At 38.6% G+C, this 137,693-nt stretch overlaps 2 protein-coding genes and 2 long non-coding RNA genes across 9 annotated transcripts in view; 1 reads left to right on the forward strand and 3 right to left on the reverse strand.

Moving 5' to 3' along the window:
* Window positions 1–46,338, forward strand: part of PTPRZ1 (protein tyrosine phosphatase receptor type Z1) — a 184,599-nt gene extending 138,261 nt beyond the window's left edge. Inside the window, exons 12-30 of one of the 4 annotated variants that reach the window (XM_034671185.1) lie at window positions 1–1,075; window positions 6,250–6,394; window positions 16,126–16,217; window positions 19,125–19,210; window positions 21,914–21,934; window positions 22,101–22,197; window positions 25,414–25,496; window positions 26,835–26,969; window positions 27,772–27,906; window positions 29,314–29,477; window positions 31,121–31,256; window positions 32,945–33,091; window positions 38,371–38,464; window positions 38,789–38,862; window positions 40,196–40,324; window positions 41,103–41,249; window positions 42,942–43,084; window positions 43,793–43,928; window positions 45,370–46,338. The exon at window positions 1–1,075 is cut by the window's left edge and continues 2,517 nt beyond it. In XM_034671185.1, coding sequence (XP_034527076.1) covers window positions 1–1,075; window positions 6,250–6,394; window positions 16,126–16,217; window positions 19,125–19,210; window positions 21,914–21,934; window positions 22,101–22,197; window positions 25,414–25,496; window positions 26,835–26,969; window positions 27,772–27,906; window positions 29,314–29,477; window positions 31,121–31,256; window positions 32,945–33,091; window positions 38,371–38,464; window positions 38,789–38,862; window positions 40,196–40,324; window positions 41,103–41,249; window positions 42,942–43,084; window positions 43,793–43,928; window positions 45,370–45,510 — 3,180 coding nt within the window. In that variant the 3' untranslated portion in view covers window positions 45,511–46,338. The remainder of the gene's footprint in view (window positions 1,076–6,249; window positions 6,395–16,125; window positions 16,218–19,124; window positions 19,211–21,913; window positions 21,935–22,100; window positions 22,198–25,413; window positions 25,497–26,834; window positions 26,970–27,771; window positions 27,907–29,313; window positions 29,478–31,120; window positions 31,257–32,944; window positions 33,092–38,370; window positions 38,465–38,788; window positions 38,863–40,195; window positions 40,325–41,102; window positions 41,250–42,941; window positions 43,085–43,792; window positions 43,929–45,369) is intronic. The other 3 variants (XM_034671187.1, XM_034671189.1, XM_034671193.1) reach the window with 3 other exon arrangements.
* Window positions 23,929–38,360, reverse strand: LOC117804358. Its single transcript, XR_004628708.1, has 3 exons — window positions 38,091–38,360; window positions 33,875–34,013; window positions 23,929–24,157 (listed from the first exon to the last, which is right to left on the reverse strand). It is a non-coding gene; the product is annotated as an uncharacterized LOC117804358 (long non-coding RNA).
* Window positions 43,944–48,682, reverse strand: LOC117804357. Its single transcript, XR_004628707.1, has 3 exons — window positions 47,012–48,682; window positions 45,036–45,105; window positions 43,944–44,284 (listed from the first exon to the last, which is right to left on the reverse strand). It is a non-coding gene; the product is annotated as an uncharacterized LOC117804357 (long non-coding RNA).
* A 6,604-nt stretch (window positions 48,683–55,286) lies between these two features.
* AASS (aminoadipate-semialdehyde synthase) lies at window positions 55,287–119,670 on the reverse strand. Of its 3 annotated transcripts, none has more exons than XM_002919017.4 (24): window positions 119,533–119,670; window positions 112,434–112,658; window positions 108,559–108,735; window positions 105,560–105,644; window positions 102,706–102,773; window positions 102,464–102,610; window positions 101,460–101,538; window positions 101,206–101,333; window positions 99,674–99,822; window positions 98,134–98,256; window positions 97,637–97,748; window positions 83,089–83,148; window positions 82,861–82,928; window positions 80,320–80,441; window positions 80,008–80,134; window positions 70,736–70,846; window positions 70,539–70,647; window positions 69,009–69,149; window positions 64,698–64,865; window positions 61,190–61,285; window positions 59,326–59,441; window positions 58,558–58,646; window positions 57,902–58,078; window positions 55,287–56,768 (listed from the first exon to the last, which is right to left on the reverse strand). In XM_002919017.4, exons 2-24 carry the CDS (start codon window positions 112,641–112,643, stop codon window positions 56,650–56,652), a joined length of 2,781 nt encoding a protein of 926 aa, XP_002919063.1. In that variant the 5' UTR covers window positions 112,644–112,658; window positions 119,533–119,670; the 3' UTR covers window positions 55,287–56,649. The 3 variants fall into 3 exon arrangements, with proteins under 3 accessions (XP_002919063.1, XP_019654994.1, XP_034527100.1); XM_019799435.2 differs by lacking the exon at window positions 119,533–119,670 and adding an exon at window positions 111,764–111,848 and having other exon boundaries at window positions 112,434–112,528; XM_034671209.1 differs by lacking the exons at window positions 105,560–105,644; window positions 108,559–108,735; window positions 112,434–112,658; window positions 119,533–119,670 and adding an exon at window positions 103,665–103,771.
* Window positions 119,671–137,693: the final 18,023 nt, after the last annotated feature.

Below are 137,693 nucleotides of genomic sequence, written 5' to 3' on the forward strand. Positions count from 1 at the left end.
CTTCAAGGTTTAACCATTTCTTACGCAAGTGAGAAATACTTTGAACCCATTTTGCTTAAAAGCGGAAGTTCCCAGCAAGTGGTACCTTCACTGCACAGTAATGATGAGTTGCTCCCAACTGCCAGTTTGGAGATAAACCAGGCCTTTCCCCCGAAGGGGAGGCATGCATTTGCTACTCCTGTTTTATCGATAGATGTGCCACCAAATACACTTATAAATAAGCTCGTATATTCCGATGAAGCTTCCGCCTCCACCAAAGGGTCTCTCACTGATGAGGGGTTTGCTGGTATCCCAGCAGGTGCTTCTGATACCCCTGTAACTGCCGATCATTCTGTTCCTCTAGGAAGTGTGTATGTTTCTGTTTCAGCGGCTTCTCCCGACAAAGATGGCTCTGTCCCCACAACTAAGTTGCTGTTTCCTTCTCAGACAACTCCTGAGCTGATTCAGAGTGCCAGATCTGATGCTGATTTAGTGGGTGGTGGTGACGATGGTGATGTTGGTGATTATGATGATGATTATGATGACAGAGATAGGGATGGCTTATCCATAAATAAGTGTATGTCACGCTCCTCCTATAGAGAATCACAGGAAAAGGTAACGAATGATTCGGACGCCCAAGAGAACAATCTTGTGCATCAGAATAACCCAACCTCATATTCACCATCTGAAAATCCTGAAGAAGAAAATCAAGGCACAGGTGTCCTATCAGCCAGTCAGACCGACACGGACGGAAGTCCCGATAAAGCAACACAGGCACGTGTGCCACCCCAAAAGCCCAGTGATGGGAAACAGCATGATGACGTTCAGACTGGTAATGCCCTGCTTCCTTTCACTCCCGATTCCGAAGCATGGGCAGTGGTTGCAAGTGATGAAGAGAGTGGATCAGGGCAAGCTCTATTAGATAACCTGAACGATAACGAGACTTCCACAGATTTCAGTTTTCCAGACATTAACGAAAGAGATGTTGATGGCGTCCTGGAAGCCGCTGACTCAGAGATCACCCCAGGGGCCCCACAGTCCTCAACATCGACTGTTACTAGCAGGCACTCAGACGCAGTCAACATTGCAGAGGCAGGTTAGTGATGGATCCGAGAGCTAGACCGAGGTGTGGTGGTTTTCTTCCTCAAAAAATTGAAAAATCATGGAAGGAGAAATTTGGTAAAGTGGCACATCCTTTTGTTTTTTAATCGAGACGCTCAACAAGTCAATTTACAGTTTTTAAAGTGTGATTTTACTCATTATTTCAAATGAATATTCAACACGTTTCGGTTAGTGGATAGATAAAACGTTTTTTATTTGTTGTCAATTTTTCACATTCTACAAGATGCCAGTTACATGTGGGAGCAATTATGTGTGTGTAACGCATTTTTAGTATACTGCTTTTTAAATGGTAGGTTGGATTAATTTTTTATATTCACTTATGTTCTAAAATAAGTTGTAATCTAATTTCATTGAATTATAAAATGGATTATTAAACTCTGATAAGTAATATGTTATAAACACCTCTCTGACCCACCCCACGGGAAAAGATATGATAATTTGCACAACCACATCAGCCTGGGGAGCTTTACAAAAAGTTCTATTGCTGAGTTTTGAGAGTTAATGGTAAGATTTTTTTTTTTTTTAAAAGAAGGTTTTAATTTTTTTAAGTTGTCTCTGTTTGATTACCTTCATGTTGCCTAAAGAGGGCAGTGTGAACTAACAAGATACATTCTACTTTGTATTTGCGGTTATACACCTTCCTAGGAAGTTAGATAATGGTCATTAATATGCAGAGTATGTATAGGTATTGTATGACAAGATGTAAAACACTAGAACATTTTCTGTAGACATGCCTTTCATTTGTTAATATATTTTATGCAAATTAGTTTATTGGCCAGATGTTTCTTCGAGTAGATTACTTGCAACATATATAATACAGATGTTTGCTTTAAATGCCACTGGGGAGAAAAGGGAAATTCAATACCATTAGGCATATGAAATACTAGATAATTTCATTGACTTGAGCATAAGAATTTTATAATTCGCTTTTATTAAATTTTAAGGCATTTTTTTGAATTAACAATGAAAATATTTAAATCTTACCATCGTAAGTCAAAAGATAGGTTAAGGTAACATCTTGCAATCTTATTGCATAAAAGTAGATATTTATAAACCAGACCAGAGATACCAGTCCCATTAGGATATTTTTTTCTCTTTGTTATTTCCATCCTTTGAATTAGTTGTATATTTTTCCTTCAGTCAGTGCAGCAGCAATTAAAAGTTTGTACATTTTGATAGAGAAGTTTTTCTACATTCTGACTTGATACCTATTTAACGTTGCATTCCAGTTTAAACACACTCTGATGTGTGAGAGTGAATAATCAAGCCACAGGTTACTATGTTCATTAGCGTTGCCATATATATGAATTGTTATCTGGCTTCAATTATAGTACTTGTTTTTTTTTTTAATTTTTATTAGATTTCTTGTAAAGGCGTATCAGGAATTCATCCTTTTTTTTCTATCTTACTAGGTAGTGACATCATCCGTATGTCCTTGCTAGATTATGCTCTTACGGAGAAACCATATATAATGCAAAATGCCAAACCTAGAATTATGAATTAAAACTTAGTAATTTCTTATCATTGCACTAATTTAATTATTAAGAGTATGTTTTCCCACTGATGAGGAGAAAACAGTAGGAATATAATTTCCAATATCATCAGGTAACACAATTAATGGAGTAACTAAGATCAAACAAGATTAGGGAAGAATTCTTGCTTGCTTTTAAAACTCTATCTGCAAAAAATCATATGTACTTCAATGTGGCTCTTTATCAAATGCATACAGACTAAGTCTGAAACTTATTGTTTTATTATGTACTTCTAGAATGTAGAATAATTTATAAGACATGTTCCCTGAAACAAAATAGATAAGGCAAATATTAGTATCTGCAATTTATGAATGCATAAACTGACACCCAGAGATACTAAATTACTTGATTCAGGTCATGTAGGGAGTTAACACAAAACTGAGACTGGAATCATGTGTTATTGGTGTCTGTCTCTTGGAGACTATGCTTTCACTTTTGAGGACAATAAAATATATATAATGCTTAATTTGTAATACCAAAATTATACTGTTTTATTCTAAAAATGTATTTTAAAGTATCAATCTTACCATTGTTTACAGATCATCTATTGTTAGGTTCTCATCTTATTTAAGTAGCTCAGATACACTTCTGGACCATATTGAAATAGATATTTTAGTCTCAACTAATGAATATAAAGATCAATGCAACCAGTTGTTCCTCATTACAGTATGTAAAGCAATCAGTTGATTGTACTTCTTTTTTTTTATAAATATATTTTTTTGAATTTGAGGGGGGTATATTTTCTTTTTTTCTTTCTTTATTTTTTAAGGTAAACTCTGCCCCCAACCTGGGGCTTGAACTCATGACCCTGACGTCAAGAGTTGCATACTCTACGACTGAGCCAGCCAGGCGCCCCTGGTTATCTTTCATGTGGTATCTCACCCTGAATAACATGCCTGGGTTTCATAATATGTAATTACCGTGGATTTATCATTCTAACTCCTCAATGAAAAGGTTTAGTTTAAAATCAGACCTCAATTCCTGGGTTTCATAATATGTAATTACCATGGATTTATCATTCTAACTCCTCAACGAAAAGGTTTAGTTTAAAATCAGACCTCCCAGAGAACGTACGAGTAAAGTCTGTATTACAAGATTGTGTATGTGTGCATGTGTGTATATACTGCATGTGTATAGTGTGTGATATATACGGTGACTTGTTACATAGTCGTGTGTTATATACCTTACGTGTATATCCTGTATAGGTCAGACATATCTCTATGTATGTGAGCACATACATATATACAAATAAGATATGTATGTATCTTTACTGAGTGGATTATGTCATTGTTCAGCCACAAAACTTCCATTTAGGTACCAATCGTTTTAATAGAAAAAATGTGAAGACAATTATGTGTTAAAAGAAGATGCTTTCCTAAACTTTATAAAGAAATGTTTAATGCGTTCACCGTCAGATTATTTAGGCTTCTAGATGGGCCTCATTGCACTGCGTAATGACCAGAGCTNAATTCCTGGGTTTCATAATATGTAATTACCATGGATTTATCATTCTAACTCCTCAACGAAAAGGTTTAGTTTAAAATCAGACCTCCCAGAGAACGTACGAGTAAAGTCTGTATTACAAGATTGTGTATGTGTGCATGTGTGTATATACTGCATGTGTATAGTGTGTGATATATACGGTGACTTGTTACATAGTCGTGTGTTATATACCTTACGTGTATATCCTGTATAGGTCAGACATATCTCTATGTATGTGAGCACATACATATATACAAATAAGATATGTATGTATCTTTACTGAGTGGATTATGTCATTGTTCAGCCACAAAACTTCCATTTAGGTAACAATCGTTTTAATAGAAAAAATGTGAAGACAATTACGTGTTAAAAGAAGATGCTTTCCTAAACTTTATAAAGAAACGTTTAATGCGTTCACCGTCAGATTATTTAGGCTTCTAGATGGGCCTCATTGCACTGCGTAATGACCAGAGCTTATGATTGACGGAACAGAAACTAAAGCTTGGGCTTCTCTTACAAGAATATGAGCTACAGCTCGGGGATCAGTTGATTTACGGTATTCCCACTTTTTGTTCCGTTTTATGATTTTTAGTCACACCTTTGGATTCTACTCTTTTCTAGCAAATGTATCCATAATTATAAGAACAACTGTCAAGGGACATTTGGGCGTCATTTGTCCACTGATACATTTCTTATATAGTGGATTAAATTCTTGACCCCTTTGTTTCCTCTTTCAGAAGGAAGCTACCATTTTATTTTTTTTATTTTTTTTTAAAGATTTTATTTATTTATTTGACAGAGATAGAGACAGCCAGTGAGAGAGGGAACACAAGCAGGGGGAGTGGGAGAGGAAGAAGCAGGCTCCCAGAGGAGGAGCCTGATGTGGGGCTCGATCCCATAACACCGGAATCATGCCCTGAGCCGAAGGCAGACGCCCAACCGCTGTGCCACCCAGGCGCCCCAGGAATCTACCATTTTAAATCCTAAGTTCTCTGCCGTTAGATATACTTCAGGGCTCTATTTAGGAATTTGGTACTCTCAAATGTATTCTTAAATCTTAAACCGATTCCCTTTGTCTCCTATCACTAAAGTAAGATGGTTGGTCTAAAAGCACCTAATGTGTCAGGTGTCTAGAAGGCAGTGCAGACTCTCATGGGGGGACTTCGATGTGGTTCTTCCAGAATTTCTGCAGGCAGACACTAAGAGCTTTTACTTTGTAGCAGTGTGAGCATATCGTGGTAGAGCAGCTCTAATGTCCAGTTGGCTTGGTTCCCCACCGCACACACTTCAAAGGAGAAGGGAAGCATTGTGACTGGCCACAGATACTCTGAAGTTCCTGAAACTCTTTTGAGCAACTTGGAAGAAGGGTGCCAATTGCAATGATTTTGAAAGTGCTAGGATGATAATGCACTCAGTCGATCACAAAAGTAGTCATTTGCCATCTTTTAAAATTCACCCAAAGACAGAATTTAAGCTTTTCCATAATCTACCCTTGCACAGTTGAAAAGAATTTCTTCGTTCTATGTATTCCTTCAGTTCACATGCAATAGTATTTTTATTTTTGATAGAGAGAAATAGTTCATAAAAGGGCATCCAGAGTAACACTTTAAAGGCAACCTACATTTAAATTTTTAATAGTTCTCTGGGTTGAATGGTTATCCTAATGTAAGAAGGGTTATCCTAAGATTCCCTCTTTATGGAAATATTAATTGCTCCTGGCTACCTATTTAATCACAGGATCAGAAACATCTTATTATAATTAAGTTTGGAAAATCGAGATTATATGCGGTACAGTAAGTAGCATTGTTTTTCCTGATCATTTTACTTAAAAACTGGATAGTTGTCTTATTTTAATACTTCTGCTTTCCTTTTAGCAAGATTTTCAAGGCAGTGTCGTGCTCCTTGCTTGCCACAGCACCCGTACCTAGGTGCCAGTCTCCGCTCTGATAGCCCGCCTTACTTTTTACACTTTGTTGTACTTAAATTGGCTTGTAACCGTAGACATTCTTTGTATCGTAGATTTGAAATTGTAAAGGTAAGCAACAGCAATGAAGGTTGCAATTACTCGGTTGAAAAATGTTGTGACTTTTTCTTAAGCTTAAATATCAACTCTCTCAATTTTCTCCGACTACAGAGGCCAGTAATAGTAGCCATGAGTCTCGTATTGGTCTAGCTGAGGGGCTGGAATCCGAGAAGAAGGCAGTTATACCCCTTGCGATCGTGTCAGCCCTGACTTTTATCTGTCTAGTGGTTCTTGTGGGTATTCTCATCTACTGGAGGTAAGTTGAGTGCTTGTTTTACACATGCGTTTCCTAAAGCTTCGATTTTGCCTGTTTTTTACCTGACAGCTCTTCAAAGCATATTCAAAATTTGTTTGCTTGAGCTACCATTAATTTAACTATGAATAAGGTGATTTTGTAAATCCAAAGACATAATAATACAAGATTGGATTGTTCTTCATACTTCGATGAAATAATTAAAGTTAAAATGGAGGAACTCCAGCTTCAGCTGACATTTATTTTNTGCGTTTCCTAAAGCTTCGATTTTGCCTGTTTTTTACCTGACAGCTCTTCAAAGCATATTCAAAATTTGTTTTACTTGAGCTACCATTAATTTAACTATGAATAAGGTGATTTTGTAAATCCAAAGACATAATAATACAAGATTGGATTGTTCTTCATACTTCGATGAAATAATTAAAGTTAAAATGGAGGAACTCCAGCTTCAGCTGACATTTAATACAGTATTTTGACAGCATACTATCTTAGTAATCTCATTAACATTCAATTATTATCATAGCATTTATCGTAAATCTAAACTTCTCAGCTTAAATGCTCCAGCTGTTACAATTTCAAAAGTTATTGTTTAGGAAAACATAATTTTTGGTATAGTAAAAACATAGTTTATTTATGATAGTGGATTTTATACAAACCGCACATCAACGGCATACCGATAACAAAAAAAGATAACCCATACATAAAAGGGAAAATCATGCAATTAAAATATGAATATAATGAGGAAATAAAGTTGATAACTATATTAAGAAGCATGAGATTTTAAAATTAATTATAATTTGCCTTGAGGATGAAATATAGCTTTGCTGTCGTCAATATCCTAATAATATTTTTAAAAGACAAAGGAAACTGCATCCATCATAAGCTTCCTGCCCATAGCGAGCAGAACACACTGCAAATTAGGGAGTTTATTGGGGGAAAATGTAAGTCAGTATAACTATTATAACTATATCTAGGAAAACAAAAACTTTATGACAATGTAAGGAATCATATCTTAGTACTGTCTTCCTTTGTTTGAAAAGAGAATTTTGTTCAGAAGCTTTATAGTTAATTCCTTTTTTTTTTAGCAACATCTTCCTATAAGTTCATATGACCACTCTTTATGTGTTATCCTAAAATATATTCTCTCAGTTTATTCAAAAATATTCACCTTGTTTATGGACTATTTCCCATGTGTGTAGTACGATGTTGACTACTATGGAAAATATAAAAAATGAATGAATGTCACTATGGCTGAGAAGTTTGTGCTTTTTGAGAATTTTCCATGAAAAATCTAGAACATACTATATAAAAATGTACACATGACAACTGAAATCACTAATGGTAACAGTGGTCAGAGAACAAGGGATCTTGATAGGCCAGGATGACAGAGTAAGTGTAAAATGTAGGGTTTGAGCTGGATAGGGTTCAGAAAGTGGAGGTAAAGGAGACCAGCCTTCCAGGCAGGGACACAGCAGGTGGGAAAAATGGGAAGCAGGCGGCAGCTGGGAGTGTCTGAGACAGTGAGTTCTGGATCGTGCAGTTGCATGTAGTTGGACATCGGTTGACTAAGGTAGAATGTTTTCATGACAAGCTGTGCTTTGTATCTGAAAAGAGTAAACTGCAGAGTACAGAGAACAGGTCATACTTTTGTTATCATATATGAGTTGGGAGTCTATTTTGTCCATAACGTGATGCAAACAAAGCTGCTTTCTTCACTGATTCCTATCATTGCCAATGACTCTTTTTACAGAAGATTCCATGCTCAGCAGAGGAGCATGAACCCGGTACACATTCCATAAATGTTTGCTCAGCAAGAGTTCATATTGCTTTTCTCCCTACTCCCCATTGGGTTTGTTGGCCAAATTTTTAACCAACATTGATTTTGTGTTTGTTATTCCTGGTTTCTATCTAATCTGATTTTCCCTGCCAAACCAGTTTTTGAAGTTAATTGGAATTAGAGTTAATTTTTTTAAATTAAGATGGAAAATAAACCCAAATTATACTTCAAAAATGGTTTTAGAATAAATTTCCAATGACAATGTCAGATGGTTTACAGTTATAATGTTGAAATAATTAGGAGGAGAATTTTAATCTTTATTACTTAGTATTTCAAGTTTATTTTTTGCAAATTTGAAAGTGTCTTATTTAATATGATTTGATATTTCATGGAAAATTAAAATCTGTAATGGTTTTTATATTCTATTAATAATGAGTCATCTCATCTATATTATGTGCAGAACAAAGAAATTACCAGTTGAAAAAGATTAAGCCGAACTTCACCCATAAGATGTTTCTCTTTTCCTCACAAACAACACTTTATGTGCCTTGAATTCAGAGTGCGTTAGCTTAAAATACAAGCACTCTGATGATTTTATGTCTATATTTTATATCTATCTATCAAATGGTCTGGTACAATCGGTCACTCTTTCACTTACCCATTCAAAATTTAACATATCTGTCCTTCTCACATCCATTTGAAATTAATTCACTAATCAGTAATACACCAGGGGTATTAGTTGGTGACAGAAAATGACAATGTTAGTGCATTCTTCAAGGTTTTTGTGAGATACCCGAATTCTGGTGTAGACGCGTATGATTTCGCTAGCCAGTATGAAAACATGGTAGACCTCTGTGCAAAGAACAGTCTGTGGAAAGGTTCAAAAACAGAATAGCATACCAACAAAAGTCCTAATAGTAACATAGTCCTTTTGAGTTTTTCCGAGCCAATATATTTAAGTGTTTTTCTAACCTAATTTCTTAGGAGAAAAAAATAATTGTAAAGTGATATAACGAGTCTTTTTTTTGGTCTCTTTACCTCACTCAAGGTGGTCCCCTAGGTGTTGTGTAAACCTTGAGAGAAAGCATGTTGTAGCAGGAAGACAGAATAAATTCGAGGCGATGAAATCTGGGTCCCTTTCCCAGTTCTGCCTGGCATTTGTTCCATGGTCTTGGGCATGTCACTTAGCCATCTATGAACTGGTTTTCCTCTCTCTATCATTTCAGGGGAGCACTCACTAGATCATCTTTAAGATTGCAGTCAGACCTTCTTTAGGGTTTCTGTGATGGATGCAGCATAATGAATGAATATGGTTATATTTGTATAAGGATCCAAAAAAAAGGAATAATAATTACACATTTCTAGCTTTTAATTCTAANAAGGAATCATATCTTAGTACTGTCTTCCTTTGTTTGAAAAGAGAATTTTGTTCAGAAGCTTTATAGTTAATTCCTTTTTTTTTTAGCAACATCTTCCTATAAGTTCATATGACCACTCTTTATGTGTTATCCTAAAATATATTCTCTCAGTTTATTCAAAAATATTCACCTTGTTTATGGACTATTTCCCATGTGTGTAGTACGATGTTGACTACTATGGAAAATATAAAAAATGAATGAATGTCACTATGGCTGAGAAGTTTGTGCTTTTTGAGAATTTTCCATGAAAAATCTAGAACATACTATATAAAAATGTACACATGACAACTGAAATCACTAATGGTAACAGTGGTCAGAGAACAAGGGATCTTGATAGGCCAGGATGACAGAGTAAGTGTAAGATGTAGGGTTTGAGCTGGATAGGGTTCAGAAAGTGGAGGTAAAGGAGACCAGCCTTCCAGGCAGGGACACAGCAGGTGGGAAAAATGGGAAGCAGGCGGCAGCTGGGAGTGTCTGAGACAGTGAGTTCTGGATCGTGCAGTTGCATGTAGTTGGACATCGGTTGACTAAGGTAGAATGTTTTCATGACAAGCTGTGCTTTGTATCTGAAAAGAGTAAACTGCAGAGTACAGAGAACAGGTCATACTTTTGTTATCATATATGAGTTGGGAGTCTATTTTGTCCATAACGTGATGCAAACAAAGCTGCTTTCTTCACTGATTCCTATCATTGCCAATGACTCTTTTTACAGAAGATTCCATGCTCAGCAGAGGAGCATGAACCCGGTACACATTCCATAAATGTTTGCTCAGCAAGAGTTCATATTGCTTTTCTCCCTACTCCCCATTGGGTTTGTTGGCCAAATTTTTAACCAACATTGATTTTGTGTTTGTTATTCCTGGTTTCTATCTAATCTGATTTTCCCTGCCAAACCAGTTTTTGAAGTTAATTGGAATTAGAGTTAATTTTTTTTAATTAAGATGGAAAATAAACCCAAATTATACTTCATAAAAATGGTTTTAGAATAAATTTCCAATGACAATGTCAGATGGTTTACAGTTATAATGTTGAAATAATTAGGNAAATTAAGATGGAAAATAAACCCAAATTATACTTCATAAAAAATGGTTTTAGAATAAATTTCCAATGACAATGTCAGATGGTTTACAGTTATAATGTTGAAATAATTAGGAGGAGAATTTTAATCTTTATTACTTAGTATTTCAAGTTTATTTTTTGCAAATTTGAAAGTGTCTTATTTAATATGATTTGATATTTCATGGAAAATTAAAATCTGTAATGGTTTTTATATTCTATTAATAATGAGTCATCTCATCTATATTATGTGCAGAACAAAGAAATTACCAGTTGAAAAAGATTAAGCCGAACTTCACCCATAAGATGTTTCTCTTTTCCTCACAAACAACACTTTATGTGCCTTGAATTCAGAGTGCGTTAGCTTAAAATACAAGCACTCTGATGATTTTATGTCTATATTTTATATCTATCTATCAAATGGTCTGGTACAATCGGTCACTCTTTCACTTACCCATTCAAAATTTAACATATCTGTCCTTCTCACATCCATTTGAAATTAATTCACTAATCAGTAATACACCAGGGGTATTAGTTGGTGACAGAAAATGACAATGTTAGTGCATTCTTCAAGGTTTTTGTGAGATACCCGAATTCTGGTGTAGACGCGTATGATTTCGCTAGCCAGTATGAAAACATGGTAGACCTCTGTGCAAAGAACAGTCTGTGGAAAGGTTCAAAAACAGAATAGCATACCAACAAAAGTCCTAATAGTAACATAGTCCTTTTGAGTTTTTCCGAGCCAATATATTTAAGTGTTTTTCTAACCTAATTTCTTAGGAGAGAAATATAATTGTAAAGTGATATAACGAGTCTTTTTTTTGTCTCTTTACCTCACTCAAGGTGGTCCCCTAGGTGTTGTGTAAACCTTGAGAGAAAGCATGTTGTAGCAGGAAGACAGAATAAATTCGAGGCGATGAAATCTGGGTCCCTTTCCCAGTTCTGCCTGGCATTTGTTCCATGGTCTTGGGCATGTCACTTAGCCATCTATGAACTGGTTTTCCTCTCTCTATCATTTCAGGGGAGCATTCACTAGATCATCTTTAAGATTGCAGTCAGACCTTCTTTAGGGTTTCTGTGATGGATGCAGCATAATGAATGAATATGGTTATATTTGTATAAGGATCCAAAAAAAAGGAATAATAATTACACATTTCTAGCTTTTAATTCTAAGTACTTACTGTGATGAAAAGGTGTAAATCAAATAATCAGATTAACATTGATTGATAGGACCTATGTCTACAAGTTTAAAACAGTCATCACTTTTTTCATCATGGCTGAGTGATAATTAGCAAGAGACATAGTTATCAACACTTAGCACATAGACGTGAAGACATTCACTGCTTATACAGAACAGATGGACTATAGATATTGAATCTTGTCATACATTAAATAATATGCCTTGAAATTATTTTCCAGATGTTTTAAGGTAGAATTTACATGAGCCAAATTGTAAGTTTCTAAGTTGCAAAATGACTTCAATATGGAAGATTTTCAAAAAAGTTCTTTTTAAAGAAGACAAAGGGCAAACTTTTGAGAGCTTTTTTAAGAGTTGGAACCTAAAAAATACCAAAGGTATAATCAACAAAATAGCACTCCATCAAAATCAGTATAGAAAAGAACTTTACATAGACAGTTGTTTTGGCTTTGGGGAGTGGGAAGAAAGGCAATAGGAGTTCTCTCTTGATCTTAACTTCAAATTTATAAGTCACTAAGGACAGCTACCAACACGGAATGGAAGCCTCCCAGTACCATGCCGCCTCTAGTAGAATGTCATTTCCTAGGTAAAACTGCGCTATAAAATATACTGAAGCAATATATTATTACCTTCATCAGGAATTTATCCTACACTGTTTTTTTTTTTTAAAGATTTTATTTATTTATTTGACAGAGATAGAGACAGTCAGTGAGAGAGGGGACACAACCAGGGGGAGTGGGAGAGGAAGAAGCAGGCTCCCAGCAGAGGAGCCTGACGTGGGGCTCGATCCCGTAACGCCGGGATCACGCCCTGAGCCGAAGGCAGACGCTTAACCGCTGTGCCACCCAGGCGCCCCTATCCTACACTGTTTTAACTTTTCCCGCTCACAAGTTTTTTGGTATGATTTTATAACATTCTTTTATTGCTTGTTAATACAAGTAACACTATTGGAACACTTATTTGCTAGACCAACAAATATTTGCTTACAAACTAAGAAGAGTAGAGTTGGTATTTACCCAGATCCTACAATGAATATTAAACAGATTAAACTAATACCAATAAGTTTTAATTTACCTTTTTCTGTTCTGTGAGGTGCTGTCTTCTTCCCATTTTCTCAGGCCCATCCTCTCTCCATCCATCCATCTATCTTCCTCTACTTACATATTTCACCTCTCCCTCCTGAATGTTTTGAGATTTTAAGTTACCCCATTTGAGACTCAGGTAGGCAGGAAGTCTAGGATGCAGCCGAATAACCTATGTTTAGTGGGATTTAGTTAGAAATCCATCTAATCTTTCAACATTTAACACCTATTGTACTCTTGGCACTGCATTCAGAGTTGGGTTTATATAAATCAAAAGACATGGCCCCATCTTTTAAAAAACGTAATGAGGATCCAGGCACAAAACAGATATATTGCAAAATAATAACACTAACAATTAATAAAAAAATATTTAAAATTATGTAGAATAGAGTTCAGGAAGTGAAGGTCATCCTTGGATTAATTAACCATATTTTTCCAAACAGTCTTTGTAAAGGAATGGAAGTTTGTGTTCGACGCACTGAAAACAGAGAAACTGGAGTGCTAGCGGCTACTTAGGAATGAGAGGCTTTTTCACAGAGAAGATAGCACCAAGCTGTCTTTAAGGAGGATGGCTTTTGCCTGGCATATTCCTGAGTGAGGCATTTTGGTCAGGAGAACCATGTTTAAAGCAGGGGGGAGAAATACTGAGTGAGGACAGGACAAGGCATGTTCAGTGATCTGCAACTCGTTTGTATTATTGGAGTATAAACTTCAAGGAGAACGTCAAAACAGGTGGGGGCCATAGCTAGGTAGCATTTAAGTACTGAAAGATCTTGGGTACCAGCATCTAAAAATCTGTCAAGTATAGAAATTGAGCCAATATATCAATGTAACGGGGAGATAGATTTTTGGCTTGATACCAAAAAAATATCAACAGTAAGAGGCATAACGGTGGAATGAAAAGGCCTCCTCTTTGGGTACCACTTAGTGGTACTTAAGAGTTTTCGGTTAGTATGAGAAAGAAATGTCTAGCGACTAAAGATGACTCATGAAGGAGTGAGGCCCTTGTCACCGGACATAATCTTTAGATGTCAGGGAGATTCTTATATCTGCTGTGATCTTGCACTAGGTCCCTTAAGACATTTTACAGCTTTAAGATTCATTGAAAAATAAACAGAAACTCTTTTACCAGCTTGTGTAACCACATTTTAGAGGGACCAAACCCAGTGTTTTCCTGTCCGTGTGGCAGGACGCACTACATCTCTGGTTGCCCAGATAGACCAAACTCCCCCTGTAGTTTCTGCTCCCGTCTGGTCTCAGCTTTGCTCAAATGCACACTTTCAGGTGGGTAGTCTTTTTTATCACGACACCTGTGGCCTCAGCCCTCCCGTTCTTCGTAGTCTGGTGTACTCTTTCCACTTTCCAGAATGTGGACCTAGTGCAGGTCCCTCTGACACCTGATTCCACATCCACTCATCTTCCTTCTACACCACCTGTTCTCTCGTGAAGACATTCTTGTGTTCTCTTATCTGTGTCCTCTTATCAAAGGCATATATGGTCACAGCAGAGGGCTGGTCTTTACTATGCACATCATTGCTTTTGGATTTTTTTTTTTTTGCTTGTGACATTAAGGTTACAAATAAACTATATAATTTTATACTACTCATACTTCTAGCAGTGAATTCCTTGAACAAATATTTGGGGGCATCTACCACTTTAAGATGGGGGGCACCCACCACTGCTCTTTGCACTGAGGACTAACACTGCATTTAGACAAAGCCCCTTGCCTTCATGGGGCTTACATTCTGATGAGGGAGGACCAACTAAAACCATGTAAGACAAATATATAAGTCAGGAATTTTGGAAAGTGATAAGTGACACAAAGCTGACAAAAGGGAGAATAATAATGATTCAGTGGGATGAGCTGGTACTTTCAGCTAACGTGGTCAGGGAAGGACTGTCAGAGGAAGTGGCATTTGAGCTGTGCAAAAATGATGGGAAGGAGGCAGGTGACCAGAAGGAATGTCAAAAGCCAAGGCCCCAAGGTGAACTGATGGGGCCTCTTGGAAGGAGGAACAGAGGACCAGTGTGGGCCTGAGCCTAGTAGTAGGGGACGCTAGGAGAGGACATCCCTGATGTAGGTGGGGGACCAGGTCATGGAGGGTCTTAGAACCCTTGCTGAAATAATTGAATATCATTCTAATTCCACGGGGAGGCCACTGAAGAATTTTACGCAGGGAACTGATTACTGAAAGAATTTCACAATGGAGGTGTGTCCTCTAAGAACAAATGTTATGTTAAAGCTCATTAGAATAAATATCTTGTAGCTTGAATCTCAAATGGAAAATGAGATTGGCATTTTTACCCAAACAGATATTTCCATTTAAGCCTAACCACTCATGAATAATATTTCAAATAAATTAAATGACCCACGTCAAAGAGTGTCATTAGCAGTTTTAATTATCTAAATTTTTTTTAATTAAGTATGGTTTGCATTAGTTTAAAGCAGCAGTTGGTTCTTTGCTCTTCTCAATTTTTTGTGGTGTGCTCTTACCAGATGTTACTCTTATTATCTGAATGAAAATAGATTCAGGTGACATTGTAGGTCATAGTTGTCGTTGATTCCAAATATATTCATTCTCAAAACCCTCATCAACAGGGCTAGCATCTGTTGGAAAGAAAATCACGCCTGTTTTTGGTTATATGCTCATTATTTCCTCACTTCGTTGTGTCCTTACTGTATTATCATACTCACCGTATAAAGCAGTCTTCCTTTTTTATCAAAATATTACCACTGTGGAATTACATTCCTACATAGTCCTAGCTACCTTTTGCTAGCAGCTGAATATGCTCAAAAAAGTATAGTCACTTAAATATTGAGTGAAAAGAGCTTTGGACGTAAGTTTTTCCACTCCAGTCCCGGCCAAGGTGGCAGGACACACTGGTATATCGCAATGATGGGAGAGTAATTAAGGTGTTAAGTGTCCTTATCCTGGCAAAATCCTGTGGGTACCAACCAACCACAACTTCAGATGCCATCTCTGCTTTCAGTGTGTCTGATATCTCCTCACTCGGATGCATCTGGCACATGTAAAATTGAGATACATTTGGAAGCCATGAAATTCTTTAATACTTTGTGTTTTATAAAATAGATATGGCTTTCCATTTATGTTTTAATTCTGGAGATTTCTGTCATAATTTTCAAGCAGCTCAGAAGTCATCTTATGGCAGCTAGTAAATAAATTGCTTTCTTTTCTTTCCAGGAAATGCTTCCAGACTGCACACTTTTATTTAGAGGACAGCACATCCCCTCGAGTCATATCCACACCTCCAACACCTGTCTTTCCAATTTCAGGTAATAGCTTCAGGTGTGACCATGAGTAGCCGGTAGATGTTGAGTGAAAAGCATAATGCGGGAAGGTTTGTCCTTACTGGAGTACTTTGCAAATGGCTCTAATGGAGATGAGTAAATACTTCAGAAGTTGCCCAAAGTATGTATTACTGCCATGTAGCAGGCACCAAGGTTTCTATCTTATTTTCATTAATTTTGAACATTCTTAACCATATAGATGATATGGCAAAATAACTCATAACATTCAGGTATAGTCTGTTAACATAAACATAGCAGTGAGATATTATTTAAGAATAAGGCTGACCTTCAGTCATTTCCAGTACTTTAATGGAAACCTGAACCACAGAAGTCAGCCTAAACCAATGCAGTAAGGCTGGATAGGACAAAATAACAAAGATAAGGATAAAGCTTAGTTTCCTTCTGATCATCTGAATTTATGTGAGAAAAGCTTCCTTAACTACAGTAAAGAAAAAAAAAACAAAACTATAAAACGGTGGGAGTAGAAGAAAAACATGAGCTCACAAAGAATGTGTAATTGCCTGAAATACAGTCACAATGTCAAACAGTTCGAATACCATCTATTTTTAGCAGAACTTACCTGGTTAGCAATATTCAGGAATTAGCCGAGGTCATTTTGACTGAGACATCCGTTGACCCTCGAGTTCACACTGTAAGATCACAGACACTTATTTGATTAATATTTTATGACATTTCAGAATGAGAAGTGGTAACAAAAAAGGAATTGCCTAGAAATATGTGAACCATGGAAGAAGCTCTGGAGGATAGAGGATAAAACAAAGACACAGAGAACCGATGAACCAGGGAAAACAGAAGGAAAAATTCGTCAATGTGGTTCTTTTACAGAGGCCTCTTTTTAAATTGACTGATACTTTATATGTTATTCCTAGAGGCCCAAGTTCCACAAGACGTTATCTTCTGAAACCTCATGATTTAAAAAACATTTTAAAAAAAGAGAGAGAGGGGCGCCTGGGTAGTGCAGTCATTAAGCGTCTGCCTTCGGCTCAGGGCGTGATCCCGGCGTTGAGTCCCACATTGGGATCCTCCGCTGGAAGCCTGCTTCTTCCTTTCCCCACTCCCCTGCTGTGTTCCCTCTCTCGGGGGCTGTCTCTCTGTCACATAAATAAATAAAATCTTTAAAAAAATAATAAAAAATAAAAAGAGAGAGAGAAGCATTTTCTGTGTAATTTTCAGGGGGCATAGGAACTAGAAGTTTGGTTTTTTCCTCTTTTATCCATGCTGAGTCTTCAGCCACCACTTATTTCTGTGTTTCAAGATTGTTTTAAAATTCTGTACCTTTTAGTACAGCACACTTTCTCATTGACATATTAAGAATTCTGAGATTGTCAGCTCTCAGGTTTCTGTTGCATTTTGATTCCCTTCCCTTTTGTACCTCGTCTACAGACGCCCTCAGCATGGGTAAGCAAATTAACACGATATCATCCCAAGTCCCATATCACTTATTATTAACAATAAATAATCCCAAATCAGGACGTTGTCCTGGAACTCCAGAATCCCGTTCTACTTCCCAGAAGAGTTGTGATCAAGGGCATTTCCTCACTTCACCAGCGCTCCAGATCACCCAGATACCTGCCTTTTCATGTAAATCAGAAATTTAAATTATATGTTAGTCTCACTTACTTGCAGACCAGTTCGTGAAAGAAAGGACCAAAACACCAAATAAAAAGTAGTCAGTTTGGTCGTGAGAAACGGTTAGCTGTGCGGGATAACATCTGTGGGTCTGAAGGACCCTTATGAGAAGAGCTAATGATTTAGACGTGACAAGTTATTTCTGTTTTCTTGTCTAATTATAAAAGCTACTTCCAGGCAAGGTCCTTCTGTAGATGTGAAGGCAGAATTACACCTTTGTCTAGTGTTTCTCAAGCTTAACTGGCTAATTCAGTTTTAGTATTCAAGTACACTCATCTAGGAGAGAGAACAGATGGATTCGACTTTTTAAAAAAATCAACAAATTCTTGGTAACTGAAGCTTAAAAATATTAAATGGCCTAAATGCTGAACATCTGTTGATGTAAATAAGTGTTTCCAGTGAAATGTGTTTGATGTTTCCTTGTCAGAGAAATTACTTGTGAAATTGCATACTGTGAACCAGTAATATGTTTCATCTAAGAAAGTCTTTCCAGAGGGGGGAAAGAAAAAACAGAGCCAGTTAAAATAATTTGGCCCCTTCACAATTAATTAACAGATCCAATGACTTTGTTTACATAGCATATTTTCAAGTTAGAGTTCTTGAAATTTTACATATGAAAAGTCCCAAAGGTTTTTGACATTATCCTTAATGAATAGTCTGCGTATCAATGTTATCTGTTATTTATAGAGAGAAGGAAAAAATGTTTTCAAATGTAAACATCTGACTAACCATAAAACATGAAATTATGTAATTTTATAAAACTGAAATTACACTATATATTATGTTTAGTTCATGGTAAAATTGAAAATATATTATTTCTGCATCTTTTTTTGCCCAGAAATCACATTCCTGTTAAATGTGTTAATGTAAATGCAATTCCTACTCGTGTTAAAGAAAATTACCCATAAAAAGATGCAGTCCGTTGATAAGACGTGAGGCTTTGGTGGTATTCATTACTTAACATTAAACATTAATTCTTGTTTCTTTAGAGTATGAATGGAAAAGAGATTCATGGTCAAATCAGAATTATAAAATGCAGGTTATGATTGATAGTAAATTTGGAGATAATTGATCATTGTTGCTTAATGTTTCATTGGAAGCTGCAATTCCCTTGGGATTGTAGGAATAATTGAACTTTGAAGTTGTTTGAGAAGAAGGCACTTTATAAATCTTTATAAATGAGAGGCATATTTCTTTCTGTTGAACTATCCTTTCCAAACTAATTTTTTTTTATTTACTTAGATGATGTTGGAGCAATTCCAATAAAACACTTTTCAAAACATGTTGCAGACTTACATGCAAGTAGTGGGTTTACTGAAGAATTTGAGGTATGATTTTAATATGCCTATTTTAAATAATATGGAAAATAGTAAATTTAAAAGATTCAGCAGTAGGCTATTTCTTGACCTAAAGACATTGAAACCATTTTCACTTCCAGGAACGATATTAGTTCTGTAATCACTTATGTGTTTAGGAGATGTGTTATGGTTATCATATAATTTAGAAAATTGGTTTTCCATTTTAAAAGCCAAGTTGTACTCGTTGAAAAAAAATTGTTAATTTTCTCCCATAAAGTACAGAATTCCAGTATTCTTCTTTTAATCTGAATTAGTAACACTGATTCCTTTTAATTTTCTAAATTATATAAATTATACTAAACTACTAAATTTCATGATTTTCAACCAAAGTACATATAAACTCTTAGTTGTATGTATTACATCAATGTAAATGCAGAAGCATTTATTATACAAGGTCTAATAAATATTATACAAGGTAAAGTCCCATCTTCTCCTCAAGAAAATATGCATTTCTAAAAAACATTTAAACTGCACAATCAGTAAAAATTTTTCTGGTAATATTCCATAAAATACTCATAGTTAAAAGAGGCAGGGAAATTTGCTGCAAATTTACCATGACCCACTAAACTATCAGTTAAGCAGATTTTTCAAAATGAGGAACCATAAGCCCAGAGTTAACAGTGACAACCACAAAAAAATAACGTTACCATTATTGAGCACTCCCTAATATGCCGGTCATTGCACTAAATGCTTCTACATTCAGTCTTCACCCAACTCTGGAAGTTATTTGGTTTTTATTTCTGTTCATATAGAACTTCCATAGAAGTCAGCTAACAACTCATAAATAGCAGAACTGGGACACTTATCGTGATGAGCATTGAGTGATGTATAGAATTATTGAATCATTATACTGTACACCTGAAACTAATATAACACTGCATGTTAATTGTACTTCCACTTAAATAAATAACTAATTAATTTTAAAAAATAGTGGGGCTGGGATTCAAACCTAGGTCTGTGATTTTCAAACATAATACTTTCCATTCCAGCAAACAAGGGATCTTTAGGCTCCCCTCTAGCCCCTCCCCTCTAGGAAACATCACATTGCTTTTCTGTCTCCACCACCCCCAACCCAGAAGTGCTGTAGGGACCTCCCTCTTTGAAGCGCTTTGAACTCTGATCCTGATCAGAGGTGTCCCACTCTCCCCCTTGCACCCAGCAACTGCTTCCCGGGAGTCACATCAGCCAAGATATATTTAGGGAAGGAAAATGCCATAAATTAGAAAGCTTTAAGAAATCAAAAGAAATAGAAGTGAAATCTGATACATTTTCACTAAATTAAAAATAATAGAAGCCAATTTATTTAATCTTAAAAGAAATCTACATCATTGAAATAGAAAGCAGTATGAGGCAATAACTACATAAAGGGGAATAATATAAAGAATTACATATTTAAGACATCAAATTGTTTTTTCTTACCATAATAGAGATTAGAGGGTAGGCGGTATCATGTTAATTCACAGAAACTATTAGGCTCACATCAAACAAAATTGTAATTGAAAGAGGGAGGATGTGTCAAGGATGGGTCTCATTTTCCAAATGTTAAAAACCACAAGGAAAAATAGACAATTTATAATAAAAGTTGCTGATAACGTATGCACAAAGGCAGATTCATAGTTTTAACAACTATAAAATCATTTTCAATATTATTAAGCAGCTCATAATAATTAAATTAATAAAATAACCTCACATTTTTACTCCAAAGTGTATTCTTAATTCCATTGCTTTTAACTCACAGTCTGATTCAAGAAAATGTTTCATTAACTTAACAATTAGCTTAATAACTAATAATGCTATACCTTTTAAGTGGTTCATAATATTAAATTGTGTTTAAATCTAGAGTCAGAATGGCTTACTGCAAAAGAGGCCTTAAAAGCTTATTTATAGGGAGGCCGGGCCATTTGCTGATGAGTCAGATTCATATTTGGGTTATATGCTTTCTCAAAAATTATAAAGCTTTCATGTTATTATCTTAATACTAAATAATAGTAAGTTCCTACCTAATGTATTTAGATAGAAAACATCGCTGAAAAGGATTTTAATTCATTTTAAAAGATAATTGGCAGAAGTAATTTTTCTGTACCCATCAAAGTTTAAATTAAAAAAAAGGTCTACTAATTAAATATGTTGAAAGTAATGCTATCTAATTTTATTTCAAAATGACATAGTATATGTGATAAAAAATTTTAGAAGAATTTTTAATGTTCTGATGGTCTTAAATCTGTTACAAACCACCTAATAGGAAGCTGTTGAATCTTTAAAATTATTCTAAATAAATAAAAAATGTGTCACTAATTCAGAGTTTCAAATAGTGCTATAGTGGTCAAATAAAATTATACTTGGATATTAGCAAATCTGACTAATAAAACAAAATGTGGCATCAAATATATGGTTTTTCTCATCTGCATTTTTATATTCATATTATTATACCACTGTCCCGTTTTAAAAGTGTTATTTTTTTCCTTTTACATAATTTTAAGGTTCCAAATTGTTAGAAGTTTTGATTTGCATGCAACTGTTTGAAACATTCTGTTTTGTTACTATTTGACAAATGTATTTATTGCATGATCATAGTTTTCCATTGTAAACCTAATATGAACGCTTTTTTTTCTCATTTGTCGTGTGCTGTGGAATTTGATTTCTTTACTTTTTTGGCATTCATTCCCTCATTAGACACTGAAAGAGTTTTACCAGGTAAGGCATTATTTCACTGCATTTTCTTTTAGCCAAGAAATAGTTATAACACGTAAAAAAAATGTTTTGGGGATAGACTAATCTGTGTTGTCTTCTATGTTATATTTTTAAGGCACTTTGTTTGCAAGGAGAGGTGTTCAAATGTTGTACCTACCTTTCTTTACAGGAAGTGCAGAGCTGTACTGTTGACTTAGGTATTACAGCAGACAGCTCCAATCACCCCGAGAATAAGCCCAAGAACCGGTACATAAATATCGTTGCCTGTGAGTATACCCTTGACTCAGCCCTGGCTCTGTTAGCACTGCCATTCCTGGGCTTGTACGTGCTGCCCTGACGTCTGACAGCAGACCTCGGTATTGCTGTTTCAGGACCTTGGTATCAGGAATAAGGCTTGTGTTAGATAGTACATGGCATCACAGTCCTCTAACTGAAATACAACCTGCAATTAACGATAGGTCCCCTTTAAACAAAACGAACTCACATTTGAATCAAGGCCTTTCTACAAGGCTCATGGGCTATAAATCTGTTCTTAAGGTTTCCCTCATTATTTATATTCCCTGGTTCTGTTTTCAGTTGAGATCTATGTATTTCTATGTGAATTTACTAACCAAATAGATTTTTCTTGAGACTTTATTTTTCCTTCTAGCCTTTTCTTCTCTTTCTTGCCATTCTTCCTGGGGTCTTATAGAGGGCTACTTGGATTCTTTTTTATTCCTCCTTTCCCTTTGTTTTCTTAGCTGTTGTCTCTTTTTTTTTCCTCACTGAGCAGTGATCCGTCTCTTTTGTTTAATGCAAATTTACCTGTTTTTTCCCTATGAAATTACCGTCTTTCTTCCATCTTCTTACAGCATCTCATGTTTACATCTGTTCCCTCTTATTGGCCTTTATATTCCCCTCCATCTCTAGAAATCCATCTACATCCCCTCCCCCAAAACGTATACTCCTCCCCTTCCTTACATATTCGGTGGGCCTCTCTGTGTCCTGTGAACATGGTATTACCACCTTGGTTATTTAAGTTCTGGTTCTGTCCTAGTTACCGGAAGCCAATCAAAATGAAACTGCACTCCTTTTTTTTTTTAAGTTTTTATTTAAATTGCAGTTAGTTAACATACAGTGTGATATTGGTTTCAGGTATACAGTATAGTGATTCAACACATCCATACAACACCTGGTGCTCATCACAAGTGCCCTCCTTAGTCCCCATCACCCATTTAGCCCACCCCCCCCAACCTTCCCTCTGGTACCATCAATCTCTTTCCTATAGTTAAGAGTCTGTTTCTTGGTTTTCCTCTCTCTCTCCTTTTTCCCCCTTTGCTTATTTGTTTTCTTTCTTATATTCCATATACAAGTGAAATCGTATGTATTTGTCTTTCTCTGACTGACTTATTTCACTTAACATAATATTTTCGTTTCATCCATGTTGTTGCAAACAGCAAGATTTCATTCTTTTTCATGGCTGAGTAATATTCCATTGTATATACCATTTTTTTTCTTTATCCATTCATCAGTCGATGGACACTTGGGCTGTTTCCATAATTTGGCTATTGTAAATAATGCTGCTATAAACATCAGTGTGCATGTATCCCTTTGAATTAGTATTTTTGTATTCCTTCGGTAAATATCTAGTAGTACAATTGCTGGGTTGTTGGGTATTTCAATTTTTAACTTTTTGAGGAATCTCCATACTGTTTTCCAGAGTGGCTACACCAGTTTGCATTCCCACCAACAGTGCAAGAGGGTTCCCCTTTCTCCACATCCTCACCAGCACATGTTGTTTCTTGTGTTATTGATTTTAGTTATTCTGACAGGTGTGAGGTGAAATCTCATTGTAGTTTTGATTTGTATTTCCCTGATGATCAGTGAAGTTGAGCACCTTTTCATGTGTCTGTTGGCTGTGTCTATGTCTTCTTTGGAAAAATGTCTGTTCATGTCTTCTGCCCATTTTTAATCGGATTATTTGGTTTTTTGGTGTTGAATTGTAGTTCTTTATTATTCTGGATACTAACCCTTTTATTATCACATTTTCTTAAATAGTTTGGATAGATGCTGCTTCCTTTCCACAGGGCTGACACCAATTTTTATTACAAGGTCTTAGTAGGACATTCTGCTTCGTGTCTGTCTTCCTCCACTGAAGCAGCTATCGGGCTGACATAAAAATCCAGCTGCTTCTTGGACGGGGCGAAGTTGTTAAACTCTTCCCTCTGCAAACCAAATAGAAAACACCTGCCAAGTAATTAAGAAGGGGACGGAGATTAACATTCATTGTACACCTTCTATGTGCCTGGCTCTGTAAATACACAATTTCATTTAATCCCCGAAATGACCTGGTACATAGATAATAACAGCTCTATTGTAGAAATGAAGAAAAACAACCCAGAAAATTTACCTAGTAATACCCCTCTAAAAGTATGAGAACCAAAATACACAAAACAGTAGGTCAGCCTGGCATCAACCCCATCTTTCCGGTGCCATATATCTATTTCTGCATCCATCCCCTGCTCTTTGAGCAGCTGTTGCCCCAGAAGCAGGAATAGCTCAGGATGTCTCTCTGATTGTCCTGGTTGGGACTGTTGTCACTACTTCTTCTTCATTGTCGTCGTCGTCTTCTTTTTCTATCTTCTTTGGTATTCACTTCTTGAAAAGAATAAATAAATTCTGCCCCATGAAACTACCAATTTTCCTTCTAGTAACACTTCCCTTTCTTATTGTGTTGTTCCTCCAAAATATAGTTTCTCCTGTAGAACTGAAGTCAATCTCAAAGTCCTCATTTCAGTGTGTTTTCATTGCCACGTACACCATGTCTGAGTTACCATCGTCTTCACCCCCTTTACGTAGACAGTGCGGGACCCCCACCCCCTGTTCTTGGGCAGCCGTTCTCCTGCCTCACTGTGCAGTAGCAACTCTGTGAGGTTGTCCCCTTGAACGAGCTGTTGGCTGGAACCATTCACAGAAACTTCCCAGGTTCCTTCTATTTCCCTCTACTTCCTCCTTCCACCAGCCTCCTGTTCAAGAGTGCATATGCTGCCATCCTTCCGTAGCTTTCTGAGACACCCCCCTCCAACACCCTTCTCTCCCTTTCAGTGGCTCTCCACTGTTCACAGCCCCAAGATCCATCCTTAGAAACCCGTCTAAGATGCCAGTGTCACCTTCCAACCTTTATGAAAATGTTTATTATCATCCCAAACCAACACAATCTCTGCCTTCAAGTTCCCCCTCATATTTCTCACTGCTCTTGACATCCGAACATTCCTTTCTGTATGTAAGTCTGTGCTCATCGTCTGCATTAGACAACTTGCTGAGGGCAGGAGCTCTTGCTATGTTTATCTTTGTCAGCTCTGTATCCCCATAAAGGCTACTAAAAGTGAATTATATTTGCCCTTATTTTAATTATACTTGATGTATCATTATGTAAATATAAATGACCTTTATGCTGAAAAGTAGTCCATGCTATAGTGAAATGTTTTCTTTTTTTATTACAGATGATCATAGTAGGGTTAAGCTTGCACAACTTGCTGAGAAAGATGGCAAACTGACAGATTACATCAATGCCAATTATGTTGATGTAAGCATGCTTCAATTGAAACACTTATGAAATTATATTAGACTATGAATTTATTATACCACTGTGCTGTACTTATAGAGTGTTTAATACATGTTATATGATAGATAATAAAAAGTACAAATCAGCAGTAGGACATCCCACGGCTAATGGCTAAAGGATTTCAGATTGAAAAACACTCTAGTCCTTGTACTTGGTTTCTCTCATGGGTGAGAGAGGTAATTCAGATTGGAAATGAATGTTCAAGGTAGAATGTATACATACGTTTGGATAGGTTTATAACTCCTTAAATATGAGGGACAGGACTCCTGCTTATTTTGAATGTCCCACATTTCCCAGCCCAATATTGTATAGATGGCACGTGATCAATAAATCCTGACAGAGAGAGTCCCAAGGCGGTCCTGGCTAAAAGGCAAACACGTGATTACTAAACCAGTTATCGGCCTTACGATCTCTGGCACTTCTCAGGATACCCAGCTATGTGGGACTTATTAGAGATCTCCAGGGAGCACAGACCACTGACTAAATTGACTGGTTTTTCACTGTGGTCAATTGAATGTCAGTGGAGCTCAGTTATTTTCCTGACACTGACCTCGAAGTCTAGGTGCCTTTAGTCTGTGTAGAACAGTTAATTCGGAGAAGTGAGCACCAGGTATAGTTATACACTGGATTTGGTATAAGCAGCCACTTCATGCTTCTGGAAGAGGCAGTGTGCATGTCATATCCAACGTGGGCTTTGGAGTTAGAACTGGTTTTGAATCCCAGCCCTGTCCCTGGGTGGCCAGGAAAGCTTGGAAAGCCACTTAACTCCTCTGAGCTTCTCCTGATCTCCAGATCAAGGATGATGCTTCCATTTTGCAAGGATTCAGGTAAATGTTCATAAAGCATCTTGGGTAACATGGGGTGCTCAGTGAAGGATAGCTAATAGTGATTAGCACTGCTTAGTACCACCAAGGGGAGGGGAGGGAGACAACACCAGAGATTTCCCAACTGTTGTGGACAGCTAGAGCCCCAATTCCTCAAACACATTTCAGAGCAGCACAATTCAAGACCAGCATAGTAAACAGACTTAGATTAAATGTACTTGGACTAAAGGTACAGAGAATAGTGTCTGTATCAAAGCAAAGAGAACTATTTTTCTTTTTTTTTTTAATAAAGATCATAGTTAAAGAATTGCTGCCTTTGCTAGTACTATCAAGTTTCTCCACCATTGCAGGATTATTTTTTATGGTTTTTCTTTTATAGAAATAAATGCACTGACCTTAGAAACTTACATATTGTACAGTAAAAATGGCACAGAATCAGTAATTTAGTAAAAATATTTGTCATTTGTTTCTTTAGGGCTACAATAGACCAAAAGCTTACATTGCTGCCCAAGGCCCACTGAAATCCACAGCCGAAGATTTCTGGAGAATGATATGGGAGCATAACGTGGAAGTTATCGTCATGATAACAAACCTCGTGGAGAAAGGAAGGGTATGTAGGTAATCTACTATCTCATCCCCCAAATAGTGAACAGAAGTGCTTTAAGGTGCTTTTAATAGAGTCACCATCAGGGAGCAGCAGAAGTTATGAAGCCTAATCAGGATTCCTTTCTAGTAAGTATGACAGATAAAAGGAAACTTCACATTGTAGGCCAGAGTTTCACTATAAATCAAGCTATCTGCTTTTTCTTTTTTAAAATATTTATTTATTTTTAGAGAGAAAAAGAGAGTGAGTGAGCAGGGGGAGGGGCAGAGAGAGGTGGGGAGAGAGAGAGAATCCTCAAGCAGACTCCCTGCTTACCATGGAGCCAGATGCAGGGCCCGATTCCAGGGCACTACGATCATGACCTGAGCTGAAATCTAGTCGAACACTGAACTGACTGAGCCACCCAGGCGCCCCCAAGCTGTCTGCTATTTACATGCATTCTTCATACAGCGAAAACAAGTAATGAGCCCCTTTGCACTGGGGCTCATTGCAAGGCAGTGCAGAGTGAAATAGATTTTAATTCGCTGCAGCTGGATTCTAGTCCTGTTTTGCAGTGACTCAGTACATCTGGCCTCCCTTTCCTCTTCTGAACAGGGATGTGTGGACCAGATCCTTTCAAGTCTCTCCACTCTGTAATTCTATCCCAGTCTCTGAAACTACTCCCAATCACATAGAAAGAAAAGAAAATGTTTGGAAGCGTGAGGGAGTCCATTCCTGTCCCGGTGTTAGACCTCTGCTGATTTCAGGGACAACTCTTATATCAAGCATTTGAAATATGGAAATAGCATCTTTTCTTTGTCTTTTGCAGAGAAAATGTGACCAGTACTGGCCTGCTGATGGTAGTGAAGAGTACGGGAACTTTCTGGTCACTCAGAAGAGTGTTCAAATGCTTGCCTATTATACTGTGAGGAGTTTTACTTTAAGAAACACAAAGATAAAAAAGGTGAGTCCACAAATGAAGGACATCATCAATTGAGTGATACATCTGGTCTTTTCTTAAGTGAGTGGGTTGTATAACCAAAGCAGGATGAAAAGATATAGAATTAAAGGCATTAAGAGTTCTTATCACAACCACGCCTCATTCCCAAAGGTTAACTGCCAGCCATGGCTTTGGAGCCAGACTGGTCGTGGTGCCAGAGGTTGCAGTGGGTGTGATGCACAAATGAAAGTTCCTGCCCTGTGTGGTAACTGCACATCCAACTAAAAATGGTGGAGATTGAAATAGGGAAGGAAAAAAAACAATGATGCATGAATCAGGGTTCTGCAGAGAAACATATATGTGTATGATTGAGATAGAGAGAGAGATTTTCTTTTAAGATTTTATTTATTTATTTTATTTGAGAGAGAGAGTGTGTGTGTGTGAGTGGGAGGAGGGGAAGAGGGAGAAAATCCCAAGCAGACTCTTTACTGAGTGTGGAGCCCGACACTGGGTTCAACTTGGGGCTCAATCCCATGACCCTGACATCATGACCTGAGCCGAAACCAAGAGTCAGACTCACTCAACTGACTGAGCCACCCAAGAGAGAGAGATTTTTAAAGAATGGACTTATGCCAGAAATTCAGGCAAGATTTTTATGTTTTAATCATGAGGAGAATTCCTTCTTCTTCAAGAAACCTCAGTCTTTATTCTTTTTTTTTTTTTTTTAAGATTATTTATTTATTTGACAGAGATAGAGACAGCCAGCAAGAGAGGGAACACAAGCAGGGGGAGTGGGAGAGGAAGAAGCAGGCTCATAGCAGAGGAGCCTGATGTGGGGCTCGATCCCATAACGCTGGGATCATGCCCTGAGCCGAAGGCAGACGCTTAACCGCTGTGCCACCCAGGCGCCCCCTCAGTCTTTATTCTTAAGGCCTTCAGTTAACTGGATAATGTCTACCCACATCATGGGTATGATCTGCTTTACTCAAAATCTACTAATTTAAATGTTAATCAAACCTAAAAAATACCTTGACAAGGAGGGGCACGTGGCCGGCTCAGTCAGTAGAGCATGCGATTCTTGATCTCAGGGTTGTGAGTTTGAAACCCCACGTTGGTGTAGACATGTTAGTGTAAAGGTTTTCACATTAATTGGAAAAAATAAATAAAAATCAAATCTTAAAAACACACACACACACAAAAACCTTGACAGGAACATCTGGTATGACTGGTATCTGACCAAACTACTAACCACCATAGCCTGGTCAAATTAACACATAAAACTAACCATCACAAGGGACAGTGTATTTTTTTGCTTCATTATGTACAACCAAAATCAAGTTGATGTTTAAGGACCTGTGTGTGTGTGTGTGTGTTGGCTTACAAGCACATCTGTGTGTGTTCCTGTTACACAAGCTCTCTGAACTCTTCCAGGGCTCGCAGAAAGGAAGGCCGAGCGGGCGTGTGGTTACACAGTACCACTACACGCAGTGGCCCGACATGGGCGTGCCTGAGTTCTCACTGCCGGTGCTGACCTTTGTGCGAAAGGCGGCCCACGCCAAGCGCCACGCTGTGGGGCCTGTTGTTGTCCACTGCAGGTGAGTCTCAGAGATGGTTTCGAAACCCACAGAATGGCTTCTACCAACAAAAAGGGAATCCGAGGAGCAAGGGTTTTCCCAAAATCAGGATGATTTCGTGAAGTGAGGGGGCTGAGATTACATGCCCATTTTCAAAACCACTAAGAGATGAGTATACCAGACTCAGAATTTGACTGCTATTTCAAAGCACCATATATTGTTATGATGGTTATTTTTCTATTTAACTGTTGAATTGGATTTTAACTTATTAAATGTGTGAGGCAAGAGGAACAATGTCTTGTCATTAAACGTTTATTACGAAAATAGTGTCATGGGATGAACATGCGTGGGACACAACCCCTGTCCCTAGGAGTTAGTGGTCCCTTGTAGAGTTACTGTGTCAGATTTGTATTAGAGAAACCAAAGCACACAGAAGGTGAAGAATTTGGCGAAATACTTTTTAAGTTGTCTTTAAACAGTTTGGGATTGAAATTCTTTTCTCATTTTCTGAGTTCTATCTAATATATTAAGGTGTTATCAACTCATTGTTACCCAATTACTTTATTTCCAAGACTAATTTGATGAAGAGAAATAAGGATATTTGAAAGAAAGAGAAAAAATGTGTCGGAGGTTTTAATCTAATATCTTTCAGTTAAAATAGAAATAACAGTTAACATTTACTGAGTGCTGATTGCATGCCAAGCTTTATGACCACACAAATCAAGTTGATTTCTATGTACAGTATTTTTGTCAAAGCAAGGTCTGTGTTTTTACAGAAGTAAGTGTTTTCCTTTGATATACAGCTTATCTGACACATTCTAATTATCTATCTCAGGAGTTATTCTCAGACAAAGTTTGAGAGACCTATCTTGAGTTTTTTCATCTGTTAGCCTGATGATAAGCTGAGAGAAGCAGGAAAATGCAAGAAAAAGAGCTCTGAAGGTCAGGGATTGTTTCTTAGCAAATGGAGGAGGACCAGCGTATTGTGAGAAGCAGGTGCTAATTTTCCACTCTAGCACTTCCTACTTGTCGGAGCATTTGAAAAGACTCCCTGTCTATGAATTCTGTCCCTCCGGTAGAGGCTTTGAAGGAGTCAATAGATAATGGCCCTTTAGAAATGACTGAAGTTATGCTTTATTCCTCACGATCTCACTGAAACGCTATTTTCAGCTGAAAGCCTTATCAAATTCATTTTCCAATTAATGTGAAAACCTTTACACAAACATGTCTACCTGGCAGTACAGACCCAGGACCTTTTCTTTTCAGAGTTGGATGGAGCTGATGCTTTCCTTTTTTTCAGATTAAATGTCTAGTTGCTATGCTCTGATACAGAATATTTTCATTCTATATCATATATGATGACTAATAAATACAATTATTGAAAGTTTAAAAATCTCAAATGAATGAATGAAAAATGTCCAACAGAAATAGGTTGTTTTACAGTTTGACCTATAGCCAAAATTTAAAAAGTAAACAATTTGTTATTTGAAGCATTATGCTTAACAACTAAACTGTTTGGTTTGGGATTGCTGAATTATTTGTTATGTGGCTCAATCGCTTGGGGAAGAAAATTATTTTAATTTCCAAGATAGCCAGGAGTGACCTAGCTTCAAATTTACCTTATGCTTGACATTGAAATGGTTCTTTCTTTGTGTTCTCTTCAGCGCCGGGGTTGGAAGAACAGGCACATACATTGTGCTTGACAGTATGTTGCAGCAAATTCAACAGGAAGGAACTGTCAACGTATTTGGCTTCTTAAAACACATTCGTTCACAAAGAAATTATTTGGTGCAAACCGAGGTATGAGAAAAAGGATACTTTTTGTTGGTGGTGTTTTTCTCCCCCTCCCCCTCCCCCACCGAGAAGGACACTTGTATTCATCTAAGGGTTGGAGAGGTCACGAATGTGCTAACACTGGATGGACCAGACTTTGTTTTAGCAGGTTGATCAGTCTCACAGGGCTTCCGTGTTCAAGTACTACCAACGGGGTGCTTACAACAACAGGAACTTCCTGCCTGCCAGTTCGGGAGGATAAAAGTCCCAAACCGAGGTGTTGGTAGGGACATGCTGCCTCTGGAGCCTCTCCAGGAGGAACCTCCCTTGTCTGAATGTCTGGTGGGCCCGCATGTTCTTGGCCGGAGCAGCCTTACTTCGTTCAGTCTCTCTCCATCTTCATAGGGCTTCTCTGTCTGTGTGTCCAAATTCCATTTACTCAGAAGAACAACAGTGACTACCTCATCTTAACTAATTACATCTGCAGTGACTTTGTTTACAGATACGGTCACATTCTGAGGTTCTGGGGGGGATGGTTAGGGCTTCAACAGATCTCTTTGGGGGTGCAATTGAACTTGTAACAGCAGGTGATTGCATTATAAGTCCTAGATGGACCAGCTACATTTTGTCTGTTTTATGACCAAATAGGGAATATCTTTGAAATGACACTGATGACAGAGACGTTTCCAAAAAAGGCTCGATGGACCAGGGGCACCTGGGTGGCTCAGATGGATAAGCAGCTGCCTTTGGCTCGGGTCATGATCCCAGGGTCCTAGGATCAAGTTCTTTTTGTGCCTTGCTCGGAGCAAGGAGCTTGATGGTGCTCCTTGCTCAGTGGGGAGCCTGCCTCTCCTTCTGCCCCTTCCCATGCTTATCTCTCTCTCTCTGTGTGTCAAATAAATGAATAAAATCTTAAAAAAAAAAAAAAAGGAGTCAGTGGATCAGGCGGCACCTATCCATGCTAGCAAAAACCTCAGGTTTTTCCTGCATGTAATGAGTAAATGCATTCATTTTCATACTTTAAAAGTATGAATTATGCTCAAATTATAACCCTTTTTAAGCACATGTAGTTTACATGATACAGCACGAAGTCTGCATATCTGTAGTTTTTCTCCTATTTCCAAATAAAAATGAATTAAGTTGGAAACTATGGATGGCAGCTTGAGAGCAGTCAGAGACATATGGCCATGTGGGTGAAAATCAAACCAAACAAACTTCATTCCACGGAGGAAATGACACACTAGTCAGGTTAGACAGGGAAGAGTCCCACACAGGAACTAGAAGATAACGATGAAAAACTGTACATAGAAGTGTGCTGAGTTATATAGGGCTGGCTAAAAGGAGAATTGGAAGGGACAGAAGAAGATCCATGAGAAATACAGAGTCTGGAAAGTCCTCATGCAAACCATGGGAGCGGGTGGCAGGTTTGAAGGCTGGGCAGAGAGCACAGCTTTGCCTCTTTCCCACCAATGTCAATACATAAGAGGTGAGAGATGAGAAGAGTTGTGTTGTCTCCTGACTGCCTCCTTTCCCATGTCTGATTTCCTGCCAAGTCTAGTAAGCAATCTTTTGTGGGTCCCTACCCCCACCCCGCCATTATGTAAGATTCTTTTTGTCAGTCAGTGAAAAATATTACTTTTGTACTTAGAGATATGTATGTGTATATATATAAAGAAAACCTGAAATAATGTTCCCTATTGTCATTGTTTTTCCAGGAACAGTATGTTTTCATTCATGATGCTCTGGTTGAAGCCATACTTAGTAAAGAGACTGAGGTGCCAGACAGCCACATTCATGCCTATGTCAACGCGCTCCTCATTCCTGGACAAACAGGCAAAACGAAGCTAGAGAAACAATTCAAGGTGAGTTCTCTTGGAAGCCTCTTGGATGTTACCGCACAACTCGGTGTTCCTGCGTCTTCTCATTTGAGTCGACAAGGCCATGTGGATGGGTTCAGAGCACAGTGGGTACATGGCTTTGTATTGTTCTTGACCGTGGGCAACAGAGCCACGTGGTCACTCCCAAGGAGAATCTTAATTTTGAGTAGCAAGAAGAAGAGTTCTCAAGAACTCTAGATTAATGTTTACAAATGCAAACTTGGTCCAAGAAAGGAGGGCACAGAGCATAACAGAAGGGACAGGCAGACCTCATAATACAGACTGCCTTAAGTGCTCTTTTTCCTTTGAAAAAACCAGACCACTTCATGCTGAGTGATCCGGCTCAGGCTGTTCATGCCACTCGTTGGAAGAATCTGTCTCACTTGAAGCCCCTGGACTAGAGAAGAGGCCACCCCAGAACAATAGCTCTTCAACCCCAATTTCTCCCATCCGCCTTGTCACGAGGCAGTGAACTAGAGAAGGGAGTATGTTTTGTTCAGTATCATACCTTCTGCAATCATAAGTTCTCTGGCTTCCAGAAATCAGTCAGCAAAGAATTCAGAAAGTAGATCTTACGGGACCCTGTAGCTGTGGTAGGGGGATTTGTGGCTTTCTCGAGGAATGGAGGCTGTGTGATTGGCTCCACCTTATTCCTATACTAACCTCTTACTTCCCAGGATTCCTAGAGAAACAGGGCCAATTTCAGAAGAAGGAATATCTAGGAAAAAATCTGAAAGACCCTGGAAAAACCCAGCAGAATTAACAAACCTTGAGATTTTTTTCATCTTCTCCCCAGGGTACAACATAAATGATGTTCCTTCTGATTGTTTGCCTTCTCAGTCAGCACCTTCTGTGTCTTTGGAGGAGTTAGAGAAAGATTAGAGGTGAATGCTGCGCTTTGAACCTGCTGTCAGGAAGACATAAATGTTTTTATTCAGCAAAGCTTTTCTGAGCGATAACAACACTAAAAAAAGAGAAAGTATGAAGTTTGGCTTCCAGAAATAGATAATAAAGGAGTATGAAACATCAACATTAGGTTGTGAGGATAACTTTTTTCTAAATTAAAAATCTGTGTTACCCAGTTTCAACAGAATTCTCATTTTAGCATGACTTACCCCTACACAACTGCATAAATGAATTGATATGGCTTACACTAGATAAGCCAGAATCAAAATGGAAATATCACTTATGAGGCCAGAATCTTAACCATTGTCCTATAAAACATTAGTCATTCAAGTTTATCTATATATACAATTCCTTGAAATAAATTACATGTCTGTTTATTTCTGGGTATTTATCTGCAGAAAACAAAAACACTAACTCAAAAAGATATCTGCACTCTTATGTTCATTGCAGCATTATTTACAGTAGCTAAGATATGGGAACAACCTAAGTGCCCATTGATGGGTGAATTAAGAAAATGTAGTATATTATTCAAGCGTAAGACAGAATGAAATCTTGCCATTTGCAACAACCTGGATAGACCTTGAGGGCATTATGGCAAGTGAAGTAAGTCAGAAATAACTCAGTGAAATAAGTCAGACAGAGAAAGACAAACACCATATGATTCCACTTATATGTAGAATTAAAAAAAAAAAAACCCCAACAAGTTCATAGATGCAGAGAACAGATTAATGCTTGCTGGAGGCAGAGGGTAGGGGGTGGGCCAAATGGGTGAAAAGGGTCAAAATGTACAAACTTCTAGTTATAAAATGAATGAGGCACAGGGCTATAATGTACAGCCTGATGACTATAGTTAATAATACTGTATTGCATATTTGAAAGTTGCTAAGAGAGTTGATCTTAAAAGTTCTCATCATTTTGTAACTATGTATGGTGAGGGATGGTAACTAGAATTATTGTGGTGATTATTTTGCAATGTATACAGATATCCAATCATTATGATATATACCTGAAATTAATGTAAGTCATATGTCAGTTATACCTCATTTTATTTATTTTTTTAATGTTTTAAATTTTTTAAATTTAAATTCAATTAATTAACATATAGTGTATTATTAGTCTCAGAGGTGGAGTTCAGTGATTCATCAGTTGTGTAACACCCAGTGCTCATTACATCACATGCCCTCCTTAATGTCCATCTTCCAGTTACTCCATTCCACCACCCCCTTCCCCTCCAGCAACCCTCAGTTTGTTTCCCATGGTTAAGTCTCTTATGGCTTGTCTCCCTTTCTGTTTACGTCTTGTTTTATTTTTCCCTCCCTTCCTCTATGATCCTGTTTTGTTTCTTATATTCCCCATATGAGTGAGATCATATGATGATTGTCTTTCTCTGACTGACTTATTTTGCTTAGCATAATACCCTCTAGTTCCATCCATGTCACTGAAAATGGCAAGATTTCATTTTTTGACAGCTGAGTAATATTCCATTGTGTATATATACCACATCTTTATCCATTCATCTGTTGATAGACATTTGAGGTCTTTCCATAGTTTGGCTATTGTGGACATTGCTGCTATAAATATTGGGGTGCAGGTCCCCCTTCAGATCACTACATCTGTATCTTTGGGGTATATACCTAGTGGTGCAATTCCTGGGTCATAGGGTAGTTCTATTTTTAATTTCTTGAAGAACCTCCATACTGTTTTCCAGAGTAGCTGCACCGGTTTGCATTCCCACCAACAGTGTAAGAGGGTTCCCCTCTCTCCACATCCTCACCAACATCTGTTGTTTCCTGACTTGTTAATTTTAGCCATTCTGACTGGTGTGAGGTGGTGTCTCATTGTAGTTTTGACTTGTGTTTCCCTGATGCTGAGTGGTGTTGAGCATTTTCTCATGTGTCTTTTGTCCATTTGCATATAGTTAAACCTCATTTTAAAAAGAAAACAAATATTTATCAGACACCTACTATGCACCAGGCTTTTGTGTTTGATACTAGGATATAAACATGATTTAAAAAAAAAAAAAAGTACACCCAGCTCCTACTCCTGCGACGCTTGCTCTTGCTCTTCGTCTAGTGAGACATACAAGCAAGAAAACAGTTACCAAATAGGGGGAAGCGCCATTATGCAGGTGAAATGGATGCTGTAGGACACAACTCTTCAGGGAGGAATTGCATAGGATATTCTTAAGAGTTAAACACAGGACTTGGTGACTTATTGGACATTGCAGTGAGGCAAGAAAAAGGACAAGCATAACTACCCACATTCTAACGTGGGCACCTGGGAGGATGAGATGTGTTCGCTGAGACTGAAATGTGCTTACCTATTGGGTGTGGCAGGGGGAGGAGATGGTGAGATTTGTTCTGAAGCAATCTCATTTTAGGAACTTGGGAGCTGTTGCATACACAGGCATAGCGGACAGTTGAAAATTCAGTGGAAAGCACCAAGGAGTCCACCTTAGAGAAAGGATTTGGGAACAGTCGGCATAGAGATGGTCACTTGAAGCCTTAGAATTGGACAAGACGGCTGAAGTGAGGTGTTTAAGGAGCCTTGGGCAGGAGTTTTTAAGAAAAATTATAATTAAGCAATGAATGGACAGCCCACAAAAGGGAAGAAGGAAGCATCACAGTGTAGGAGAAAATTTGTGATAGTGGGATATAATAGATTCTGAAGGAAATAATGTTTCAAGGAGGAAATGGACAAAAGTGGCAAATGCTAATGACAAATCAAGTGTGAGGACGACAGTGAAGGCCATTGGATTGAGCCACAGTGGTGACTTCAGGGAAGCATAGCACTGAAGCCAGATTGCAGGAAGTTACGGAGAGAATGTGTTTGAGGAATTGAAGACCACAGTTAGATGACTCTAAAATTTTTTTTACTGTGAAGAGAATGATAATGATAGCTAGCAGGAAACTTCAAGCTGGAAGGTAAGAGATAGTATTTGGCTTGTTTATTTATTTATTTTTATGTTTTAATGAGAGGCATCTGAATTAGTTTAAAAACTCTTAGAAAGTGAGGCAGCTGGCTGGCTTAGTCAGTAGAGCATGCAATTCTTGATCTCAGGATCATGAATTTGAGCCCACGTTGGGAATAGAATTGATTTTAAAAAATGAAATAGAGATTACTTTAAAAAAAAGCTAATGGAAAAAGATCCAAAGCAATACTAAAAATAAAAAACAAAATAGAAATGTGTTGTACAGTATATGGAAGACTTATTATGCAGATATGATCATTAGCATTGAAAAACAGACAAATCAGCCAGAGGAACCATGTGTATGTGGAAAGGGTTATTGGGTAGATAGGCCACCACAAATCAATGAGGAAAGGACAGACTAGCCAATAAGGGAAGTTGGGACAATTTCCATGTGGAAACAAGTAAAAATGGGTTCTTACCACACCTCAAACACTAAAATTATTCAAGATGGATTAGGTACCTAAAGGTGACTGCAAGATTTTATAACTATTACAAGAATATTAGCAGTATATATTTTGAAGACATCACGGTAGAAAAGAACTTCTTAAATAAAAATGTAATTTGCAGAAATCTTAAAAAATTACCTGGCTGTGTCTGTATGATTAAAGAGAACAAAACCTTAGCAACTTTTTAAAGAGATTATAGACTTACATTCAAGACATCAAAACCCTCTACAGATTAATAAATGATAGTGAAGTAGAAATATAAAAAGGCAATCATCAAAGAAGAAATCTAAATGGCTAATGAATCCTACAATTCACAATCTCGCAGTAATTAAGGAAATGCAAATCAAAACCATGGTCTACCACTTATCATCTATCAGACTGTCAAAAATTAAATGCTGATGACTCCTAATTCCATGTGTGGGTATTAAGAAACATACAAGAGCTATTCATTGCTACAAAGTTTAGAAAAGCAAAATATTGGAAATAATCCTAACATTCGCTAGTTGGGGGAATAGATAGCAAGTCGATTATTCGTGAAACGGAGTACTAAAAGAATGAATGAAATCCAGCCATATACATATATATGTACACATGCACATTCCATGCCATTTACCCCCAGCTGCAGCGTGAGGTATAAGTGGAAGACATAGAGGGCACACACCTATAGAGGAAGCCATGGGGAAGATCCTCCCAGGGTTGAACATCAAACGTGAGGACATTCTGTGCTTCCTCCAGCTCCCCTGGTGTAGAGAACATAGATGTGCCAGGGAGTTAGTTCAAGGAATTCTGGGAAAACCAGATATATGTACATTCAGTATCTTATCTTGGTTTCTTGGTTGGGTCGTGTGTGTGTGTGTGTGTGTGTGTGTGTGTGTGTGTGTGTGTATTTGGGTGACTTACATAATCTATATTTTTCCTCTCCCTCTGACTCCCTCTCTCAGCTCCTGAGTCAATCAAATATACAACAGAGTGACTATTCTACAGCCCTAAAGCAATGCAACAGGGAAAAGAACAGAACTTCTTCCATCATCCCTGGTACGTTATACTGAATCATGAAAAAAAAACCCCAAAACCCCTCTTTTTTATAATAGAAGCCTTGGAGGCAATACGACAATATTTTTACACCTTGGAATGAATCGATTCACTCTGTGTTTTTCTAACTATGCCTGATAATGTACCTGTTAAAAAGGACTCTTAAATCCTGAAGTCCATCTTAAAAATGCAAAACACATAGAAAAACTAGCTTGCAGATCAGACACTCAACTTGAGACATGTAGCTATGCTTTGCAATGTGGGGGTGGGGGGAAGGGGTATAGAGCTGTGAGCGTGGTGGTTCGTGACGAATGTTCTGTGTTCCAGTGGAAAGATCAAGGGTTGGCATTTCATCTCTGAGTGGGGAAGGCACAGACTACATCAATGCCTCCTATATCATGGTAAGTCAGAGAAACCACTGGAAATCCGCCTACCAGCTTGTGCTGCCAAAACCTACCAGCATGGGCTTCCTGAAGCAGTGGCTGCAGACGTAGGTTAGCACCGCTGGTGGGTAGAAGTCAAATCTGATGACCGCAGACCACCTCCCATAGGGGCAAGTAGAATAACAGCATTCCTTGATGTTTTATGTGTGCTGGGACTAGAGAACCCTCAAGCAAGACAAATCAGTAAATGCAGGAACCAAACTCACCACTGAGGACTGATGAGAAGATAGAAAGCATACCCTTAGCCATCTAAGAGGCTCCCCATTTCATTTACCCTGAACAGACCCAGGACACAGAGGCTTCAGGAAAGCCCATCTCCCTGACTTTACCAGCCCAGGTTTGCAGTGTTCACCCAGCAGACTGGGCTCATTTGCAGACCTGGATTTCTAAAGACACAAGCCTTTCCTTCTGTGTTTAGATTTTCTGTGAGAAGGAGGGGCGGGTTAGTTGGCTGTTTTGTGCCCCTCGTTTCCATTTCAGGTCTATCAATCATAGAGCTTGGCTTCAGATGAAAAGGTTGTAATTCCCATGCCAAAATCACTGTTTCATTTTTCCAGCAAAGAAAATATTTAGGACTGTCCCTGCAGGAGACAGGGAGATGTGCGGTGGGGGCATCTAAATACATGCCGAGCCGAATGAGCCCACGGGGAAGGGGAGCAGGATCTGACACCCAGAGCAGAAGAGGATAAATGAGCCAGGATTTTAGTGAGCAGCCACATGGAAATCATGACCATCCAATGGCCCCAGTTCCAGGTTTCTGCAACAAAATCTTTAAAGTGCCTCCTGAGTCCTCTCCGATGGAGGAAGCCAGGGTGTCTGGACACCAAGGGTGTTCTGGTGTCAATAGGTGTGAAATTAGGCACTTTGCACTGGGACTTGTGGAAAATGAGAAATAAAAACTCCCCTCTGGATTTCCATTCTATTAGTGTAGGAGACGTGGTCCATGTGCCATTTTGGTAAGTCTGCTCCTAGACATGATAGTTAGGTAGCCTTGGGCACAACGTGTAACTTCTTAAGCCTCAGTTTCATCATGTAAAAGGGGGATCAGAGTTCCTGTCACATAGCACTTCTGTGAGGCATAAGGGATGTAGGGGGAAGAAAACGCTAGTCCTCTGCCTGGTGTATAGAGAGTGCCTTGTAAACTTCAGCTATAATAATCACGCTGTTATTTACAGACGCAATCTAAAAACTAAAAGACTACGTTGACTCAAGGTCCATTAACTTAAACATGTATTTGAAACATTTAAAGTCATATGCCAGGGCTCTTTCTATCTTCTCTTTGGTTTCATAGGGTTACTATCAGAGCAATGAATTCATCATCACCCAGCATCCTCTCCTCCATACCATCAAGGATTTCTGGAGGATGATATGGGACCATAACGCCCAGCTGGTAGTTATGCTTCCTGATGGTCAAAACATGGTAAGCCCCGGCTCCCAGGTCACTTTTGGTATTTGCCTTATAGGAGATAGCATGTCCCAACAGCCAGAAGTCCAAGCATACCAACAAATAAAGTAATTTTTTTTCAACTAATAAACTAATGTCACTGGAGTTGCACCTTGTCTACTCTTGGGCCTTGTTTGGTTATGTCACCTCCCAGGTCTGACATTGTTGAATGACAGTTTTAAATAAAAGGAAGTTAAAATGAACTCAAATTTACGTATTCTGTGATACTGCTTAAGAAAAATAGAATTGCAACCATGAAGTCAGTCCATATGCTTCTATTTACGTTTAAAAAAAATAAAGCTCTTTAGGATATTTGGAGAGTCCCTCAGTTTAAGGAGATCTATAGAAGTACAAAAAAAAAGGCCTATTTTGTTTAGGCTTTGCACATATACTTAACTTGGAGATTTATTTCCTAGCTATAAAGTTAGACTGACCATTCCAGATGACACTGGAAATCGCTGAGCTCTTAAAATCACTTGAATCTTCTCTACTCAGATCATTTACAAAAGTAACAACTTACCATTGTTACTGACGAGCTAAGAGCAAAACAACAAAGCAATAGTTTGGTTTCTTAAATGTAATCTTTTATTGTGCACATCAGACTTGTGTAAGTCTCAATATTTTAAGAATAAGTTTTGAGATCCAAAGAAAAATTTGGGTTGAATTTTCTATGTCAACCAATTAACTTTATTTCAGAGTCTGATTTATTAAACATTTGGTGAAAATCATACTTCTGTGGTATTTAATCCTCCAGGCAGAAGATGAGTTTGTTTACTGGCCCAACAAAGATGAGCCTATAAACTGTGAGAGTTTTAAGGTCACTCTTATGGCTGAAGAACACAAATGTCTGTCTAATGAAGAAAAGCTTATAATTCAAGATTTTATCTTAGAAGCTACCCAGGTATGGACATAAATGAAATGACAAACTTTTCATCTGAAACACGTTATGATAAATATATACTTATTTAAGGATCTTCCCTAGTGGGGCACCTGGGTGGCACAGCAGTTAAGCGTCTGCCTTCGGCTCAGGGCGTGATCCTGGCGTTATGGGATCGAGCCCCACGTCAGGCTCCTCCGCTATGAGCCTGCTTCTTCCTCTCCCACTCCCCCTGCTTGTGTTCCCTCTCTCGCTGGCTGTCTCTCTGTCGAATAAAGAAATAAAATCTTTAAAAAAAAAAAAAGGATCTTCCCTAGAAATAAAAAAAAAGGAACCTAATTTCTTATAAATTAAGACCAATCACCCAAATAATCAGTTCTACCTTACTTGTCACTTTCATTTGCAAGATCCTATAGAATCATTAAACATTAATCGCCACTAAACTGTATCATTCACACACAGGAAATCAGCGATTTCTCTTTTACTCCAGAGTAGTTCTGACAGAACTTAAATTGAGAATAAACTCAGTTAAAAAAATTTTTTTCATTAATCGTAATTCTTATGTTTTAAGGGAAATTTTTTTTTTTTAAAGATTTTATTTTTATTTATGTGACAGAGAGACAGCCAGCGAGAGAGGGAACACAGCAGGGGAGTGGGAGAGGAAGAAGCAGGCTCCCGGCGGAGGAGTCTGATGTGGGGCTCGATCCCGGAATGCCGGGATCACGCCCTGAGCCGAAGGCAGACGCTCAACGACTGCACTACCCAGGCGCCCCTAAGGGAAATTTTTACCTTGAATTCTTTTAGGTAAAATGGGAAAAATATTATCTACCAAAATGAGCTTACCACTCTCTCCAGAGACAATGTATTGTAAGTGAAGAAGTGCTTTGAAAATGTGCAGTACAACGAACTAGGATTGTTTTGCTAACTCTCGGTTATCTGTAAGGCAGCAATCTGAATTCCTTGTCAAGAATTATTTCTAGAATTAGAGCACAGTACATAATTTATTATACAGCTACAGTAAAATGCTAACAGATATTAATAATAGGGAGTAAGGCACGTGAGATGCAGAGTACATCCCCAATCAGAGAAAGGTTACATCATGTTTTAGATGATTTAAATGTGGCCCTTTACCATACTCTTAATTCTGAAAGAGGTACACCATATAAAATTTCGGTTCTGCTGCTGATTTTTAAATGTAGTATTTGACTGAGTACACTTTAGGAAGCTGGGGGTTGGAGATTTAAGGGATATAAAGTCACACAGCCTGGTTGGTCACTTAACGCAAGAATTAGAAGTAGACCAGATGTCCATCCCCCTTGCCAGCATTTCCCCACCCTGTCATGTAATTCCACTCTCCCCTCAATTAATGCTGGTATTTGAAGAAGTCTATGTGATTTTTAAAACAAATGTTAACACTGAAGATGTCTTTTTTGAATTAAATAGTGGCACAAAGACATCTTTGTTTCAGAGTTTGATTGCCATAATGAACCCACAAAAAAAAAGAGATTACATCTACACATGGGAAATGAGGTGTCACAGCAGCTCCTTCCCTCCGAGACGGAGGACGGACGGCAGCCGTTGCTGTTGACTCGTGCGCGTGATTGGGTTTTATTACCTTCCTATAATTCCTGATTTCCCCAGTTATTCCACTCGTAATAAACTATCACTCATCAATATGACCCTTCTAAAAATATTAATTTTTCTCTCTTCTTACAGGATGATTATGTACTTGAAGTGAGGCATTTTCAGTGCCCCAAATGGCCAAATCCAGATAGCCCCATTAGTAAGACTTTTGAACTTATAAGTATTATCAAAGAGGAAGCTGCCAACAGGGACGGGCCTGTGATTGTTCACGATGAGTAAGTTCCTCTCTTTAAACTGCTCCGTGCCGGAGCACTCTCCAGGTGGTCAGATTTTTCTGTTTTCTTTGTAATAACCTAATGCTTTAGACCAATGGTGGTGACTCAGCGAAGGAAGATTATCAGCTTTTTATAAAGAAGGTTAATACAGAATTAGGTTTTTTTTTTTTTCACTTCTCTTAGAGCTCCTGTTGAAGGCAGAAGATGGGTACTGAACACATTGTGTGATGAGTCAGTATTTTGGCACTTGAATTTTCACAAGTGCTAACCAGAGAGACATTTCTAAGCTATTGACTCACTGGACAGGATTAAAATTGATCTAGTTTTTATTTACCAGGAACAGGAATCTATGCAATAGATCTTTCCAGGCTCCTGTTATGAACAAATTAAAAAAGCATATGCTAAAATTATGATATATATATACTAGATATTAGCTGTAACTTGTCAGATCCTTGTGATTTATTGCCAGCCCCTTCCAGATTATAAAAATAACAAATGTATAAACAAACATTGAACTTGTATAAAGTATCCCATTACTAATATCATGAACACTTGCTATTGTTTCAAATTAAACCATAGTTCTCTACATGATAGAGACATTTCATTAAAAATTTTCGTGTTCCCACTACAAAGTTGTGAAGGTCTTGTGCCAAATGTGGATGTTTGATGCATCCGAATGGAGTCTTTGTCCTTTCCCTTTGCTTACAGGCATGGAGGAGTGATGGCAGGAACTTTCTGTGCTCTGACCACCCTTATGCACCAACTAGAAAAAGAAAATTCCATGGATGTTTACCAGGTAGCCAAGATGATCAATTTGATGAGGCCAGGAGTCTTTGCTGACATTGTAAGTAAAAGAACAGTGAACCAAACTTTCACTGTTAGAGCACTGCTTACTTCTTAGAGGTTGCCAAAATCATTTTATCATGTATCCCAAAAAAATCACATTGACTTATAACATGAGTTATGATTTGAGCTGAATTACAAGTTAATCAGTTCACAATCCATGGAACTGGAATAATAAACAATAAACATTTAAAGTTTATCTTCCAGAAAATTGATGGATAAAATTTTTTAAATTTCACATGTGTCTTTTTGCAAGACTTACCATAATTCTGAAAAATACCCTCAGTAGAAGCACCAACTAATCCGACTTACCCCACAAAATAGTTCTCTTGGGGCGGGGTTCAAGTTCTGCATAGCCTGAGAACAGTCAGAAGACAGATTTCAAAGACTTAAACAATAGAACTGTTTGCTTTTTTCTGAAGCCAAATTCAATTTTGGTACTTAACAAATGGGTAATTTCTGGGTACTTTTATTTTTTCATTTTTAAATTTTTACTGAATCTTTTTTTTTTATATTCAATTAGCTAACTGGGTACTTTTAAAAAGGGAAATTTGTGCAATCAAGAAAGAGACACAGCACATTTGGAGAGATAGTTTGGAGAGATCTCAACTCTGAAAATAATTTGGAAATTTTTAGTATCATAGAAACGAGGGCTGGAAAGACAACAGGGAACTTAGTGCAAATGCCCCAGTGGGAGAACCTTAGGTGGGTATAGCAGTCACGGACTCGCCTCCAGCTCCCTGGTCTGTGGATGTGCAAGAGTCCATCTTTAAGGCTTCATTCAGTCCAGACCAGTTGGCCAAAAAGCAAGGTAACCCTTGCACACCTGCGCTTCAGAGGAGCACTTATTAAAAGTCATTCAGGCCAGCTGAGTTGTATCAAGCTGCTCCTATGGGAAATTGTTTTCCAGAGATAGAACTTTCACCTGGTCCACGAACGCATTGAATGATGCACCAATTTACATGTGGGCCTAATGATTTTCCACTATGATGTTAGTCACTGGCTCACATTCTCTGAAACGGCCTTTGTCCCACCACCCTCCCCCACCACCCAAAGGCACCTGTAAGAAAACTCTTAATTCCTTCTTCATAGTAGGGCCCATGCTCACCTTTGCTCAAAGCAGGGCATAGGACCAGTCAGGCTGGTAGAGTGTGCAGAATACTTGGTAAAAAGTGGATCTGGTAAAAGAAAAAAAAGAATCTGCATGAGCCCCTGAGCTGACAGTGCAGTCCTTTCTGGGACCTCTTCATACCAGAGAAACCCAATGGATTTCCTCACAGCTGGAGAAAGGAGAATGAGTAAGCTATTTATGAGTGGCTTACAGGTGCCTCGTACCAAAGGATTACACGCAGTGCCAGCATGACTGAAAATGTTCCTTCTTTTTACAAATGCCCATCTTCACTGAGCTTCTTGTTTATAACCTCGCATTCTCTGTCCTCCAGGAGCAGTATCAGTTTCTCTACAAAGCGGTCCTCAGTCTTGTGAGCACGAGGCAGGAAGAGAATCCATCCACCTCTCTGGACAGTAATGGCGCAGCATTGCCCGATGGAAATATAGCCGAGAGCTTAGAGTCTTTAGTTTAGCACAGAGAGGGGTGAGGGCAATCCATACCTGAGCATTGTTTTCCTCTTTCTAAGACTAGGCAGGAAAATCACCTCAGTCCTCTGTTATCTGTTTACTTTCCATCACCTGACAGTAACTTCCATGACATAGGATTCTGCTGCCAAATTTACACCATTAACAACGTGTGCCTTTCTGCAACACTTCTTGTCATTCACTTATTGTGTTTAAACTAAAATGGTTGAGTTTTACAGTATTTCTAAGAATGGAATTGTGGGGTTTTTTTCGTATTGATTTTAACAGAAAATTTCAATTTATAGATATTAGGAACTCCCAACTACAGAAAACATGTTTGTTTTTAGTGTCAAATTTTAGCTGTATTTGTAGCAATCATTGGGTTTGCTAGAAATATAACTTTTAATATAGTAGATTGTAAATAAAACACTCCATTTCCTCTGATATTCCATGTTTTACAACTGCAGTATTCACCTAAAGTAGAAATAATCTGATACTTACTGTAAATACTGCTCTAGTGTCTCCATGGACCAAATTTATATTTATAATTGTAGATTTTTATATTTTACTACTGAGTCAGTTTTCTAGTTCTGTGTAATTGTTCAGTATAATGATGTAATTCATTTATCTGGTTTTACTCCTACAAGTCTCCTGATATCCTTTCATGTTATCTCAGTAATTAACTCTGTTTTAGCATGTAACTTTAACTTTTCTGGAAAATAGAAATACATCTGTTTTGAAAGAAGATGTTTTTATGAGAATAACACCTTACCCAACATTGTTTAAATGGTTTTTATCCAAGGCATTGCAAAAATAAATATAAATATTGCTATCGATTTGCATTTGTTTGGGGAGTGTTGTGCTGGGGCATGTGTAGCAGAAAACTGTAGACACGAGTCCCCCTGAGATGGTGGAAGTGAGAAAAGGTGGATGGATGGAGCAGCAGAGAGAGCTGTGCTTCCCAGTCTGTGCACCGAGGCACACGGGGAACTCACTGACACTGCACAACTACTATTATTAACTTACTCGGACCTAACTACTTACCACGTACCAAGAAACGTCGGGAAACTTTGGTGTAGAACCAAGCTAGGACTTAGAATTAGGCAGATTTGCTCGTCAGGGACAAGCTAAGCTAGTTTGCAAGCCGAGTGAATTGACAAAGACCAGGAGCTCTTAAATCCCAGAGTAGAAAGAAGGTAAGACGCCTGCCCTACGTGCAGGCAAATTGTCAGGATCCAAGAGCTGTGTGGAGCTGATGTGTAGGAAAACAGTCAGCCTTGGTGACAGGCCGACTCGGAGACTGGAGGCAGTCCCCTGCCTCAGCTGGGTGTGTTGTACAGCACCGCCTGGTGAAGAGGGCACTCATCCCCAAGAATGCCCAGAGCAAGAGGCCAGGAGAAGTTTCATTTAAACTTGTGGCTCTCAGAGTATGGTTCCCAGACCAGCAATAGCAGCAAAACCTGGGAACTTGTGTGCAATGCAAATCCTAGATTCCCATCCCAGACCTACCAAATCAGCAGCTCTGAGGGTGAAGGTCAGCAATCTAAGGCATGCTAAAGTTTGAGGACCACTGCTCTGTAGCAACCATTCAGGGAGCCGCCAGCGTTCTTAAGCACCATCAGGAAATGGTCACCAAATCCTTCAAACAGAACCAGAATTAATTCGCTTTCCTTTAAAAGCAATAGTCATGAAGAGAGGTGAATAGGAAAAAGCTCAACAGCAGAGTGTCACAAATTACACGATGTTGGTAAGCACGGCTTTACCAGGCACAAGAAAAATAAATGTGCGGCTTTCTCACCCACCCTGGGAGGAAAGCCACGAAGTTAATTTTGATTTCTTGATTGCTTTTCTAACCTTATCTCCTAGTCCTCTCATTTTATATTCTTTCCCTCATTACACACAATGTTTAATCAAGCTGATCTGAACCAGGACTACATGTCAGTTTTTCCCTGGGTCTTTGTCCTAAGAACAAACACCCTCTGGGAGGCTATGGAAATTTTTATTGCCTTCATGATTATTTATCAATGAGGTGCCTTGCAGAATCTCTTCCAAAGGAAAGTGATTATGTAAGTAACTTGTATGATAAGTCAACATTTTATAGACAAATTTTAGGAAATATACCAGAACTGTAAGGTCCATCATAGTTTCAGTGTGATACCCCCTGAGAATTTATGGCAGCTCCTTCCTCACATATAACGAATACAGATATTTCATACGTATATATTCTACTCATTATTCGAGCACAGTATTCTTAATTGTCTTATTTCTGATCTAAAACTTCCTAATTTGTTAACATATAAGATGCCTTAGACCATTTCTCTAATATTCATAACTTGGAAAATAAGATCTCTTTATAAGTAGATCTATTTTTAAATATTTTATTACAATTGAATTCCACTTGCAAATAGCACATAGACTCAGAAGTACTAATCACGTGTTGGATTAAAGTGAACTTTTTAGGGAAAATTGGAAAATCTACATCTTTGTTAAAATAAAACACATTTTTATAATTATTATTATAAACCATGATTGAATATCATCCACTAACTTGCAAAATACTCTGGTGCATTAGAGGTCTCCTCTTCATTAGTACAATATTAGAGTGCTAGAGTAGGTGGTATTAAATGGTAAGACATATAAATGACACATATTACACCAGTTTGAAGGAATTAGACATCCTTGGCATTAAATTAGAGTTAGTAAGGTTTTCTTTACAGTAATCATTTTTAAAATGAAAAACAAGATATGAAAGTGGGAGTAAGAAAGGCTGTGGGTGTGAATTGGACACTTCTCATCACATACACAACAATAAGTTCTGCTCAGTCCATCCGTGGTGACACATTCTAAGCAGGCCACAAGAGACACAGACTGACCTTTGAAAAACTTTTCAAATATGCTAATTTGCAATACTTTCCTCTGCAACTCTGGCTGTGCCATTCAGCATGTCTCTCAGATTCGTATGATCTTGCTTCAGCCCTACAGGAGTCGCCTCGGTTCTGAACTGAACACAGAGAGAAATGAACAGATACAAGACATTTCTCCCTTGCTGCTCACTTGTTTAATGAAGCCATATGCCTGAAACTATAGCATTAAGGTTCCTAATAAAGAATATTAGATTAGAAAAGTCTTTCATGGGGGCGCCTGGGTGGCACAGCGGTTAAGCGTCTGTCTTCGGCTCAGGGCGTGATCCCGGCATTATGGGATCGAGTCCCACATCAGGATCCTCTGCTATGAGCCTGCTTCTTCCTCTCCCACTCCCCCTGCTTGTGTTCCCTCTCTCGCTGGCTGTCTCTATCTCTGTTGAATAAATAAATAAAATCTTAAAAAAAAAAAGTCTTTCATGGCACATTTACTTCAAATAAGTGTTTTAATGGACTCAGGAAGTTAAACCTGCCTTTCTTGGACTTGTTAGTAAATGAGAAAACTTCCACCTTTTGTCATGATAGTATGTCCAGTTCTAAGCTCACGGGGATACATAAAAAAATTCAAAGAACCAGTTAGAGAAAACATGAAATGGTTTGAAAATAATTAAGGCCAATGAGGACAGATGGATAACTGGGGTCATTACTGTGTATTTGCAGAGCCACCCACATGCCACTCTCCTAGGGTGCCTCCCTGTGGCCAATGGTCTTTTCCAAAAAGAGCTCAACGGTATCTTCCATCCCACATGTGACTTTGAAACTCATTACATTGAGCTGTGGGGTCTGTGGTCCTTCCACTTGAATCTGGGTGGACTTGTGATTATGGGGAAAGTGACACTATGAGACTTCTGAGGCTAAGTCATAAAAGGCAATGCAGTTCTGCCTAGTTTCTTTGGGATCTTCGCTCTTAGAACAGTGCCACCATGCTGTGACAAAACCCATATAAGGAAAGACCCACGTGGAAGGAAACCAAGGTCCTGGTCCTCTGCTCCAAGTGAGACTGTGTGGAACAGAGATAGCTATTCCCCCTGTTCCCCCGAGTCATGCCCAAGGCACAAATTGATGAACAAAATGAATGTTTTAAGCCACTACATTTTGGGGTAGTTTGTTACACAGTGATAGTAGTTAGAACACTTCTTACACTTCAAAGCCAAAAAAGCTGTAAACTATAGTCCCCTGACTCCTTTGCAGCTAGGGTTGTGGGTATGAATTACATTCCACCAAATACAGGGAGCCATAAAATCTGGAAACATAGACAATGTTGTTTTACCATGCACTGTAATGTAATTTTAACCCATTTATTATATATTTGCCTATACTTCTTGACTTTCTTTCTGGCCACTCTGAAAATACTATCACACAAGATTTAGAAGACAGAAATAAGGCAGAGGCCATCTTCCTGCCCTCTTTGACCTTGCTGATAAAAGGAAGCAAGCTTGTAGAGACAGATGTGACTCTTTGCAGCCAAGTTCCAGTGTATTGAGTTGAGAACCAGTAGCAGCCATGGCAGGAAGACCAAGTACCTCTTCTTTTAGAGACAGAAAGAGTGTGAGCGCGGCTGGGGAGGAGTAGGTAGGGGCAGAGGGAGAGGGAGAGAATCCCAGGCAGACTCCGTGATGAGCGTGAGCCTGATGTGGGGCTTGATCTCACAACCCCGAGATCATGACCTGAGCTGAAATCAAGAGTCGCATGCTCAACTGACTGAGCCACCCAGGTGCCCCTTGACCAAGTACTTCTGATTCAAGCTTCCCAATACGTGGGCACTAGCTATGAGCGTAATATATTGCCCCTACTGACTTGTATGCCTTTCTCTTTAAAATGACTAGTGTGGTTTCTGTTTCCTCTTCGAGAACTGATTCAGTAGCCTGGAGAAGTGTCTATATGACATTCTCATTTTTTTTTTTTTTTTAGGTAACTTATTTCTTCAACTACTGCAGTAGCCTCTGGATAGCTCACCTTCTCACCCTGCCCTGAATCCCTCTCAATGCTGGAGCCAAAGCAATCTTTTAGAAGCACAAATCTGATTTTAACAGCCTCCTGGATTATTAAGTGACATAATCTCAATCTACTGTGACACCATGATTTCGATAGTTGGGGGTGATTCAAACATCACAAAATGATGCTCTTTGCCCATCCTTATGCTTTGGGGAAATTTTAACAAGCACTCCAAGAGGCAACAAATGAAAGAGAAAAATATGCCTCTTCAGCATTACTGCTAATGCTAAAAAATTTAACTGCTTTATATACAAGCAGAGCCTATAACAACCTTCCCTTATCTACACTTTCACCTCTACCATACCTTACCACCAGGCTTGTAAATATGTCAGTACTATATACATACGTATATACATATATTGTATATATACACTACTGTACGCCAGGCCTCATGATGGATGCTAAAAATACACTGGAATCTTAGTTTGAGTTGCCACAGAAGCAGACTCTGAGGCAATGTTTTAAGTACAAGTAGTTTATTTGGTAAGTGATCCCAGAAAATACTTGTAATTCGGAAAATGAGTCAAAGAAAGATCCGAGAAAGTACCATATTTGTCTTTTGAAAGACTAACGTGTCTGCTGTGAGGAGAATGGAAAGAAATTCTGGATGAGGCTAGCTATGCATGGGTAGGAAGACAAGGAAGGAGTCCGAGGGTGGATGAGGATAGATTCAGGGGAGAAGAGGAAAAAGAACTGATTTGCTGAATATGGGAGTAAGAGAAAGGAAAGCATTAAGGATTACATCCAGAGCAGGAAGATTAGTGGTTGCCATTTCTTGAGATAGGTAATCAGGTGGAAGAACTACTTTTGGGGGAAATTACTAAAGTGGCCCCACCGAGAAACACTAGTTTATACTATAAACTCTCAAATCAACACTGAGTTTAAGAAGTCGGGGAGATATCCCAACAGAGATATTAGTAGATAGTTGTATACATACTCAGAACCTCAGATGAGAAAGTTGGGGATTCCTTAGAGATACAGGTGATATTCAGAGCCACAGGGTGGGATGCATACACCCAGAGGGAACAGAGTGAGAGAAAGAAAACAGAGGCTGGGAAAGAACTCTGAAGAATGTCATCCTTTAACATAAGGGCAGATGAGTAGGATGCTGAAAAGGACCACTATCTTCATTAAGCATCGTACATGTTGAACCATTTGCATAATGGTTGCATAATTCAGCCAATATTACATTTCAAATCTCATAGGCCAGAAACTAAATAGAACCACTCTGTGCCCATCAAAATTTTTAAGTTTTTTTAAAACATTATTACAGTATTTTAATAATCCATACCTCTCATCTTTTCTCCTACTCTTCTCTGTTTTACAGTCTACTTCAGTTTCTTTCCTCTATCAATTACCATTTAATTTCTACCTCTTTTTAAGTATTTCCCCCAACTTAAGAAAGAAAAAACTCCTTTTATCAACAGTTTGCTAATGAGACAAGCATGGGTTTTCTTTATTGGAGTTATGGTGCTCTGATCAAGTATGGGGGCTTGCTTCACCCTGGGCCAGCTTCACCAAGAACCTAGCTTAGAAGAAATGAATTTCAAAATGAATTGAGGCCAAGTGCTGGGCTGCTGCTTTAGTTTTGCCTGGCAAAAGCCCAGAATCATCTTCAATCAAAGAGGGGAGCACTATCAATGAAGTTTCATCAGACTCTGAGGCTGGCAGTGGAATTCTCAGGATTTATGCAGTGATGTAGCATCTTTATCAATCAGCAGAACACTGGAAGACACCAGAAACCTTCTATTTTACTAAACCAATAACTTAGAGAGTCTGAACCTGTTAACCTTGAAAGTCAGGACTCAACACTACGTTTCATAATTCTTACTAATTAATAAAAATTAAAAGTGTTAGGACTAAAACAAAATTGGAAAAGGAAGTTAGTAGATTAGCTGTCGGTGACTAACAAGTATTGCTCTAAAACAGGAAGCTTTTCTCACTGGATTCTTTCCAGTGGAATTCAAGTCTGGTAAATGTAGTTTCCTGCAGACAATCAACAAATGTAATCTATACAGCATATAAGGATAATACTGGCTACTTGCATGGCTGTGCAAATTGTGCACTGCATCTAAGGGCATCATAGGCATCAAATATATGACATGTACTTAAATGATTAATACTTATGAGGGTAGTAAAGTGTTCTGATAAATTATATGCTTGACAATAATTTTTTGACAGAATTGTCTTGAAGCAGTGTCTTTCTCTACTTCTCAAAAAGGCACCGTATGGGCCAGTGGTGGTCCCAATAAGCCACCATAAAAGAGGTTTTATAAATCAAAGTGCTTCCCAAATTTTATGAAGTATTTTGAATGAATTCAAATGATCAATTTTCAATATTAAGTCCCGTCACCTTAGGCAAATTATTTAACTTTGTGAGACACATTTTCTCTTCTGTAAAATCAATGGCCTGCCCACGTGATTATCCTGGTCCTTTCCACTCTACTGCTTTAAGATTCTCATTATGGAGCAGAAATATCTGTAGCTTGTTTGAGCAGCACGGATCTGTGAGGATTCTTCCAAAGGCATTCAAATGATTGAAAAAACATCTCTAAGCTAAAATCTCATTAACTTTAACATAAATGTCAGGCAAAATGTTATTGCAAAAGAGGGAAGAATACTAGCTTTGAACATCTACAAGGTGACAGGCTTTCCCTTACATTTGCTCATTCATCTTTATAACCATCCTGCAAGTTATTGTTATCCTTATTTTATGGAGAAGGAAATAACTCATATATTGCGGAACCACCCAAACTGCTCTTCAGCAGAGAAGCTTCTAATATCTATTTTGTCTAGGACAAGGAAAAGTGAACAACATAAATATGGGTTTTATATGAAAGAGGCCAAAAGAGATCTGGAAGATGGGAGCATTCAGTCTACTATAATGGTAGGACCAGAGGTTAATAAATTTTGGCTCAAGGGCCAAGTCTGCCCATCACTTGTTTTTACAAATAAAGTTTTATGGAACACAGTCATGACCATTCATTTATGTACTGTCTATGACTGATTTCACACTACAAAGGCAGAAATGGGCAATTATGGCCCCTTCGGCCTACAAAACCTAAAATATGTAAAAGTTTGCTGACCTCTGAGGAGTCATATGCTTGTAATTATAACCTACCCATTCATCCCCAGATCTTACCACCACCACCTTCATTTCTGAGGTTTCTGCTGGAAAGCTCATTGAGAGCCAATGCAGTGTGTGATTACATCCATCTTTACTCAAGCTTACACACATTCCTTTTCTAGCACTGCCACTAGCACTGACAATAGACTAGCTCTTCAATCATATCCCTTTCGTCATTCATTGGTGTTATGAAGCCCAAACAGTTAATTAAACTGAGCACTCAACACGTTTCTCTTGCCCACCTAAGGTGTTAGTTCCCCACCCAGTTCCCATTCCACCTGGGCACTATTCTAGATTGGAAGTGGAATCAATGCGACACTCATATTTCCTAATTGACTATGCTGAACTCAGTGTTGTGACAAAAAAAAAATACCATAACACAAATGTCTTTACTTATTAATACTGATCTCCATATATTATTTTTGCCATGTAGGACTGGACCTTAATCAACTTTCATCCTTTTCAAATAGTATAGATGTTTTCTCAACTTCCATATACCCCACACATAATACCTGGTTATTTCAAGGGCAGAATTCATTCCATAAGCCAGGATATGTTTTTAGTCCTAGAAAGTCAAACAAGGGTTTACTTTATATTTCAAAAGGAATATTTATATTTTCCCCAAGGAGCAAAGAAAATGTTCTTATTTATAATTTAATCGTTTTACAACAACTTGAGATATAATTCACATTCTATATAACTTGCACAAAGTATGCACATTCTATATAACTCACACAAAGTATAGTGATTTTTAGTATATTCAGAGTTGTGACACCATTATCTCAATCGACTCTACAACATTTCTATTACCCTAAAAAGAAACCCAAACTCATTAGCAGTCACTCCCACTTTCTCCCAAACCCCCAGCCCTAGCAGCTACTAATCTACTTTCCCTATATATAGATTTGACTATTTTGGACAATTTCATATAAATGAGATCATACCATAATGTGTACTTTTGTGCCTGGCTTCTTTCTCTTAGCACAATCTTTTCAAGGTTTACCCATGTTGTAGCATGTATCAGAACTTCTTTTCTTTTTTGTTGCCAAATAACATTCCATCGTATGGCTATGTCACATTTTGTTATTCGTTTATTAGTTGATGGACATTTGGCTTGTTTTGATATTTGCTACTGTGAATAATTTTGCCACAAACATTTGCTTACAAGTTTTTGTGTGGACATATGTTTTCATTTCTCTTGGGTATGTACCTAAGAGTGGAATTGCTGGCTCACATGGTAACTCTATGTTTAACCTTTTGAGGAACTTCCAAACTGTCTTCCCAAGTGGCTGCATAATTTTACATTTCCACCAGCAGTTCATGAGGGTTCCGATTTCTCCGAATCCCCACAAACACTCGTTACTACCTTTTTCATTGTAACTATCTTGGTGAGTATGAAGTGGTATCTCATTGTAGGTTTGATTGGCATTTCCCTGGTAGCTAATGGTGTTAAGCATCTTTTCATTGCTTATTAGTTTTGTATATCTTCTTTGGAGAGCTGTCATTTCATATCCTTAGTCCATTTTTTAAATTGGGCTCTTTGTCTACTTATTGAGCTACAGTAGTCCTTTATATATTCTAAATACAGGTTCCTCCCTTACCTGATATATGATCTGCAAAAATTTGCTGTCATTCTATGGCTCATCTTTTTGCTTTCTTGATGGTATCATTGGAAGCACAAAAGTTTTTAATTCTGATGATGCCCAATTTATCTACTTTTTTCCCCTTTTGTTGTTTGTGCTTTTTGGTTTCAATTATTTAAGAAACCATAGCTTAATCCAAGGGCATGAAGTTTACATCTATGATTTCTTAAGTTTTCTAGTGTTTTCTCTTATATTTAGGTCTTTGATCCATTTTGAGTTAATTTTTATATGTGCTGTGAGGAAGAGGTCCAACTTCATTCTTTTGCATGTGCATATCCAGTTGTTCCAGTACCATTTGATGAAAAGACTGTTTTCCCCTATTGAACTGTCTTAGCACCCTTTTCAAAAATCAATTGACCATAAATACGAGGATTATTTCTGGACTCACAATCTATTCCTATTTTATTCTTTTTCATGCTATTGTAAATTGAATTGTTTTTTTTCAGTATCATTTTTTGTTTCATTTATTGATATTGTATAACAGTATAATCAATTTTGTATATTACTCTTGTGTCCTGCAACTTTGCTCAACTCACGTATTAGTTCTAATGTTTTCTTAAAGTATTCTTTTGGATTTTCTATGTATAAGATCATACCATCTGCAAACAGAGATGGTTTTACTTCTTCCTTCCAAATCCGGATGTGTTTTATTTCATTTTCTTGCCTAACTGCCCTGGCTAGACCCTCCAGTAAAAGTTGAGTAAAAGTGCCAAGAGCATCATTTTCTTGTTTCTGGTTTCATGGCGAAATCTTTCAGTCTTTCATCATTAAGTATGATGCTAGCTATGGGTTTCTCACAGATGTTCTTTATCAGGTTGAAAAAGCTCCCTTGGATTCCTAGATTGTTGAGTCTTTTTATTACGACAGGGTGTTAAATTTTGTTAAATGCTTTTTCTGTCCCTAATGAGGTGATCAGGTAGATTTTGATTTAATCTTACCTATTTCCTTTTCCAAACACTCAAGAGAAAACTACAGGAAATGTAATTTGCTAGATAAATCATAATTTTACCCAAAAAAGCCATAAAACAGAATTATTGCAAAGGTTTATAGATAGGCAATCTAAGAATATCTAACTGAATCAATTTGAAAAATATAAAAATATAGCTGTGTGAAAAATTTTTTTCTTACTAAAAAGATAAAAGTTTATCTGATCATAGTAAAATACATTCTTATAAGAAAAAAGTTGTACAATAAATTAACATATAGCACAATCATCACTTTTGCATACACATGAAAAAATACATGTAGAATTATTAAAGTTCTCTGGCAATTATTGGCATCTCCTGCTCCAAAGGTCTGCATATTAAAATAGAGATTTATATTTTAAAAACATCACTGTATTGACTGACTCAAAAAATATCATGCTATATATTTCCAAGTAGCACAATAGCAAGCAGGCTTGTTGCACAAATGTTCAGAGCTATGTTGCCTGGGAAGATAAAAACAAGATGTAATTCTCAATTATGGTGTGATTGTGCTCTGTGTTGTATACATAATGCCTTCTGCTTTAATTCTCTCCAATACTGGTCCATAGATGTCCTTTGAAAAGGGCCCCATCAAGCCTTTAGCTTTAATTTCACCTAGAAGAAAATAAATTTGTAGTTACCATTTTAAAGGTATTATTAAAGTTAATTTCTACAGCAAGAGTCTCCATACTATAAACAGGGAAAGGCGTTAACGGTAGATTGAAAGCACAGCTGGACTTGGGGATAGTATCAGAATTTATACATTTAACTGCATTAACTATTGCCAAAATGATCAGAGAATAAGGTGTAGTAAGAAAGTAAAGTAAACCTAACTTGTCTGCTTTATTTATTTTTTTTAAAAGCATAACACCAACAGAATGAATTAAAACCAATCTGATTATTTGGGTACAGGCTTCTGTTAGGATGGCTGAAACATCAAGTCTGAGTATTTTCCTTCAAGTCCATGATGACCTCACCCCTCATCACCTCTTCACTCTGGTTCCTCAATAACTAAGTAGGTCGTTAAATCTGATGTTAGCTGATATGCTACTGTAGATACATTTTCAGTATTTCACATTTAGAGGCTTGATGTTTGTTACTCCCCTCGCACACTCACAAGGGTCAAATGAAGGATTACACTCAGGAGTAACACTTACTGAACGTATAGATGATCTTAAGGGGAGAGAGGAGTTGACATTTGAATTCACTTAGTTCAAAATATTTACTGAGTGCTGACAATATACTGAGAAATGAAGATTAATAAAACATGTCTGTATTTTTGGGGATCTGGAAGTGAATACCCTCTGCTCTTTCAGTGTTAACACCCGTAAAATACGAAAAATAAAGGAAAAAAAGGAAGAGTTAACATTGCCTGGGGGATCATGTATGTGGTAGGAGCTTTATGTATTATTTCACTTCAGCGCCCCCCCCCACGCACACACACTATAAATTAGGATGACAATCCCCACTTTAAAGATGAGGGAGCTCTAGCTCAGATATGCTGAGTAACTAGCACCCCATCACTCTGCCATCCTGTGATTGAACTGGGCCAGAAACATATATAACTCTAAAACCCACGGCTTTTACTCACCATAAGGTTATCTCCCAGTCAGTCAGTACTTTTTCTGAGGCAGCTCACTTTCAGTGAGCACCAGTGTTATATTCAAGAGTAATTATTTGACGTCCAAGCACTGAATGACTTGGAGATGATATGGACACAGACTCAGATCTCCAACAAAAGAACTTACCATCAAGTAACATCTTGGCTGCCATAGCAGTGGGTAGCCCCACAGTTTTAGCCATGGCTGAAAAGCCATTGATGTCCCCATAAACCACAAGATCAATAGTTTTATTTTCCAAGTGTCCAGAAGGATGTCTGATTCCAAAACTGTCTCTCATCACAATCATATCTCTCTCTCCAGGGCCTTAAAATAAATACACAGACATTCTTAAATGCCATTATCATTACAATGCCAATATTCCAATTCATCTGCTCCTACCCTTTTGCTCTCACAAACTTCTCCTCTCGTCATACATGGCCCTTAGGCAATTATCTATATGGCTCTTTAGCCCAAAGGCCAAGGGAAAAACTGATAACTCTGGCCATGTTCCTTTGTCCAGGTTTGTACCACTGTCTTCCCCCCAAAATGCTCCTTCAGCATTTCCCTAATGCATTAAAAGTAAAACTAATAATTTGTTCCTTTCCTATATTCCCCAAGTTCATTCCTATTCAATAATTCTCTTATTCTTCCCTCTGGAAAAATAGCCCAAGTGCTCTTTCCCCCCTAGCATACTTCCCCATCCCTACTGCTTGGCGCCAGCCCTCCCACCATATTCATTAGTCGCGCTGACTGCATCTTAGGATGCTGCTTCTGGGAGGCCTCGCTAATACCCCACGGCCTACCATAGGAGAGTTTCCTGGCCAAATGCTTGGAGAGGGCATCCACCACAGACTCTGCTTGAGGGACTTGTTCATCCCCAAGTAAGCCCAACCTGAGAAGGACAAGAGGTGGCTGTGTTAGGTCAAGTCCTACACATAATCTCACTTGGGAAGAAGAAGGGAGCTCTTTGGATTTTTATCTTGAAAGGGAAGAATCATAAGATGACAGTCCAAGTTATAAGACTCTCCTAAATTGTAAGTAACAGTACACTTGTAATCTTTTCATCTTTAGCATCGTCAGACCCCCCAAGTGCTCCGTGGAGCAGAACTGACACATTGTAAGTGCGTGCTGCTGCAAAGCTTCTTGGGAGATTAAGTCACAGGTTAGTTCTCCCACATTAAGGAGACCAGTATAATGTGCCACTGTGTGAATGAACTTTTAAAGTAGTTTCAAAAGACTGGGAGACTCTCCTACAGGAGAGAAAGAAATACCCCATCTTTCTTGGGAACTGATAAGTAAAGTAGTACTTATCAAAATAAGTATTTCCCAAGGAATAATTACCATTGAATTTCTCTCTTTATCTACTTTTTATCCCCACATGAACACAGTACATGACAATCTCTCTACAACAGGCCAACATTAGAGCAACAAATTAATCAAAGACAATGTAAAACGTCCAGTTCTATCTTGACCCGTATTTGACTAGAAAGGACTAAAAAAATCATTGATGTTTTTATTGATATTGAAGGAATCCAGTATTTTACTCTCTAAGCTGACTGGTGGGTGCCTACCATTCAGTAGCCTCCAGCTGGGTATTGTCTCTTCCTAGTTTCTCAAAGATGGCTTCCTTGAGCACATCATGTTTGGAGGAGGGTGAAATCCCAACCAGATCACAAAGGAGTTCTTTCTGGTCATAAAAATAAAGATAAAACTCTAAGTTCCTAATAAATAATCAGTTGAGAAATCATCCTATTAATCTGATCACAAATGCACCTCCAATTTTAAATTAGAAATGACTAGAAATAGTAAACTGCAATACTTACACATACATACACGTACATGTCTACACACTCACCCACCAATAAATTATATACCAAACAATATTTCAGCAATAAAAATGGGTCATAACATGAAATCAATACTAAACAGATGGCACCATGTTTACCATCCTCTCCATTACTTTTTTACCCATTCTCCTTCACCCTCCAGTAGTGCATTTTGGCCAGAATCAAGGAGAAGGGGCTCATTGCTATGGTTGCCAGTAGCAACCAGGGTTCTTTTGTAGGTTCAAGAGATGAAAAAGACCTTGCAGATAATAAAATCTCAAAGCAATAACACTTAAGAAATGGTCATAGCTTTTTCTACTTTATAACAAGACTTTTTTCCAGGATTCCGAGGGAAAATGTTATGCTCTTGATAAAGGAAAAACAAACTGGTTCATGGGCCAAATTTGGCTCACTTCCTGGTTTTGTAAAGAAAATTTTTATTAGAAGATAGCCACGCTCATTTGTTTAGGTATTTGTCTATGGCAAAATTGAGTACGTATGGCTCATAAAGCTTAATATATTTACAATCTGGTCCTTTACCCCGCCCCCCCAAAAAGTTTGTCAGCCCCTATTCTAAACTGTAGCTACCAAAATACTGAGACTACCCCTAAGAATACCTGTACCAACTCTCCCGATCCAGATGCCTCAACCTCAGAATTCACCCTATAGATGTTTATTCACTCCTGTCCGACATGTACATTTATGAAAGGTAAAACAGATTTGGAAGGCTCTCAGCTACATGAAAAACTGAATCTAAAGCAATGGCTAGCAAGAATACCAAAGTTAGCAATATTGATCTTTTTCTCCTTGTGATAAATTACTGGCATTTCTACTGGAATATGGGCACACTGGTTCAAGTTGGATGACCAACTAGTAACAGCTGGCAGTTAATGGAAGCTCTCCTTTACATTCAATTACAAGCCTTCAAAGTCCCTTCCAACCTGGAGACTCTAAGATTTTAATGCAACACAAACATGGGCATAAATTCAGTGATTGAAACTCATGGTTAAAAATGACCAAATGAGGGGCGCCTGGGTGGCACCGCGGTTAAGCGTCTGCCTTCGGCTCAGGGCGTGATCCCGGCGTTATGGGATCGAGCCCCACATCAGGCTCCTCCGCTATGAGCCTGCTTCTTCCTCTCCCACTCTCCCTGCTTGTGTTCCCTCTCTCACTGGCTGTCTCTATCTCTGTCAAGTAAATAAATAAAATCTTTAAAAAAAAATGACCAAATGAGAGAACTGATGGCATTTGGGGGCAGGGAGTCCAGTTCTGTGATACCACCAATAGCTCTCCAGGGTTATCAGTTGCAGGAGGCCCAAGTTTATCTCCTGCCACAGGGTCACCACTTAGACAAGTGGTAGAGCCCAGAGCCCAAATCCACCTCTTCTCAGGGATGAGGGAGCAATCAAATAGTACAAGCTGCTACAGGAAATAAGCCCAGTGGGTCAGGCCCATGATCTCTCCATCCTTTCACAAGGGGTTGGGCGGGCGGGGGACGGTTAGGGTTTATCTAAGCCACAGGATAACCACTTTTGCTGGTCCAAACTAAAGTTCAAACCTGACCATTTCTGAAGAACAGCAAACAGCATGTAATTCTGGAGTCACTCACCCAGGTAAGAGGGTTGGCCTCAGGTTGAAGGGCAGGAAATGCATCTCTGTTTATAAGACCCAGTTTTACAAATCCATTCAAAGCTTTGGCATACCCCTATAACAAGAATTATTAAGTAGCATATGAAATATTTCCCTTCAAAGAAAAAAATTAAAAAAAAACTTTTTTGAAAAGAGGGATCTATTTTTGTAATTCACGTAGAAAACAGGCTGAAAGTAGTCATCGGAATTGCTTGTATGGATGCAAACACCTCAGGTTCAGACCAGAATCAAGAGTGTCAGAGCAACTCTGTGGCTTTGCATAACAGACCTTCAAAGCCTTGGGTCTTTACTTCTGTTTCTGGGTAGGGTAGCATGGGAGGGGTATTTCTGACAACAGAAAGGCAAATGTCCTCATGTATTATGCACTTCCGGGTTCAGCAGAATCATATCTAATAGTACAGTTCCTTCTCTTACAATGGGAGGAGGAGCTTGTAAGAATATTACACTCCCCCAAACAGATCATCTATTCTGCTGATTGTGAGCCACTATCCTAATGCATATAGGGAGGAAGAGAGGTAGGAATCAGAGAGCTTCTTCTGAAAACACACAAATGTGGGGGAGGGGAGTCAAGGAGAAGGAGTTGAGAAAGATCCCATGGGAAGATGACAGCAAGCTGAGTCTGCAAGGACACGCAGGTGACAGGCAGGTGCAGGAGAGTAATCAAGGCCCCTCTGTCATATTCAGATGATAGTGTCTGATCTCTAATACTGGAAAGAATATTCGGGTTACTGAAGGGTTGCTGGCTTTGCCCAGAATGGTGGCCCTCGTGGATATGAACACTGTAACATCTTCTACCTTCTGGGGTTCTGTGGGAATGGCTGTCATCCACAAGCAGCCTTGAGAGCTTTATTCAATTCCTAAAGCTCTTAAAATTTTCTATTCCTGGGTCTACATATTTGGCAAGAGACTATATCTAAAGCTATCAGAAAACCCTAATTCCTGGAGTGTCTGGGTGGCTCATTCGGTTGAGCATCCAACTCTAGATCTCAGCTCAGGTCTTCATCTCAGGGTTTTGAGTTCAAGCTCCATGTTGGGCTCCCCACTGGGCATGGAGCCTACTTTTAAAAAGGGGGAAAAAAGGACGAAAGAATATCCTAATTCCTGGACCCCTCCAAAAATGCAACTACTTATATTCTTAGAACAAAATGAAAAAAACAGAACCAAAAAATCTTCCAACGCTAAAGATGTTATGGCTTCAGTTCAGACTAGAGTTTTTGCTATGCCTAAAGGCTTGTGGAACATCCATGGCTCCTAGATCTCCTTAGGTGGTTTTCACTGACATCTTATTTGATTCCTGGATCGTGAGGACATCACATTCACAGGAGTACAGGTACCTGCCCTCCAGAAGCTTACAATCGATATCAGGAGACAACAAAAATGAAAGTGCTGCTCAGTACCAATAAATGTAATAAAAGCTCTAGAGAGTAAGGACCGTAGTTGCTTTCTCTCCAAGAATAAAGAGGAGTTGGGGGCGCCTGGGTGGCGCAGTCGTTAAGCGTCTGCCTTCGGCTCAGGGCGTGATCCCGGCGTTCTGGGATCGAGTCCCACATCGGGCTCCTCCGCTGGGAGCCTGTTTCTTCCTCTCCCACTCCCCTGCTGTGTTCCCTCTCTCGCTGGCTGTCTATCTCTGTCACATAAATAAATAAAATCTTAAAAAAAAAAAGAATAAAGAGGAGGTGGAGGGCTTGGGTGGCTCAGTCCATTAAGCATCTGACTCTTGATTTTCTCAGGTCATGATCTCAGGGTGGGGCTCCATGCTCGGTAGGGAGTCTGCTTGAGGATTCTCTCTCTCTTTCCTTTTGCTCTTTTCCCTCCCCCCTCTCTCTCATTAAAATAAATTTAAAAAATCTAAAATAATAAAAATAAACAGAAGTTGACATGGAGAAACAAGGCAAACCAGAAGGCACACTTCATGTGCCAACACTGTGGAAATAACCTCTGCTCTGATGCGAATTTGGGGCACACAAGAATAACACTACCAGTGTTCACTGACTCCTGATGTCAACCCCACGTAGGAAAGGGGGACAGGAAAAGTTCTGGATGAGGGACCTGTGATCTTAAATAACATGGTATGTAAAGCCTCATAAGAGCAAAGTCCTGAAGGAGTGAACGAGAGTGGGAATATATCTGAGAGAAAATATTCCAGGCAAAAGCAGCAGCCAGTGGAGAAGAGCAAGGGGAAGGCATGCACAAGAATGGATGGGCCTATGTGTCTTCCATCTTCCAGAGAAAAAGATCATTAGTGAATGGTGGATAACACACACATGACAAATCCCCTACCTGCCCTCACCAGGAGATCTCACAGGGCATTGAGATCTAAAATCAGACCTCTGATTTTTAGAGAGGTGGTATGTTAAGAGATGCTGCTTGGAGTGGGTTGAAAAGTGTCTCCATCATAATTCACATCCACCCCAGAACCTCAGAGTATGACCTTATTGGGATACTTACAGCTATAATTAGTTAAGGATCTTGATATGAAACCAACCTATATTTAAGATGGACCCTAAATCCAATGACTGGTGTCCTTACAGGAAGAGAAGAGGACACAGTGACACAAACAGAAGGAAGTGATGTGAAGACAGAGGCACAGACTGAACCAATGCCAAGTTAAGGAACACTAAGAATTGGCAGTCACCAGAAATAGAAGAGAGAGACATGGGACAGTTTGCCCCTCCAAACTTCCAGAAAAAATCAACTCTGCCCACACTTTGATTTCAGACTTCTGACCTTGAGAATGGTGAGAATAAATTTCTGTTGTGGTTAACTACATGGTTTGCAGTAATTTGTTAAAACAGCCCTAGGAAACTATTACACAGATTGTCTTAATCTGATCATACTTGTCACTACTCTTTTGTGATTAATACTTAAATGTGTGGTGGACATTTGTATTTACACCCCTAGAATCTACACCCCACTTTGTGGTAAAAACATTTTAGATTTGCTTTGGGGAAAATGATGCTGACTACATCTTCAGCTTTAGGGACATGAAACAAAAGGCAAAAGCTGATGGGCATATTTTATCCCGCTGACCTCAGGGGCTAATGAGACAAAGATGATATTTTTAGCTATACTTTTTCATTCTCACTGGATTTGAACCAAAGAGGCTGGGGATGCTGCCACCACCCTGTCACCAGATAGAGCCTGGGATGGCAGCCAGCACACAAAGGAAGAGATAAGAGGTGAAGAGAAACCAAATCCCCATGAGGTCACTTGACCCCAAATCTCACTACACCTGAAGGTGACCCTTCACATGCCCGGCATCCCCCCACAACTCCTCATGAGTCAAAAGTTCCCTTTTTGCTCAGGCCATCTTGAGGTGTCTCCTAAAACATTCACTCAAAAGAGTCCTGAGGAAACAGACTCCGACCTGGTTTATTTTAATTATTTTGATTACTAAGAAAAATTAACCATACACATCACTTACATCAAAACAGGCAACATGTTTCATCTCAAATACAGCTGCTTACCTTATATCTCAGTGTCCCCCGCAGCAAAGTGTGAGCAGATGGAATGCCATAAATCTCAGCATATTTTGTACTGTCTCTGTTAGGATAGCCTTCCAAATTTAACCCGGGGAAATAATCCATGGGAGTAACTGCATCAAGAAAGGAGATGCCCCCGGCAACATTCACAACCTGAAGAACATTGGAAAGGCACAATGGACTTATGAGTATTATTTGCATTAAAGAAGAAATCAACATTTTAAAAGAAAGCAATAGAGGATTTGAGAAAAAAAAAAACTGTAATGAAACTACCATAATCCACCCCCGTACTCAAGCTATTCCACTAACAATTCAGAAGGCCATGATTCTCCCAAGCTTTGAAATCTGACTTAAATCTGGATAAGATGGCACTGAATTATGTCCCATACATGGTTCGTTTTTAGATAAACAATAAGCTAAAAGCAGCAGACACTCCCTTAAGTGGCTATGCTCAGGTAACAGTGGCAAGATCCTCACTTCATTCTTCACTTACTTGTACTTTTGAACTCTGCGTATCAGGCACCAGTTTTGCCCATTTCTGTCACAGCTAGCATTAATGGGGCACCTACCATGTACGCGCCAGGATCACACTCATTGTGGGGGGAAGGAGAGTGATGAAGAAGTTGCAATCTCTGCCTTCATTTCCTCCTTCACTCACTGAACAAACATTTACTGAATGTCTGCCCAGTACCAGGAGCTGTGCTAGAGCAAGTACAAGGAGCTCCCAGCCTAGACCAGTTAACCTATGGGTGCACACTGGGAACCGGGAGTAGGAGAGATGTCCCCTTACAAGAAAGACAACGCCTGAACACACAGTGAAACTCAAAGAAGTGCTACCCCTGGCCTTACTGCTGGTGAGAAGTCAATTCCCAAGCTCTTCTGATTTCTCAGTAATCCTCTTACCCACTCCCTCCCCAATCACACACTCAAAATGTACCAAAGCATGTTTTTCCCTCTGATTTTGATGAAAGTACTAAATTGTTCTTCTGGTGTGTGAGGTATATGAGATGATGAAAAACATCCTGGAGTGATTAGATCAGGGCTGAGAATCTGGGGCTGCTGGTAGAACTGGCTTTGTCCCTCCTGCACCACTGGAAACAGCTTCTGACCATGTGTCTGCGCTGCACAAAACCACCCAAAGGAGTCTTCTGCCAAACTTAATGAGCCCTAGAGTTGATTCGTAGATGGGTTCCACATGTGTCTTGGTCTGAGAGAGAAAATGGAAATGTCTGTGTAGGTAGCCGAAGGCCCAGAAGGAAACGGGCAATGCTGACTGGTCAGGCCTGGCGGCATCTCCGCAGCTAAGGGCTTAGGTTTGCAGAGCACCAAGCACCACCAAAATTCCAGGAGTGAGAAGCTGAAGGAGGCCAAGAGGGCTTCTCATTTAACTTTCTTAGGAAACTCCACTGGACTGCACAGTGAACATCTCCAGAGGGACCATTTCTGCCCTACTGCTTTCACACTAATCTCTTGTATCAGAATTGTAAATTTTTAAAAAACCTAATAAGAAAGCAAATATTAACCTTTAGGGTCTCCACACACATTTCACTTCTAGAACTCATGGCAATTCTGAAGTTTTTTGCTTTTTGCTTTTAATTATTCGAAGGTGAGGAAATTATTTTAAAGAAAAATTCAGTAGAGACTACTATATTCCAGAAATAAATCAGCTGGTTCATAAGTTTACCATGAGATCCTTGGAAGAAAACAGAGAAGTATCAGCTGAAGAGTAATGATTCACTTAGAGACTGACAGCTGCCAAAACAACTTGTCCCCAAAATCACTGGGTAATCACTGTCATTTGACATCAATCCAGAGTTGTATTTCTAGTGGCATATCATGGGGTTCATGAATACGCCCTGTCCTGCTTAATATTTTATTAATGGCTCGGATGAAGAAGGACATATTATTTATTTGGCAGAGAACATGTATTTTTTCTGACTCAGCAGTGCTCGCTCCCAACACCCACTGCCAGCAGAAATAGTGGCTCATTACCCACTGCAGCCACGGGCTGCTCTAAATCCAGCTCTTCCCACACCCACGCCCACACATCTCCTAACCACTGACTGACAGTAAGCTTGATTGCTAAACTGACAAAACACTTAAATACAGGAAATATACAGTTTATTCTGGACCCGTTCTGTGCTAGGTGCCTTACTTACATTACCTTTAGTCCACGCAAACCCATTTTGCAGAAGCAGAAATTGAGAGTCACCCAGAGGCAGATCTGAAGCCAGGTCTGTCTGACTCCAATGTCCATGTTCTTTCTACTACACCATACTGTCCCCCTAATCGTGCTTATTTGTGGGTATTTTGAGACGGCTACTGATTGACAAGGTGCAGCATTCCAGATTATGGCCCCAGTGATACACCTGCTGACTGCATTCAAAATAGTTGCGGGCAATGGAGAGCAGCGGCTCCTCCTAAAAGGAGGGCTGGGTGCTGCAGTCCAGTCCAGGTAGGGGCAGGCAATGGGAAGAAAGCTACAAAACCCCTCTCAGAGCTGTGTTTGCAGAGCAAGCACGATCTGGAGAGTATTTGTTTCACATGGAGTCGCCTGGGAGAGGAGGTTGAAGGAGATGATGGCGAAGCCCTGCCACGTCACCCCCCCGTGCCATCAATGTCCCACCACCCTTGGAGAAGGCAGAACTAAAAGAAGACACAGCCACTGTCTTCCAAATATGTGGAAGGGAATCATATTTGCTAGAAATACTATGAGAAGTTAGAAGTTAAAAATGGTGCCAGTGGCTGGAAATTCCTGCAAGGATGTAGGACAGTGAGACACATCCTAGTTCACAGGCCACTGCCTGAGTTGCTGGAAAAGTTTAAGGCTTCAACTTTAAGCAGAAGCCAGAGAGGTCACCTGACCCTCCATCATGAGGCCCTGAATTATATAAGGCCTGCTCTGTGGTGGGGGTGATAGCGGCAGAGGGGACAGAGGGACAAGAATACAAGAGAATCTTTAAGAAGTTTAACAATCTGGGTTGGGAGAGAGACAGATGCACTTGAATTACTGAGTGAATAATACAGCATCCGGAAGCTTCTTACACACAAAGTGTGGGAGTCTGGACAAAAGAATAGTGAATGGGGGCTGGAGTGGTCAGGAAAAGCTGCATCCACAAGAGGGAACTTGAGTAGGACCTTGAAAAAAGTATCATTTTAGCAAAGAAAAGCAAAGCACCGTGTTTTCTCTCAGCCTCCTCCACAGTGTCAGGGAGATGCAAAAAGCATTCCTTTTTCACAAAAGGAGTTTGGGATGAAAGGGAAAAACTTCAAATTCAATATACACAACTTCTGCTGCCTGAAAATAACCTCTTGCTTTTCCTGAGCACTCACCACCATCCATTTCTTTACATAGCTAATTCTTGCTGGGGACTTATGACCTGCCTGAGAACCTGCTGTTAGGCAGATTGCCATCTATTTGATGCCAGTGAGCCCCGCTGCAAGCACCCTACACAGCTGGTATGACTCTGCTTATCTTCAGACAAGGAGCCCAAAGCTCAGAGAGATGCACAGACGGTTCCAGCGGCACCCCTGGTCACGACAGAGCTAGAGCACAAAGCCAGGCCCACTAACATCAAAGCCCGAGCTCTTTCTCGCGCACAGGCTGCACTCTGCTGACCCTCCCATGGTTATCACCTTTTCATTTATATAGCCTCCTGAAAATAAGCATTTGCCGCATGGAAGCAAGAATTTTCCCTGCATTCACATGTTCGTGTACACCAAACACGGGCCGGTCTCTTTTCCAGGACAGTAGGAGGTGGGTGATGAAAATAACACTGCATTCGGAGGGCTCTTACATTCTGGTACACAGCAGCTGGGAAAACAAGTTAGCCTCTTTCCCTGACCCACTAAACCCTCCATTCCAAGAGCCACCCCCAATTCCAGCTATGAGTTCTCTGAGGTCAGGAACTTCATTCGGTGTGGCAACCTTTGATGCCTTGCACTCAGTAGGGACTCAGCACACATTCAGGACCCAGTAAATGTTTGTCCTGCTGAAATAAATCACAAGACAACCTGTATTTATATATGCATAAGCTGAGAAGTAAATTTTCAAACTGCAGAAACAACTTGCAAGAAGGTGAAGAAAGAATGAGCACAGGCTTTGCTGGGAACAGCCAGTAGACCACACTAAGTGGAACAGAAAATACCCACTGGGAAACACTGGTGGAGGAGAGAATGGAGGACACACAGCAGAGCCACTAATCAAAGGCCAGGGTAGCAGGGAGGAAGAGTCTGGACTTTCTGAGACAGTCATGGCAGGTTTGTATCTCTAAAGCTTTGCTGATAATCCTTCACCTTTCCACTGAGCAGGTAGGTGGCGGGCTGCATTATGTTCATCAAAACTCCCACTGGACTCCAGCTAAATTTGTATCTCAAAGGATTGTCTGAATGTTCAGGGGCTGGAAGCCCACCACAGTAGGAAATGTAAGATTCAATCTGTAAAATAAGGGATGAAAGACAATGACAGAAATGGGGTAAATGAGGTAAACTTGCTTTTTTTTTTCTTAAACTTACAAAGGCTTTCAAAAGCCTTTCTTAAAGCCTTTAAGCCTTCCTCAAAGCCAAACACCATACGATTATATATATGTATATGTATATATACACACATACAAACACACACACACATTTTTTAAATCTACTGGAGATCGTGACTAATACTGTCCTAGTTAAAAATCCAACTATTAACTCAATTCTGCTTGGTCAGTTCCTCCTTACTTTTGTGTTCAAATGATATATTTGACTATAATTTGATTATATATTTTGTAATACATAAGTATAAATAATTTGTATTAATATCGAATTAATACATAATTAATCTTTATATAAAATATAATTCTAATTGATTCTATATTTGATTACATCCACGTTACATATATATAACCTAAAGCATTTAATCTGACTCATCACATTTTCATATCCAATAGTTCCTTCTCATGTGTAAAGACACTTTATATACCAAAAGACTGACAATATTCCACAGAATTTTTCCCACTTTTAGAAGTCAAACCTTTATCAATTCATGGATAAAGATGTGGTATATATACATATACAATGGAATACCACTCACCCATCGGAAAAAAATGAAATCTTGCCATTTGCAACGATGTGGATGGAACTAGAGGGTATTATGCTAAGCAAAATAAGTCAATCAGAGAAAGACAATTACCATATGATCTCACTCATATGGGGAATTTAAGAAACAAAACAGAAGATCATAGGAGAAGGGAGGGAAAAATAAAACAAGACAAAAGCAGAGAGGGAGACAAATCATAAGAGACTCTTAACTATAGGGTTAAGAGTTTGCTGGAGGGGGGTGGGAGGATGGGGTAACTGGGTGATGGACATTAAGGAGGACACGTGATGCAATGAGCACTGGGTATTATATAAAACTGATGAATCACTGAACTCTACCTCTGAAACTAATACACTCTATGTTAATTAATTGAATTTAAATATTAAAAATAATTAAAAATAATAAAAAAGAAATCAAGTTGGAAAAAAATAAAAATGTTCTTAAGGCTACTTTTTAAAAAATTAAAAAATAAAAGTCAAACCTTACTATCTCCAAAAGCACTCTAAAATCTTTCATTAAAACAAAACATTTCAGTAGCATTTCTCTAAAAATCTATTGTTAAACCTTGGACATTGTTTTACCCTACAGATATTTCTGCGGTTAAAGGATTTTACTAGAAAGTTCTAGTCAGCATATGAGTTAGAATATAGCAGCTTTGTTAATCAAAATTATAAAAAGATTATTTCTGTATGCCAAAATCTGGGCCTTTCAATATTTTCCTAAATGGACCCTTGGGTGTAAATTGAGCTCACCGTGGCTCCCACTTCCTTGGCTTTATCTATGGTTTCCATTGCCAACATATGATCAAGACCAGGGTCCAATCCCAGTTCACCAATGACTGTGATGCCAGCATCTTCCACACTACAACAGGTGGGAAGGGGAGGAAGAAAAAGTTGGATACAAAATAAAAATAATGCCATGGAGCTACTTTGTTGAAAATGAATCTTACCTCTTTTCTAATTCTTTTAGCGCAGGTGTGATGTAGCTTGCAGTGATCATGTTAACTTTGCTTGTGATGCATGCCTTAGCCACAAGAGGATGCAATGCATAAGGCAACAAGCTTAAAAACAGAGAGAAACTAATCAGAAACTTTCCCAATCCTACCTTCCAATATACCTTGAGCTGCACTAAAGCTAAGACATCACTCTGATTAAATTATTCTCTTCAAGGTGACTGATGACTCTTTGAGAACTACAGAATAAATTCATCCTGTTATCACATTTAAAACCCTCCACAATTTGACCCTCATCTAATCTTTCCATTACTCTATTTCCATTACCCTCTATCTCCTTCATAAACCACATATAGGAACCAAAAAAGTTATTCTAATTCTCCACTCAGAGCCTGTACTTTTCCAGCTCTGGAACTGTACTCTCACTGTACCTTCTACTTGGAATACTATGTCCACCCACTCACCCCCATCCAGGCCATACCCTACTTAAAGAAATGTCTGAAAAGGCATCTCCTCCAAGAAGCTCTCCCAGGTACCCCCAAAGCCAGATCATCTTCTTCTGCATTCATTCAGCTACTTCTTTGCAACATTTAATGAGATTTATTCCATTCATCCTTACATTTCTGTGATTGTCTGTCTTGGCTGCCCTACTAAAAGATAAGGTTCTTTTTCTTTTTCTTCCATATTTCCCAAATGGCTATCAGGTTGGGTTAAACTAAGTCAAAGTGCCCCAGATGTTACATTACGGAGTAGAATCTAAGAAGGTCCAAAGGAGGAAATAAGCTTTAATGGTACTGATTGGTGTAAAAGCTATCAAAATGGTTAGAAATCTATATGCTAAGCAAAAAATGAAACTGTGTTCAAAACTCAACTTCAACTGGGTTTTCTAAAAATCTGGCTTTGGTGTTTTAATTTGGCACTAGGACTACACAATCACAAAAAATAAATTTCCATAAACACAAAGGACAGAGACGTGCCGGCCCTGGAAGTGAGGGCTGGGACGCCGGGTGTGGGGCGCACAGGGATGCTGCAGGGTTGAGCAGCACCAACAGAAACAGAGTTAAAGTGGCCAGAACATCAGTGGAGAACGATCCGCGATCCCTCTGTTCTGAGACAGAGGCTGAATTTCAGCCGCTGCTGCTCTCTCAGAAGAGGCATAGCAAACCGCCAGGGAAAGCCGCCAGAGAACAAAAGCCCGGAAATACCGGCTCACAGGGTGCCCATCCCCATCCCCCCTCGCAAGGGACACAGAGACTCTACCCAAACAGGGTTTTCTGAGTACCTGCAGGCAGGCCCCTCCCCCAGAAGGCAGGCTGAAAAATCAAGAAGCCCACAACCCGGAGCGCCTGAGTGGCGCAGTCACCAAGCACCTGTCTTCGGATTAGGGTGTGATCACAACGCTCCGTAAGGAGTCCTTCATCGGGCTTCTCCACCGGGAACCTGCTTCTTCCTCTCCCACTCCTCTGCTTGGGTTCCCTTTCTTGCTGACTGTCTCTCTCTCTCTCAAATAAATAAATAAACTCTTTAAGGAAGAAGCCCACATCCCTAAGATCTCTATAAAACAAGGGCGCACGGCCTGGGTCCCAGTCAACACTTGGGCTCTGGACAACCCTGCAATCTCTCTTCATCAGAATGACGAGAAGGAGAAGTCCCCCCCAGCAAAGAAAAGATAATGAGTCTGTGGCCTCTGCCACAGAATTGGCCTCGGCCACAGAATTAATACATATGGATGTATCCCAATTATCAGAAATGGAATTCAGAGCAACAATGGTCAAGATGATGAGTAAACTTGAAAAAAGCATCAGAGAAAGCGTTGCTGAGAATATAGAATCCCTAAGGGCAGAAATGAGAGCGAATCTGACAGAAATTAAAAACTCAGTGGGCCAAATACAGTCAAAACTAGAGGCTCTGACGGCCAGGGTCACCGAGGCAGAGGAACGCGTTAGCGAATTGGAGGATGGGTTAGTAGAAGAAAAAACGAAAATAGAAGCTGGTCTTAAAAAAATCCACGCCCACGAATGTAGATTACGGGAGATTACTGACTCTATGAAACGATCCAATGTCAGAATCATCGGCATCCCTGAAGGGGTGGAGAAAAACAGAGGTCTAGAAGAGATATTTGAACAAATTGTAGCTGAAAACTTCCCTAATCTAGCAAGGGAAACAAGCATTCGTGTCCAAGAGGCAGAGAGGACCCCATCCAAGCTCAACCAGGACAAACCTACGCCACGGCATGTCATAGTGCAATTCGCAAATATTAGATCCAAGGATACAGTATTGAAAGCGGCCAGGGCAAAGAAATTTCTCACGTACCAAGGCAAAGGTATCAGGATTACGTCAGACCTGTCTACAGAGACCTGGAATGAGAGAAAGGCTTGGGGGGGCATTTTTAAAGCTCTTTCAGAGAAAAACATGCAGCCAAGGATCCTTTATCCAGCAAAGCTGTCATTCAGAATTGATGGAGAAATAAAGACGTTCCAAAATCGCCAATCATTAACCAATTTCGTAACCACGAAACCAGCCCTACAGGAGATATTAAGGGGGGCTCTATAAAGGTAAAAAGGCCCCAAGAGTGATACAGAGCAGCAAGTCACAACCGATACAAAGACTTTAAAGAGAAATGGCATCATTAAAATCATATCTGTCAATAATCTCTATCAATCTAAATGGCTTAAACTCTCCCATAAAACGCCACAGGGTTGCAGATTGGATAAAAAGACATGACCCATCCATTTGCTGTCTACAAGAGACTCATTTTGAACCCAAAGATGCATTCAGACTTAGAGTAAGGGGATGGAGTACCATCTTCCACGCAAATGGACCTCAAAAGAAAGCTGGAGTAGCAATTCTCATATCAGATAGACTGGATTTTAAACTAGAGGCCATAGAGAGAGATACAGAAGGGCACTATATTATTCTTAAAGGAAGTATTCAACAAGTGGATATGACAATTATTAATATATATGCCCCCAACAGGGGAGCAGCAAGATACACAAGCCAACTCTTAACCAAAATAAAGAGACATATAGATAAGAACACAGTAATAGTAGGGGACCTCAACACCCCACTATCAGAAATAGACAGAACACCCTGGCAAAAACTAAGCAAAGAATCAAAGGCTTTGAATGCCATACTCGACGAGTTGGACCTCATAGATATATATAGAACACTACACCCCAGAACCAAAGAATACTCATTCTATTCAAATGCCCATGGAACATTCTCAAGAATAGATCATGCTCTGGGACACAAAACAGGTCTCAGCCAATACCAAAAGATTGAAATTATCCCCTGCATATTCTCAGACCACAACGCTCTGAAATTGGAACTCAACCACAAGGAAAAACCTGGAAGAAACTCAAACACTTGGAGGCTAAGAACCATCCTGCTCAAGAATGACTCGATAAACCAGGAAATCAAAAAACAAATTAAACAATTTATGGAGACCAACGAGAATGAATACACAACGGTCCAAAACCTATGGGATACTGCAAAGGCAGTCCTAAGGGGGAAATACATAGCCATCCAAGCCTCACTCAAAAGAATAGAAAAATCTAAAATGCAGTTTCTATATTCTCACCTCAAGAAACTGGAACAGCAACAGAGGGACAGGCCTAACCCACTGACAAGGAAGGAGTTGACCAAGATTAGAGCAGAAATCAATGAATTAGAGACCAGAACCACAGTAGAGCAGATCAACAGGACTAGAAGCTGGTTCTTTGAGAGAATCCATAAAATTGATAGACCACTGGCAAAACTTGTCCAAAAACAAAGAGAAAGGACTGAGATTATTAAAATTATGACTGAAAAGGGAGAGGTCACGACCAGCACCATTGAAATTGCAAGGATTATTAGAAACTTTTATCAACAGCTATATGCCAAAAAACTAAACAATCTGGAAGAGATGGAGGCCTTCCTGGAAACCTATAAACTACCAAGACTGAAACAGGAAGAAATAGATTTCTTAAATAGGCCAATTAACTATGAAGAAATTGAGTCAGTGATAAACAACCTTCCAAATAATAAAACTCCAGGCCCAGACGGTTTTCCTGGGGAATTCTACCAAACATTCAAAGAAGAAATAATACCTATTCTCCTAAAGCTATTTCAAAAAATAGAAACAGAAGGAAAGCTACCAAACTCATTCTATGAGGCTAATATTACCTTGATCCCCAAACCAGGCAAAGACCCCCTCAAAAAGGAGAATTACAGACCGATTTCTCTAATGAATATGGATGCCAAAATCCTCAACAAGATCCTTGCTAATAGAATCCAACAGTACATTAAAAGGATTATCCATCATGACCAAGTGGGATTCATACCTGGGATGCAAGCATGGTTCAACACTCGCAAATCAATCAATGTGATACATCATATCAACAAGAAAAGACTCAAGAACCATATGATCCTCTCAATTGATGCAGAAAAAGCATTTGACAAAATACAGCATCCTTTCCTGATTAAAACCCTTCAGAGTGTAGGAATAGAGGGTACATTTCTCAATCTCATAAAAGCCATCTATGAAAAGCCTACTGCAAGCATTATTCTCAATGGGGAAAAGCTGGAAGCCTTTCCCTTAAGATCAGGAACACGACAAGGATGCCCACTCTCGCCACTATTATTCAACATAGTACTAGAAGTCCTTGCAACAGCAATCAGAAGACAAAAAGGGATCAAAGGTATCCAAATCGGCAAAGAAGAAGTCAAACTGTCTCTCTTTGCAGATGACATGATACTCTATATGGAAAACCCAAAGGAATCCACTCCCAAACTATTAGAAGTTATAGAACAATTCAGTAAGGTGGCAGGATACAAAATCAATGCCCAGAAATCAGTTGCATTTCTATACACGAATAACGAGACTGAAGAAAGAGAAATTAGGGAATCCATCCCATTTACAATAACACCAAAAACCATGCGTTACCTTGGAATTAACTTAACCAGAGACGTAAAGGACCTATATGCTAGAAACTATAGATCACTTTTGAAAGATATTGAGGAAGACATAAAAAGATGGAAAAATATTCCATGCTCATGGATTGGAAGAATTAACATAGTTAAAATGTCCATACTACCCAGAGCAATCTACACTTTCAATGCTATCCCGATCAAAATACCGAGGACATTTTTCAAAGAACTGGAACAAATAGTCCTTAAATTTGTATGGAACCAGAAAAGGCCCCGAATCTCCAAGGAACTGTTGAAAAGGAAAAACAAAGCTGGGGGCATCACAATGCCGGATTTCGAGCTGTACTACAAAGCTGTGATCACAAAGACAGCATGGTACTGGCACAAAAACAGACACATCGACCAATGGAACAGAATAGAGAACCCAGAAATGGACCCTCGGCTCTTTGGGCAACTAATCTTTGATAAAGCAGGAAAAAACATCCGGTGGAAAAAAGACAGTCTCTTCAATAAATGGTGCTGGGAAAATTGGACAGCTACATGCAAAAGAATGAAACTTGACCACTCTCTCACACCATACACAAAAATAAACTCCAAATGGATGAAAGACCTCAATGTGAGACAGGAATCCATCAAAATTCTAGAGGAGAACATAGGCAACAACTTCTATGACATCGGCCAGAGCAACCTTTTTCACGACACATCTCCAAAGGCAAGAGAAATAAAAGATAAAATGAACTTATGGGACTTTATCAGGATAAAGAGCTTCTGCACAGCCAAGGAAACAGTCAAAAAAACTAAGAGACAGCCCACGGAATGGGAGAATATATTTGCAAAGGACACCACAGATAAAGGACTGGTATCCAAGATCTACAAAGAACTTCTCAAACTCAATACACGAGAAACAAATAAACAAATCATAAAATGGGCAGAAGATATGAACAGACACTTTTCCAATGAAGACATACAAATGGCTAACAGACACATGAAAAAATGTTCAAAATCATTAGCCATCAGGGAAATTCAAATCAAAACCACACTGAGATACCACCTTACGCCAGTTAGAATGGCAAAGATAGACAAGGCAAGAAACAACAATTGTTGGAGAGGATGTGGAGAAAGGGGATCCCTCCTACATTGTTGGTGGGAATGCAAGTTGGTACAGCCACTCTGGAAAACAGTGTGGAGGTCCCTTAAAAAGTTAAAAATTGAACTACCCTATGACCCAGCCATTGCACTACTGGGTGTTTACCCCAAAGATACAGACGTAGTAAAGAGAAGGGCCATATGCACCCCAATGTTCATAGCTGCATTGTCCACAATAGCCAAATCATGGAAGGAGCCGAGATGCCCTTCAACAGATGACTGGATTAAGAAGCTGTGGTCCATATATACAATGGAATATTACTCAGCTATCAGAAAGAACGAATTCTCAACATTTGCTGCAACATGGACGGCACTGGAGGAGATAATGCTAAGTGAAATAAGTCAAGCAGAGAAAGACAATTATCATATGATTTCTCTCATCTATGGAACATAAGAACTAGGATGATCGGTAGGGGAAGAAAGGGATAAAGAAAAGGGGGGTAATCAGAAGGGGGAATGAAACATGAGAGACTATGGACTATGAGAAACAAACTGAAGACTTCAGAGGGGAGGGGGTGGGGGAATGGGATAGACTGGTGATGGGTAGTAAGGAGGGCACGTATTGCATGGTGCACTGGGTGTTATACGCAACTAATGAAGCATCAAACTTTACATCGGAATCTGGGGATGTACTGTATGGTGATTAACATAATATAATAAAATAAAATTAAAAAAATAAATTTCCATAAATGTTAATATAAATGAATATATTTATATTCTAGCCAAGGAATAATAAAACATCCTGTCAATTGCATAAAAATATTCAAGTTCTACTAGCTTCTTGACTATCTGGTGAAGCAGTCTACATAGTATAATGAAAATATAAATACAAACTTATAAACATGATCACACTATTTCACTGTATTTGTCAGATTCTTCTAGCAAACTTCAGATTTTCTCTATTTTATATAAAACAAAACAATAAAACTACCTTTGAGATACTTATGCCTCCTCAGGTTAATAGAGTATTGCTACTTAGATTTATTATCATGTGGAATAAAATTGTGTTCACATTTTGCCGGTATCAATATGAAAACTCTCAATCTCTGTTTTTTGACTTTTTTAATCAAAAAGAATTATTACCAAACATGGTAATCCCTTAAAAGGCAATGAACAAAATACATGCAAAACTCTTTGTTGGGAAAGTATTAATGACATCATCTTAAAGATGAAGTAGAGATTTTTTTGGTCACACTCCTCACATTAAAATCTTTCTTGATAAAAATTTTATTAAGATCTAATAACATTTTTAAACTCTGGCATAATCTGCACCAACCAAATAATATGCTAAGAACTAGAATGCCAGAACCGTGATTAATGGTGCCTACTTTACACAAAAGGATTAGCATTCATGACTCATTGCATATGTAATATAGTACCTACTGAAGGGACATAACTCTTGAATTATTTGAGTTGATTCCAACCCAATTAATCCAAATAATTAGAAATGCCACTTGTTAAAACATACACAAGATACAAATGGAATTTTCAAAGTAACTTATCAAACTCAATCACTACTTCACATTAAATCATTAAGAACTAGAACTGCCAAATTCAAACCATGAGGATTTGACATATTATTATAAATTTTTTTTGTGAAACATATTCTTGATTTTATTTTGATAGACACTATTATTGTGTTTTTGTCAAAACACTTTTTCTCCAACTTAAAGAATAAAAAATTCTTTAAAGAACGCTACAGGATAATAGTATTTAACAACATTAACACTATTCAGCATGGAAACTCAACGAACTAAGAAAAATTAAATATGAAACAGATTTTGTTAATGTTAAATTTTATTGGAGGCCATCAGTTTGCTAAATTTTAAAATATGCACATATTAATAGATTATTATCTTGTCATAGTTTGCTTCAGACTTAGTTCCAAATGTGTCTTACATTGTTTTCTTTTTTTATGAAAAAAAAACCAGTGTTTTATTTAGGTATCTATGTGTGGTGAAACAAATTCTCTTTGTTTTATTCAGAAGCCTAGAACATTCCATTATGAATCATTATCATATCACGGACAGACAAGGTCTATCGGTCATTGGTAAATTTTTGCTGAATAAAAATTATTGCACATTAAATTTATATAAATAGAATATTATTTTAAGTGTGTAAAGTCAGCCTATAATTTAAATACTTCAAGAGATAATGCCCAAGTTCCCACACAGGATTACCTTTCCTATTGTATGCTTTCGAAAACCATTTTGTTTTTTGTTTTTTGTTTTTTTAAAGTAGGACATCACAGAACTTCCTCCAAAGATACCATTTTAATCTGATCTAACTGTGAAAGTCGCCTAATCGTGGATGAGCAGGTAGCTTTCTTCCTTCCATCTTGGAAAAATTATATTCTAAGAATAAATGACTATTTTCATCACTTCGGTATTTTAAAACCCAGTTTAATTATAGAGTGATCCACATTTGGCTCTGTACCTAGAAGTTAGATCTGCATTTTTATCAGTAGCAAACATTGTAGTTCAAAATCTGTCCCTCCGATAAGACTAAAAATGGTCATAAGGCTAAGAATCTACTCATTTTCACTTAAGCTTTTTAAGTCCAAAAGATAAAATAGCCACCAAAACATATGAAACATAACTACTTCTGACACAGCAATTCCACTTCTAGATAGATATCCAACAGAAATGTGTATATATGGGAACCAAAATGCTAAATACTAAAATGTTCATAGCCACACAATTGATAATAACCAAATTCCAGAAACAATCTAAACATCCATCAACAGTCAAATGGATATTAGGGGTATATTCACACAATGCAATGTTACAGAGCAATGAGAATGAATAAACCATAATTACAGGCAACAACACAAACAACTCTCACAATCGCTGTGTTGCAGAAAGAAGGCAGACACAAATGAGGACATTCTGAGTGGTTCCAAGTGTACAGAGTTGAAACTAGCAAGAATTAATGCATACATGAGAGGCCAGGATTGGGCTTACCATTGAGAGATAGGGCTAATAATGGAAACAGACACATGGAGGGCTTCTGGGGTACTATTAATCTGTTTCTGGATGTGGATGATGGTTATGAAGTGTGTTCACCATGAAAATTCACTGAACTATATACACTTATGATTTGGGTACATTTCTGGGTGCACACTTCAACTAAAAATTCACTTAGGAGAAAGAAAATAAGGAAAGAGACAAAACAACAACAAAAGATATGACAATCACCTCTTCCGAGATACTAACCTGATGACAAGATCCTGTTTTGCCACCAAGGAGCTCAACTTCTCTGCTTGTTTACTAATGTCCATGCTAACAGGATTAATATTATATTTCTTGCCTAACTGTTCAATTTGGTTCTTCATGTCAGAGCCTATTTCAAGAATACAAAAATCCAATTTTTAGATTACCCTTCACTAGTCAGAGAGTAAAACACATTTTAACATCTCCAAAAATAATTTCTCAGAGTTTAGAAACAAGATAGTCATCTAAAATTCACAGAATAAGCATGCTTTGATATCAGTTTTCCTTCTTCTTTAAAAATTAGGGCTTATTTACCTACTGTTATTTCTATCTTGTTATCTCTTGACAGATATTCCAACACAGGTTCAGATACATAACCAGATCCAAGAACCAAGACCTTTTTTTTGGTGCCCATTGAAAGTGACTGAGCAAGTTCTCTATAAACAAAAGAGAGGAAGGGGAGAAAAATTAAAGAACAAAAACATATTTAAATACCAAAATCTTGCTGTCCCCCAAACAAACCAAACTTTATACTATGAAGCAACATTTCTTATAATAAGAACCTCAACAGGAATTCCCTTAGACCAACACTTTTCATTAATTATTTTAGATTTCAGGCGCTGAATCACAGACCCTGACTTCTCTGCGGTGTATGTCCATACTTTCATGTTTTCCCAACCGCTGGTGAGGTACAGATGCTGACCATCACCTGGCTCACTCACAACTGAGTAACTTGGTTCCACACTTTATCCTTCCAGGGGGCGTGATTCAAAATCATGCCAGGGGCTAAACATCAGAAACCTTACCCCTCACCACAACCTGAGGAGACAACAATCTGAGAAGGAGATTATTATTAGCCATATTAGGCATTGTTTTGTCATTTATCATTAGGGTCACTGGAAAACAATTAAAACCATACTTTTGAAATCACAAATGCCATGGATTAAATATAAAAACCTAAGATGAATTACTAGGCAGGATTTTAATGCTTGAACAGTTTATTCTGTTGGAATTTGTCCCTTCCTAACAGATTAATTCTGTCTTTCCTACAAACTATGACGTCCAAGACTGTGACTGTCTTGTTCATCTTTACAAACCCATTTAATGCTCAATAAATTCTGTCTTAAATATAAAAGATACTAATTAAAACTCTTTAGAATCAAATTCATAGATACATCCATGTAAGACCATAGGAATGACTTGGTGCCAGGGACATAAAAGGAAGGCTCTGTTATTGGAATCTTTTAGGCCAGGATGTCTCTCAAACCTTAACCTGTCCATTAATTCTTAGTGAATAAAAATAAATTTAAATACAAAAATGTCCCTGCCCCTCTTCACCCCCAACACTCATACTACTAATGAGGTGAGTCTCCTTTAACCTTCATCCCCATCCATTTCACCCCCCAGAAAAGAACACAATTATTTGGTTAATGTATACCCTTTCTAACAATACTTTCTATACTTTAAGTAATTAAATTATATTATTTTGATGTCCAAAAATACGATGTTCAAAATATATTTTTAAAAACTCGCTCCTAGATTTTAATACTGTCCTTTAATAGAGCTACCTCAAACACTCGAAGTTAATAATCACTATGTTAAGTGAAGAAGAGAATATTCGAATAAGGCAGATATTTAAGATAACTTATATTTCCTTTCAAAATACAATCTTCATTATCAGTCTCTCGACAGAAATTCCACTAGGAAGGGGGGTAGGAAGTCCTAGTAGATTTGCTGCTACAAGAAATATGGTGTGTAAAAGTGAAAACATCATCGTGACCAGTCATGCTAGACATGTTATTAGGATTAGTAATATAGAGATCATAAGATGATAAGAATCAAAAGATACAGAGCATTATGAAAAACAAACATACATGAAGTTTACCCCGTAAGAAACTCTCCTACAGGACTATAGTGTTAGGCAGTTAAAAAAAAAAAAAAAACCAAAAACAAATCTCTCTTGGTATCTTATTCCAGAATATTTCATTGACACATCAAAAGTAACTATAAGAAAACTAACACAGATGGACAAGCACAGCAGTAGTACACTTGATCCAAGCTGATCTCTTTATTTACTTCTTACAGATAGAAGAACTGAGAAAGAAGATAAGGCAGTTTGTTTGCTTCTTTTTAATTTTCCCACTCTGGTCTCTCCTGAGAATTCAGTGCATGGGTTATTTTGTTAAATGTGAATAGACCAGTGGAGCAGATATAAACACAAATCAAGTGCAATCAGCTGAAGAGGACCAGAACATTCCAAAGAAATGTCAATGTTTTCAAACTCTGAGTAGTAAAATCAATTAAGGAAACAAGGGCCTTAGCTAAGTATCTTTCTAGGAGAACTATTCTCTTGGGTACATTTACCACATTACTGTTGGGCACCTTCCTCCTAAAAAGAATTCCCAGGGAAAACTGACCTCTCAACATTTTCTTTCTTCACTACTTCTCTTCATTTCTAAATAAGAGCCCACTTCCCTAAACATTATACTAAACAAAATAGAGTCCAAACACTCAACTAAAAATCAGACTGAAAGCACCACAGAAAGCGTTAGTGTGCTTATTTTCTTTGAGAAAATAGCTGAGACACATCAATATGCAAAAAGCTAGAGAAAGAACAAGGGGCTACCCAAAGGACAACTTTTTAGACTTCTGCTTGCTTACATACAAGTCTACACAGGAGATTAGAAAGCCAAAATGATGTTCAGAGGAAAATAATTCCCACTGGTTTTAGCCAGTCACATAGTTTGGACTTCCTACATTTACAGACATTTTCAAAATTGTATAAACCTAATATCATGAACTCACAAAGAAGCATTTAAAAATACTCAACAAAACCAAGACAAAAATAATGCTTACCTGTTCTCTCGGAGTTTCTGGATATATTTATACTTATCAGTCAATACACCATTGGACGTAATCACTGCCTAAATGTGTATGACACGAGACATTTTAGTGTCCATGTATTAGACCCACAAACATGGGCTCATGTAACAAAGATGGAGAGAGAAAGGGAAAGGGAGAGAGGGAGAGAGGATGATAGTGGGAAAAACACACCCATGGAAAAAAACTATTTTCATAACTTACGTCTCGCACCACAGGAGAAAAATTCTGACTTTCAAGAGGCTGTGTTGCATCTGATAATATCTGAAAGGAAAAGGAGATTGATAAGAGATAAATTATTGCAGAGAACAATTCCTGGTGTTTGTTTCCGTAATAAAATACTAGTCTAAGGAAAAAAAAGAATTTACAAAAGTTTTCTGGAGATCACTGAATATAAATAATTGGTATTAGAAGTCTACAAGCAATGAATGCTAACCCCTAAGAACCTATTTCAGCACAAATTCCAATTTTAAAACTAAAATTTGATTACAATCATCTTTGCTTGTTAAAAACACAAAATAGTTTATCATTCCCCACCAGTTCAATCTGTCATATTGAACATGCTGGCAAACATCACCACAAGCTTTTTACTCACTCTGAGGGCCTGAATTCCATCCCAAAGGTTCACACTGTTCTATCAGAAGAGAGAATGGGCCTTTCAGACAAAAGCCATCAACCCTGCAATAGGGAGTCTCCCTCAGGTCCACATTAGATCTATGTATAGGCACATCAGCATTTTGAAAGTGTCAGGAAAAAAGGAGACCTCAAAAAATCATGCAGTCTTCCCATTATCTCACAAGAATGAGTCAGATGGCCAACAACAAAAGCCACATCTCTCAGATTAACATCCCACCATCCTTCTAGTCCTCTTCTTTTCTTCCAAGCTATCCAACTCCTGAACAGACTGCCAAGAGTAAAGGTCATATAAGTTAGTCTTATTGCTTCTGATGGTCAACCTTAGTGTTAATGAAACACTTATCCTTGTAGGTTCAAGTCTAGACCACTCACCCAGCTGAGAAAGAGCAAAATGTACCTATCAGGTACTGGTGGAGAAATATTTATTTACTGCATTAAAGTAAGTATCGGGGCACCTGGGCGGCATAATCAGTTAAGCGTCCAACTCTTGGTTTTGGCTCAGGTCATGATCTCAGGATTGTGAGATCATGCCCCATGTCGGGCTCTGTGCTCAGCATGTCATCTGCTTGAGATTCTCTTCCTCTCCCTCTGCCCCTCCCACTCGTGCTCTCTCTCTAAAATAAATAAATAAATCTTTAAAAAAAGTAAAATAAATATCAAAACTACTTTCATATGTCTAAAATATACAACACTTATGCTATCTATTCCTGGGATGTGGGCATTAAAAAAAAAGATACATAAAAAAATTAAAAAATTAAAAAAAAAGATACATATCTATAAGGCAGGTAGGGCATCTTTGGGGAAGCTCATGGAATTGGCACACCTGGTGTCCCCCACTGCTTCTTTCGCCCAGGCACCTATGAGTATTCCCTCCTCAACCTGACTCTTCCACCTACCAACCCTATCTCCTGCCAGGAGCCATTAGTGAATAACAACATGGGATTTGAATTTCACTTGACATACAGTGAAATCACTGAACTCTGTGTATCCTTTCATTTTCTCTACTGTTTATCCTTAATTCTGCAGCCTTTACTCAGGCCTTTCTGAGATCATGGGAACTACCTTCCACCTCTCTCTTTCCATTTATCTTCAATCTAAAACACAAACCTGATTATTTCTTCTGTGCCTATTTAACATAATCCAGTAGCTTTCCAATACCTTCAAGATAAAGTCTCTAGTTCCCTATCTGGCCCCCAAGACTCTCCATACTCTGTCTCTGCCTCTCCAACCTCAATTCTCCCTTTTGTCCCATACCCAAAACTCTAGTCCTACCAACACTGTGAAGCTGCTTATCGGCATTAGCGTTCCCATGCCTCTGTGCTATACCATGTGGGTGCCTCACACACTATTCCTCAACGTGGAATTCCCACTCTTTATCCTCCAAGATATAGCTGAAGAACTGCCTCCTCTGTGAAGCCTTTCTCAAAATCTGCCCCCAAGCAGACTGAAGCTAAGAACTGCACTTGGCGTTGTGCCTGTGCAATAAAATGATAAATATTAAATAAATATAAAAATGGATATATACGATAATCATATCGATTTTTCTCAAGAAAATGAAATAACTATCTTGAGTCCCCCCAAAGAAAGGCAAACATGAAAGACAACAAAGGCTGCTGAATGATTGCATTTAACTGTCTTCCTTGCTGGAATTCAACCATGACAAAAGTGCAAACACAAGCGTCCTAAAGCATACAGCATGCCTTGTCACTTTCACATATACCACCTTTGAGAGCTCATCACTCTTTCTTAAATTAATTTCAAGCTATTTATCCTGGTGTCAAGACCCTTTCCAGTATGGAACCAACATACTTCCCTTTACTGTATCGGACTTGACGGCTCACAAAAACCCTCTGTAAAATTAACTCCCACCTTTGCTCTCCTGTCTCCATTAGATAGTATGCTTCCCGTTCCCATGCAAATGAACAGATCCTATACATCTATCAAGAGCCAGCTCAAATGTCACCTCTTTCATAAAACCTTCCCAGACTTTACCCAACAAGACAGAGCCTCTCCCTCCACAACTTCCTTAGCATTTTCCTAATCGCTGTCATATTCTGCCTTATAGCAGGATTGCACAATTGTCTCATCCACTTCCTGGACCTTATGCTTCTATAGATAAGAAGGTGTATTTTAATTTTCTTTATCCATATGTGTGCCTTTTCCTAGCAGACAAAAAATATGTAATTAATTCAAGTGAAACAAACTTCTCTATTGGTTCAGAATGATAGCGTTTAATGCCATAGGGTCTGACCCTTATATCAAAAAGGAAAATCTAGGGGTAAAAGACAGTGCATATACTTTTTTTTTTTTAAAGATTCCATTTATTTATTTGAGAGAGAGAGCAGGGGGAGGGGTGGGGGGGAGAGAGTGACAAGCAGAGCCCCATGCAGGGCTTGATCACACGATCCTGAGATCATGACCTGAGCCAAAACCAAGAGTCAGATGCTTAACTGACTGAGCCACCCAGGCACCCCAACAGTACATATACTTTAAATACAGTTCCCATACAGTTATCAGAAGAGAACACAGACAATATACTTAATTTTTTTAGTGGTATGCAGATACACACATATCAAGACTACAATCTAAAGCCATAAATTTTCACAAATGTCCAGTGCTTTAAAGACAGTGCTGAGATAGATGCCCCCAAGACAATCCCACCACACTGTTCAGAGGATTATCATAATGTACAAAAGGAAAAATGTGTGACAATTTAGAGACACCAGTTTAGTCATCAGACATCTAAGCAATATCACCTGCTTCAGTCTGACCAAAAACCTCCAACGCCTCATTGTCAGGTAATTTTAACATTGTCACATTGCCTAAGAGTCTATTAACCGCTGATTTATGTAAGCAAAAACATACAGCCTTTTTAAATGTACATTTTCTTTCCAGCAATGGTGAATGAGATCTTTTCAAACCAATCTTCCCATTGAGTAAAACCAGATAAAATATGAAAAACCTCAGTTTTTAGCTTCAAGACTTTTTTGCCTGGGGAAGACAATGGAATAGGAGGACCCTAAGCTTACTTCTTCCCACAGACACAACTAGATAACAGTCACATCAGTTTAAATAACCCAGAAAATGACTTGAAGACTGGCAGAACAAACTCTTCACAGCTAAATGAAGAGAAGAGGCCACACTGAAGAGGGTAGGAAGGGCTGAGATGCAGGGATCCGCAGGACTTTCCAAAGGAGGGAGAGACAAAACAGGCACAGGGAGGAGAGAGAAACAGATTCTCACACCACGCAACCCACACAGGAAAGATGAATCCCCATAATATTTGGTTTTGAAAAACAGAAGGGCTGAATTTCACAGGTTTTTACAAGCACCAGTACTTAAAACCTGGAACTTTAAAAATCTGCAGCCTTGGCTCTGGGAGAGCCAGGAGAGCAAAATGAACTGAGTCCCTACCCTTAAACAGACAGCACAAGAAAAAGCCCCAGTGCATAGAAGCAGCAGTTTGAAAAATGCCTGAGGTATATGGGAGGAAGATTTGTTTACTAATCTCAGAGGGTGTACGGGGGTTAGAGGCAGGATCCAAGAGAAGGATTCCTTCTCTAGGAATAAAGGAGCTGCTCTGTGCTATTTGCCTGCCCCACCCCACCCCCAGCCTAAATACATGCCACCAGCTGAAAGCAGCAGAGCACCTACACTCCTACCTGACTTGGTAACAGTGTGCCCTACCCTACAGGTGTTCCCCTGTAGACACACTCCCTTAAGCCAGGCCTCAGCTCAATGCCTCCCCCACGGAAGAACTGTGCAAGCCTTGCTAACACCGTGCATCTGATACCACAGGCTTCTGCAGATTAAGCCCCTCCAGTACACTCTTGGTCTGAGCCCATCCAAAGCAGTGCCACAAGGCTGGCATATGCAAGCAGCCCTGATGGACCAGCATCACTCCAAAGTGATGACACCAGTCAGACTGAACCCCAGCAGTGGGCTGGGGACACATGGTGGATCTGACAGCAGGTCCCACCCACCCACGAAAGCTTTTCAGAAGACAAAACAGGGAAAGCAAACTGCACCTCAGTGCTACTGCGTCTATGGCAAATGCCAGGTCTGACACAACTTAAGCCCAAGGCAGCCCCAGACCAATCTACTAACATCACAGGGACCAAACCCTGCCCACAATAGGCAAAGGGGGCCACTGCAGATGAGGACTGAAGAAAAAAGTGGCTCAGCCACAACAGCAGAATGCACACAGCACACATAGGAGACATCCCTGGAGCGCCAGTTATGGTGAAGAGGGAACCCTGCACTACGGAACACTACAGAACCTCTTCTTCATAAGGCTACTACTTCCAAGAGCAGGAGATGTAGCTGACTTTTCTAACACATAGCAACAGGAACAAAGAGTTAGACAAAATGAGGAGACAGAGGAATATGTTCCAGATGAAAGAACAGGACAAAATCACAGCAAGATACCTAAGTGAAATGGAGATAAGTAAAATGTTCTTGAGGAAAGAGTGGAGGGCCTCAGTGAGACCCTTAGCAAAGAGACAGAAAACATAAAAAAGAACCAATCAGAAATGTAGAACTCAATAATTGAAATTAAAAATACACTAGATGGAATAAATAGTGGACTAGAGAAAGCAGAAGAAAAGATCAGGGACCTGGAGGACAGAGTAATGGAAAACAATCAATCTGAACAGGTGAGAGAAAAAATAATAATACAAAATGAAAATAGACTTAGGGAACTCAGCTACACAATCAAGTATAATACATTTACATTATAGGGATCCCAGAAGGAGAAGAAAGAGAAAAGGGGGCAGAAAATTTATTTGAAGAATAGCTGAAAACTTCTTTAATTTGGGGAAGGAAACTGAAATCCAGATCCAAGAGGCACAGAGAGCCCCCAACAAAATTGACCCAAGGAGATCCACACAAAACCACATAATAAATAAAATGGCAAAAAGTAGTGAAGCAGTAAGAGAAAAGAAAACAGTTACATACAAGGGTAGCCCCATAAAGTTATTGGTGGATTTTTCACCAGAAATTTAGCAGGCCAGAAGAGAATGGCATGATATAGTCAGAGTGCTGAAAGAAAAAAACCTGCAGTCAAGAATTCTCTATCCAGCAAGGCTATAATTCAGAATGGAAGGAGAAATAAAGTTTCCCAGACAAACTAAAGGTAAAGGAATTCATAACCACTAAACCAGCCCTACAGGAAATGTTAAAGGAGACTCTTTGAGCAGTAGGAGTAAGAAAAAATAGGAAGTACAAAAGCAGTGAAATTAAGTATATCTATAAAAATCAGTCAAGGGACTCACAAAATAAAAGGATGTAAAGTACGACACCATACACCTAAAATGTGGGAGGGAGCAGAGTAAAGAATGGGTTCAAACTTGAGCAGCCATCATCTTAATACAGACCGCTATATGCAGATGTTATATACAAACTGAATAGGAACCACAAATCAAAAATCAGTAATAGATATGCAAAAAAAATAAAAGAGAAAGGATCCAAGATCATCACTAAAGAAAGTCAACTAACTGTGAACGACAAGAGCAAAAAAAGAAAGAAAAAGAGAAAATCCATAAAACAGCCATAAAACAAGTAACAAAATGTCAATAAATGCATACCTGTCAATAATACTTTGAATTTAAATAGACTACCTGCTCCAATCAAAAGACATAGGGTAACAGAATGGATAAAAAAGCAAGACCCATCTATATGCCACCTACAAGAGACTCATTTTAGACCTAAAGACACATGCAGATTGAAAGTGACGAAATGGAGAAGAATTTATCACGCAAATAGATGTGAAAATAAAGCCAGGGTAACAATACGTATAACGGACAACATAGACTTTAATACAAAGACTGTAACAAGACACAAAGAAATATATGTGTGTGTATATGTGTATATATATATATATATATATATACACACACACACACTAATATTAGGATATATATATTAGTATAAAGAATAATATATATATTATATACTAGAATAGTATATGTATATACAAGAAAATAAAACAATATTCATGCACCCAACATGGGAATACCCAAATACATAGAGCAGTTAATAACAAACACAAAGGAAATAACTGATAGTAATACAATAATAGTAGGGGACTTCAATATCCCAATTACATCAATGGGTAGATCATCCAAACAGAAAATCAACAAGGAAACAGTGTCTTTGAATGACACATTGGACCAGATGGATCTAACAGATATATTCAGAACATTCCATCCTAAAACAACAGAATACACATTCTTTTCAAGTGCACATGGAACATTCTCCAGAACAGATCACATATTAGGCCACAAGACAAGTCTCAATAAATTCAAAAAGATTGAAGTCATACTATACATCTTTTCTGACCACAACACTATGAAACTAGAAATCAACCACAAGAAAACATCTAGAAAGACCATAAACACATGGAGATTAAATAATGAGCTACTAAACAATGAATGGTGCAACCAAGAAATCAAAGAGAAAATTAAAAAATACATGAAGACAAATGAAAATGCAACACAATGGTCCAAAATTTTTGGGATGCAACAAAAGCTGTTCTAAAAGGGGAGTATATATCAATATAGGCCTACTTCAAGAAGCAAAAAAATCTCAAATAAACATATAAAGGAGCTAGAAAAAGAAAAAAAAAAAGACCCAAAACTAGTAGAAGGAAGGAAAAAATAAATATCAGAGCAGAAATAAACAAAATAAACACTAAAAAAGAACAAACAAATAAAAAAAATAACAATAAAACAGAGCAATGAAACCAGGAGCTGATTCTTTGAAAACATCAACAAAATTAACAAACCTTTAACCAGACTCATCCAGAAAGAAAGAGAGAGAGAATGAGAGAGGATGCAAACAAAATCAGAAACAAAGGAGGAGAAATAACAACCAACACCACAAAAATACAAACAATTATAAGAGAATACAATGAAAAATAATATGCCAACAAATTGGACAGCCTAGAAGAAATGAATAAATTCCTAGAAACACGTAACCTCTCAATATTGAATCAGGTCAGGAAGCAACAGAAAATTTGAACAGACCAATTACCAGCAATGAAATTGAATAAGTAATCAAAAAACTCCCAACAAACTAAAGTCCAGGACAAGATAGCATCACAGGTGAATTTTACCAAACATTTAAAGAAGAGTTAATATCTACTCTTCTCAAACTATTCCAAAAAAATAAAAGAAGGATAGCTTCTAAATTGATCCTATGAGGCCAGCATTACCCTAATACCAAAGCCAGATAAAGACACTACAAAAAAAGAGAACTACAGGCCAATACCTCTAATGAAAATAGATGCAAAAATCCTCAACAAAATATTAGCAAACCAAATCCAACAATATATTTAAAAAATCGTTCACCACAATCAAGTGAGATTTATTGCTGGAATGCAAGCTTGGTTCAATATTCGCAACATCACATCAACAAGGGAAAAGATAAAAACCACATGATCATTTCAACGGATGGAAAAAGCATATGACAAAGTATGAAATCCATTCATGATAAAAACCCTCAATAAAATAGGTTTAGAGAGAACATAGCAAAGGTCCTATATGAAAAACCAACAGCTAAAATCATACTTAATGAGGAGAAATGAGAGCTTTTCCCTGAAGTGGGGAACAAGACAAAGATGTCCACCTTCTCCATTTTTATTCAACATAGTACTGGAAATCCTAGCCACAGCAATCAAACAAGAAAAAGGGTTAAAAGACATCTAACTTAGTAAGGAAGAAATAAAACATTCGCTATTTGCAAATGACATCATACCATATACAGAAAACTCTAATGACTGCAGCAAGAAACTACTAGAACTGATAAATGAATTCAGTTAAGGTTGCAGGATACAAAAAACAATGTACAGAACTGCACTGCATTTCTATACATTAACAATGAAGCAGCAGAAATAAAGAAAATAATCCCATTTACAACTGCACCAAAAAGAATAAAATATCTAGAAATAAACTTTAATGAGGAGGTGAAAGACCTGTACTGTGAAAACTATAAAACACTGATGAAAGAAACTGAAGATGACACAAACACATGGAAGATATTCCATGCGCATGGATTGGAAGGACAAATGCTGTTAAAATGTCCATACTACCCAAAGCAATCTTCAGGTTCAATGCAATCCCTATCAAAATACCAACAGCATTTTTCACAAAAGTAGGACAATACTAAAGTTTATATGGAACCACAAAAGACCCCAAATGGCCAAGCAATCTTAAAAAAGAAAAACAGGGGTGCCTGGGTGGCTCAGTCAGTTAACTGTCTGCTTCAGCTCAGGTCATGATCACAGGGTCCTAGGATTGAGCCCCACATTGGGCTCCCTGCACAGTGGGGAGTTGGTTTCTCCCTCTGCCTCTCCCCCTGGCTTGTGCTCTCTCTCTCTCTCTCACTCACTCTCTCTCTCTCAAATAAATAAAGAAAATCTTTTAAAAAGGAAAGAAAGAAAGAAAGAAAGAAAGAAAGGAAAAAAGGAAAAGAAAAGAAAAAGAAAAACTGGAGGTATGACAACCCCAGATTTCAAGTTATAGTACAAAGCTGTAGTAATCAAAACAGTATGGCCCTGGCACAAAAACAGACACCTAGATCAATAGAACACAACAGAGAGCCCAGAAATAAACCCACAATTTTATAGTCAATTAATCTCTGACAAAGGACACAAGAATACACAATGGGGAAAAAAGTCTCTTCTTCAACAAACCCTGTTGAGAAAACTGAACAGCTACATGAAAAAGAATGAAACTGGACCACTTTCTTTCATCATATACAAAAATTGACTCAAAATGGACTAAGGACCTAAATGTTAAGACATTAAACCTCAAAAATCCCAGAAGACAGCACAGGCAGTAATTTTTCTAACATTGGCCATAGCTACATTTTTCTAGATATGCCTCCTGAGGCAAGAAAATAAAAGCAAAAATAAATGATCAGGACTACATCAAAATGGAAAAGCTTCTGCACAGCAAAGGAAACAATCAACAAAACTAAAAGGCAACCTACTGAATGGGAGAAGATATTTGCAAATGACATATCTGATAAAGGGTTAGTATCTAAAATATAGAAAGAACTGATATAACTCAACACCAAAAAAACAAATACTCCAATTAAAAAATGGGACATAGACAGACATTTCTCCAAAAGAAGACATACAAATAGCCAACAGACACATGAAAAGATGCTTAACATCACTCAACCATCAAGCAAATGCAAATCAAAACGACAATGAAATAGCACCTCATACCTGTCAGATTGGCTAAAATGAAAAACACAAGAAACAAGTGTTCAAGAGGATGTGGAGAAAAACCCTCTTGTACTATTGGTAGGAAAGCAAGCTGGTACACCTACTATGGAAAACAGTATGAAAGTTCCTCAAAAAACCATATGATCCAGTAATTCCACTACTGGGTACTTACCCAAGGAATACAAAAACACTAATTAGAAACAATATATGCACCCCTATGTTTACTGAAGTATTATTTACAATAGTCAAATCATGGAAGCAGCCCAAGTGTCCATCAATAGATGAATGGATAAAGAAAAGATGCAGTATAAATATATATATACTCATACACACACACACACACACACACACACACACACACACNATAAGAGAATACAATGAAAAATAATATGCCAACAAATTGGACAGCCTAGAAGAAATGAATAAATTCCTAGAAACACGTAACCTCTCAATATTGAATCAGGTCAGGAAGCAACAGAAAATTTGAACAGACCAATTACCAGCAATGAAATTGAATAAGTAATCAAAAAACTCCCAACAAACTAAAGTCCAGGACAAGATAGCATCACAGGTGAATTTTACCAAACATTTAAAGAAGAGTTAATATCTACTCTTCTCAAACTATTCCAAAAAAATAAAAGAAGGATAGCTTCTAAATTGATCCTATGAGGCCAGCATTACCCTAATACCAAAGCCAGATAAAGACACTACAAAAAAAGAGAACTACAGGCCAATACCTCTAATGAAAATAGATGCAAAAATCCTCAACAAAATATTAGCAAACCAAATCCAACAATATATTTAAAAAATCGTTCACCACAATCAAGTGAGATTTATTGCTGGAATGCAAGCTTGGTTCAATATTCGCAACATCACATCAACAAGGGAAAAGATAAAAACCACATGATCATTTCAACGGATGGAAAAAGCATATGACAAAGTATGAAATCCATTCATGATAAAAACCCTCAATAAAATAGGTTTAGAGAGAACATAGCAAAGGTCCTATATGAAAAACCAACAGCTAAAATCATACTTAATGAGGAGAAATGAGAGCTTTTCCCTGAAGTGGGGAACAAGACAAAGATGTCCACCTTCTCCATTTTTATTCAACATAGTACTGGAAATCCTAGCCACAGCAATCAAACAAGAAAAAGGGTTAAAAGACATCTAACTTAGTAAGGAAGAAATAAAACATTCGCTATTTGCAAATGACATCATACCATATACAGAAAACTCTAATGACTGCAGCAAGAAACTACTAGAACTGATAAATGAATTCAGTTAAGGTTGCAGGATACAAAAAACAATGTACAGAACTGCACTGCATTTCTATACATTAACAATGAAGCAGCAGAAATAAAGAAAATAATCCCATTTACAACTGCACCAAAAAGAATAAAATATCTAGAAATAAACTTTAATGAGGAGGTGAAAGACCTGTACTGTGAAAACTATAAAACACTGATGAAAGAAACTGAAGATGACACAAACACATGGAAGATATTCCATGCGCATGGATTGGAAGGACAAATGCTGTTAAAATGTCCATACTACCCAAAGCAATCTTCAGGTTCAATGCAATCCCTATCAAAATACCAACAGCATTTTTCACAAAAGTAGGACAATACTAAAGTTTATATGGAACCACAAAAGACCCCAAATGGCCAAGCAATCTTAAAAAAGAAAAACAGGGGTGCCTGGGTGGCTCAGTCAGTTAACTGTCTGCTTCAGCTCAGGTCATGATCACAGGGTCCTAGGATTGAGCCCCACATTGGGCTCCCTGCACAGTGGGGAGTTGGTTTCTCCCTCTGCCTCTCCCCCTGGCTTGTGCTCTCTCTCTCTCTCTCACTCACTCTCTCTCTCTCAAATAAATAAAGAAAATCTTTTAAAAAGGAAAGAAAGAAAGAAAGAAAGAAAGAAAGAAAGAAAGAAAGAAAGAAAGAAAGAAAGGAAAAAAGGAAAAGAAAAGAAAAAGAAAAACTGGAGGTATGACAACCCCAGATTTCAAGTTATAGTACAAAGCTGTAGTAATCAAAACAGTATGGCCCTGGCACAAAAACAGACACCTAGATCAATAGAACACAACAGAGAGCCCAGAAATAAACCCACAATTTTATAGTCAATTAATCTCTGACAAAGGACACAAGAATACACAATGGGGAAAAAAGTCTCTTCTTCAACAAACCCTGTTGAGAAAACTGAACAGCTACATGAAAAAGAATGAAACTGGACCACTTTCTTTCATCATATACAAAAATTGACTCAAAATGGACTAAGGACCTAAATGTTAAGACATTAAACCTCAAAAATCCCAGAAGACAGCACAGGCAGTAATTTTTCTAACATTGGCCATAGCTACATTTTTCTAGATATGCCTCCTGAGGCAAGAAAATAAAAGCAAAAATAAATGATCAGGACTACATCAAAATGGAAAAGCTTCTGCACAGCAAAGGAAACAATCAACAAAACTAAAAGGCAACCTACTGAATGGGAGAAGATATTTGCAAATGACATATCTGATAAAGGGTTAGTATCTAAAATATAGAAAGAACTGATATAACTCAACACCAAAAAAACAAATACTCCAATTAAAAAATGGGACATAGACAGACATTTCTCCAAAAGAAGACATACAAATAGCCAACAGACACATGAAAAGATGCTTAACATCACTCAACCATCAAGCAAATGCAAATCAAAACGACAATGAAATAGCACCTCATACCTGTCAGATTGGCTAAAATGAAAAACACAAGAAACAAGTGTTCAAGAGGATGTGGAGAAAAACCCTCTTGTACTATTGGTAGGAAAGCAAGCTGGTACACCTACTATGGAAAACAGTATGAAAGTTCCTCAAAAAACCATATGATCCAGTAATTCCACTACTGGGTACTTACCCAAGGAATACAAAAACACTAATTAGAAACAATATATGCACCCCTATGTTTTACTGAAGTATTATTTACAATAGTCAAATCATGGAAGCAGCCCAAGTGTCCATCAATAGATGAATGGATAAAGAAAAGATGCAGTATAAATATATATATACTCATACACACACACACAACACACACACACACACACACACACACACACACTGGAATATTACTCCGTCATAAAAAAAAATATGGAATCTTGTCATTTGCAACAACATGAATGGAGCTAGAGAGTATATAGTGTTAAGCAAAATAAGTCAGAGAAAGACAAATAACATGTGATTTTCCTCATATGTGGAATTAAAGAAACAAAACAAAGGAACAAAGGAAAAAATAGATAAACCAAAAAACAGACTCTTAACTACAGAGAACAAACAGATGGTTACCAGACGGGAGGTGGGTAGAGGGATGTATGAAATAGGTGATGGGGATTAAGGGTACACTTTTCACGATGAGCACTGAGTAATGTATAAGATTGCTGAATCACTATACTGTATACCTGAAACTACTATAACACCATATGTTAACTATACTGGAATTAAAATTTTTTTTAAAGATTTTATTTATTTATTTGACAGAGATAGAGACAGCCAGCGAGAGAGGGGACACAAGCAGGGGGAATGGGAGAGGAAGAAGCAGGCTCACAGCAGAGGAGCCTGATGTGGGGCTCGATCCCATAACGCCGGGATCACGCCCTGAGCCGAAGGCAGATGCTTAACCGCTGTGCCACCCAGGCGCCCCTGGAATTAAAATTTAAAAAAAATTTTAAGGTAGATAAGACTTGCTGCACCATAATTCTGGGGAAGAAAGCCCAAAGAGATGATTCTAGCATGGCATGAACTTTCGTGGGTGTAGTAGGAATAGAACCCAGAGCAACCACAGCCTCCAGAATGTGAGTAGAAAATGCCAAAATGCCAGGAAGGGCAGATTCAGAAAAAGTAAAGCCCAACTTTCATGTGAATTCTGTTCATGTCTCTGGATAACTCCCCAAACTGAGTGAGTGTAGGTAAGCAACCCAGGTAAAGATGAAAGAGCTGAACTTTTATTTGAGCTACCCCCCACCTCAGGTGAGACAGTTTTCAATTTAAGTCTAACCAGTGAATTCTCTGCTAAAAAAAACAAACAAAAAATCAGTATTTCTCAGGAAAATATAACAATCCAGAATCTCCACAGCTTAACTATTCACATCATCCAGGATACAATCCCAAATTATTCAACTGGTAAAAACCATTTTTAAGGGAAAAGACAATCAATAAAGTTCAACCCCAAACTGACCCAGAATTTTGGAAATATGATGGAAAGACTATACAGTGGATTTTCTAATTCTGTCCATATAATAAAGAACAGTACACTCATAATGTATGAAAAGACAGAAATTCTCAGCACAGAAAGAGAAGAATATGCTTAAGATAAATACTGAAATAAGAATGCTTATCTTTGCCAATGAAATGGAATTTAGATAACACAGTATTTCAATAGTCAATCACAGATTACAATATAAAATACATGACCACAACAAAAGCTGTCACTTAATGAAGCATTAGTGACAAACATCCAATAAAATTTTCTGTATATCTGATTTTTCAAATCTGTTCACCACAGCACAGTAAGAATGTTCTAACGTGAATTGACCTAGACAGCAGGAAGAGAAAAAAAAAAAAAAAAGGAAATCTTATCTCGCATGTCATGAACATTCTTAATAAAATATGCATAATGGGAGATAAATCCAATTGTAATTAATCATGAAGGCAGTTGTAGAATTATACTCCCCATGAGACAAGTAAGCAGAATATATAAGAGAGTGTCCATAAATACTTTTGAGGGAGGGCTGGCATTTCATTTTACAACAGATTTCTTAGGTATAGGAGACCAGAACATTCTTAAGATCCTTCCACAGTTCTATTTAAAGCCACAGAATTGCTGTGGATGCTACCAGTCAGCTTACCATTTCTTCAACATAAGGGTAAAGCATGTCTCCAAAGTATTCTGTAGCTTCAATTGGAAGCTGTGCTGGCAAATTGTCAATGGAACACATCAGAATCCCAGAGCCTTCAACACTAGGAGAAGCAATATGCTTTATTCAGATGTATGAAATGTTATTTGTAAGCTCTAACATTTCCAGGCGTCTACTCCATTATATTTGCTCCATAATAATTTATAATCGTGTACCAAAGTATAAAAGAAAATAAACAGGACTTTTCAAACAAAACTTCCCTTCTTTAGCAACTATTCCCCATTTAAATGTAATATACATGTATTTAACTGTTTGAATTTGTATATGGTTTTTCTATCAAATTTTTAAATATGGTTGAGCATATCTCTGGATATTTGCATAGCCTTCATAAAAATGTAAACCACTGAATATTTTAAACTAGTATATCAAGGTAAGTAAATGATGTATTACTATCTATCTCTTATCATCTATAGCCTTAGCAAACTCACCTGTCATGAATAATATGCTGGTCTGCATCATACATACAAAAGGGATGTTCTATTGTCGTACATTCAGTCATAAACTCTATAGATCCTCCCGTGTCAGCTGAAATGTCACATATTGCCACAAGTCTGAAAATAACATTGATACTCAGATGAGAGCACGAATCTTCTCAACAAGATTAAAAATGAATAAAAATGAAAGGTACTTGAACAACTTTCAGTGTGGGTGCCAAATATTTCCTGCCTCTTCAGCTCTTTTTCCTACAGTTCACTGTTCAGGACACTGTGTTCTTCTAGGATATAGACAATCTTCCCAATACAAGTTTTAGTCTCCACACACAAAAGTAAGAAGAAAAAGAAGAGGAGGAGGAGAAAAAAGGAAATCAAAGTGGAAAACCTCTTCCCTAGAGAAATCATAAGAAACAGCCTAGTTAAAGTTAACCTATTTAGCCAACTCTAAATAACTTATGAAGGGTTGATTACACTACCTCCACCCTGCTTAGTGGCACAAGGTTTATTCTGAGGGGGACTTTGTATGACCGATGACTACAGAACACAGAAATACATTGTTCTTCATATATGGTGAGGCCAGTGTATCTCATCGGAAGGTTTGGAATTGTAGGTAACTTTTTGTACAGTGGGGACAGGTCTGTGCTTATCTAGCCACTACACAATTTTACATGTTAGTACAGGGAAATCTCCAGAATTATGAACAGAAATCTCAGCCCAGCTTTTGAAATCCTTTAGGGGTTGACCAAAAATTTCCTGCCCAACCTCCAACTACCACTTGCCTTTATAGACCCTGCACTAGAGCCAGACTGTTACACTCACTGTGTCTTAAATTGTGCTTTGGTGGTTCCTACTTATCAAGCACCAATCCTACCACTTGAAATTCTTTCTCCTCAGTCTTCCCTTTCAAGGCTTTGCTGAGCCCAATGTTCCCACTTTCTTCTAAATCTTGTGCTATTTATTGCTCCTAGCATTCCCTTGGCATTTATTTCATGCCAGCTACATGCCTGAGGGTAGCAATCATGTTTTTTCTCTATCCTTCAGCTTAGCAGAGCACCAGGCAGATGAGGTGTTCACAAATATTTATTGATTAATTATGTAATTCAACATTTAATAATTAGTTGAATACAAATTGTATGTCAGGCAATGTACTGCGTACTTGTCACCAAGATAAATAGGACCCCTATCCTTAAGGAGATTAAATTTTAATGGGAGGGAGAAAAATCATAAACATAGGAAAATAAATGATCATGAATTTCAGGGGAAAAAAAGTAACAGACTAGAGAGAGATGGGGATGGGGACAGAGAAGATCCTTCTGAGGAGGTTACCTCTGAGCTTCATGTAGAGTTAAGAGAAGAGAGTTTCGAGAAGGAAGGAAGGTTAATTGTCAAATGCTGCCAAGAGATCAAGTGAGATAAAACAGACCACTAGTCATTAACAGTTAAGTCCCGTGATATGTGAATCCCCTGTAAATGATACCCTAAGAGTGGGCCCTGCTGCTGAAAACAGCCATCATTACTGAAGTGAAGTCCTTACTTGTGTGGTAATGCAGGGCAGCCTTCCACACCAGCAACAGAGGACTTGCCTGGAACCAAAAGACTCTGGACATCTTGGCGAGTTAGTAGACGAGGAGTGTTTTGTTCCCAGTAGATTCCATTAATGAAACAAGTTGTATAGGGTGCAATCTGTAAAGCAAGTGCCAAGTTCAACAAGATAGGCAATAGCAAATTTCAGTGCAGTAGGCTGAAAGAGAGCTATCAGTAAAGTTCATGAGAAATAATTTAACGTTACTTCGAATTGACTTTATGATTTGCCATGTCAGTGGTCATTTCGTGAGGTGAAGACAATAAATACCCACCCAGATTTCAGTGTAGAATTACTCCATGAGAAGTATATGAGCATAAATATATTACTATTTCTGTTTTCTACTGTACTACATGGCCAAAAAAAGGAAAGGACAGAATCAAGTGACCTAGCACTCTATTTCCAGCTCAACCACCGTAGTGTGAGCTACATCATGCCACCTCAACTTCTCTGGGCTCTAGTTTCCTTACCTGCCAGATGGGGATAATATGTACCCCATTCCTCAAAGGAATGCTGTGAAGATTAAATCAGATAACATCTGTAAGCTCCATGGACAAATGTGCTACATACATGCATACATGGTAACTAGGTCATTATAAATTTTAGGATGCATCCAATCACCAATATTTCTGTGATTGGGGAAAAGAGAAGGGATGGAAATTTACTAGGTTTTTAATTTTTCAGTCTGAAACTAGTTTCATCATTTTTGTTTCTCAAGCATTTCAAGCATTCTCAAGCCACAGGTAAAAGTCCTTCTCTACAACATGCTCTACATGCCATAACAGCTATATTGCATACCAGAATCTATAATCTTCTGCTATTTAAAATTATCTAAAACATTCCTTTTCACAATAAATGCATGCACTTTTATTTATTTTTTGGTTTGCTGATTTATTTTGAGGAGGACTTGGCAGTGACTCCTACAGAACACATAAATACATTGTTCTTTCTAGAAGATAAGGCCAGGGTGTCCCCATCAGAAGGTTCAGAATTACAGGTAACTTGTACAGTGGGGACAGGTCTGTGCTTATGTAGCTGTGCTGTTTCACCCTAGTCCCCTGTAATCAATGTCATGCATTCCAAGACAGCTGGCTGAGGTTCTGACTGCAATTTGTGGCTATAGAAGGGATGAAACTAGGCTGAGATGAAACCCATAGACACTGTGCTTTGCCAAGAGTATAACTAGTCCAGCATAAACACAGAAAAGAGTACTCCACAGGAAATGGTTTAGAGTTATTGGGCACATGCAGACCTGAAGTAGAAACAGAGACAGTGAAACAAGGGGCATAGCCACCAAAACGACTAAGCAAAGGCCACTCCAAACATCAGTAAAAGCCAACAACTCCTAAGGCCGACCCAAAGGATTCACAAGCCAATATGGGGAACTGAAAACCAATGTATGTATTTATAACCTCTCTCCTTGAAAACAGCCTGACTATAGTGTATTAGAAGCAACCAATTCAGGAGCTGAATGTGATACTCACATCAGTGTTAAAACGACTTGTGTAGCGCTCAGGATATTTGTCATAATCTACAGGATCATACACACCATCTGTTTTCCTGACAAGATGATGATGGCGACTTAACACCGTCCCATACACTTTTCTCAGGTCTTGCAGAGGAGAAAGAAATTAGTAAAGTAGGTGACAAATGATAAAGATTTATGGTGATAAAATATTATAACACAGAAACTGTTAAAAACAGTAAAAGATACATACAGTCTTCCCCTCCCCCTTACCTCCATTTTGGGAAACTTCTTTTAATTCATGTGGTTCCACGTATTCACAAGGTAACTCATTGAAGATTTCTTGGGCTCCCTGTAAATAATGCATGAGTAAAAAACCTAAGAATCAATAGGAAAAAAGCCAACAGGGTTTCCTGCAAAGATTCCAACTCACATTCCCCACAATTATTAGCTCCTCTTGTCCTGGAGGACGAGGCCTGAAACACAGAAGTACAGGTATGCTTCTTGCACAGTCTACAAACCAGCTTTTATTCCAGTATGAACAGCAGTCATTGGAAGGAGCTTTAATTTTTTTTTTTTTTTTACTTAAGTTACTCAGAGTAGACACAGGGTGTTTAAAGATGAGAGCACAATAAAATATTTCTATTTACTTTGTGCTCCACTGCAGAATTATTTCAAGTGAGAAAGCTGTATTTCCTATGAAAAAAATCACATGCCTACCTCACAGTATACTACAAATAGTGATGTCCTGTTATTCATAAAATATTTTCATTGAAATAAGATCTATTTTACAATTACAAGTTTCTCTGGAGGATCACAAATGCCTTCTCAAAACGACCCCAGAAGGAAGAAAGTATTCATTCTAGTCCTGAATTAAGCTTCCTAAAATTTTATTGGCAAAACTTCAAATCATTTTAAAAAGTTACATCCTGCGCTCACTTCCAAACTTTTGGACATCTCAGTGAGGAAGGTAAAACAGATCGCCCTAAGAACAGACCTTTATGCCATTAACAATGATTTATCCCTTTAAAAAGAAAAAGTGTTCAAAGACTCTGACAGCTTGGAGTCAACTGAAAGCAAAGAAAATAAGTTTGGACCATTACTGCTCTATACTGTGGGAAAAGTTACATAGGTAAGAAAGTACCAAAATAGAACACCTACTCATCCAGAAGCAAGGCTCTGAAATGACCACAAAATGTTCACATTCCTTGGGTTAGTTTCAGAGTTTTGATTGCTTTACAGAAAGAAGACTTTCTTAGAAGTATCTAAGAAGTTACCTTAGATACATTACCAGTCCCTGTGAACACAAATGTTAAAGGCCCTATCGACTTTGGCATCAAACCCAGAGAGATTTCGTAGCCAGCATCGCGGACAGCTTGCACAGCCTGACTGCTGTTCCTGTAGTTATGAGCCATGCCAATGTGCTGAAAGCAAGCACACGTGAATTCAAGTTAGTCTACCACCTGAGACATTTTCCTGATATGTATTTTCAAAAAAATAAACAAAATACACATCTCACCATAAAAGGTGTGTGATGTCCCAGTGCGAGGAGCCTTAACCCCATTCCGTGTAAAATGTTGATCATCCCTATCGCAGAATCAGACCAACAGAAAAGCCATTAGTCAGGAGTTGAAGCTGCTCTCTCTGACCGTTCTCCAGCCTGCTCTGTGCTCTGATGAAGCAGAGACCACAGCATCTCAGATCTGGAAGGGGCCCCAGGGGTCACCTTATTTGTCCCCTCAATTTTCTGCCATCAAAAACACTAACCCAGCTGCATCCCTACCCATTCCCTTACACTTTCAAGCCTGCCCAAATGGAAAGAGTGTCCCTCTTCTTTTCTGAGGTTATTCTCTCTATCTTTGCTCCAAATCCCATCCCTTCCCATTCCTTCTCTAAGGAATTCACTTTTGAAATTATTCCTTGCACTATCGCTCCCTATTGGCTCACTCTTATCAACATTTAAAGACACTTACATTTCTCTCAAACCAAAACTAATCAACAAACAAATACAAGGTCAGCATTGACCTTATGAGTGTCATCAGCAATTTTAGTGACCTAATAGCTAAACTTGGTGAACAACTGTCAGACCTTGACTTACCTGTCAGAGGTATTCGGCAACGTGGAATCCCTCTCTGTTGGAACCCTCTCTTCCCTCAGCATCCCTGACTTGAAAATTTTCATCCCACATTTCTATAGGTGCCTCTTCCCATGCCCATTTCTTTTAAATTAGCGTCCTCTGCCCTTTCCTTAAGGTCCTCCTTTAAATCAATTAGCCTCAGGATTCTGTCCAGGGCCCTATTCTCTTCGATCTCTACATTTTTTTCCTTAGCTAATTTTATCCAGTCCTAAATTTCAAGTATTCTGTATATGCTGATGACCCTAAGTCTGTATCTCTAACACAGGTATTTTATTTCAAGACCTGACCAACTACTTTATGGATTTCTCAGTTTGGACTCAAATAGCGAAAACTCAGCATACCCATAGCAAAGACCTCAGCATCCACTCTCCTCTTCCTCTTTTTAGGAACAGAAATTTCCTTCTCTGTATCCCTTCCATATGTTCTTTGATCTTTTTTCTGAAGTCAACTTTTAAAAGAGTAATTTACATTCAATAAAATGCACCAATTTAAAGTGTATCATTCGATAACTGTAAACATATGTACACACCCATATTACCACCAACATAATCGAGATACGGAATATTTCCATCAACCCAGTCAATCCTCCCCAGTCCTTTGCCCCAGAAAACTACTGGTCTTCTTTTTCTCTGTATAGAGTAGTTAATTCTACAGTTTCATATAAATGAAATTATAAGTATATACTCTTTTTTGTGTGTCTGCTTTCACTCAGCATGTTTTTGAGATTCATACCTAATTCAGTGTGGTTTCAGAAGTTTATTCAGTAGTTTACTTCTTTTTATTGACAAAGAGTTTCCATCTTATGGGTATATCACAAATTATTTATCCATTCCTCTGCTGATAGACATTTGGATTGTTTCTACACTATTATGAATGAAGCTACTAGAAATAAGTCTTTATAAAAAATAATTCATTTCTCTTGATAAATGCCTATGAGTAGAATTTCTTTGATATTCAAGTTTTTTATTTCTTCTTGAGTTGGTTTTGGTAATTTCTGTCTTCCAAGGATTTGTCTATTTGATCAACATTGTCAAATTTATTGGCCTATTCATAATATTTTCTTTCCCTTTTAATGTCTATATGAAATACAGTGAGGGCCTCTCTTATATTCCTAATATTGGTAAATTGTGGCTTCTCTCTTTTTCTAATCAGTCTAACTGGAAGCCTATTGATGTTACTGATTTGCTTTAAAAAAAAAACTAGCTTCTGATTTCATTGATCTTCCCTCTTATCTTTATTATTCATTTCCTTGTACTTGCTTTGGGTGTAATCACTTCCTCATATTCTTGCCTTGTAAGACGGAAGTTTAGATCACTAATTTGGACTTTCTTCTTTTCTAATAAAAGCATTAAATGCTACAAATTTCCTTCTAAGCACCACCTTATATGCATCCCATAAATTTTGGTATGCCGTTTTAAATTTTCATTCAATTCAAAGTATTTACTAATTTTTCCTGTGATTCCTTCTTGACTCATGGGTTATTAAAAAATACATTGTTTATCTTCCAAATATCTGGAAATTTTCTAGATATCTTTCTATTATTATTTCAACATCAACTTTATTATAGTCAGAGCACATACTCAATGATTTCAAACATTTTGTTTATTAAGAACTGTTCTGTTCTTATGGGCTGTCTGGGTGAGTGCTCAAATAATCGTCAATTATGTCAGGATGGTTGATGGTGTCTTACTATTCTATATCCCCACAAATTTTCTACTTGTTCTAACAATTACAGACCTTCAAGTAATCTAATCTGATGCACAGTTATAACATAAAGTGGTGTTTCCTCAACTAAAGGAAGCTCAAAATACTAACTGGGACAAAAATCAAGTGGAGTTTTCCCCCAACTCCAGCTCTTATCCTTTCTAAACTGTTCCTCTTGGTTCCTGCCCCTATATCTTTTCCCTCTCTTCCCCGCTTTCTTCTCCACTATTCCTCATCACCAAACTGACCTCTCCTAGTCTTCTAGACAGAACTACCTAAAAAGTCACATCCTTCTCATAGTTGTTCTCCTTCTCCCTGCTTTCTTTTTCTTTTTAACTTTTGTAATAAAGATATGTAATGATTTACCTTCTTATTTTATTCCCCTAGTTTTCATCACTCTTAGCTGTACCCCCATGTTTATTCTTATTGGTGGAAATGAACTCTTCCATGCCCTTGCCACAGAAAAAGAGAAAACAGTTACTTCCCAGGCAAATTTAAAAAGTGGGTGATGTAAAAGCCCTGGCATACCTACCTGCCACACCTGCCCACTGTCCAAACGCCACTACCCGTGTTCCTCTATGATCCACCATTTTCTCGTAATCAATAAGTCGGATTTCCTGAAGAAACGATAAAAAATTTTCACCCAGACCCATTAAGCTTAATCTCAATGAGTAAAGCATATAGATGAGCAAATAAATATTTCACATTTCTTCCTCTTAAAAAATATATCTCGACCTGACTTTGTAAGTTACCATCAGGTGCACCATGAAATATTTAGAAAATGCTGAGTCACAAACTAGCAGGGTGATAAATGCCCCTTGATGGTGGTCAATAAAATAGGAAAGGCATGACTTCCTTTAACTTTTAGGTCAGCACTATCTATCTATCATCTATCTATCTATCTATCTATCTATCTATATAGAGAGAGTCCCACTCATCCCCATATCCTTCCTTCTAGTCTCAAAGGAAATAAGTCCCTGGGGCACCTGGGTGGCTCAGTCATTAAGCATCTGCCTTCAGCTCAGGGCGTGATCCCAAAGTCCTGGGACTGAGCCCCGCATCGGGCTCCCTGCTCCACTGGGAGCCTGCTTCTTCCTCTCCCACTCCCTGTTTGTGTTCCCTCTCTCGCTGGCTCTCTCTGTCAAATAAATAAATAAAATCTTTAAAAAGAAAAAAAAAAGAAAAAGAAAAGAAAACAAGGCCCGCCCAAGGCTAATCCCTGTGAGCTGGATCCCAGCCTTTTCCCATGTCTTCCAAAACCACTCTTGAACTTTTTCTTTCCTGCATTATCCCTTTGTACACTGTTCCTTCCTACCTAAAAATGACAACACCCTCTCTCAAGTCCACACACACAAATCTTCCCCATTCTCTTTCTCTCTGCCTTCCTCCTTCCCTCTTTTTTCTCTCTCCATCCTTTTACAAGGAAGGTTCATTTACAAAGTAGCACATGCTGCCTGCTTTTCACTTTCTCACCTTCACTGAAACCACATTCTTCTTCTGTCTTTGGGAATCTTTCCTCTCAGGAATGTCTTATTAACTCATGGTTAAAAGCTATTGATACACTGTAATTACAGAATGTTTTAAATAGTCATTTTATTTCCTCAAAGACCATATGATTTTTACCATGTGCCTGAATTTAAGAATGTTTAATATTCATCCAACTCTAAGTAACCGGTTACAAAATACTGCCAGAAAGCAGCCACACCTGTTCCGTTTTTGTTAATTCTCTTGTAATGAACAAAAGTTCGTAAAACAAGAAAGAAAATGCTTCTAAAGTAATTTTAAAAGAGTTTATCTGCTTAAGGTGAAAGCTTTTTCTTATACTATTATTTCCATTAATTACTTTTTAAATTTGTTTCTCAAAACCACTGGGAATTCACTAGCCCAGGTCTAGCATATTTGAAATGAGTAGGAATGTATTCTATAGGCCTATACAAAACACACTTTCCTCCATTGCTTTTACTGTTTGTGAAGTCTCCTGTCCTCTGCCTATTTTCAGATTCTTGTCTAGGTTCTAATGCTCTAATCTAGCATCCTTACCCCAGGGCTTGGACCTTGGACTTCTATATCTACACTTACTACCTACCCTCATCCAGTCTCATGGTCTTAGATTCCATCAAGCGTCTGACAAATATGTATCAGGAGGAGTCACCCTGAGCTACGAACTGGTATCAGTGGCTCCCTCCTTAAAATCTAATGCCTAAAAGTCTGAAATCTGCTTAAATGTCTAATGGACAAATTAAACTGAACAGGCCCTAAACTCTATTCCTGACCCTCCCACCCACGCCTGCTCCCTCCTGCAGTACCGTCCTCTCAGTCTGTGGCAACACCTGCAAACTGCTCAGGCCAAAACCTCGGACTCATCTCAGTCTGCCTCTTTCTCTCATATTCCACATTTCTCTCACCAGCAACTTCTGCAGGATCTGACCTCTAAAATACACCCAATATTGGGTCTATTTATCACCATCTCCACTCCCACCACCCTCATGGGAGCCACTGTCATTTGGAACCTGGCGTCCATTCTAGTCTAGACTAACAATCTTATCCATTTTCTCCCCCATCCCCAATATTATTCACACGGCATTCTGAATAAGCACTTTAAAGTACAACTGACACTAACCCTCCACTCAGCCAGACCCACGGGACTTTGCACTACTATGCTCTCTGCTTGGACGACTCTTTCCCGATGGATATGACTTGATCCTTCACATTACTTCAGATTTTTGCTCAATGCCAAATTTGCAGTGAGGTTCTCCCTGATCATCCCATTTAAGCTACAGTCACCACCCACAGTGCCCAGATCCCCCTTTTCTTTCTGTATCATATTTATCTTCATCACACATATCTCTAAGTGACAGATGAGATACCTTATTTTTTATCATGTCTCCTCCCACTACAACGTAAGCTCTGTGAAGACAGTTACTGTATTGCCATTGCAGTGAAGAGGGTCAAACACATTGCAAGCATTCAGTAAATATTTGTTGAACGAATACTCTGTATTTTAAACAGCTGAGAGTTTTTGTATAGTACTTATATCTCAAAAAATTATTTCTTCCTTCATGAGTGTTAATAAATGTAAAAATAATTTCCAGCCCAGTTCTGGCACTACAGAGCTGTGCAACATCAGTCAAGTCACTTCACCTCTCTGGGCTCCAACTAAAAAATGAGGGAGGTGGATTATATGATCCCTGAGGCTCTATTTAGCTCTAAATTCTACTTGGTAATATCTGACCATTTGACCTTATAAAGAGCTAATCGTTTGGGGGAACACTTCTATCATTTTTTTCCATTTCAGTACAAAAGAAATGAAACATTTGGTTTCTCTTATTACAAATTCCAAACTTGGATAGCAGAGCCCGAGGAGCAGCAGAACTATTCAAGCACTAATTCATAGATCACCTCTCCTACTGAGGTGAATAACATGATGTATTTCCTAGATGTTGAAAGAAAACTAAAACTCCACCTGACATTTAAAAGTAGAAAGAAATGTTGTTTCTATCTTAACATTTACGATTACTGGCCACTAATTACCTGTCTCAGAATCTCATCCAGCAAGCCCATATTGGCCTCCTGGGCCTTTATTGTGTGGGAGAAGAATGCATAAGTCTTCTTAGACATTAATTTTTCCTCTGGGGGTCTTTTAACTCCCAAAATTAGACAAGCTTCAGAAATGTCCTCCTGAAGAATGCCACCAGCTTTGACATATTCCTGCGAATGCAATTTTGGTTAAAAGTTACTTCCCTAATTTGTTGTATTCTTAATTTCTTTAATAAATAAGTGTAGCAAATAAGGGCACAATCTTTGGAAGGCATAAAATCTGTATGGATTAGAACAAATAATAGAATAACTACTTCTAATATTTTTACTTTCTGGCTAAAGATCAATTTAACAAGTTTGACCTTTATAGCAAAAAAAATTAGAAAATTCACCACCTACTCCTATTTAAGAGCAGTTAATAGTTTGATCATAACCACTAGCACATATGATTTAAAAATATTTGCAAAACGTGTATTTTGTATCGACAACGTACTGAAATGCTAAATGCAAAACAGTAATTTATTACTCAGGTCTATTTTTAAAAGAAAGACATATATCGGCAATAGTTACTTTTCTTTTTCCTTTTTTTCCTTTTTTTCTTGGTTCAATTAGTATTTATTACTGCCCCACTCCATCCAGTGGATTGTGCTAGAGATGAGATGATAAGACACACTAAAAAGGCAGATAACATTCCTCCCATAAAGGAGCTCACAAAACACAGTAAAAAGAAGTCAGAAGCACAATAAATGAGGTCAAATTCAAAAGAATCATGAACAGCAGAATGTAAGTGACACATTAGTTTAATGGATATTGAGATAATTCCTGGGTGAGATTATCAAGGAAATATGAAACTTTAAAGTACTCTAAAAGGCTAGGTAGCATTTAGAGAAATGGAGATAGGAAATGCGAGGTGGTAATATCAGTAAAAAGTATTGAAGAAATATATACAAATATGGAGGCAGGAAAGTAAGGAGATGTTTAGGGCATAATGGATAAATCAGTTTGGAAAAGTTGACTATTACCATGGTGAATATGATCTTTATTGGATAAAAAATAAAAATCATCATTAACATTTATTAATAAATTAGTACTTGCTCTACTGAGCTCTTTTCAGGAATTATCTCATTTAATTTTCCTAAAACTCCCATGGGTAGGTACAATTATTACAGCCATTTTATCAATGGGAAACCTGAGGCTTACACATTTAACTGAGATTGAACTGCTAGTACATGGAGACAATAGAAGTCATTTCATATTTCTAAATAAAGGGTTAGCATGATCTAGGTAGAATTAAAAGAGCATCGAAAGTGGCAGTCAAATAAAACGAAGTTGAATCTAGTTAGCAATCTACCTTAAAGGAAACTATAGATGGACAGACACAAGGATGAACATATGAGTCATATCTGGTTTCTTTGAAAGCAATCTATTTGCCTATTTATAGTAGACTGCTTAAATAAATCACAAATCATGGAGTAATTATGACAGAGTAATTAAAACACAGCCATTAAACAGAATGAAGCAGATCTCCATGAACAGACGAGTGAGTTCCAGAGTATGTCATTGACTAAACAAGCAAGATACAATAGAGTATGTATAGTTTACAACCTTCTATGTAAGACTAAGGGGGAACTAAGAATACACACACACACACACACACACGTTCATTTTTACAGAAAGAAATATAGGAAAAATATAGATCAGAAACTAATGATGATAGTAACCTATGGAGTGGGTGGGGACAAGATGCAGGGGATTAAAAAAAGAGGAAGACTTCTCTGGATAACATCATTTTACATAGTTTTAATCACTGATTTTAAAAATATAATTAAATCAAAAAGGATTTTAAAGCAACCTTTAAAATATGTAGAAAAAAACAGATCATTCCAACTGCGTATCACATTGACAATGTAACTACACAGAATAATTCAAATAACTTGAATACAACCATCTGAATATTCTTTGTGAGATATATTCTAAAAGCAGAAAAACTTTTTTTTATTCAAAAAATATTAAACCCCATTTAATAGTTTATTTTTTTATTGAGGTATAATTGACATACAACATTATATAGTTTCACACAGACAACATAATAATCAATATTTGTATGTATTGCAAAATGATCATCACAATATATCTAGTTAACATCCGTCACCATGCATAGTTACATAAGAACTTTTAAGATCTACTCTCTTAGCATTTACAGGTTTATTGTTAGTTATAATAATAATACCGTGATTCCAAAACTATTTTATGTATAATATAGAATAAAGCAAAAAACATGCATTAATATTATAAAGAATTAAAATTTTCACTGCTGGAGAACACAAGTGCAAATATAAAATTTTGAAGGTAAGAAAAACCTGCAATGTTAAAAATTTTAATTGGAAATATCAGTACTGATTCATGATTAAATAATATTAAATAATATATATATATATATGTGTGTAATCTCTGTGTTTCTTAGCTCTGTTCATTAAAAGTGCTAAAAGCAACAATATCCCGGTAAAAATAAGCACACCTAACACCAGATATCAGATCTTAGTTTCTACATACTAAAAAAAATCAGGGCTTCCTGAAGAGATAGATGTCTAATCCCAGGTGTGGGGCAAGAAAAGCACAAGGTAAGCCTAAAACCATTTGTTGCTGCAGGAAACGAGAAAGCTGAAAGATAAAGTGCTCCAAAGGACACAGGAGCACCCTTAAAGGAACCCTCTATCTCAAATTTGGGATAATTGGGACATTTAAAAAAATGGTTAATAGATTATCATACAAATTAAATGAAAAAGGCCCAGGCATCCATAATGATACTCAAAAGAGCATGCGAGAAAAGAGCAACTAAGGGAAATCTCTTTTCTATAGAAGAAAATCAGTAAGTAAACTTAGAAAAGTGATAAAATCAGAAAATCATCACTTTGCAAGCTTCCATGTAAAAAAATGATTCAGGCAAAGATTATCAACGTAAGCTAACATCTTTAGCAAAAGGTAGTTGAGAAACACACAGAAGATTCACAGGTCTCAAAACATCACGTCACAGATAACTCAGTAATTACAAAGGGAAAAAGGTGCTTAGACAATGGAGAAATCTGGTGGCAACTACCTCAGCCAAGTGACCACAAATTCCTAAGCTTAGGACAACCTGATATTTTGTGTCTCTGATGTGATACAGTAGGAAGAACACACACCACCTGAATTTACTCACCAGGATAAAACCCAGACTAATAACACCCAGAGGCAGACCATTCTACAAGTCAACTAGTCTGGACTCCTCAAGAAGAGTCAATGTCCTAGGAACAAACAAATCAAAAGGGTGTCCTGTTCTAGATTAAAAGAACTAAAAAGACATAACAATAAATGCAATGAACCTTAATTAAGACTCAATTAAAATGAAAGGCCATAAAGACATTTGTGAGAACGGGGAATGTGAAATGGGCTATGTGAGATCATATTATGGAATTACTAATTTTTTAGGTGTGATGGTTATGCAAGAGAATGATTTATTCCTAGGAAATACAGCAGTGTCTTATTGGCCTTAGTCTCCCTAGTCCCAGAACCAGGGTTGCACATGGGGACAATGACTAAAGGACATTACCTCCTTCTAAAGGCAATCCCTCCATCCCTCAGCTGGAGAAAGCATGGAATAGGGTGAAAATAATACTTAATTGACTAAATTCTGGAGTCAAGTAAAAATTCTAACTAGAAATCTCGTAAAATCAAAAGAAAGGAATATTGTCATGGGGTGTTTAAGTGACATTGGCAATCATTTTGTTTTTACTCAGATGCTCCTTGATTTCATACACATTTTATTTTTACTCAGAAGCTCCTTGATTTTCATTTTATTCCCACATATTTAAAAAATTAGAAATATTTACCTTGTCATGAATGGCCCGCCGATTGGAAGGCTGTATTAGGACTTTGTATCCCAGGTTGGTGATCCCTTTGATGTGCCGGGGAGCCAGAGGCGCCCTCCTCTCCCAGGCATTCACATCCTCCCGTCTCAGGGCCATCACCGGTTTGTGGTGAAGCCCATTGGAGAAGCTGAGCTCCAGCCTGCCCAGTTTGGTCCTTTGTACTCGCAGCATCTTAAAACCTGGTGACTGTAAAGACATCATAAGAGAACAGAACAACAAAAGGCAGGAGGGCTCACAGATTAGTTCTGGTCTCCTGAGAAATCTGCTGTAAAATCCAACCAACTCAGACGTAACAGATACAAGATAGAGAAAAGGGGAGGGAAACCTTGGATAATATAAAGTGCTCCTTTACCCAACAAACCCAAATTTCCACTAGTGAGGTTATTTATTTCCAAAATAAAAAAAAAGGACTGAGCAAATTATAGGACACTAGCCAGTATCTGCCAAGTGGAAAGAGTTTTTTAAATATATGTTTCATCACACATGTATTCAGCACAAAAGTTTTAAGCACGTTAACCTACAATGCAAATACAGGAAGATAATCTGTCGATTTTGATGGCATAAAAGTTGGAATCCTTTAATTGTGTGCAGGATTCTTGACAACCCAGCTCCAACCTCTTTTCGAGGTTCATCTCTGACCATTCCCTAAACTGTGCTACTCAAAGTGTGTTTGGCAGCCTGCTGGTAGTCAGTGACCTGCCTTTTACTGGTCCTGGATGAGCTATGCACAGAAATAGAAATTAAGCGCTTGGAAACCTTTATATCACATGACCATTTTTCTAGTAATTCATGGTTACTGAATTTTATAAAAGTATTGGTCCCGGCAGACTGGAAATTTAAGAAACCAAAACAAACATGCTCCTCATGACAGGTGTTAAAAGTCTCAGAAGCACTGTCCTAACCCTCCCTGACCCTTGTGTTGCTATAACCATGCTGTTCCCCTTTTCAGGGTTTCCTCTGCATACCACTTCCTCCTGCTATCATATTAAACCCAGACCTGTCTCAACCAGTTTTCTAACTGCTGTTCCAGATTGCATAATTCCACTCATTTATTCAATCAAGAAATGTTTACAAGAGGCTTACTATGTGCCAGCACAGAGTAAATTTTATATAGATTTTTTAAATGTTTTTTTATTATATTATGTTAGTCACCATACGGTACATCCCTGGTTTTTGATGTAAAGTTCGATGATTCACATATAGATTTTTAAAGCATAAAAATCAAACAACACTCTGTCCTTCTTCAAATGGTTGCATACACTTGGAAGTCAAATGTCGATTCAGACGATAGCCTGCTGAATCATTTCGATGTTAAACCTTCGTTTTTTATGTTTAAGGTTGGCATCAAAATATAAGGACTAAATGATTTCACTCTTTCTAGAAACTTCCTACCAAGCACTGCTAACATACATCAAAATTCTTAGGAAACACATTTATGTTACTCAGACTGAAATCTCTAAATCAGACCCAATTTACAGATGGAGAAATTTTGTCTAAACAGTGGCACGTCCAAGTGCATTTCCTGGGAGCAACTACTTGCCAGTTGAAATAGAAAATTATCGGTCAACTCATACACAACAGACTAAAGGAACAAAGCTAACAGCAAGGTGATGAGCTAAGAAGGCTTTAAAAAGAAGAGGGACTGTAAGAAAAACGATGCACACAGCTAGTGAACACGCTGATGAAAGCAGCTCAGGCTAACTTTTACTTGGGCCAAAATACCTAGAAGCAATATTTTAGTAAAACACTGCTATATACTCTAACTAATTTTTGGTTTATTTATACAGTTTTGTTTTTAAAATTCTTCTCTTTTTTGAGAGAGAGAGAGCATGTGTGAGCAGTGGGGAGGGGCAGAGGGAGAGAAAGAATGCCAAGCAGGCTCCACACTCAGCACGGAGCTCAACACAGGGCTTTATCTCACTACCTGAGATCATGACCTAAGCAGAAATCAAGAGTCAGACGCTCAACCAAATGCACCACCCACACGCCCCTATACAGTGTTGTTTTTAAAAGAGATTTTATTTATTTTTTAGATTTTATTTATTTGACAGAGATAGAGACAGCCAGCGAGAGAGGGAACACAAGCAGGGGGAGTGGGAGAGGAAGAAGCAGGCTCATAGCAGAGGAGCCTGATGTGGGGCTCGATCCCACAACGCCGGGATCACGCCCTGAGCCGAAGGCAGACGCTTAACCGCTGTGCCACCCAGGCGCCCCTAAAAGAGATTTTATTAGGCCCCAACTCAAGCCCAAGTCCATAACACTTATTCTCCCCCAAACCAAAGGAAAAATTGCAACAATCCCTTAGGACTTAAATCCCTATAGTTCTTAAATAAAACCAATTACAAAGACAAGTGAGATTTTTGAACACACACATGAGCCTAGTGTGGTTCTTCCGGAACCACAGGGCTCTATTTCACATACCATAGGCGACCAAGTGACCCTGCATCCTCTATTCTTAGTGCCAATTTTCCAACTTTTGGAGCCAATATGAGGGAACACGTTCAGATATTTTAGTGTCTCTCCTCAGCCCAAACTTGATTTATAAGCACAGTCTCAACTCAGTGACCATCCGTCCTCTTCCTCCCTTAGTCTGGGGTAAGGGACATGGTGTGGAAGGAGACACACACACACACACACACATATATGTATAGTACACACATATGTATTTGCAAAGGCAGACTTTCTTTTTTTTAAGATTTTATTTATTCATTTGAGAGAGAGAGAGAGAGAAAGCACAAGCAGGAGGAGAGGCAGACTCCCTGCTGAGCTGGCAGCCCAATACAGGGCTCGATCCCAGGACCCTGAGATCATGACCTGAGCCAAAGCAGACTTTTAACCATCTGAGCCACCCAGGCTCCCCGCAAAGGCAGACTTTCTATGGAGACTAGAAAAGAAGCGTAGCAGGGAGTGATCCCTCTGAAGTTTCTTTGGGAAGCTGCTTTCACTTTCACTTTCTGCAGGGAATTCTCAAATCATAATTCTAACTTTGTTTTTAAATAAACATATCAATAGTTACCATTGATTTGACATTATATGCCAAACACTATGCTGAACACTTCCCAGACATTATTTCATTTCCTCCTTCAAAAATCTTAATAAGTAGATACTATTATTATCTTCATTTTACAGGTGAAAACACTGAACCGGAATCTGCCTAGAGCTGCTGCTTCTAAGCAGAAGCAGGATTCCTAGGTTAATATTTAACACTCAGGATTTTCTCTTCGCCAAAGCCTGCACCCACACCATGTAGATCTGGTGTATGTTACTACTGCCAGCTCATTTCAGGATAAATTAGATTCATATGGCATCAACTTTAATAGAGTAAGTGATCAGTTCTCTCCCCAGCACGGGGTGCTTCTATCGATCCCTCTCCTATATGCCACTGAAAATCATTCCTGAGTCACTGCCAAGGTAAATTCTAGGTTTCTGGGTGCTTAGAACAAGAGATTTAATTATAGCAGGTATTACTGTGTTAGTAATTGCTTGAACTTCGAAATTTGGTCTCAACATGGAACTTTCCAGGCCCACAATTCATTTCATTCTAAGGTCATCAAGAAATGCTCACTGTTGCAGATTTCTTGCAGCACTGAGGATTTCTTAATTGCTCTTCGATAGGGAACGGCAGGTGTCTGGTATTTCATGGAAATGCCCAGGTGGGCTGTTTTGGATTTCCCTGTCCCGAATTTTGTGGACTTTTCCAAGAATATAAGGAAGTAAACGTGAGGTACATTTCTGCAATGCTTTCAGTGAAACAAAGCAGGAAGACCCCTGGCTTACCTACCGGCTCTAGTGAGATCACTTGACAGTCCTCATGACAGCCTGTAGGGTGAGCAAGGAGGATGTGGGAAAGCAAGAAAAGGAGATGAGGAAACAAAGAAAGAGGGAGAATAAGGAAGAGGAACAGGAGAAGAGGAATAAAGGGTAGAAAGAGAAGTGTCACATAGTCAGCAGAGGGAAAGAAGACCCTTCCCCAGACAATTTCTAAACAGTCTTTGCACAGACATGCACTGAGATAGGAGGACAATGAGAGGATGGACTTAGCAATAGAGCATACTCTATGATACCACCGTACCTCTTTTTCCGTCTTTCAATGGAAAGGTTCTTCTAATTTACAAATTATCTATCTTTGCAATGTATACATGAGAATGGGGCAGAGGAAGGACATCCTTAAATGTTCTTGGTATTTTCTAACCTTTTCAAGAGAAGTGAAAAGGAAAATGGTCATTAGAAATAAAGATGAAACATAGATACAGCAAGCCTAGAATCCCATACACTCCCCACCATTTTCTTTCAATTACTATGAAATAAACCATGATCACTGATTATATCACCATCCTAAATCACATGAAGGAGCCAAAGAAGATTTTGTGAGAGGTATTCATAAAAGATCATATCTAAGGAAAACTACCTTCAAGAGCAGAGGACCATAGCTCCACGGCCATGAGTCTCAGCCTACACTACATATTTGGTTTCCAGACCATAATAACCCTGGAGAGGCCCCGAAGGGTTCCAAATTAATAGAACACCTGGTGGTGGCCTAGAACTAATCCAAACACTTCCCAACCCCAAGGCTTGCTAGAACAAGGCTTGGGCAAGCAACAACACCATCCTCCAGACTTTCACTTCCTGTTGCATAGGTACAGTCTCTAAACGCTTCCATGTTAAACTCCTTATAAAACAGTTAACCATATGTTAAAAAACAAACAAAAAACAGTAGACTTGGGGCAGGGGGAATCTACTAATATTAATTAATCTGGTCTAAGAATATTCATGTTTTCAAGCAGCTACTCAAAGTCATCCAAAGATCTAAGACCCATGACTCTTCCGGTCTTTAGCCCACAAATTTAGTATCATTGAGATGGAATGCAAAGTTAGTTTTAAATTGGACTCTAATCCAAAGTGTTTATGTGCTTGTCAGACTCTTTGCTAAACTATAAATGCTTGCTCTGTGACCTTAGTACATAACTCGACCTGTTTGTGCCTCATCTGCAGAATGGATTCATAGTAGTAACTACCTCTCAGGGCTCCTGGGAAGTTTATCTAAGCTAATCTGCATAAAGTACGAAGTACTATCTTGCATGCCATTAATGCTCAATAAATGTCAAGAACAGAAGAAGGCCCCAAGCCTGCCTACTCCTCAAAGGTGAGCACAACACCATAACTAACAGAAAACACTACCTTCCCTTCCTCTTTGTCGCACTGTAGTAAGGCCTTCGCAGGGGCTCCATATTGATGCCGCCTCCCTCATTTCATTTGTCAAGGAAAACAAAATGGAGCCCAGTAAGCCCTCTCCTCAACTTCACCCCCTCAGGCATATAGCTTACCATTGATGCTATATTTCATTAAATTTATGACACTTTTTTTCACATTTTAGCATCTCTGAAATAGGGATGTATTTTATAGTCGATGGCATCTTAGATTTAATGAAAACATTAATAATGTTGTTATTTCCCATGCCAAATGTACAGTTTCTTAATTCCATAGAATTTTTTTGTGATCTCACCAGGAAATTTGCCACTGTTTGCAATGTTATTTCTATGAGACAATTAGTAAAAGAATATTGGGAAAAATGAAAACTTTTCTGTTAAAGGGGCACTGCATACATACCAAAGATCACTTCCAAAATCCTGAACTATTAAGGTCTGTTAGGGCTTAAAAGCTCGGGAGGGGGAGAGGAGGGCGGGTAGGAGGGTTCCACCACAAATAAATCAAAATGAAGTTCTGATAATGCTGTCACCAATAACAAGTGAGATTGAAAACAAATATTATTTTCTGGAGAGTGGGAAAGTCACTAAGAAAAGTTGGCCTAAATCTTTGTCCTCCTAACTCACTTTGCAGAATGGCCACAAGTTTACACTGCCAGAAGGTCATATACCCCTAGATTCACTCATCTATTGGGAAAAAAGGGGAGGGGAGCACAAGCGGCAAAATATACACGCACAGACATATAGGCATCCACGCAAAGTGCTACTGGTGACTTTTTGTTTTTACCATAAAGTATGTGAAAGCTACCGCCTAAGTAAACGATCCTTCAGTCCCATGAGCAGCTACATCGGCATAATTACAGCTACGCCTTACCCGCATTCTGATAAACGATGACCCACAATATCAAAAAATGTTCACCTTTGTTCAGGTTACTGAACGGTCTCTCTCCCTTCTTTCCTTCCTCTCCCCAGGCCCCACACCACTCCCACTCCCCTAAAATCAGTGTCTGGAAAGCACATCACTTCTGGAAATTGTCAGGGCATTTAGCCCAACTCAATCAAGCAGGTTAGGCAATGAACTGTGTCTGCTTGCGCCCCTTCCCCGCATTAAGTGCTCACACCGACCACAGCCACGCAGCCCCAGCAGGGTCTCAGGAGTTCAGGAGTCGCTGACATTCAGGGTGCCCAAATTTCTTACACCTTCTTGGCCCGTTAGTGTGTAGCCAAGGAGCAGCAGTTTGCCGTGGGGGGGGGGGGGATCTCAAAGAGAATGGCCAGCCCAAGATGGTCAGGGCAAGGAGTTTGTGATCAGAGTTTGGCTTAGCAGGCCAGAGCTGGAAAGGTCGACCGGCAACCGCGCACAGTGAAAGCTGGGATTAAGGAAGAGGACTGCCCCCGAAAATCTCCATCAACCACACTCCGCAGCCAGCCAACCTAAACAAATGTACAGTCCGAGAATTAACAGGGTGTCCGTTCTGCAGCTCCCACACCTATCCTTTACTCCCCAGCAACCTCCCCCTCTCCAAAAAGAAAGAGAGAGAGAGAGAGAGAGAGCGAAGAAAAGAAATTTTAATTGCCATCCCTTCCCTTTGCTATTCAAAAATTCCAGAAGAGCGCAGACAGCCCTCCCTCGCCGCAAGGGAAACGCTCGCAAGGGAGGCCCAAAAGCTCGCCGTCCGGGCAACGGCTTGGGGTACCGCGAAGTCTCCGAGAGGCCCGCGGCGCAGAGCGTAGGAGGCAGAGCTCGCCCGCCGCTCCCGCAGGACAGTCGGCGCCTCGCCGGCGATCTCCAAGCGCATCTCGCCTGCTGAGCCCACCGCGCGTCGATTCAGCCCCCTCCAGGCGGCCCTCCTCACCTTGTCCCCTCTGAGGTGCCGACCGGTCCTGCCGCCTCCGAGCTCCTGGGTCCGGATAGGGTAGGTTCCGAATTCCCAGCAGAAATGGGGATGGGGGCCGGAGGGAGGAGGTGTTTGCTCAACTTCGGAGGACGTCCTGCCGCCTCCTCCCGCAGCCAATCAGCGGCCGCCCTGAGGGAACAACCTTCTCCTCCGCCAATCGACGGCGCTGCCAGGTGCTAGGTCATGCCCTGCCCCTGCTCCTCCCTGAAAATCCTTCTGCCTTCTAGATCTCTGACCTGCGTGCGTCCTTAGGGGGGGCATCACGTCCTCCCAGGACAGTTATTGACCAAGTTTGTAACTGTCCATGGCAGAGGACAGGCGGAGACGCAGAAGGACGAAAACAGTCCGGGCATTATACACTGATAGATGTGTGTATCTCCTGGAAAAAAGTTGCGAGCTCATGTGTATTACATTTGTTTAGCGATACACATTTTTCAAAGCATTTCACAGCTTCATAAAAAGCCCATGAAGCCAGATGACCGTTCTTAGAACAGTTTTAGAGTCCAACAAACTGAGACTAGGAAATTAAGTGTAGTGTATCCACATCCAGTGAATATTAAGAATCTATGTGTATATGGCAAAGTCTACTATTCTTAAAAAGTCTAAAGTGGCCCTATAGGAACAGGGGGAAATGCACTTCATAAAGACTAGCCTGAGCACTAGAGGCTGAAGAAATGCCAGATGCCCATCTGTGGTCCTTCTAGGGAGTCAATGGCCAAAGAGTAATTGTCCTTATTCTTATAACTTTCTCCAACACAGACTTTTCTCATATCTATCACAGATGTGTTTAACCACGTAACTCTTGTGTCAATAATCTAGAGCCTAGAACATTCTTATAAACTCTACTCATTCTCCAAGTCCAGAGAAAATAAAAATCTTTTAAATCTTTTTTTAAACTGAGACCGTCCTCTGTATCTCTAGCTTCACATATCCAAAATCATATTCCTAGTCACTCCTCTAAAGCCTTCCCTTGGTGCTGGGTTTCCCAGCTCCATTCTTGATATCACTAGCTTCCTAACCACCACTGAGCCAAGCCTGAAACACCAAATTTGCTTCAGTTCTTCCTCCATCTGTCAACCTTACCCCTGGTGTTGACTCTGTCCTTTAAAATCCCTCTCCTACTCTCTCCCCCAAACACCTTTTATGCACTACCTGGGTCATTTTCCCTGAAGTACACAACTCTGATCATCTTATTAGCCTGAGCAATAAGCCGCTGGGACTATCCACTATTTGTAGACCATTGCCCCAAGACCTTCACACAACACGTGAGTTGCTTCAAGATGTGGCCAAAATCAGCCATCTCAGCTTTATTTCTATAGTAGAACCAGCCTTAAACTGACACTGAAACACAGTTTGTGCTTTTCTGTATCCCTAAGGATTAGGAGCCTGAATCAGAATCCTAACTTTTCCCCCTCAAGCTGTAAATCATGGGGAAGTTAATTCATTTTCAAAAAAAGCCTAGGTTCCCTTATCTGTAGATAGAATAATAATAGGAACTAGTCACAGGGTCATTATGAGAATAAAAAAAGCTGATGCCCAAAGTGCTCTGCCAAGTGTCTAAAGAAACTGACAATTATTCTTTCTCTCCCCCAGTATCTCATGCGGTCCACTTTTCTGTAAGTCTCATTTACAAAAATGTCCACCCCTCCCAAACTAATCCATCCTTTAGGGTTCCACTCAAATGCCACTTCATCAGTGAAGCTGTCCCTGAATACAAAGCAGATACAATCTCTCCCTTCTCTGTGTCTGCCTCTCTTGTTGTACTTACCACAGTCTTCCTTATACAACAGCCATTTGTATCTAGCTCATCTCCATCCCTCACCTGCCGTCATCATCAGCTCATAAAAACGTTAATAAAAGCAACTATGTGTGTGTGTGTGTGTGTGTGTGTATCCTTACTCATTTTTTCCCCATTGCTTCTAACACAATACTATGCATGTGATAGATCAGTCAAAGTCTCAGAAGGAAACAGATGGCACAACCCAATTGAGTAAGCTAGGAGACATGAAAGGAGTAAGTGTGTGCAGCAATAAAGGAAGGCAACAAAAAGATGCTGCCCCCTCCCCCGCGCCCGCCAGGGACTAGCAATAGCAAGAAGTAACTGCAGGCTTTAATGTGGCCAGGTAAGAGATGGAACTCAGAAGGAGCTCTAGCTGTGGTGTAGCTAAAGCTATATGGGGAGTGCCACTTGATAGTGGTGGCTTTTAGCAGGCAAGGAGCTGCCTAAGGAACAAAAAACTCCACCCAGAGGGAGCTACCTAAGGCAGAAGTCAATAAACTTTCTGTAAAGGGCCGGAAAGGTCTCTATCACAATACCCAACTCTGTCATTTGGAGTGTAAAAGCAGCCATAGACAATACTTAAATGGACAGGTGTGGCCGTGTGCCAATAAAACTTTATTTATAATTAACAAATTGCAGGGCAGATATGGACCAGGGGTCATAGGTTATAGCCTAAGGTATGAATAACCTCCTTTCATTCTCCTACCCTCCCATCTCCTGCTGGTGCTGTCTACAAATTGAACACAAGAAAAGCCAGAGGGTTGGTGCAGTCCATAAATGTTAGTCTCTCAGGGACAGAGCAAGTAGAGAAGGGGGCAGAAATTCTAGAACATTCAAAGGAGAATATTCAGCACAAAAGGTGCTCAGCAAATGCTTGTTGAAATTAATGAATCATATGACTGGTTACTTTGAATTACTCTGCAAATGGTTGAACATTCATGGGAAAACTATCAAAATTGCTTCCCTGAATGGACAAATTTGGGAAAGGGCCTGGGATGATGGTGACTCCACAAAGGGCCCATGAGGCTCAGTCAGCTTCTCTCCTGCTTTACTTTGAAGCCCAATCCACTTCTGACCTGCCCTCACCTTGAAGAAATATTAACCTGGCCCCAAATCCCTCCTGTGTGAATTCTAAATTGCTGTTCAAATGCTTATGGTGTTCAGGAATTTTGCAAAATATGTGAATGAGAAATACTGTTCCTTAAAATAGGGAATTCAAATGTTTTTCATCATAGTGATATTTGTTGTAATAAATGTGACAGTTCTCAGAAAGGGAGGGGCAACAGATGAGATTAAAAACAAGGCTTGGATATATATAGCCCAAGTCAGCTCCCACAGTCAACCCCTCAGACACCTTCAATATGGGAGACTCCTTCCACCCATGTGGGGTGCTAGGTTGACACTCCTAAATTAGAAAGTTGATTTGGGGCCACTCAAGCTGCCTCTCTTTCTTCCACCTTCTTTGGCTTTCTCTCTTCCCTAATTGTTCCTTCCTTTGGTTCTGTCCTTCCTGAGAGACGATGAAGGTAGTTAGGCATCTGAACACTGCAGTGAGCTGGACCTAGACTTAATCCCTCCTTTTCCACTCACTAACAAGCCATTTTGTCTCTTCATTTTCCTTGTCAGGACAGTGGTAAATATAATAGAGTCCTCAAAAAGATTAAGTGAAGCATGTTCTCAATATATGTGAGCTATTACTGGTGCTTACTATTTTATTCTGTCTTATCATCTCCTCCCCCCCATCTTTTTGTGTTCAGAACCCACTCTCAATCTTAAGTGAACTTTGCCATAAAGAGAAAACAGATGGATATTTGGAAGGAGGAGGTGGGAGCAATCTAGCACGCTACTAAGTTTGTTCTATTTATTTCTCAAAACTTCATATTTCTTACATGAACAGCAATTTTTATTATATCACTATAATCTTCCCACCCTAATAAATTATCCTATTATAAAGACAAGTTTCTTGTAGACAGAAAGTGCAAAATCAAATGTACAAAGTTTTAAAAAATAGTTTAGGAAGGCAAAGTTTCTAAATGACAATTACTATCATTGCCTCCCGAGTTATTTTAGGAATGAAACATACCTTCTTTATCTTCAAGTCATTTAAAACTCTGATCAGGTAAGGCAAGAGCAAGAACCACCCACAGATAAATTGTAATTCCTGTAATAGTAAGCACAGGTTCTGGAGGGAGATAGTGATGTCCCGGGGGACTGTTCCCCTCCCACCCTTTTATAAGAAAGCAGAGAAATCTAATTCCTAGTTTCCCTCCTCCACCATTAGCAGTCCTTAACAAGCATTCCTGGAGAAAATAAAATTCAAGAAAATTCAAAGCTCCTTGGCAGTTCCAGCATCAACCTTTACTAGTTTCTAATGTTTCACAAAGTCCTCAGGGGTCCTGGCATCCCGTGAGAGTTAAGTGTGTGTAGGTGTACCTCAGTGGGTGAGTTTGCTGCCCATCATTGCCTGCTTAGTAACTGTTATTAGAAATCTACTAGGACTTGCAAGTTTTCAGTTACATATCATTGTATTTTATAAATTGGTTGAGAATTATAAGTTATGATAATATAAGCAAATTTGGGGAATGCAAATTTTGGAGTACATCTCCCTGACAAATGATGGATCTAATAAATTCCAATCAAGGAGGAAAACCCACTGCTTTTCCTCTCAGTTTTGTTTGAATCAAAGTCTCAAGAGAGAAGGTGACTGAGGAACTGATAAAAGATTGGAGAAAGGAGGGAGGAGGTCACCAAAGCAAAAATGAAGCGCAAGGATAATTTTTCTGGAGTATTTGTAAGTGTAATTAAGCCAGAGACAACTAGCAGGCCAGGTTTAGGAGGTAGGAGTCAGGACTGTCTCATTCTAGTCCCAGTCTGGGTCAGGTACTGAATGAAACCAATCTTTTACTGTTGTCATCTCACCATAGAGCTAAGGAGAAAAAACAAAACAAAACATAAAATTGGGGGTTTTTTGCAATACAAGAAGTAGCAGCTAAGAGAAATAATCTCAGCATAGGCAAGATCACAGCAGGAAGCAGAAAATCAGGTGGAGAAACTACCCCTAACATTGAACTGACTCTCATGATAATTGCCATTTGTACGGTTCCTCAGAAAAATGTGAAAGAATTTGAAAAGAACAGAAAAAGAACACCAAAGGAGGATGTTTCTGTTGGATGGTGTAATGTTGACATTGCCCATGATAGTCACAGGCCTTTTTGTCACTATCACTTACTATTATTGAAGCACCCCAACCCTCTAAAACAAAACAAAGGCAAAAGACAAGAATTTACAAAACAGCCAGAGTGCTCCCTGGACCAATATACATAGGCTAACTCCAACTGTTTGTTAGCTCTTTTGTAAACACAGTATAAACAAACACTGCCCCTACCCTAACAAGCTAAATGCCCACAAACACCACACCAACGTATAAACTTCTAGGAGTCAGAGACTCCGTGCTCTGTGTTTTTGGAATCCACCAATGTCTACTGTTCACCCTACACACACTGAGGCCCGAGGGATCCATGCAGTAACATGAAAGAAATAGATTTGGACCACAGATAAAACAAGGAAATGAAAAGAACAAACTGAGGGGAGTGGAAAACACAAGGATAAAGAATGAAGTGAGTGAAGGGGCCAGGTCTCTAGCAGGAGAATTAAGGCAAAATGTGTTCACTGCGTGCAAGTCCAGCGCAAGGAAAACAAGAACGAGATGCCTTTGAAAACAGAGAAGTATTTCAAAAAGGGAAAAGGAGTCAAAGGTTTTATGAAAACACCCAAATCTTAGAATTCCTCTGTTGAATTTTAAGAAGGGAACTAGCTTGGGGCACCTGGGTGGCTCAGTCAGTTCAGTGTCCAACTCTTGGTTTCAGCTCAGGTCATGGGTGGTGAGATCGAGCCCCATACTGGGGTCTGTGCTGAGCTTGGAGCCTGCTTAAGGTACTCTCTCCCCCTCTCCCTCTGCCCTGCCATTCTCTCACATGTGTGCTTGTTCTCTCTCTCTAAAAAAAGAAAGAAAGAAGCAAATTAGTTCAAGAAATTAGTTTCACAGCTAACAATAACTTCTGCTCCTTCATACCTTTCTGCCCTTGCCTGCTTATATTCTCAGCCTCTTCTCTCAGCCTCAGCCCCTTCCTGGCTGTGAAAACTCCTTGACTTGACTTGTGGAAGTATGGCTGTGCTATCCGCTGAGCCACACAGTGAAATACCTTCTCACCTGAAAGGAAGGGAACTGTGTCCCTAAGCACCTAACAGGGTTCCATGGCCTTTGTACTGAGTTGAATAATGTCTCCCCAAAATGCATGTCCACCCAGAACCTCAGAATGTGTTCTTGTTTGGAAATACAGTCTTGGCAGATAAAATTAAGGTAAGAATCAAGATGAGATCATACTGGATTCAGGTGCAAATGCCATTATAAGAGACAGAAAAGAACACACAAAGGCACAGGGAAGAAAGCCACGCAAAGACAGAAGCAAAGACTGGAATTATGCTGCCGCAAGCCAAGGAACCCCAAAGGCACCAGGAACTAGAAGCAAGAAAAAATTCTCTCCTCCCCCTAGAGGCTACAGACGAGCATGCACAAAACATCAGGGTGCTCCTTGATATCAGACTCTGGTCTCCAGGACTGTGAAACAATACATTTCTGTGGTTCTAACCCACCCAGTTTGTGGCACTTTATTACAGCAGCCCTCGGAAACCAATACACTTGCAAATCACCAAAGAGCCAGGTTGCCATCCAATGTTTGGGTGATCGTTCGTGTCGTGTACCACTATCTGAAGACATAAAACAAAATAAAATCATGCAATGAACAAAAAAAGTTAAAATGTACAATAACTGCATAACCAGGAACTTAAAGTCAAGATCACTTTGTTAGATTGATCTTTGAAAGATTATCTGCTCTAAATGTCTAGAAAAACTGAAGCTGACTTAGAGCTTCATTGTGAGCTCTAAAATCAATTTGAAATACAGGTATACTGAAGCTCTTTAATCCTATTTTTAAAAGATCTCTGCCTAGGTATTTGGAAAAGCAGCCTTATACCTACAATTTCTACAGGACCATTTCGCAAGAGTATCTCACTTACAAAAAACTGTGAAAAGAAAAGTGGTGGAACCAAACTTGTTTTTATCATTTCATTCTTGACAAGTTGTCTGTAACTTATGCTCCCTCATTAGGTAGGCTGAAAAAAAGCTTATCAGAGAAATGGTGAATACTATCTCAAAAACAGCATCATTGTTATTATACATGGTACACTGGGCACAATAACCCCCCGAATGTGAGAAAAAAGTCAGAAAAGTATCACCCTCAAATGAAACAGATGAAAAAGAGCAAAAAGGAGGGAAGTGGCCAAATTTAGAAATTATTTCTAAATGATTTGCTGAAAGACTAGGAAATTTCCCAGCTCTTCTTCAGGGGACCCTGTTGTCCTCCCATGAAGATCTCTATGAGATACAACAACATAAACGAACTGTAACTTAATTGCTTGTTTTCTGCCTAAAGGAATGATATGGTAACAGAAGAGTAGTGAGATGCATGGAATCTAAAAAAAGGTACACAGGGTCTTGTGCAATGAAAGAGTGTCTATATCCCTACAGTAGAGACACAGGGGTAGATCCAGACTTGGGGGAAATACTATCTGGAGGACCTTCTTTTTTTTTCTTCCTTCCTTCCTTCCTTCCTTCCTTCCTTCCTTCCTTCCTCTCTCTCTCTCTCTCTCTCTTTTTTTTTTTAGTAAGCTCTACACCCAACGTAGGGCTTGAATTCACAACCCTGAGAAAGAGTCACATGCTCTACAAACTGAGCGGGCTAGGCCACACTTGGGGGGCCTTTTTAATATAAAAGGCAAAATTGTGAATTCAAAATGAAATACAAAAGTAAATATTTATACAAAGACAAGAATTAAAGGCTTGCAAATTCAAGTCCCATTCTTCTGAAATCTCTTTAAGCAATTTACCAAAAATGTATCTATAGGAAGTCTTTCTGGTTGCAATTCTGGCTTCCCTTCTCTACATAGAACACACTACAGCTCCCAGCCTTTCCCAGCATTCACAGGGCTCGAGTACGGGAAGGGCCAAAGCTGAAGGGTTTTTTTTTTTACTTTATGTTACATCTACCTGGGGGAGAAGGTTGCATCCAGACTGCATTGTAACACACCTCCCTGAGCAGGAGAGAATGCACTGTCAAGCAATGACATGTACTTCTAATTACAAATTAATAATAAACAGACACTTTGGCTTTCAATCTCTTTTGAGTTCATTCTGCGTGAGTCAGTCCCTAAGAAGAAAAAGTGCTGACAACAATGAGGGAGGTTGGATGTTGGGGTCCCTAGCAAATAATACCATACTGAGAATCATAGTTGACCACCCAGGCCACACTATATTTTTGACCATCTTCACGAGTACTACCTAGTTCCAAGACCATATATCCACTTAGCAAGGAATACTTGACTCTTCCCCTTCCCAGACATACACACACACACACACACACACACACATACACACACACCTCTCACAAGATACAGCTCACTCCATTCCCTAAAGACCAACTAGGATCTCAGTTTAGGATGAACTTATATCTAATACAGTGGTTCTTGGTGCTGGCTGTGCATCAGAATCACAAATAAGAAAAATGTTCTAATAACAATATACAAAACAGATTTTTAAAAAAGAGGAATGATCAATGCCATTGGACCAAGGGATAAACCAGTGAGTTCATTAAAAAGAATCACATCTTGTTTCCCTGGTACAAGGTCATAGCAGTGCTCTTTAGGAAATGGAGTGGTAGAGGAGGGGAAGGGCTTTTTAGGAGAAGAAGAGTTAAGTTTCGTGCATATTTCATTTGCGATACTGCAGAATATGTCTAGATACAGATATCTAGTCACCATGTACTGCAATTACATACATGCATGTCTTTACCTTCTGGTAGATTGTGAGCCCCATGAAGTCAGATAATGTATCTTATTCATCTTTATAATCTTGGTGTCCACCTCAGAACCTGCAATCCAGAAGGAGCTCAATAAATATTTTATGAACAGATGAACAAATAAACAGACATATGGAGTAAATTAACCAGGGTTTGATAATCTGTTTAGGAACTGAATCATCTGGACTGAAGCTTTCCATGCACATCCCAAGTCCCAGACAGAGACAAGAACTCCGGGACCTGAAGCCTTGATGTCTGTAAACCCTGATTCTCTCATTCTGTCTACCTGCTCACCAGATTCTCCCAAAAACTACCTTCTCTTAGATTCTTCATTCCCTTACTCCACATGCCCATCAATTCATACCACTACTCCTTGCTATTACTCTGTAATGCCAATTGCTCATCTAGAATACCAACTGGTTATCTGCCCATATTCTCTATATTCTGTGTTCTACCTTCCAAGCTGCATGTCCACTACCACTTGTAACTGCATCCCAATGCCAAAGGCTGTCCTCACCTGATCCCTCCCAATTTGTCATTCATTCCATGGTGTATCAGTCCATGTACTAGCAGGAAAGGAATGGTAAGCACAAAGACTGGAACTAAAAGCGTTTAATGAAAGTATTATTTAAAGAGATATGGACGAGAATGGCTAAAATTAACAAGACAGGAAATAACAAATGCCAGTGAGGATGTGGAGTAAGGGGAACCCTTTTACAGTGTTGGTGGGAGTGCAAGCTGGTACAGCCACTCTGGAAAACAGTATGGTGCTTCCTCAAGAAGTTAAAAATAGAGCTACCCTACAACCCAGCAATTGCATTACTAGGTATTTACCCCAAAGAAACAAATGTAGTGATCCAAAGGGGCATCTGTACCCCAATGTTCATAGCAGCAATGTCCACAATAGACAAACTGTGGAAAGAGCCCACATGCCCATCAACAGATGAATGGGTAAAGATGTGGCATATATATATACAATGGAATATTACTCAGCCATCAGAAAGGATGAATACTTACCATTTGCATTGATGTGGATGGAACTGGAGGGTATTATGCTGAGTGAAATAAGTCAATCAGAGAAAGACAATTATCAAACAGTTTCACTCATACGTGGAATATAATGCAGAGGATCATAGGGGAAGGGAGGGAAAACTGAATGGAAAGTAATCAGAGAGGGAGAAAAGCCATGAAAGACTCTTAACTATAGGAAACAAACTGAGGGTTGCTGGAGGGGAGGTCGGTGGGGGTATGGTGTAATTAGGTGATGGGCATTAAGGAGGGCACATGATGTGATGAGCACTGGGTATTATATGCAACTGATGAATTATTGAACACTAAATCTGAAATTAATGATGTACTATATGTTGGCTAACTGAAGTTAAATTAAAAAAAAAACAGAGATATGGACAAGGCTAGGGGAAGAAAAAGGCCTAGAGAAACACCCAGGAAACAATCGTGGAAAATCACTGTCAACCCGAACTGAAGAGGCAAGAATGGTGAGCATTTCTTCCAGACACTGGAAAAAGTTTGGGGCCACAGAAGAATTGCTGATAGAAGCCGTAACCACAGAATACAGCCTCTGCCAAAACTGTGGTCAAGTAAAGGTGGAAGAGGGGAAATAAGTACACTAACCTCTTTCCCGTCCCACCTTCCAACACTCCATGGCTGTCTTCCTTTGACCAAACTGATCTAGAAGCCAAAGGGCAAAGGGACACTGGTAATGGAATCCATAGAGGTCAGTGTTCTAGGGCACACAAGGTGAAGGGCATGGTATGGATCAATATGGGTGGGGGGAAGCAAACTGAGAATAACCAATACAGTCCATCTCCCTTTTACTACTCAGTTTCCACTCTTGACCTTTAACTGGATGAAGAACTTCTGATCCCATCACAGAGAAACACAGTCTCATCAGCTCCAGGAACATTATTGAGTGATGTCAGTTCTGTCATACTTCCTACTGGAGCCTAAACTGTAAAGTTAGCCATCATTAGCACTCTTCTTAAAATGGAAGAAGGAAAAGAAGAAAACCGTTAATGAACTTAAAACTAGCTTCTACAGTGTTTTGAAGGTGGTCAAAAGACCTAAATTGGTAATAATAGCTTCCCTGTTTTATCACTCATTCCCTTACCCACTACCAATACTTGGCAGTACAGAATTTTTTTTTTTAATTTCAGCATATTGACACACAATGTTACATTAGTTTCAGGTGCACGACATAGTGATTCAACTTCTCTGTATATCATCTTATGTTAACTGCAAGTAAAACTACCATCTGTCACCATACAACGCTCTTACAATATCTTTGACTATATTCCCTACGCTGTGCCTTTTATTCCCATGCCTTATTCACTCCCTAACTGGAAGCCTGTATCTTCCACTCAAAGAGTCCCGTGGCATTTTTTTCTTCCCATACTCCAAAATTTGGCCAGAGTATCTCATCAGCCCAATTCAACAAGAAAACTTAGGGCAAACTCTGGTAACACAATCCATAAAGGTCACAGAACAAGTCAGAGAAACCTGGAGAATGGGTGAGATGGAGTAGTCAGATAATAAAGAGACTTTTTTTTTAAAAAAGTAACTTGTTTTTTAAGTCATAACTCCTGAATTATAAAATTTAAGCTTGAGAAGATTTTAAATCTTCTTTACTGGATAAAAATATCAGTATCTGTTTCTTTAAATTAATATAATTAATATAAAAGTATATATGTATATGGAAGACTCTCTCTGTTCTAGAGGCCTGGGACCCCACTATCTAAATCTATTTCTTGGCAAACGGTAAGAGAGTCTTAACTATAGGAAACAAACTGAGGGGAGGTGGGCAGGGGGATGAGGTAATTGGGTGATGGGCATTAAGGAGGGCACCTGATGTAATAAGCACTGGATGTTATACACAACTGATGAATCACTTAATTCTACCTCTGAAACTAATATTACACTATATGTTAACTAAATTGAATTTAAATAAAAAAATTTTTTTTAAAAATCCATTTCTTAATGGGAAGATTACTTGGCAAATGCCAACATGACTTACAATTATTTTACTTTGATTATATTTTCCTTTTGAGGTTTAATGAGTTTGAATAATTTGTTGGTGCAATTTTGTTAAAATGGAATTCATCAGTTTTAGAATATAATTTTATTACAAATTATATTTGATATAATTACAACTAGAAATATCCCTTCAATAATACTGTACATGTTTGCCAATGCTATTAGAAGCAAATAAAATTACCACAGCAAATGTCACCTTTTTAAAAATTTCTCATCACCTGGCCAGGATAGCTTTATTCCCTCCCAGTCATATCCATTTCATAGAGCCAAAAACAAATCTGAGGAAGAGTGGGCAAAAAGCTCATTTCCTGCATGTCCTTCTCTCAGCCTCTCACCAGCAACACCTACTATTATTGCTCCCCATAAACTTTCCATTTTTGGTGAAGAAGAGGAAGCAGGAAAGAGGTGGCTTGTGTTCAGGCGACTGCTGTTGTTGCAAAGATAAATAAATTTATTACAACATAGTTATATTTAAAATAACATTAGCATGACTAATGACTATTATGTATATCATTATCTCAATAAATGAAGAAAGGGGATGAAACTGGAGAAATGCAATTTCCTTTTTTCCCTCCTTCATTATGATCACCAAATTTGTCCAGTGTCTGTCTCACTGAAGCTTGATCATTAATATTTATACCAGTTTACATCTTGTGCCATGAATATTTACTGTTTTTATTGATAATGTTATTTTATTGATAATGTTAGCTTGCTTTCTAGCATTTTCATAACAAAATACCATAGACTGGGTGGCTTAAACAGAAATTTATTTCCTTACATTTCCAGAGGCCACAAGTTCAAGATCAAAATGTCAGTGGACCTGATTTCTTCTGAGGCCTCACTCCTTGACTTGTAGATGGCCAGCTTCTCACTGTATCCTCATATGGCCTTTCTTCGATGCAGGAACAACCCTGGTGTCTGTATGTACTAATCTCCTCCTTTTATAAGGCTGCCAGTTACAATGCCTCATTTTAAGTTAATCACATCTTAAAAGCTTCTATCTCTAAATACAGTCACGTCTGAGGTACTGGATGTTAGGGCTTTGACATATGAATTTTGAAGGACACACAGTTCAACCCGTAACGGATGGTATGTTTACACTACAACATTGGCCTTGCACTGTGTACAAGCCATATTCCTGCTTCTCTGTCAACACCAGGCTAATGTTTACCTGCTTTTCTTTCCTCCTTGCACTGACTGACATGCAGTTTTTATTATGAAAGCGCATGATGAAGTAGCCTAGTGACAGATAATAATTTTTTGGAAGTCTCTTGAGATATATTGATACCTATCAGGAATCACTTAGTTATAAAAACATTGGCATGGGGCTAGAGTCTGTGTAGGTAGTAGAGAATCCTGCAGAGCACGTGCTGGAGTAGTAAGAAGAAGAAGGGTACTAAGGGAGTATGATGTGAAACCAAAAGGGGCCAATATAAGGGGAAGTTTAATGTTAAGAAGAATAAGAGAGTGTCTGAAGAAGTTTCCAAACCAAAGCATAGGCAGTTGAAGAGACTTTTCAGTTTCCATGACCATCAGCATCGGTGTGTCTATAGCACTTCAAAAGCAGAAGAAGAATGTATAGGCATGAAAAGGAAGGCTCATCTTGATGAGAAAAATAGTACAGAGGTAGTATCAATAGAACTTTGAAGATGCCTGAAACCAGGGGGAGACAGCGAAAGAAACAGCAGAATTGAAAACAATTGAGAGGGTGCATAATGCCTAATAGAGTAGACAGAGATGAAGAGTCGTATTAGAAAATCCAAATGCAGGGGCGCCTGGATGGCTCAGTCGCTTAAGCGTCTGACTCTTGATTTTGGCTCAGGTCATGATCTGAGTCATGGGATGGAGCCCCACATCAGGCTCTGTACCCAGTGGGGAGTCTGGTTGAGGATTCTCACTCTCCCTCTGCCCCTCTCCCCACTTGTGCTATCTCTTTCTCTCTCTCTCAAATAAATAAATAAATCTTAAAAAAAAAAAAAAAAAAAAAGAAAATCAAATCCAAAGGTAGTGTTCCAGCAAGATACCTACATGACCATATACAGGGAAATCCAAGACTAGAATTAGAAAACTTAAGGCTGTAGATAAGGATTTGGTGTGTGCATGCACAGACAACACAAACCAGGAGTTGGTGAGGATAGGAACAGCAAAGAAAAAGAAGAGAGTTGAGGACACAAACTCTTCTGGAACCCTTCTGGACTGGACCATGATTCCATTTCTATGTCATTCCTGAAAAGACAAAATTATAGCAACAGAGGATAAATCATTGGTTGCCAGGGCTTAAGGATGGGAATGGGATGTTACTACACAGGATGTTACTACCATGAGGGAGTTTTGGGGATGATATAACTGTTCTGTATCTTGACTGTGGTGGTGATTAGAGTTTAAGAATTTATACATATGTTAAAATTCATAAATTTATTCTCAAAAAAGGGTAAATTATACTCTATGTTTATTTTTATTTTTTGAGAGAGAGAGAGTGTGGGTGCACGAGTGTGCAGTGGGGGAGGGGCAGAGGCGGGGGAGAGAGAGAATCTTTTTTTTTTTTTTTTAAAGATTTTATTTATTTATTTGACAGAGATAGAGACAGCCCCCGAGAGAGGGAACACAGCAGGGGAGTGGGAGAGGAAGAAGCAGGCTTCCAGCGGAGGATCCCAATGTGGGACTCAATCCCGGAACGCCGGGATCACGCCCTGAGCCGAAGGCAGACGCTTAACCGCTGTGCCACCCAGGCGCCCCGAGAGAGAGAATCTTAAGCAGGTTTCATGCCCAGTGGGGAGCCCAACACTGGGCTTGATCTCATGATACTGAGATCATGACCTGAGCCAAAACCAAGAGTCAGACACTCAACTGACTGAGCCACCCAGGAGCCCCATGGATGTTTATTTTTAAACTAAAGTAACGGTTATACAAGTTTTTATTTTGATTTTTTTCTTCCCAATCAGATAAAAGACCCATTGATCTATTTCAGCTGCTGACAAACCTCTCAAGACTATTGAACACTAGAACTTCCCAAACTGGTTTCCTCAGGGAAATGGTTCAAGATAAATTAATAGCTTTGATGGGGGAGGGGGGAAATTCCTCAACTCAGTCAAACAGGTTTCTTTTCTTTTTTATTATGAAAAAGTATTTCCTAGATTCTTTAATATCTTATTGTTTATTGTGAAGCTCTGAAAGAATAATTTATGACACATTACCCAAGCTTCTACAACCAGAAGATTTATTACTTTTGGTGTATTAACATATCCCAGTTGTCTTAGCTAAATCCGCTACAGCAAAATACCATAGACTGGGTGATCTAAACCACAGAAATTTCTCATNCAGAAGATTTATTACTTTTGGTGTATTAACATATTCCTGAGGTAGCAGTTGTCTTAGCTAAATCCGCTACAGCAAAATACCATAGACTGGGTGATCTAAACCACAGAAATTTCTCATAGCTCTGGGGGCTAGAAGTCCAAGACCAAGGCACCAGCAAATTCAGTTCCTGGTGAGATCCTTCTTTCTGATATGTTGTGTTTTCATTTTGCTAGTCAGGAGGGGGATTATGAGATATATGGGAAGCTTAACTTTATAAATAACTGCCAATCTGTTGTCCAGAACAGCTCTATCATGTTTTATTACCACCAGGAAGCCAGAAGAGTTACAGTTATCCTGCTTCCCCACCAGTACTCTGTATGTTTAGTCATCTTAATTTTAGAAAGTCTAATACGTGGATTATGATGGCATTAAAATTGTAGTTTTATTTTTTTTAAGATTTACTTATTTACTTGAGAGAGAAAGAGAGAGCAAGCAGGAGGAGGGGCAGAGAGAGAGAGAAAAAATCCTGAAGCAGACTCCCTGATGAGTGCAGAAACACGGGGGCTCGAAGCAGGGCTCGATCCAGGACCCTGAGATCATGACTTGAGGTGAAATCAAGAGTCAGCCACTTAACTAACTGAGCCACCCAGGTGCCCCAAAACTGTACTTTTATTTTGCGTTTTCCTAATGGCTAATGATATTGAATATCTTCTCATGTGCTTGTTGACCTTCCATATAACCCCTTCGGTGATCTGACTTTTCAAGTATTTTGTACATTCTTAATTGGAGTCTTTGTTTTCTTTCTCTTCAATTTTGAGGGATTTTATATAGTCTGGATATAAAATCTTTGTAGGCTATCTGGATTGCAAATATTTTCTTTCAATCTGTAACTTCTCTTTTTTACTCCCTGGACAATGCTTTCCACAGAAAGAAACGTTTATATTTGATGAAGTCTAATTTATTAGTATTTTTTTAGGGACTGTGCTTTTGCTGCCTTATCCAAGAACTTTTTTATTTAATCCCATAAAGATTTTTCCTAGGTTTACTTCTAAAATTAATAAGTAACTTCTAATCTGTTTTCTAAAATGGCTCTATCATGGTTTTAAGTTTTACATTTAGACTTAAGACCCATTTTAAGATTAATTATTGCATAAGATGTGAGGTTATGTCAAGGTTCGTTAGTTCTTTCTTTCTTTTCTTTTCTTTTCTTTCTTTTTTTTTTTTTTGACTAGTGGTTGTCTAATTCCTCCAGCATGACTTGTTTAAAGGCTACCCTTTTTCTATTGAATTGCCTTTGCATCTGTGTCAAAAATAAATCAACGGCATTTGTATAGCTCTATTTCTGGACTATCTATTCTGCTCCTTTGATGTATGTGTCTCTTTGCCAATACCACACAATCTCAATTGCTCTAGCTTTATAGTGAATCTTAAAATCAAATATTATAGTTCCTCTGATTTTATTCCTCCTTTTAAAAGTGTTTCAGCTATCCTAGTTCTTTGGCCTTCACATACAAATGTTTATATATCAAAAAAATCTTGTTGTGATTTTCATTTGAATTACATTAAATCTGTAGATCAATCTGTAGATTAGAAGAATTGATATCCTCATTTTCAAGTCCTTTAGTTCATGAGCATTTACTTAGGTCCTCTTTGAGTTCCTTCCTCAAAATGTGCAGTTTTTGGCATACAGATCCTGTACATTTTTTTGTTAGCTTCATACCCAAGTACTTAAAGTTTTGGAGTTATTAAAAAGCATTTTTAAAATGTCAGTTTCAACTGTTATTGTTAATATGTAGAAATATAACTGGTATTTTTGTTGATCTTATATCCAGTTTTCAACCATCAAACTTATTTTACAGAACTCAAAAAGAGGGGGACATTCTATTATGTTAATCCACACATTTATCATTTCTTTTTTAAAGATTTTATTTATTTACTTATTTGAGAGAGAGAGAGAGCATGAAGGAGGCGCAGAGGCAGAGGGAGAAGCAGACTCCCTGCTGAGCAGGGAGCCTGATGCGGGGCTCAATCCCAGGACCCCGATATCACAACCTGAGCTGAAGGCAGACACCTAATCAACTGAACCACCAAGGTGCCCCCAAATACTTATCACTTTTGTTGCTGTTCCATCATTCCTGATATGCCATGTTTCCTTCTGGTGTCATTTTCTTTCTGTCTGACAAATGTACCTTAGCAATTCTTTTAGAGCGGCTGTATTGGCAACAAAGTCTCTTAGTATTCTTTCATCTGAGAATCTTTGACTATTCTGGATACCTCATGCAAGTAGACTCATGCAGTATTTTTCCTTCTGTGACTGGCTTATTTCACTTCGCATAATGTCTACAAAATCCATCCATGTATAATTTATGTTAGAATATTCTTGTTTTTGCGTGTGTGTGTGTGTGTGTGTGTGTGTGTGTGTGTGACATTTTCTTTATTCATTCATTTACTGATATTTAGGTTGTTTCTACCTCTTGGCTATTATGAATAATGCTGTAATGAGCATNCTCTTGGCTATTATGAATAATGCTGTAATGAGCATGACAGTGCAAGTATTCCTTTGAGATTCTCTTTTCAATTCTTTTGGATAAATACCCAGAAATGGGATTGCTGGATCATAAGGTAGTACTACTTATTATTTTTTGAGGAACCTCCACGCTGTTTTCCACAGAAGATCCACTATTTTACATTCCCATCAATAGTGCACAAGGGTTCCAATTTCTTCACATCCTCTCAAACACATTATTTTCTGTTTTGAAGGGTTTTTTAAAAAATAATGGTCATTCTAACACATGAGGTGAGGTGGTATCTCATTATGTTTTTTATTTGCATTTCTCAGATGAATAATGATGTTTAACATCTTTTCATACACCTGTTGACCATTGTGTATCTTCTTCAGAGAAATGCCCCTTCAAGTACTTTGCCCATTTTTAAATTGGGTTATTTGCTTATTTGCTGTTGAGTTGCAGGAATTCTTTATATATTTTGGATACCAACCTCTTATCAGATATATGGTTTGCAAATATTTTCTCCCTTTCCATAGTTCTCTTTTCACTCAGTTTCCTTTGTTGTGCAGA

Source organism: Ailuropoda melanoleuca, chromosome 1 (assembly GCF_002007445.2).
Source record: "Ailuropoda melanoleuca isolate Jingjing chromosome 1, ASM200744v2, whole genome shotgun sequence".
Classification (NCBI taxonomy): domain Eukaryota; kingdom Metazoa; phylum Chordata; class Mammalia; order Carnivora; family Ursidae; genus Ailuropoda; species Ailuropoda melanoleuca.

Coding starts and splice junctions, on each gene's coding strand:
- AASS (XM_002919017.4), bottom strand. CDS start 112,643: ATGCTGCGAGTACAAAGGACCAAACTGGGCAGGCTGGAGCTCAGCTTC. Junction 102,611..102,705: donor GACATCACACACCTTTTATG/GTGAGATGTGTA, acceptor GCTTGCTTTCAG/CACATTGGCATGGCTCATAA. Junction 70,847..80,007: donor AAACAGGATCTTGTCATCAG/GTTAGTATCTCG, acceptor TCTGTTTTTAAG/CTTGTTGCCTTATGCATTGC.